The sequence below is a fragment of the Rhyacophila brunnea genome, unplaced genomic scaffold (assembly GCF_057557595.1).
Source record: "Rhyacophila brunnea isolate RB1 unplaced genomic scaffold, BYU_Rbru_1.0 scaffold_2, whole genome shotgun sequence".
In the NCBI taxonomy this organism is placed as follows: Eukaryota; Metazoa; Arthropoda; class Insecta; order Trichoptera; family Rhyacophilidae; genus Rhyacophila; species Rhyacophila brunnea.
The window spans coordinates 38525499-38650090 of record NW_028232859.1 but is presented as its reverse complement, the minus strand read 5'-3'; the positions used below and the strand labels follow the sequence as shown (position 1 = coordinate 38650090).

The following is a 124592-nucleotide window of genomic DNA, read 5'->3' as shown; positions in this document are numbered from 1 at the left end:
TTATGAATGGGTAAATATAATATCAGCAATTTTGATAAATATAGCAATTCATATGACCGACAGAAATACAAACAAATTAGAAAGGCCTTCATCCATCAGTGGATTGATTCAGGCTCATAATGCTAATGGCAATATAAATAGATATAATATCACAAATTTTGATAAATACTGCAATTCAAATGACATAAAGAAGTAGAATCAGGCTATGGAGGCCTTTATCCAGCAGTGGATTGGTTCAGGTCGATGATGATAAGGACGATAGAAATGGGTATAATATCAAAAATTCGTTAAACCTATAGTAGTAGAATCAGGTTGCGGAACCCTTCATCCAGCAGTTGATTGACTGTGGTTGATGATGATGACGATATGAATATGTAGATAAATATAATATCACCGATTTTGAAAAATACAGCAATTCATATGACAGAAAGGAGTATAATCAGGCTATGGGAGGCCATTATCCAGCAGTGAATTGGTTCAGGTCGATGATGATAAGGATGATAGAAATAAGTATAATATCAAAAATTCGTTAAACCGATAGTCGTATAATCACGTTACGGAACCCTTAATCCAGCAGTGGATTGATGATGATGAAATTCAAGACTGTCAAGAATACAATCAACGTAGAGAGGCCGTCATCCAGCAGTGGATTTATTAAGGCTCGTGATAATAATGGCATTATAAATATAGATAGGTAGATAGTATAATATCACTGATTTTGATAAATATAATAATTCATGTGTAAGTAAGGAGTAGAATAAGGCTGAGGAGGCCTTCATCCAGCAGTGGATAGCTCCAGATTGATGATGATAAGGATGGTAAAAATAGGTAGATATTATGCAATATCACAAATTTGGTTAACTATAACAATTCGTATTAATTTATTTCATTGTTAGCAATGGCAACTTAATATGACTATATTGTAATCTATGGAAATTAGTAGCCTAGGTAATTATTCAATAAAAAAAAGTTCGTGAACAGCCACAAAGAAGTATTTAAAAAAATCAAATTTGTTATTATTAATTAATAGAAAACTCATCTTACAATAAAAATGTCTTGATTGAAATTGATTATTTAACATGCTAATAGAAATGTCACATTTTTTCGATTATTCCTGAAAATTCTAAATTTGAATTCTGACACGTCAAATGAACTTGTTATAGGCGAAAATAATTGACAATCATTAGTCTATTAGTTTGACAGATAAAAAGCAGTGACATGGTTTTAGATTATATTTTCGTAGTAATTAGTGAGGAAAGATGCATTTATTTCTAGTTAAAACTTCTAGTGCGCCAATGTCCCGCTTACAGATTTGAATAGTTTTGTGGAATAATCATTCTGATTTGTGAAATATCGATTATATAGAATGTATTAAGCGACGTTATAATCAATATGCCGTAGATGGCCAGCAAGATGCGAAAATGTATGCTGGCGGATATAAAACGCTATTTAAAAACGATATTATCTGTGATTGTGTCGAGTTTTATCAGATTGTGCCGGATTCAAATGGAAGTAGATTCAGGACTCCAAAAATTGAAGTGAATTCCTTTAATAATCAACAAAACGGTATTTAAATAAAAAAGTTGGTGCGTTTTCCAAAATCTCTTAGGATAATAATATATAGGAGATGCCTATTATAATGACAGTATTCTTTATAAGTTTTATTATAAACTTGTTAGATATTTTTAACCATCCACAGGTCATAAACAAATAAATGTCAAAAGTTACAAATCCTCCTGTAAAATAGCATTTTGGTTAATTCGCCCTTTTTACAAAACACCGACGATATGATGTCATACCCTGATATATTTTTTTTATAAATATACGATGCTATGTATATATGAATACATGGTAGATTAAACTACCTTTATTTGAATATCAAAATCAGCCCGGAGCTTATCGTGGTTTGCGCAAGCATTTTTCAATATAGCTCTTGCTTCCATTGGTGACACTTGCTTGGAAGAGATTCCCAATAGCGTCTTCATCTCTGAACACTGTGATTTAGACTCCTTCAGCGCACATCGGAATTCATTTATCGTTGCTAGAAGAACACTGTTATCCTGTAAGCAGTATATATTAATTAATCAAAATGTATTGCTTTAACAAACTGAATGTACCTCGATAGTTATTGCAGCTTGTGCTAATACCTTATGCATCCATCATCTCATTTAAATATTTACCTCCATGATTTTGAGTATCTCTACTCTGGAATTACCACTTGAGGAATACAATTTTTGTTTCAGGGAAGCAATTCGTTTTTCGAGGTGGTCTCTCTGCCGTCCAAATTCCTCTGCGGCTTCCCGGGCAACCGCTTTTTCTTGCGCGAAGTCCTCATCCAACATGTATTTCTTACTCATCAAAGCCTGCAATTCAATGCATTTGTCTTATTGAGGGGGAATATGCTCTAAATATGTCGAAAATGAAGAATTTAAGGGTTAAACACCGTGGAAAAGATATTTGAGTCATTATAATGCCCTATCTTTCCTTGTCATAATATGATATTTACACCAGAGTAAACCCACTTTCCATATATTCTTCATTTTCGACCTATTTATAGCAGTTTCCTTCATAAAAGAGATTCAACAGTTCAATTATAGTATTATAAGTATAATCAGTACCGGTAATACCCCGTTGATCGCCAGGAATACGTTTTGGCGATAAGCAAAATTTCACGATTAACAGGGGATTTGAAAAACAAAATCATTTAAAATATGAAAACACTTATTTCATAAACTAAATAATATTAATGTCATACACAAAATAAAAGTAAGATAACTTCGCAATAAACTGAAAAAATAATGTTTATTTTATTCCAGGTTACAAAAAATATTGTACATTGTTTACTCTGCTTGTGACCTGTTGGCTATTATTATGTCAAATTTATCGATAACTGTTAATAATCTGATCGTGCACACATTATTCAATTCATTATAATGTGCTAGCACGTGAAAAAAAATCAATCGCAATATAACGAATTCAGACTCGCCGGTGTCACGATGATGAGGGTTACCTGTAAACATTTTCCAATTATTGCTATGTAGGATACAATCACTTACTATTCAATAGGTATTTGAAAACAAAAACATTTCGCATGGTCCTTTTATTATGACTAAACTTGTCAAAACTCCAAAATTTTTGTATTTCACATGACATGTGTTTTATGCCATTTTAATGAACTAAAGGATTTTCATAGAGAAGCAGTCATTTCAAAAGTAAGTTATTTTTTAGGTTTTGATATATAGTAATAGATAGTAGTATCTAAAATCTACTGATTTTTACAGCGTTTTTATTAGGTTGTATTCTTATTTGTCCGGTGGTTGTTCATCCGGTACAAATCTTGCAATCGATTTTTAACTAACTTCCCTATTAGCTAGACATTTGAAACTTTTATAATATATCAGAACACGATCTCAATACATTTTTTTAATACTTTTAGCCATCTTTAAGTAGAATTGAATTCGTTTTCAGTTTATTCTGTTTTGTATGAAAAGTTATTTCGGAAGAAATCCGTAATCTAATCCACTATTATTGGTTGCTAGGGGTCTGGGGTCCTAGCAACTAAATTATTAATATATATATGCGTTACTATGGAAATCAATATGAGTGTCAAAATGACATTTCAGTGTTATTTCTATCAAACACAAAATTTTTTGATCGTTTAAGCCAGTCAAGTCAAGTTTGTATGATTCAACAAAAAATTTAAAAACGTATATAAAAAGTTCTTTTTATCTTGTAATTATTATCGGATTAGCTGGGTGGTTATATTATCTACAAAAATGTAATATTATTATTAATACCCGGTACATTTAATTCATTGATAAAATTAACAAACTGCTATCACAGCCATCTTTAGGTAGACATAAATAACTGCATACAACTATTTTCATAGATAAATTATTTCAAATCCAAAACAAAAATCCCCTTTGGTAATTAATGGTTTGACTGAAACATGTGTAGGTCTACAATAATTATCTTTGAAATGTCTTAGATTTATTATATTACGCAAATATGTAACAGACAATCAACAAATTTTGAAAATATTTCGTAAGTACCTTCCTGCCTAATATTGTTTTTTGTAAATTTACAATAAACCATTGTATAAAAAAGTAGGTTTTTTTTAAAATTGTAATTTGACGTGATGTTTTGGAAGTCTGGAAGTTTTTGTTAGAAATGTACTTGTACTCGCCTTCACCGATAACTTCAGTTGATTTGGATCTATTATTTGTTCAGACAAACCGAACAAATCGAATTGAATTTTTTTTATTATATTTTTTAAACCGGTAATCACATCTAAATCATTCTCGTTTTGTACTTTTGCAGACATCAATTTCTCTTCCAAAATGCCGAGCTTAAAATCTGTCAACAGAAATTGTTCAATATTATTGTTTTGTGAAAAATTTAAGCGTTTTGTTTGTTCACATTTAACTAATAAAAGATGATGACAATACCATATTTGTTATTCATTAGGTTCTCTAAGGATATCTCCTTTTTCATAATCTTACATTTCTTTTCTTCAATTTCACGCTCCTTTGGCTCAATCTATGAAACCACAAGATTTGAAAATTATTTTTTATAAATTTATACCAAACAAAAGTTACAGGTGAGAATTAAAGTTATCATAAACCAAAAGAACGGGAAATAAAGTCAGAAATTGTATACTAGAAGTGAAACGCCCCATGAAATATTCGGTACACACCCATTTTGTGTTTAACGGCTATCAATTTGGCTTCCTCATTTTCCATATCCTCGATCTGAGCACGCAACTCTTGGTTTTCACATTCTTTTGGCTCAATCTATAATGGCATACAAAAATAAGCAATCTACTACTTACGGTATTTTATTTTCATAATAACTTTCCAAAGTGTTGGAGTAAATCAATAAAATTATTATTCACAAGCACATGGCAACATAAATAATGTAGATATCAATGATATTATTCAAAATATTAATACATACCACTGGCAGCAGCTAAGCAACGGCATACCTGATTTTTCAGCTCATTTATTTTAAAATTCAAAACAAATTTATATTTTTCCAGCTCTTGATTCTTCATCTTCAGGTCGTATATTATTTTCTCTTTATCTTGAATAGTGCTATCCCTCTCGCCTAATTCTCTTTTTAAATCCGCGATATCTTTTTCCAATGCATAATTAATGGTTTGAAATTGTTTGTGTTCTCCTAAAATATATAAATGTATCATTAACATGTCCTACTAAAACAATGAAATGATTTGTCAAACAGAGAACATCTTAAAATTTCATTTTAATGAACTTAATTGTAATAAAATTGTAAAGGATTTTTACCGTAAAGTTGTTTCACTTGATACTTATAATCTTCTATATCTTTTTGCGAATTAATCATTTTCTTCTTGAAAACTCCTGTCTCGCCTCTCAGTCTAATGTTGAGATCTCTCTCTTCTTTCAGTTGTATTTCATATTCAGTTTTTATTTCTATTATTTCTCGATCAGCATCATCTTCGATAGACCGTTTTATATATTCGTGTTGTTTCAGCTCCAGGTTATACTTCTCGTTTACCTGGATTTCAAAAGTGATTTATTTATTCGAATTATCTCATGGACATCGTTAATATTTATTGTCATAACAAATTATTGTCCACATCAGTTTTCGACAAGACCCAGAGAAGCATGTTAAAAGAGGTGAAGAGCTGAAGCCTTGTGCGGCATTGATAATCATACAGAACATAAACAGTCTAATCTTTTTTTATAGCTATAGTTTATGAAACATCTAGTAACTCTAGTTACTTGATATTATGTCACTTTAGGTAATATGAAATACAATTTTTAATTCAGTATATTATGTACAATGATTCCTAATATATGCCAATTCCTCATGTCTAATGCGTCAATTACATTGAGCTACTTTACGCGCTGTTTATTGGCGAATTTAATAGCGGGCGATTCAGCTACTGCGCCTGTGATGATGACACACAAAACTTTCCATTCGCTGAGAAGCCACAAGCCAGCGACTATTTTGACAGAACGTAGTTCGTTTTTATACTAGGAGGTTGCTACTGCGCAGATGCAGTAGGCCCACACGCCAGCGTGTAGCATGTAAAGTTGACCGGCTTTCAACTTTTCTCGGTAGATTGTTTACAATCTGCTTGTTAGCTTGTTCAATGATTACACTGGGCGACTTTACAGGCAGATTGTAAATTCGCCAACAAACAGCTCGTAAAGTAGCTCAATAATTGACACATAACAAACCTGTTTAATCCTGTAATAATTGAGTCGTATTGAACAACATATTACCTGATCAATCATAATTATTTTGTCCCTTAATTGTTCTTCGTATGTGTCATTCAGTTCTCTGAGAGCTATTCGTTTGTTTTCAGATGATTCGGCTAATTTCTTTTCATACTGGTCTCTCATAGCAGCAGTTTTATCTTCAAGTGTCTGTAAATGATGATTTATTATTTAGTTAATGAAGTGTGGAAAATGTGTATCTTTGTGGACGATAACCAAAGATGTTGAAGAAAAACCTTTTTCTTGGTGGACATGGAGTCTAGCGCATCTATTCTATACACAAGGTGGCTATCGAGGGTAGTTTATCAAATTTATGGATTGAGGCTGTTTATTGTTACAATAAGTTAACCGTCTGAACTGTCAAAAAGTGACACTTGCACCTCTTGGCTGTGTTAACATTTAGAGTGAGATAGACAATTTTGACAGTTTAGATGGCAAACTTATTGTATCAATTATAACACCTCAATACATAAATATGATAAACTACCCTCGATAGTAGCCTTGTCTATAGAATAGATGCAATGATGTTGATAATGAGGTTGCTAGGGATAATGATTAAGTAAACTGAAAGTCATTTCAAATTTAAGATTATTTTTACAGCAAGATTCACACAAAGATAAAATGACAATACCGGATCCCAGTACTTTTCGATACCGAAATATCCGTTTTAAAAATCAGACAATACCGATATATTCAGTATTGAAAGTATGTATGTATTCATTAACATAAAAGGCTCAACAGGACTAATTTTTTTGTCGGGTTACGCGATGAAAAAACACACAAGCAGACTTTAGTGATTGTTTAAAAAATATTCATTGGAATGTATCCTAAACTTACTTAACAAGAAATTAGGTTTATTCTATTTACTTTGGCTCTGGTGTCTATACCATTTTTGCTCTCATTTTTGTTTCACAAAAAACACGTCTTTTATCCTCAATTTCTTCAAATTTGAAGCTAATGTTTTTGATGGCAAAGTGTGTCGATAAAGAAAATATTGAGTAGATTCTTCTTCCTGATACTACAACCATATATAAGTCCGCCTGTTCCAGCACCTACCTGCATCCAGATCTGTCCAAAGCTGCTTCCCTCTAGTTTAGGATGCCCGAGGTCTTTAAATCAAACCTGACTCTACCCTTCCATCTTATACGAGGTTAAGGGAAGCGACATTAGGACATTTAGATATCCAGGCTACTCTCATTGTTAATGCTCTCATTGCATGTTTCCAATCTTTTTTTCACTTACTCAGCAAATCCATATTTATGTCTAAGTGTTGCAAAGTACCCCATCTGTATGTACAGAACCAATGATTTTGATATCTAAATTTCCCTTTTTGTTCTACCCCCTTAAAAGCCACTTCGCACGCCCTGACAATGGCAGCACTCAAGTGGGGGGGAATCTTTGATTTAGATGAAGAATAATTATTGTATAAATAAAACCATAAATAACAGTTTATGGCAGATAGTCAAGTCACCTGATATTTGTTGTATTCTGCGATGAGTCTCAAATTAAAATCTCCTTCGGCATTCTCGACATCCCTATCATGGCTGTTTTTTAATTTACCTATGTTATCATTGATTGTGTTGATTTGATGCAAATGTTCCACTTCGATTTCCTACAAAATATTTGAATTTCATACCAGATTATGTATAATCGAATATATATATTATTTGGTACATTGTTTTGTTAAGTGAGAAAATGTGTATAATATTATGTACTTCATTCTTTTCCTTCAATTCCTCTATAACTGTTGAATATTCATTGTGAATTTCACGCAGATTGTCGGCATGAGTCGCTTTTACTTGACGCAGCTGATAAGCATGCTCGGTCTCCATTTCATTGATCCGTGTCGACAATGCCTGTAAGCAATTTCCAAAAATACAAATGCCAGATTATTCATTACGAACTGTTAACATTTATTTTAATCTGATTATGAAGCATAATCTACCATTATATTTCCGATTTTCTCTTGCAAATCATTTTTATTGATCAAGATATCCTTCGAGTAGCTAAAATCTTTATCCATGGCAATCACTTTACCCTCGATGTTTTTCAGTTTCCATATGCACATGGTTGCGTCTTCAGAAACAGTGATAAGTGTTTGGTCATCATAGGAAAGCGCCATTCCGGTAACATTTGCGTTGTGCATGTGGAATTCGGCAAACACGGCTTTGTCGAGAAGCGGAAACTGTATAGAGACAACGTTGCCTTTGCCTCCCGTCACGAAGAGCATTAAATCTGATCTCGCCAACACGATATTATCCAATTTGCAACCGATTATCTTGAGGTTTCTTATGATCGCGTTGTTACATACTTCTTTTACCTCTCCATCTATTCCGATGACATAACTCGATTTTCCCTCACTGAAAATTCATTGAAAAGTACATTAAAAACCTTAAGAATTATCATGGCTCGGTATTCGTGTGATTCAATATTTACCGTTACCTGCTCACAGCACAGTCAGTAAAGTCATTGTTTTTCATAACTATTTCGCCAACCCTTTTGGCTGTAGACATAGACCATTCGTACACTGCACCATCCGAGCCGCACGACACAACTTTGTCATCACTTGCAGTCCATGATAATCCTCTTACCTGCCACATACAACAAGTTTAATCTACATCCATTACTAGTTACAAATAAACTACATACATTATCACCAAAGAGTTTGGACTAATAAAGACATAGGCTACTGAGCTCGTTCTCTTATATAATAACACTTGATACTGATTCCATAATGTATAGTTGAATTTATAATTATAGAAAAAATATATTCTGTTTTGGCAGCACTCAATACTTTGTATATAAAATGTAAGTGGCGGACTGCTATAGGCAGTCACTTATGTATGATTTTACATAATTTTATTGTTCAAACAAGCAATTATGATTTATTTTATAAAATAATTGATATCAGTCAACATATTTGATCTGATGCCATAGGAGACGACCTCTACTTTTTGACGAAACATAGGCAATGCGCATAATGCCATAGACTGAAACAAATAAATTAAGAAGAGGATATCTTTCATTATTTCAAATATTTTTACTATTCACCTCGTGGACTTTAATAATCCTTATTAAACCTAAATATGATACAAAGGACTACCAAAGTACACATGGATTTATATTGCGTTGTTCGTTGTGAATAGAAAAATATCCATAATTATCTTACAAGTCTTTTGCACATTGCCTACAGTTGCATAAAAAGTTCAATTATTCCATCCTGTCAAAAAGTAATAGTTGCTTCCTGTGGTTTGGGACTATTGGCCAGTTCCAAAACTTCTTTTATGCCTTTTTTTCTTGCTTTTGCATATAAGGTTTGTATATCTTGCCAGTTTACAATAGTCGGGTGGCAACAGCTTGCGCAAGTATTAATATTATCGGAATCAAAACACATACCGTTCCATTGTGCCCCTTTAGGTTGAAGACATTATCGAATGATATTGCTGAAAATACTTGTATTGCAGAGCCATTAACGGCGGCAAATAAGTGACCATTATTGCTGAACCGGCACACTTTGCAATTTCTAATCGGGAATTCCCTCATCTGATGAAAGTCATCAATCAAGACAACCATGTATCGTAATTTATCTGTGAAACCGATAACTGCAAATAGACCTAGAAAAGACACCGACAACATTCAAAAATATTCCGCTAATTAAAAATATTTATCAGGTACCTAACAAAAGTTGTTGAAATACATGAATTGGAAAAACCACAAAAAAACTCATACCGAGTGGGATTCAAACACGTCTTTTGCTTGTAAGATAAAGGTTCTGACGACTAAGCTACTGACCCTGGTAGCTCTCTTCTAGATATTATTCTAATAACCATGATAACTTAAGATGTTTAAAAATTCTGATGTAGGTCCATATTACCATTGTCATCTTTCATTGAGGTTGCGTTGTCTCGGTAACCCCAAATTTTTTGGTCAGATAAGATCAACTTAATATACATACATAGGACTTTTATTTACTTATTTAGTCTTTAATGAAAACTGGTAACAGACTGTCGGTTGGGTTAGGTAGATATTTTACCTGTCGGATGCAAAGAAATGGAATTGATATCTTCTCGATAAAACTTTACTAGCTCCAAGTCTTCCGTTTCATAATTCCACAGACGGATACTTCGATCGTCCTGCCCGCTCGTCATGAAAATTGGTTTCCATGAGCACATCGTCAAGCCGTTTATCCGACTATGATGCAATTGTTGCCCGAGTTCATTAAACGGAATCTCGGGCACCTGTTCTCAATATTCAAATCATTAATTACAAGTATTTCACAATGTCAGTATACTATTCAATATGTATATAACTGGTATAGTAGAATAATATACCCTATTTGTATTTGTTTAACACATAACTAACCTGATCGATGTGCTGTTCAAATAATTTCACAACATACAGCTGCGATTTAAGTGTTGTCACCATGAGCTTGCTTTGACTCGGGTTGATTGAAATATGTTGAATAACATTCAAATCAACATATTCATCTTCGCTAATTCTGAAAGAAAATTTACATTACAATCCATGAGTTTCTCACGGATCTGCTGCATGCTGTGAGAGTAGGCAGGTTGCTTAGGGTCGGCAAATAGACAATCCAAATATTTCAAAAATTTGTGGGGGGTGAAGTTTTTTTCACATTCGATGCTAACAGTTTGTGCCTGCTCTAAATATTGGTGGCTTTGATTTGTATCAGAAAAACACTTTTATTGCATTTAACCATTTGACAAAGATACTAGGTAAAAAACTTATTTAACTTTTAAAAAGGAAGAGGGTGGCATTTTGGAGCAGCCATCACCGCCACAGATCTCTATTATTTGGAAATGTTAACTGTAATAGTAATATGAATTTGTTCTAATAACCTGAATTCTTTATCCATTATTTTGAATAAGTTCCTTTTGGTCCATTTGTGTGGCGATTCTTTTTCAAACATATGGACGATGCCGTTCATGCAAGAAAATGCAAAACCTGAAAATATTGAACATTTGGTTGGTCCATACAATTAATTAAATTAGTTACATTTATTTCTACAACAAAGTGTAACGATAATGTGGGTATTTCTTTGTTACTGCAGATACTGTAGATAGAGCTGTTATAATTTATTAGTATGGTGTGATTTTGGAAACATGGAAATTCGACCACCAACTTTACTGTCGGTTTTATCAAAAGCATTACCATGTTAAGATACATTACAGTGCTAATAGTTGAGACTGGGTGAAACAAACTGATTTGAATATTTTTTTCATGTCCCAATTACTCATTGAAGCTCAAGATTACCGAGTACTCATCTATTGCTGACGATTTCCAGAGACCAGGACTACATTTAACAGACCTTCATTTTTTTATTTCTAATTTATACATAACAGCAGGGCTTTTTGTCATTGAACGTGGTGGAACGTTCTTCCGACACCTTTTTTCACGGTATTTTTAATGTTTCAAAAGCAATTAGACGAAACAATGTTCGCGCTTAGAGAGTATAAGTTAATTTTCCTGATATGATATGAAAAGACCCTGAATAATTATCACATTTGATAAAGGCATTGAATTCTATTACCATTTAAGTGAATGTGAATGCGAATTTTCGCAAATGAATCTAATTATTACCACAATCAAAGCTTCGTTGAAGACCAAAACAGTTTCGGCACTTTGCTTTGTTCATCAATTTCGTCGGACCACTTTTGACACTTTCCTTCAAAAGTGAGATAAATGCACATCATAAATTTTCTCTAATCATAAAAAAAATCGCCTGCGGCGCTAATTTTCTTCAGGCATATTAACATTTTGAAATATGTAGTTATGTAATTGCATTTTATGGTTAACGTTTGTTGATACACTGAATACCCTTAATTTTACCTCAAACACCATTTGAAAAACGCTAATATAGAGCGTTACACTGCCTTTAACCTTAGTGATAGGTAGGGGGATCGCCAATGACCCTGGACTGGGGGCCCGCTTCAGGATATGGGGGCAATGGAAATCACTAAGTGTACACTTTTATTAAAATATTTTTGTTTGTTTAATCTTTAATGCGCTTCGTGGCATAGGAAAAGTTGCTTTAAATGATATTTGAATATAATTTTCTTAAGTAGGTAAGAAGTTTGGCAAGAAGTGAGTTCCGGCACCTTTGTTTTTTTAAAAAAAAGCCCTGCATAACAGTATTGTTTTATGTAAGTATAATAAAAAAAATTGCCTTTGGGAAATACAGTCAGGCATCTGACTTCATGCTTTTCACTATCTAGCAGACTGGTGGTATCTTGTGAAGGTTCTTGTTTTATTTGTGATACTATTTCACCAGCGTCAGCTCGTCTACAATTTAAAACAAATACAATTTTATTGACAATAATAATTGGTTATAATATTAAGTATTTAATTCTTAAATAACATTGGATTGAATAATAATTGAGTTATTTCTTTTGTTTTAGGTAAAATGCCAATTTTATACTCCTCGACTTTTTTCATGCTCATCTCTTGCACTTCCAAGGCTTTGTAGCAGCAATTCTGGCGTAGTTCGCCATTCTCCACCGTCATAAGAGTGCCCGTTTTTGTGCCAAACATCACTCGGTCTGCCGTGAGCCACATACAACTTGTAATGTGGATCTGAAATATATATTATTTGCTCTTTTTCCATGATCGATAGTCATTGTAATATATTAATGAAACGGATTACTTGCACAATTTATTTGAAATGAAATTTAGATTCGTTTTGCTTACCAAATCAATGGTTGCGAAAATCAAAATTAAATGTGTAAAAAAGACTTTCTCAAAATTCATTTTGAGTGCACCTGCGTCAAATTCACCTTCTGCTTCTTCGACAACATAATATCATTTGAGAAAGCTATATGCCACAACAATACTTAGTAAGGATTTGTAAGTTTAAACCTCTTTATGCTAGTTTCCAGCATCGCTCATGTGATTCACACGATATACCTATATAATATATATATGATATGCCGATATGCTAAGGTGGCTTATGAAGAGCCTTCTAGGCCGGGCTCTAAATTAAGAAAATTGTACGTGACAATGGGCGGAGCTTTTATTAAAACAAAAATATTTCATCTTTAAATATTTTATTCAACGAATAATAATTCACAAGATTTGAGAATGTGACATTCTTTACTGAACATACATAATTTAGAACCACCTCAGATAAATACCTGTTCAAAAAAAATATAGCGGCGGACAGGACTCTTAAGATGCATCTATTGGATTCCGCTCAATGAACTTTACCAATTTAACCACCTGCGCCCTATCAAATTATAATGAAATTAACTAATAGTCATGCAACTGAAGCACTTAACCAATTTTGCTAATATTGGCGACTGGCTTTTGTGGTTTGAATTAATGTGTAAATAATAGGTTCTTGCAAACGACGTAATATTATTAGCGAAATTTGTAAAATGCTTCAGTTGCATGACTTAGTTGATTTCGTTGTAATTAGGGAGGCCACAGGTGGCTAAACACATTGCACAAAGCACATTGGCCCGAATCCAATGGATACAGATTTGAGTTCTATCCGGCGCCATATTATTTTTCATGATTTTTTTAATCGGTATGTTTCCAAGTTATGTATGTTCAAAAATAATATTGGCAAGCAAGCGATGAGTAGTTTTAAAAATAATAATAATAATACCCTATAAGTCAACGTCACAATTTTAAGGATTACCATTTTCAATAATTATAGTACTCTCTCAGTAATCCGTCACCCTAAAAACCAGACAAGTGTCCAATTAGTACATACTGACATACTCCTTATTTTATCATTTTAACGAATTATTATTGTAATTACTTAAGCGCAAATATTTTTTCGTTTAATTGATTTTGAAATAAAACCGTGAAAAAAGGTGCCGGAACGCCGTTCCACCGCGTTAAATGGAAAAAAAAGCCCTGTATACGGGTATATTATTATTATAACCCAATTCAAATTGAACATAGATTGATACTCAAATACTATTATAGTATGTTTATGATTTCGAGAAAATAATACGATGGTATAATTAATCCATATCAATTATTTGAAAACATTACATTCGCACTTTGCACAAAATTACAAACACATTCGAAGTTTGCCGCACACGTACAGACCACGTGATATTTGTTTACGCAAAATCGTCGCTTTTCAAAATGGCGAATTTGATTACCAGATTTTACTGCGATGAATCAGTATGTTCCTTTTTGTCTTTTTTTATTTGTAGGTTTGTTTACTATGTACACCGAGAAATTTCCATTTATAAACTCGGAAACGATTTTTACAGAAGAGTTTTGGAATATAATGCAACCAAAACTGGAAAAAAATTCTATCATGGGTGTTGACTTCCTGAATTAGCTAACCCCAGGTCCATGCCACTACGTGAACCACAGTGGATATTAAGCCATTTCCACACTGGCAACAAGTTGCTGGCAACCTCATACGATACTGACCATAATTGCTTAAGAAATTTTACAATAATTATCGTAAAATCTAACGAGGTTGCCAGCAAATTAACTTGTTGCCAGTGTGGACCCGGCATTAGATGCACAAAACTTAAATAATATATATTATAAATAAAAATTTAAAATTATAAATATATATTATGATTTATGTCTTCGACAGCCCTGATGAAATAAATGTGAAATATGAGTCGGATCAGTCACAGAGCAAATTTATTAACACAAACAACTTTGACACGACCTTTTTATATTAACTAGTAGACCAGATATTATGGACCACATGTTAAAAAATCATATTTTCAATTCTCAAGGCCAATTCTGTAGAACGTCCTCTTAAGGTCAGTATGACATTTCAAATATTGTCAGTTATTTGAAGTCAACGACCGAGATCGACACGTTTTTTTAATCGATCTGTATCTCGACAATCTTTCGTCCTAAACAAGTGATTTTTGGTAAGTACCTTTATCCTAAATGATATTTTATTGTCTAAATTTAATATTTGCGATTATTGCCAATGATTATGTTTTATTAGACTAGACACACTTCCCCCACCAAAAAATATCTTTGGGGTAAGAGCGTCCGACGCTCTTCCCCCATGCACTGTTATATTTTTGTATGGATAAGTTTTAGCTAGTGATGTGCCATGAAATCATAAAATATTAATTTTTGTAACTAATGTGTAGCATTTTTTCACAACTTCTAATTTGAGGCGTATAGTTACTAAACTCGCTCCAGAGACTTTTTTGAGTTTTGAGTAAAATTACGAAAAACTGTTTTGGGGATATTATGTTGATTTAAGTGTAATTTTAGATGTTAAATTTCTTCCGTTACATACGGAAAAGTATAATAAAATGTCAAATCCAATGTATAAGCCGTAAATAAATGCATTTTAATTATCCCAAGAGCGGTCTTTGTCAGTCGCTACCAGCTGACAGAGCGGCGCTCGTTTTTTAAAAAGAGCGCTGTTTGGTGCACAGTGGTACATTGTCGACAGGAGATGATAGTTCAGTAGAAGTCCGTATTTATTTTAATTATGTAAGTAAGTATGTAATATATTTTAGAATTTACTTTATCTAGAAAATATTTTGTAGCCATTCTTACCTACTGGCAGCTGTATAATTTTCGCATTACACCTACATATTTAGCTGTTATATTGGTTTGTAATATTTTTTTTAAATAGTGGTAGGTATGTACTTGTCTTGGAAATAAAATACTTTGTGTTGATACAAAGCATTATTATTTATTTAGAATAGCAATAACACATTTAATAATATCAATAGCATAAATGAAAAAACCCAGCGGAATTAAGTACCTGCCCTTAAATAACTAATCACCCCATTAGATGTCACTCAAATTCCATGAATGTGGGAAACCTACCTTACCTACCAACCTATTTATTAAATGTAAAAATAAAATGATAATATTTTTAAGCAATATTATTTATAATCTACTTAGGTATATTAGTTATTTTATAGTATTAAATTCAGAAAACCAAATCCGACAAATAAAAGTCTACTTTTTATGTACAAATAGGTAATAGTGGGATTTTTTAAATTTATTGTAAAAACGTATTAAGTATAAAAATAACGGAATTTCTACAAGATAGCACAGCATTGTTAACTATGTATCGTTATTACAACTAAGCTAATCTACAAGACAGTACGATATATTAATAAACATAGGTAATTGAATTAAAATTCATTATCATTCATATTAACGAATGATACAATTTCAATTTTTTTTAAATGGTCCAGAGCGGATTTTGTAACTCTACGCCTCATTTTATTTAGTACTTATTATTTATTTCAAATTCTAGCCTTTTTTTTTATTTATTTATTTTGTGGGGCGGAGATATTTTTTATCACATTGATTTCCTCGATATATAATAAATGAATTTAATTTCGCATATAGTCACTATATTTTATATTGATAAATTCACTTTTATCAAAATGTTAGTTAAATTGGAGAATAATTTGTTTCAGATTCCAAAATGCCAAGAAATTATGTTCGGAAGACAAACAGGGCTGCTTCTAACGAATGATACAATTTCAAAACTATTTTTTTTAAATGGCCCAGAGCGGGTTTTGTAACTCTACGCCTCATTTTATTTAGTACTTATTATTTATTTCAAATTCTTGCCTATACCGACGTACAATACTATAAGTAATAATATACATAACCGATTTCAGTGGGTATATACAATTTTTTTATTTATTTATTTTGTGGGGCGGAGATATTTTTTATCACATTGATTTCCTCGACATGTAATAAATGAATTTAATTTCGCATATAGTCACTATATTTTATATTGACAAATTCACTTTTATCAATATTTTAGTTAAATTAGAGAATAATTTGTTTCAGATTCCAAATTCCCAGGAAATTATGTTCGGAAGACAAAGGGGGGTGCTTCTTATACAAAGGACGAACTCTTTGAAGCAGTTGAAGAAGTAAAAAGTGGTCGTCTAAATGGTTACCAAGCTTGCAAATAATATAAAATACCGAGGATGACCATTATGTCTCACACAATTGGGAGGCGAGGTGCAAAGTTAAAAACTATGGGACGAACATCGGCTCTATCACATGAAATTGAAGGAAAAATTGCAGAGAATTTACACGTTATGGAGAAAGATGGATTTGCTTTAACGAAAAAAGAAGTTATTGAACTAGTTTCGCAATATGTTGTAAAAAAATAATTATGAATGTACGTTTTACGAAGGAGAAGTTTCCAAAATAAACCCATCTCATCTGCGTGGCGAACTACTGAATTTGACAATCAAATACCGGCGGATTATAGAGCTTGATTTTGTGCTTTCAACTATTAAAAATAACGGCGGATTACTGAGAGTGGACTGTACCGATTTGAAAAAATAGATAACTCATTTTTCGTACATGTATCAAATAAACAAATCTAAAAGTTATCATTATTTTATTTAAATTGATTAATGCACAACAAGTTACTAGAGCAATGGAGAAAAATTTAGATTATTCCGAGATTATAACTATTTACCATTTCTAAAGAACAAGAGGCTCTTGTGAAATTTTCTTTCTGGTTACATAGGTAATTATTAAATATTATTAAAAGCCAGCCTTTGATATTTTCTTTTTCATGATTTTGAAGAGGAGGCCATAACAACATGCATCACAGTTTTGCTGAAATGTACTGCAAATGATTATATTATTAGGTTTTTGAGGAACTCACACTTTCGGCTTTGGTCCAACCCCATTGTCTCCATACTGTTTCCGATACATTCAGCAGGCGAAATGTGAAAGGTCCCGTTACCACAATTAATGAGGCATCAGATGGATTACAGTTAACCTGAAACCGTAACGTAATGAAAGAAACTTTTACTAATTTATTATGAACAGAATCTGCTTATAGCTTATTAAGAAATTTGGAGTATACCTGAGACACTGTTCCAGTACCGTTGGAATTCTGCGCTTTTGTCTGACTTTCCACCTTCCCATTTTCCCAATTATAATAGTACAGCAGCCAGTCCGGTTCTCCTGTAATGGCCACCAGGTATTTTGAATCCCATGTAAACTGCAAAGCGATGAATTCCGTGCAGGTTGTCCCCTCGAATGGTATTGTGAGACTCTTTTTACGTTTAAGTGTCTGGAGATTATAAATTGTGATACTGGGCTTCTGAGCTTGTTTATCAGCACGTTCGCTGAGCGCCACATACAGCCTGCAACGTAACTAACTTATTACACAAGTCAAACAATTATAACTAATAATATACTTACTAATTATTACGTCCACAAAAAACACATTTTTTTTAATTACTTGAATTATTTTAAAGGTTAAATGACAATAACAAAATTGATCTACATACATTCACTATTTCTAATAAGTATATAATGATATTTATGTTTTCCACTGTGTTATAGTACACCTTACCAACATTTTCTAAAGCAACATTTAGACCAAGCGAACGAATGTTCATTCTTCCCCCACTCCAGCAAAATTCTCTAGGCGTGAACGCTTTTGTAGAGCGAGCGAGCATTCTTTTGGATTCTATGGAGATTCGCTGCATTTAGCTAGAATGCTCATTCGTTTGATCTAAATGCATGCTATAGCGAGAGCACAGTTGCGTTATTCATTCTTTCGTGTTCTGTTGCGCTCGCTGGTGGAGCAGTTTTATTAAAGTGTTCTTCTCTCGCTGCCTACATAATATTACATCACTTTTGCATATTGTTGCACTCAAAATGGATTGAACCCAAGAATAATGTTTACAATTAACCGAGATGTATCGAGAACATAGATGTTTGTGGGATCCGACTATTGACACGTATAAAATAATACCAAAAAACAAGATGCGTGGGATGAGATTGACTGATATGAGTGTCCGTTGTGAAGAGGCGAAGAAAAAGATGGAGTCTCTTCTTGCTTCCTACAGAAGGGAGCGTCAAAAATGGCTTACTCAAAAATCTGGTAGTGGTTCCGATACCACTTATATATCAAAATGGTTTGCATAATATAATAGTATGTATACATTTTTTACTGAAGATAAACCAAGAAAAACTTTCAATACAACTGAACAACAGAGAGAAAGAGAGAGAGAGAGAGCCAGACCATTTGCTCGCAGCTCCATGTTCTTTATTCTAGCTCTTTTAGTTTAAACTTGTTTTGTGGATTTTGTTCACTAGACGTTTACACCAGGCAAGCAGAAACAGAATGCTAGCTCTCGCTCTATGTTCTTGTTTGTTTGGTCTAAATGCACCTTCAGAGAACATAATATGAACGCATGCATTTTTTAGTTATTGGTGAGTTTACTTCCAAATTCGGCTGGCTTTAGTATGGACTTTGAGCATGATCACTTTTTGTTTTAGTTGTCTTGTCTCTCTGTTAATACAGTCAATTATTACTTAGGTAAATATATAATATTATGGTTTATTACTTATTTGGAGAGATTGCTATGGAGTGGATTGATTTATATTTGTCGGGCAGTTTAATAACTTTCTGTTCTTTTTTAACATGATCATGTAAAAGAAGTACGCCTCCAGCAGGATATATCACTTCTGTATCAGTCACAAAGTGAGCATTTTCCCTAGAAATCATAAAAAGCTTTATTTATGCATAGTACTAAAATTAATGTTAAATAAGACAAAATTTATAGACAGTATGATATTAGCATCCAATTATGATAATTACGGTTTCATGTAAAAATATTCGCGGTCTAGTCATCGTTTTTAGCCTATTAACATAGTAAGTATTCGTGTATTAAATTATTGTCTCTAAAAGTATTATTGAATTCGTGTAATTTTTTGCCATTTGATATTATTTTTTGGAAAATGAGACAAAATTGAATTCATCATTACAATGTTGCAATCTTTTTTGTCAGGATAAGTAAAGATAAATGTCATTTATATTATAAAATTCTTACTTGATATCAGTTTTTAAACCATAAAATGCGCTCGCTTGTATTTGGGGAAGAGACATTATTATTATTTTTGATAATAAATAAAAATATTTTTTCTCAAACCCTCATCAAAATCAGCATGTTAATAATTGCCATGGTAACAGTATCTATTTATTAGGGGCTGTTTTTATTTACTTGGGTAGCAACATACCTGATTTAAAACAAAACAAAAATCGAAACTCTTTCCAACATCATAGAATAAATATGAAGGAATACTAGATCAGTGGTCGCCAACCTACATAGTACACTGAAGTGCCACATATTTTATTTTTAACTATCGGACCATCCGTGTGTTATCATAAAAATGTATTTTCAATGGAGTGAGAAACTACATTAAAAATAATCAAAAATAAAACATTACGTCATGTGGATTATCATTTATGTTTCAATCATTAAAAAATCGGTGTGTGTACTTATGTTCGCGCAGGGCTCGATATGGACCGGAACGCACCGGAGCGCCGTTCCGATTCATAAAATCCCCAAAATTATCGCTCCGACTCATGTAAATATTAATTTGACCGTCTGAGCGAGATATGTCATATAATATAAAAAAATTCGTAAAATTATTGGCGCGCTGGTTCGTAAAATTTTCCATTTCGAGCGCTGTGTACGCGCGTTAGAAGTTATACTTCTTTGGTGTAACAAAAAAAAAACAAAACTTGTGATTAACTAGATTCTTCGACTAGCTCTTAATTACCTTGTTAAATAATTATACACTCAAGAAAAAGGACCGCTTATTGGAACACGCCGTTGGTTTATTTCTGTACACTTTAACTTATATTACTAAATTATATAATTATTTATCGTTGTTTTTATTTTTAAAGTAACAACTGCCACTGACGTTTAATAGTTTGTTTATGTAAGGAATTGCAAATGGCCAACAGTAATAAATTCGCTGCCTAGGCAACGGAACAATTCTAAACTATAATATTATACTGTATAATCGTCACGATTGCAGTATCATACTGTGGCGTAAACGTAGTGCGTTCAGCTGATAACTGAACAATCGGTGGTTCGAATCCAATGAAGTGCGATTTTTTTCGTGTGAAAAAATAAATTATGTGTTACATGTCACACGCCAAAAATACACTCTTATCTGATTTTCCAAACGCGCCTAAAGAAGTATAACTTCAAAAATCTTCGCACACGTCTATGTTTGTTTGCGAATAACCAATCATCACAATGGTTTGGAAACCAAATTTTTGTTAATTCTACAAAATTGAGACATTTACATAGACAACTGTTTCGGACTATGGGACCCATCCTCAGAATGCAAAAAGATACACGGGAAAAGATACTAGCATGCTTTTAAATTATCTATCAACGCCAATGGTAAGAGAAAGTAACAATTAGGTATATGGAAAAATATTAATACACAATGATAATCTCTATATATATAAAAATCTCGTGTCACGATGTTTGTGGTCGAACTCCTCCGAAATGGCGCGACCGATATTTATGAAATTTTTTATGTGTATTTGTTAGGTATGAGAATAGGTCAACAAGTATATTTCATACCGCTAGGTGATTAGGGTATCTCTATCCAGAAAATTTTTTCTTTTATTTTTTTTAAAATTTCTTTTTGTATTTTTTTTATTATTTTGCATCAAAAAATACTTATAACCCCAAATTTTCACGCTCCTACCCTTACCCTCCCATTTTTTAATCGCGATTTTATTATTTTTGTATGAACAAATTTAACCGTCGTTCGTATTTCAAACAGAACGAAATTATTTATGTTGTTGAATGACAGATGGCGCTACGTCCGAGAAGAATTCAAGAGAAGCGTCGCGTCATTTTGACATTTCATTCGGTATATCACAACGCAGTGTGTGCAAAATTTTGTACGATTTATTTTAATTTATCTATTTTTATGTGCGTGTATTACAGTGCACAATGCCACCAAGACGCAAGGGGGGCAATTTGGGCCGTCGAACGAATAAAGCAACAAACATGCAAAATAGTAGAGCAGAAAGAACAGACGAACAAATCCAACAAGATAACAAAAACGTGCGTGTAAGCATGTCGCAATTGCGTGCATCCCAATCACAAGAGGCACGAGCTGAACGAAATCAACAACGACAATTGGAACGGAGCCAAGCGCGCCGGTTCGTAGTTAACACACGCAGAGCAAATGACCGACAACGCCAACAAGTACATCGAACATTTACATCCGCTTCGTTCCTTCGTCTCGCATTCGATTACGAGCCAGATATTGAATATTCGCTCATCCGAAAGTGCTGATTGGTGCTATGGACAAAGAATGTCCCCATTGTCATGCGCTCAAATTCAAACATGAGTCAGCCGGATGTGTTGCGCATCAGGAAAAGTGCAACTACCAGAAATTGAGATACCACCAGAACCATTGAACGGCTTGCTCATCGGCACGGTTCCAGATTCAAACCTGTTCCTGAAGTCCATTCGCACATTCAATTCATGCTTCCAAAAGACTTCGTTCGGAGCAACATAAATAGTTCACAATACTGCGGCAAATGGTCAACAATTCCATTCTACGTTCAAAATCAAAGGCCAAGTATACCACAAAGTAGGCTCATTGCTGCCAATGCCAAACGAACCACATAAATTTTTACAAATCTACTTCATGGGCGGTGAGGACATCAATCACGTGGATGCACGTTGCGGCTACAATAGCCTCAATTCGCCTAATGCCAGGCGCATCGTCGGCGAACTGGACGCCCTGTTGAATGAGCACAATGAATTATTGAAATTCTTCAAAGCACACATGCACGAATTGCAAAGTGACAATCACGCTATTGTCATCAATCCTGATAAAACACCAGCTGGAGAGCACGTGCTTCGATTCAATGCGCCTGTTGTTGACGACATTGCTGGAATCATGGTTGGCGACCGCACATCGACGCGAGAAATCGTGATTCGAAGAAGAAACAATAATCTGGAGTTCATCGCTGACACACACCGTTCATACGACGCTCTCCAATATCCGCTAATTTTCTGGATAATATAATATTGCATAAACATTAAACAACGAGATCCTGTCACAGGTAATTCATTCATTATGAACATCATTACTCATTTTGAATTGAGAAAATGAATAGTTGATGTTTTTTGTTTTTATCGGCGGTCATCGTCTACAGCGCTCTATTCCTCTTTCTGTCATATATCCCATCCCCACATACTTACGATACATTCGTTATTTTTTATTTAACAACCAAAATATTCACTAGAAATAATTTATATGGCAGAACAACGTTTGCCGGGTCAGCTAGTAATATATAAATACAAACCTGATGAAGGTCTCTACTAGTTCCTTTTATCCCTCTCAGTCCTCAATATTTATCCACCTAAGATTTTCTATAGACGGTACTGCTAGATGTGCCATTTAGTGACACACACGTCACGGGTTTACTATCACTGATTTAGACAGTAGTGAATATTGATTAGGTACCTACCTAGTCAATATATTAATATTGTTGTATGAAAATCTATCTGATTGAAACTCAGACAGTATTAATTGATGCACAATACATTGGTTGCGTATCAAAACGAAACGTATGTTGTTTGATAAAATTTTAATTCCTACTGTAAGTACTATGGCGCTCTATGTTAGTCTGACCACGATACGAAATTGCGAATTTTGATCGTAGTGCTTTCTACTTCATGGTATTTTTCGTTGCTAGCTTTAATTGCAATTTGACAAACGGCAACAAAATGTCTTGTTTTTATTCGCTTTATAATAATTAATAATAGTAGATAGGTATATAATAATATAGTATCTAGGTTGTAATTGTAATAACAAAGTAAATGAATTATTCATATATTTACGTTTATTTAGAATTAATAGTTGTCCTATAGACATTGATGACAAATAAGTAAGTTTAATAGTATTTACGTAGTTTTTTTTATATTCATATGTCATCTATGAAGATAGGGCTAGGTCAACGCTCGAAATGGAAAAGTTTACGAACCGGAGCGCTCGACAAATTTTCTGAAGATATTTACATAGTCATCAAATCGTATGTGTATTTTATAAAAATACGTGTCAGATTTTCTATTCTATGGCCTATCTAGCTCAGATGGTCAACATATTTTTTCCACGAGACGGAGCGATAATTTTACAAATTTCACGAGCCGTAACGGCGCTCCGGTGCGTTCCGTTCAATTTCGAGCCCTGGGCTAGGTACAAATACCTATGTATGTTTATTTATGAAATAATCGGACATACATACTTTTGAAAACACATCTGAGAAAATATATTATAAGCAATGGAGAAAATCTTTTTTGAAAAAAGGAAGACACCCAGCAGGATCGAACCTGCATCTCACGGGTTTCGCGCCCATGCACATAAACCACTATGATATATGCATCATACTTAATTGCGACAAATTTTATCTAATGGTTCTTAATACTCTCTGAAGCACTTTCAGCGCGATCGGCTTTTGTTCAATCTTGTGAATTATTCGTTGAATAAAAAAAACAGTTATTTATACTTTATAATTAAGATTTGGAAAAGTATTTTTTATCGATTTATTAGGTACGAATAAATCACAGAGTGGGTTGAATACCGTTCTCATACTTTGCAGTCGAAACACGAAATCTCAAAATCTTGAAACAGGCAGGCCCGGTCCGGTCTTGGGGCGATTAGGAGTATTGGGACCAATCGGGCCTCACACCGTAAGTGGCTTCGGATGTCGTGATAAATAGGAAAAACATAATAAAACGACAAAAAGAAGTTTTTTTTTAAAATTAATCGAATGTTTCACTGTAAAACATTTAAATGCGATACCTACACTAATTGTACAGTAGGTACCTACTTAAGATATTCCGTTCAGAATCAAGGTCGATAGCTTTTTTTAGCTGGGGAAATTGAAGTAATTCCATTCTTTTTTCGACGATTTTTTAAAATTCCGGTTGCGGTCGGCAGCATTCTTTTTCCGTTTCAACTTCCCTTTGTAATTTATTGCTAATAACATTTTTTTTTTTAAATTTCGAGAAATTTGTTGCTTTTCGTAAAATTCCGGGATATTGTGCGTACCACATTAAGCTCCAACCGGGATCCTGGACAAGTACTTCCAGTCTTAACAACATTGCTGAGGAGTTTGCCCGCATCGTGGCCAGACTATAGAGAAGTGGTTTCCAAACTTTATGTTACTACACCTCCCTTTAAAAAAAATCTAATCTTGGCGCCTCCCCCCTAAATAGTCAACAATGTATTAATAGAAAAATTATAAAAATACTTATATTATATTATAAGTAAGTACTTATATTATATTATATTTATTTTTGAATTAATTTGTTTTTCATGCGATGAATGTGCTTGTTTATTAGTACAATCAATTACAATAGTAGTAGTCAATCCAAATGCATCACCGTTCATTGACAAATGGATTCTATTATGGACCCCACGTCATGAAGCGGGCCCCCAGGCCAGGATCTTTGGCGGGCCCACCTAGCTATCGTTGAGGGTAAGGGCAGTGTGGTGCTCTAATGTAGTATTTCCTAAATTATACACGGGAGTTATCATTTAAGTATACCAATCATCATATAGGTATCACATCAAATTGCAACGCACAACCACATATTTAAAATATCTAATAGCTCTGAAACAAAGCAGCGCCGCAGGCGACTTTTTTACTATTAATAAACTCACCAAGAACTTTGTTTGCTTCAATATATCTGGCGCAGAAATCATTTAAAAGTGGAAACATGGCGAACTTATTTTTTTGTAATTTTGATTTCCAATTCTTTATGAATGCCTTCACTTTGTCTTTTTAAATCAGTGAATGCATTTAGTGGTCCTTGTATTGATTTATTCACTCATTTTTTTTAAAATTTCAACCAAATACACAAGTTTAACAACAAAATTATCGTTCATAAACAAATTTGCCTCAACTTTCAACATTACGGGTTTTCACTAGATAGCCAGCGCGCTTCACAATATTATAGAAGTGAGGTATTATAAAATTAGTCTCCATATTTTCAGACAGGTTTGCAAACAACGTTTTATAGGACTGTTTTTTATGCAGTTTATAACTATCGGCCGTCTTATAAACTATGCATTTGCAAACTGTAAACCTGTCTGCAAACTTTTCGCGCCTCCCTTTGCAACACTCCGCGCCTCCCACTTTGGAAATCACTGCTATAGAGGGTTTCGCTACTATACCATTGTACTAATTTCAATTAGGTACCTGTGTATTTATCTGCAAATTTTGTTTGGTTAAACTGTTAGATATTCATATCTAGATTATTTTGCGATCTTATCAAAAGTGTCGATAAGATTTCCACTGTCAATATTTGTTTTAGATAAAAAAAATATGTAGATATTTTTAAAAACCATTTAATCTCCGTTTATCGCCAAACCGTATCACCTTTTAAATGTTATCTTCGTGTGCAAAAACAACCATAAAGGTACCTCATAAAGGTACCTGTAGGTATCGGTGGATTTAATCGCTAATCGATATTATCCTAATATAATTAGTAGGAAATAAAATAACCATAAATTAATAATGAAGTAAGTAGTTGTATTAATTGTTAACATACAGGAGCGGATTTACCAGTAGGTCCCTACGTGCGCAGGACTAGGGGCCGGCGCCGATAAGGGACGCCAAATCGAAGTTTTAAAAATATAGGAAAACTGGTCGTTTATTTTCTCTAAATCATATTACGTTTAATGAATTTCACGAAAAAGATTTCATACATCAACTTAAAATAATTGTTATATACGTTCCCAGATAACATTTTTTACAATAGATACATCGTCATATTGAAAAAGATTGTAGGTCCCTCGGTACCATTTTTTACTGTATGTATTAAGTATCTACTTATACAAATAATTATTGTATGTAGGTAGGTATGTATAATCTCGTGTCATTTAGTTAAAATTGAACTATCTAATATTAATATTTAATATTCATATTTTTATATGGGGGGGGGGGGATAATTCGGTGCTGCGTTTAGATCATCCAAATGGGTGGGTCCACATTCTGAAACGGGCCCTCAGGCTAGGATATTTGGCGGGCCCCCTACCTACCGCTAAGATTAAATGCAGTGTGAACCACTACATTAACGTTTTTCAAATTGTGTTTTAGTTCAAATTAAGGTACTTATACAGTGAATTATTGGCGATTTTTAATACATCTACTTTAATAATGGAGCTGTCGAGTATCGACACATAATAATCAAAAAATATATTGCACAATTATATAAGTTATTGAAAATGTTCATGGCTATGAAGTGTAATAGCGCCGCAGGCGACTTTTTTACTATTAATGCTACTTTATGATGTGTGTTTATCTCACTTATCTGGTCAACCCGACACGTCGGACCCCCCACAGCCCGGGCCCCCAGGCTAGAGCCCTGTCAGCCCTCCCCAGCCATGACCTACACCACTCCGGAATTCGGGTGGACACCGAGAATTTTTCGACAGTTCCCTTAGGTATTGGGTTTCTAAAAAAACCTTAAAAAAACATTAAAATCTAAGAAATTTTTCTAAAAAGGATGCTGGAGAATTATTACAAATCATTTTTTTGCCGTGTTTTATTGGCTTTCGATGTCAATGTTTAAAATCATTCTGATAATTTTCATATTTGGGGGGTGCCAGGGCCCCTTGCCCCCCCCCTGGGTGCGCCACTGGTGTACACCACTCCGGAATTCGGGTGGACACCGAGAATTTTTTGACATTTCCACTAGAGATTGAGTTTCTAAAATAACCCGTTATTTGTCTAATCTATTGGCTTTCAATTTCAATGTTTTTGGGGGGGGGCAAGGCCCCTTGCCCCCCCCTGGGTACGCCACTGCATGACCTAGTCCTAGGCCAGGGATGGTGAACCTTTTATGGATAGGTGCTAAAAGATTAAAAAATATTAGTAAGAACGCTGGCATGCTAACCAGGCATGCAATTATCGGGAAAAAATAAAAAACGAAACGGGATTAGATATATATTTATGCATGCCTCCCATAAAGTGAATCAGAGATGATTGATGGAAATTTGTATTTATACGGTTGACTCCCTTTTTAAAAAATGCTCCATTCTACCTTCCATATTTTGCCAAAATTTAACAATTAATAGTCCACTCATATTGGGTAAATGGAAGCAATTCTTTTGGAAGAGACTTTCCATATGAACAGTGCTAATACCCAATAGCTAACACTAACAGCTGTACTACGGCCGCCATATTGTAAAATGGCGAACGATTTCTAGTTTTTCACCTAAGTAGGTATATCATTATAATCTAAAAATATCGAGAAAAAAATAAAATTGAAGTTGTAGAATATTAAAAATCGTATTATCGTATCCGGAACAGTTTACGAGAAGGGTAGAAATAAATGTAAAAAAGCAGATTTTGAATTTATTTAAATCATGACACTAAACTTTTAACTTTTAAAATCACAGGATGTTTTCCACTGTTGTTACTGGGCAGTGGGCACTAGTAGTAGGTATAAGCAAAGTTTCCCTTTAGAGCATGGGTGGCCAAAACGTGGCCCGCGGGCCACATGCGGCCCACTGGGTGTCAACTTGTGGCCCGTGGAGCAGTTAGAAAATAAAAATAATATCAAATGCTGCCGCTAGTTGTGGTAATTTCGCAAATTGAGATTCGATATTGGCTCAAGATTTTAAGAAGCACCGTGTGCTTTTTGCTGCATTTGCAACGCCATTCTCCGTAGACGTGAATTTATTACCGGGAAATTTACAAATGGAATATTGTGAAATATGTTGCGATGAACAATTAAAGGAGAAATTCTATCAGGTTGGTTTGGAAGAGTTTTACAAAACATCTTTGGGCAAGGAGAAATATCCTGCATTTTACAAACATGCTCTAATGATGACTTCGCTATTTGGAAACACACGTGTGAACAGCTTTTAATCGGATGAAGCATATCAAATCCCGAGTGAGAACACGAATCACTGATGTGCGTTTGGAAAACAGTTTGCATGTAGGAACAACCTCACTCGATATCGATATTAATGCACTTAGTTCTGCCACACAAAATCAAACTTCTCACTAAAATTTATTATTTTTATATTATTTTGTTTACTTTTTATTATTAAAACAAGTCTAATCTAATAAATATGTTTGATTCTCATTTTTGTTTTGTATAATAAAAAAATCAGTTGTGCGGCCCGGTAGGAAATCTCATTTCTAGAATCTGGCCCGGCTGCTGAAAAGGTTGGCCACCCATGCTTTAGAGGAATTATTTACACTCACTGCAGCGCTCGAAATGGAAAATTTTACGAACCGGAGCGCTCAAAAACTTTCTGAAGATATTTACATTGTTATCAAATTCTATGTGTATTTTATAAAAATAAGTGTCAGATTTTCTATTATACTTTTGGCATATCTAGCTCAGACGGTCAAAATATTTTTTCCACGAGACGGAGCGATAATTTTTACCGATTTCACGAACCGGAACGGCGCTCCGGTGCGTTCCAGTCCATTTCGAACCTAATTTACAGATAATCGGATATTTTTTGACCTAATATGACTATATCACCGATTAAGATATTGTTAACCTAATAGAAAGTAATAATACCTAGGTATCTAGATACTTAGGTATTTAGTTCGTTTTAAAATATGAAAAAAAAGCACATGGTCTCTAGGCGTGATTTTCGTGTGGTATTATTATGGTTTACGGCTTATCTGCATAAAGACAATCAAGCTAAAATGGATATGCCTACCTACGTAGTTATTTTCATAAAAATAGCACAGTGTAAAATGGTGATATACCTACCTAAGGCCGTTTTAGTTAACAAGTTCTGGCTGATTTGCATACTGCGTCGGTGGGAATAATTTAGCGTAGATACTAGATGCCATATTATTCAATAATGCCGGAAACTCTAATCTGCACGAGAACACACTTGAAATAGATTAGTGATTACACGCATGTTAAAAATGTTAATATGCATATAATTTCCTTTGCTTTCATTAATACATTGTACTTCTCCATCGCGCTCAAAACGTCGGATTTACACGTGAACCGCCACCCCCCGGGACTAATAAATATCCTTGTAATAGGTAGGTAACTAATTTTTAAAATATATTGTTTTGATACCTACTAATATTCTTCTTCCTTTTTTCTTCGATTATTTAATCTAAATCTTTTTACACGTATTACAGTTCACCGTGAGCTGTTTTACCGGACAGAGATGGCCATATAGCATTAAGATTTTGAAAAAAACGCGTTACAGTAATGCTCCAGTTGTATTAGATTCAATATTAATATTAATTTAATAGGTAGGTAACACTTTATACTTACCTACGCCATAATTTTACATTAATAATTCGATATGACTGTAATTTACGCTACCTATAATTATTTTCTGACTTTCCCTTGTATTTCGGTATTTTTATTACTTCCGTATTTTATAAGTTTTCTTTTTATTTAGACATACTATACGGCCATCTATTTTCGATACAACATTTCACGGTGAACTGTGATACGGCCTAATTTCCGGAACCAGACCCCCTTGAATGATATGGCGTAGGTAGATGTTGATATATCCATCAATAATAACTATATACCTAACAATTACAGCTGGTTTTAGTAGCGAAATTCATTCAGAATGTATTATGAGTGAAAATACGCACTCTTCTCTAATGTGTTCTGCAGATATCAGATGAGACAAGACCAACACACTGGGTAAGCCAGTTCATGACGTCTATGGACCATGGTGACTTCACGTCCAAGCTGCAGGATTTTCGTATGATATGAGACGGAATGCACTTGCGGGCACTATCATCAAGACTAGAGAATCTAGGGGGCTGGTCCCGGGATTGGCATTTTTTTCCATTGTTAATATAAAAATTTTATATTTACAAATAACATTGATAAAATCGGTCAAAAATAAATCTAGTATAATTTATACTATTTAAGACATTTATTGTTAATATTGTATACGTTCAATCTTGGAAATACACAAGTTTAATGAAGTAAATAATATTGTAATAAAAATATAATGTGAATTTAATATGAGATTGCTGTTTCTGATAGTAAAGACATAATGAATGGATTAGCGAGATTTAAAATAGTAAAGCAAATAATCATGACGTACTTATGCCCCTTCCGCATCATAAAAAAATAACTAATTAGTCAGCCAAATATGAAACTGCCGTAAAACGTGTGATAGCATGGTAGAATTACTTTATTAAAAGTGCGAAGCATTGTTTTTTTCCAATCTTTCTCATTTTTAATAATTCATGTGAAAAAATAAAATGAATCGGCAACCTACACATGGGTATAAATCAAACTTCATTCAAACTAAGTTTATTTCTAATGTAGTTATTTTTATTAAAAGTATTTTTTCTGTTTTATTTTCGCTTTTATTTTATTTTCCATAAAAATTGATAAAAAAATCAATCCCGAAATCCCGGGATTATGTTTATCAATCCCGGGATTCATAGGTATCGAAAATAGCTCGGGATCCCGGGATTGGAATCCCTAATCAAGACGCTGAACACGTTCTCTGGGACTGACCGCTGATGGGATCCGACCGAGAGGAGCTGTTTGCCAGTGTACAACCACATACGGGCCCAATAATTAACCACGCCAACTTGATATAAACTAAGGCCAACTTTAGGCACTTTGAAAAGACTGCTTCGTCGTATGGAGGACTGAATAATTCCGACCCCTCTTTAGATTCATCCACCTGACTCCTCTGCTTAGGCAGAGTTTCAGTGCATGAGTACCTACTGAGGATAATTGTCATGAAAGATAAATGACGGCAGAGCAAGTCAAGATTTTTGTTTTTATTTTCTAAACTCTTTCTTTCTTTAAGCACCAACTAGCATGGTTGCTACAGCAGTCCCGTACAGCTTCGTCTTAGGACAAGGAAGTGTGATACTATTTTTTTTTCATTCACGCGGCTGCGTATAATAAATACATGACGGGTGGATATAAGGTAACTCAAATCTTCTCTAATTTATCTTACAACCAAAACAGATTTATTATTATTGTAGAATTATCGAATTGATTATAATGTCAGTGCTCACGTCCGTGCATAAAAAAACTGACCTAGCAATTTTCCTAGGTACCTACATAAAAGGTTTACCGAGGGTTACCTGTGTGTGTGTAGTTATGTAGTAAACTTATGTATAAGATACCTATGACGTATACCTATACGATAGAAATGCTTGACTAAGTGGCAGTGCAGCTCACCAAAGGAAACCAGCACTTAAGAAAGGTATTGTGCAACTGACAAAAAGGAAATGATATTATACGACATTGAGGCGCACTTATTATACCGGCTATTCAATTGCAGTGTGATCATGGACATAGCAAGGTATTTTAGCGCCCGGGGCAGTAATGAAAAATGCGCCCCTTACGTAATACAAAACCATTACCATTAACCGACTTAAATAAAACGGATTTAATAACTAATACAAGCAGCACTCGAAATGGAAAATTTGACGAACCGGAGCGCTTGGTAATTTTATGAAAATATTAACATAGTTATCTAATTTTATGTGTTTTATAAAAAATGAGTGTGTAATTTTTTATTACATTATGGACATTCTAGCTCAAATGGTAAAATTATTTTTTCCATGAGACGGAACGACAATGTTGCCGATTTTACGACTCGGAACGGCGCTCCGGTGCGTTCCGGTCCATTTCGAGCCCTGAATACAAGCATTTTCGAAAATGTACTGCCCCTAAAACTAAAAAAAAATCAAAACCCCCGATTTTTTGTATGTATAAAAATCGCACCGTAGCATGAGGTGACTTTAGCCTTAATTATCCTTCTCCTCCAAGAAAACTGAAATAAAATCGAACAAAATAATGGACAGAATATTTTTAGTTAAGTAAAACAAGTATTGACATGTTTTTATTAATTATGAAAATATAATTAGAGCATCGTATGGGCCTCCATAGTAAAGGTTGTATTATGTATAAAACTTAACTACTGCGCCTCTAACCGAGCTGCGCCTGGCGACCCCAGTCGTGGATATCTGCTCCTGAGACATTCTCTGGCGTAAACAACCTGCTGATGCTTCACACCGATTAAAATATGGTGCGGCGCGGTTGGTTTCGAGGGGTCCATGACGATTGTATTGTTTACGTCTGTCAGAGAACGGTCTTGTGAAAACATATACTTATCTATATACCTAAACGTAGTGGTATATAAAACCACTAACCTTACCTAAGCCCGGTATTTAGACTATAATATATCATTAATTGACAAACATATTTTATCAAATTTCTTTTAAGAGCATTATTTTATAAAACACAAGACATTATTCACACTGTGTAAAATACTAAAAAATGTTGATATGTTGAAATGTTAAAAATTTACTTTATCAACGAGTGTATGTTGACTTTGCATATTGTTTCCTATTTTTCATTTCTATTCTTGTTGTCTGAATAGAAGTAGTAGGTACCTATATTATTTTTCGTGTTCTAATAATTTTATCAAAAATAATCACAACGATATTATGTCAAACATTGCTTGGCGAACCTTTTTATGTACGCATGCCAAAATTGCCGTGCCGAACAGTTTTTCATGGAGAAAAATAGTTTTTAAGCATTCTATTAAAAATGATTATATTCTAGACATCACTCGCAGAATATAGCACACGTATAGCTTTAGCAGTTTTTCAATTACGCCATACATTTCGGTCCACCAATTTGTACAGCCATTTTTGTGGATAGAAATTATTTGTTTTGTTACCCACTGTATTACTTAGTTTGGTTCTTTACGAACAAATCGACAGTAGAATTGATTCGATCAGATGAGGCATTCTCTCGGTACAGTGGTCTCAAGCTGTGTAAATCGATCAAAATCAGAGGTTCGCGGCGTGGCTACTCCCGCCACCTGATGAGGTCAGTACGATAATATTATATGTAACGCATAAAGCATAACGACCAATCTATTCAATTATATTCTTTTAATGAAAATATTATTTATATTAAACGTAATGCTTATTCTTGTACAGTATTTGCCTGCTATTTTTATACAATGCGATCTGTCATTTATTATCATTATACTTAGGTTTATTTTTTCTCTTCAACATAAAATATTCACGTGCCATGTAAAATCATCTCGCGTGCCATAGGTTCGCCACCACTGTACATATACAAACTTTTCGACATGACAAAATATTCGTACGTCATTAGTGACTCATTACAAAGACGCATTGAATGTAAATTCCTACAGAAAATGGCGACCACGCCATTGATACTCACCAATTACATAATTTTTTATTCAGTGAATAAAATGTCAAATAAAATATATAAAATAATATGTAGTAGATTTATTGTAATATCGTACCTAGCAATAATATAATATTAATTTATAACTACCATTCAAGGTAGTTATAAATTAATATGCATGACTAGAGATAAATCTCTTAGCATTAGAACGATTAATCGGTAAGTACATATTATAATATGTATCTATATTTAGATATGCATTAATTTGTAAATGACGCATAGGACGCATACCGAACATGTATCATCTAATTATAATATATTATTATACCTATCAGTAATTAAAAAAATAATTAATATTCATCGGATTATTCGTTATTCATTTTGTTATTTATACATATACCTACTTAACATAACATTAAGATAATGGGTACCGTTTTGCAAAAATTAAGAGAGTTTTATTTATCACTTGAATCAGTTTATTAATGTAACCCGAACAGTAATATCATCCAGATGTGCCAGATGTTTTCTTTGCTACGCTAAAAAGGTCATAGAGGATAAATAAATTAAATTTTCGCAATTAAAATACTTCCATAATCTTTCAGTGGATGGACTAAAATTAAACATCAAACAATAAATTGCAAACCAGTGCGGTTTCAAATCTTTGCTATGCTCATAGATTTGCAAATGAAAATCGTATAGAGCAGGGTTTGTGAACCTTTTTTACGTACGCGTGCCAAAATCTCCCAAATAATATTTTTCGACTGTTTGACGTGCCAAGCAGTTTTTCATGGCGAAAAAAAAGTTTAAGAATTCTATTTAAAGAGTTTAAAAATTACAATTGAGTTCTTGATATTTTATCTCACCGTATTTCTAGCCGAAGGCATATCTTTTATTCTTTGATTTTTTCCCATGTTTTCAAATTAGTCAGAGATCGTGGAAGCATTTAAACCACTCTTCTTTCATATTATATTCTACATCACTGAACGGTTTTCCATTTTTAGAGATTTATGTTTGAGGCAAAATAACAAACAGTTATTATATTTGAATGACTGCCAATAATTAATTTCATAAGGTTTGTTGATTGAATATTTTTATTTTTAATTGCCCGATCCAAAGGACCGACCTATGCAATTGTATATTTACATTAAACGTAATGATTATTCTTGAAAAGGATTTGCCTGGAATTTTTTTTATACAATGCGATTTGTCATATTTATGCATGAATTTCGTCGTCTCCGTTTGCGCATCGATTGGTAAACATACTACGGAAAACCGAAGAAAATACGCATCGCTATGTCGTCATTATTTTGATATATTATATAAGTAAGTACTTATATATTTATTTGTAAAACTTTTTTAAATATATGTAAAATAGTAATTTATTTTCTCTTCAAAAAGAAACATTCGCGTGCCATACAAAATCATCTCAGTGGCACGCTTGCCATAGGTTCGCCATTCCTGGTAGTCCACGGATTTTTGGCGTCCAAATGCCTATGCTAAAAATTCCAATAAGATCTTCAAAATCCGTGCACCTTCATGTGTTTGTACATTGTGTTTTTGTTCTTAAAATAGATTAATGGTTTTATGTGACGAAATCAACCGGTTCCAAACGTCATTATATCTACGTTATGAAGGCCTCCGACTTCCTGACTAGCTCAGGCACTTGGAAGTGGAGGTTCATTAATGTGGAGGAACAGGCAGGAAACTCATGGACGTGGAGTAACCAAGAAGTCACGGGGCACAAAGTCAATTAAACACCAGATGAAATCTTCAGAACTCGTATTTTATTGTTATTAGAATATGCTTGGCCTTATGGCATTCCTTCATCAAGGATTATAGTCCAAAGGTATCATTCACATTGGTATCGAAAGTCCCAAAGGTTATAATAATTAAAAGAAACTCGATTTATTGTTATTATCCATACACCACAATTAGTAAAAAAAAAAAGAAAAGTCAAATCAATTAATATTCGAAGTTCACAGTTCGAAGTCTCAATAAACAAGAGTCAACTAATATCCGAAGTCACAAAAATAACTACATTTATTACTGATTAATTAAAAATTAATTCGAATATTATTATTTAATTATTTAAAAATTAACTTGATTATTATTAACTAATTATTTAACATTAACTTAATTATTTCTAATTAGTTATGCAGACGAGATCGTGAGGGTTCCGGGGCAACAAGCCATCGCAGAAGCGACTCCCGGAACCCACAAGTGACAAAACAGACTGCCTTTGGATTTAATAATCTTGCCTTTTTATCTGTTAGGGGTGGTCGTATTTCTTACCAATTCACCGATCACCGATACCGCCATATGCTACACATTTATATAAGGTTGACGGATGTCAGACTATCAACCAAACATATAGCGATATCGATGTACATAATATGATTAATATTAATATTACTTAAATTACATTAATTCCTTAATTATCTTAATTATTTTAACTACTACATATTACTAACGCCCGTCCATACGTCCCAATTTTATTATTCCTCTAACCCATTGCATATTACATTCTATTAAACATTATATTACAATTGTACATCATTAATAATCTTACAACCAAATCATATTCTGTATTTAATTTAATTTAATTACCCTTTACCTAAACCTATTATATTTAATCAAAATTTTAATCCTATTACCTTATTACCTATATGTACATGGTCTGCGACCGACTTATCTCCTCCACAGTTCACCTTGCGGAGTGCTAACACTCGACAAGGCAAACCGTGGGACTTCTACATATGTTAATTTTTGTTCAGCTTTGTCGAGGGTCGTGATTATTCCACCGGTGGCACATTGACTACCAGGGTCAGACCGAGCGGCTGGGGGGCACTACTCCTTATGGGAGCGCCCCCCACATGGGCAGAAAATTCAGTGTGTGACAGTTAGGTACTATATAAATAATATTTTTTATTTCTGTGTTAGCGGTCCGCAAAAAGTTTCTCCCATTCTCAGTGGTCCGCAGGTGTTAAAAGGTTGATAAACACTGGATAGAGTATACGTTCATTGCTGGCTCACCTCCGCCTGTTATACAAAATCTCATCGCCTGCAAACTTATCTATGTTCTATAAATCTATACCAATCAGAGACATCTCGTCGGCTGCATATCTCTATAACCTGATCAATGAATGGGCCAGACTGTTTTGAAAATGTCATAAAATATGTATGTATGGGTTTAACTTAGTTTAATATATGAAAAAAATAACAAAACGAGTATCCTACAATAATGTGCTAGTTGGAAGACATGTCTAACTTCCATTATCAAAGCTGGCAGTCACCTACCACACTTTCTATTTGTCATTCTTCATTCAACATTCTTCAACAAACGTATTATGAGGACACAGATGCGTTACAAATTAAACAACACTTACATATCTTTCACCATTATTAAGAAATAATACTCAATTACATATTCGTCGCGAAAATGGTAAGCTTTGGTCGTCTTTTGAGCACTCATTGTACTCATCGTTGAAATATTCTCCTACTATGGAAATAGCCTACTGCGTGACGGTAAGAGGAAACTACGCATCAATTTGAAGCACAGTGATCCACTTATTTTCTATCTTTCATTTCTGTGGCAGGCCGCGAGTGATCCAATACGAAATAGGTGATACGACTAGGTCACGCGAGCTCCATCATTTCCGACTTACGTGTAAGTTGGTTGGTGAGATCGACCTTACTCCATCTCGCGATTGAGACGTTGGACATGCATGCCATACGGTAACGGTAAATGATTCAAACGAATACGTTAAAATAAATACATAATAATAATTATATTGTACAGTTATAAAAAAAATAATTTCTAATGGCGTTATCAAAATTTATCATTTTCCCTTGAAATTAATTATACATATAATATGTATACTTACTTAGATACTGTAAATATTTTCATCATTGCATATACCTATAAATAAATAAATATTTCAATCACCTACATTCTAACTATAAAATAAAAATTAGATGCTGTCCATTATGTTCGTGTTCCACGAGCACGTAAATTTAAATTATTAAACGTAGGTAAAATCATAAAAAGCATAACCAAAGCGAACATATTAGCATCTATCGTATTTCATGTCAAGTTTAGGCATGTTTCAATTATGAAAACCTACGCATTAATTCGCGGCTGTTCGCGGCCAACTGTCTGGTGTACCAGCATTCATGTTGAAATTTGAGTTTTTCACCCACATTTTTATTGAGACAATTTATTCGCATCTATCTGGACAAGGTCCTTTTATGATAGAGAAATGAAATGTGCTCGAGCAAAAGATATACTTAAACAAAATGTCAGATCTCTGAATCAGCTGATTGAAAAAGTTGTAGTTTGGTAGGTACTAACATTAAAACTTGAATATTAAAATAATAAACAATGTAGATTTTATTACCAAACGAAATGATATTAAGAATTTTATGGACCCGGAAAAGCGACCGAATAGGTTCGATAACCCTGAATGTGCGTCAACACAATAATAATTGTGGCAACCTGGCAAATAATTTACATTGAAAAGGTTATTTTGCATATTCGGATGGGCATTCCAACATAATATTCTTATTGTTTCCTACATGTTTATTTTAGAACGCATCCAGAAGAAATTCATTCGATGTCTCTATTTTTACAAAATAACTTTAATTATGTTCCGTTCAATAATTCGTCAAACGATTATTTTCCGATTGCCTTTATTCAAGGCACATTCGCTTATCACTCTCTTGAAGATCGTAGTTCACTTATTGTCTGATCTCAAAAGAGGTGGTTTCCAATCCTGGCCTTTTAAAGAATTTGAATGTATTGACACTCGACTTTGATTTAGAACGGAATTGCCACGGAAATCCCTTGGCGTTCAACCAGTTTCACATTACTTTGTCCCCTAAGCATAAATAAATACAAGATAAAAAGAACTTTTTATATAGATACAACGTTTTAAAATATTCCGTTGAATCATATAAACTTGACTTGCTAGCTTAAACGATCAAAAAAATTTGTACTTGACAGAAATAATACTGAAATGTCATTTTGATTTCCATAGTATCTATTAATAATTTAGTTGCTAGGACCCCAGACCCATAGCAACCAATAATAGTGGATTGTATTACGGATTTCTTCCGAAATAATTTTTCATACAAAACAGAATTAACTGAAAATGAATTCAATTCTACTTAAAGATGGCTAAAAGTATTTAAAAAATGCTTTGGCATCGTGTTCTGATATATTCTAAAAGTTTAAAATTTCTAGCTAGTCGGAAAGTTAGTTAAAAATCGATTGCAAGATTTGTACTGGATAAACAACCACCGGACAAATAAGAATACGACCTAATAAAAACGTTGTATAATGTCCGCCACCCCTGATAAACGCAGTCGCCATAGTTTAAATTTAAATATTTACGACTGTTGGCATCGAGTAAACAAAACTCTGAAAACGGCATCAAAACTGCATTAAATCAGTGCTAGCGTATATATGCACTTGTACTCTTATCATATTCTAAGAGTAGAGCATTTAGATTTTAGCAACATTTCTCATATTATTTAAAGGTGCGAACAGCTACTGTACACAATAATAATTGTCCCTATACTGCACATATTATTATTATTATTTATAAACATATATATGTAGGTACTTAGATAACAATCAGACAAATATTTTTGTTGGAAAACCTTATATAATTTTCATCACTAATACTTAAAAATATCTCAATAAACACTATAAGCCAGCGTTTCTCAACTGTGGTTCCGCGAGATAAATTTAAGGGTTGGTAAAAGGCCTGAACAAAAACGATGCATAAGTGCGAGTGAGAAAGTATTCGGTACCCTTATAATCTCTGCGACATGCGCTAGAGTAAGATAAAAGGTTTACAGATCTGGGAGATGTTTTGCTACAGTGTAGCCGGCAAATCTTCGCTTATTGCATAACTAAGCGTCGATAACCGTGTTGCTAAAATTGCTATTTCTTGTGTTAAACATAAAGTCAGTGGTAAATATTTTTTGATAATTTAGTAGAAAAGATGGTTCTGTGTGTTGTATTAAAATATGGTAGCCGTACTGATAAGCAAGAAGATGGTATTACGTTTCATAGGTAAGTTGATACATGTTCGTGATAATTTATTTGTATATTATTATATATTTTAATATCAGTGACCTAGTGTTTCTTTAAAATAACTTAAATTATGGATATCTTTACCTAATGGTTGCATTTTGACCGCTTAAAAATACTATATAACGTAAAAAAATAGAAAATTATATTTTAATTCTGAGCGTCTAGTGCGAGCACTTTGGGCGAGCACTAGCGAAATGGTCTATGGTCTCGAACATTTGTAGACGAATGCGTTCGCTCGCCCACAAACCAAGCGCACGGCATGCGGCTTCATTTAGCAATGCAAAGTGTGGCGTCTAGATGTATCTATAGTCTATGGTTGGTAACTTTTGTTAGTAATCTCATATGTATGAATTGAAGCAAGATGTGTCAGCATTCTCAATCATAGATTTCGATCAATAAATTAGTATGTATTAAAAATTATTCAAAATTGCATTTATTGCCGTCATTCCTGGGAGAAAAAATATTTTCACTTCACACACTTTAAGGAAATTGAACTTGAAAAAGAAATTTTTGTAGCCACATATAAATTTTAATATTTCGGAAATAATTAATTGCTAAGCGAAGCAAATAAAATCCACCCGACAGTTTTGTAGATTAATCAATAGTTACTATAGGTACTTACACAACTATAATTGCCTACTTAATTAGTTTAAACATAGTGTGGATAAAACAATATTCTTAATTTATTGAAGATATTTGAAAAACCGCAGAAGAAAAATACAATTGATGATAATTTATTTTATTGGTGTTTTGAGTAGACATACTTCTTTATTTTAATTGTGAAGGAAAGGTCAATTTTATTGTTTCCGCAACTTTTCTGAAAATGATCTAACAATTCCACCAACATTCAGAAAAAGTAATGTCATAATGTATCCGGATGTATAACCTACATTAATTATAGTCCGCTTTAAATGCTATTGTTATTGTTATAACATATATTATTTGGTACATATCTATAATATTATGTACCTACTGTTAATAATATATTTTGTCAACAGAAACCTGACATTAATAATTCGTTGTAGACAGTATGAGTAGATCTACATAATATTAGTATCGAAATATCTATGTATTAATTTTTGTATAATAATGTTTCTATTGTCAAATAATGATATGAATCAATGAAAGTACAAATAGTTATGGAACCTGCAGTGAACCATAACATGGTGAAACCAGAAATGATTTATTTATAAAACTTGCTTTTAAAAGGTTTATAATATGTATATTTTAATAATATATGGTTTATAATTTGTAAAACAATAATAACGTCTTATTTTACTTCCAACCCTGCTGTCACCAGTGACGTCCCTAGACAAAATGCCGCCCCATTTTTTATACTGACAGTATTTTTCATCATCCTTTCATGACTAAAATATCTAAGAAATGTGTTGTAGGTATAGATACATTATCAACAAAATATATACTTACTACTAAATCTAATTTAAATGCTATATTATCTGCCTCAATAGAAAATATTGTGAGTCCACGGTTTTGATACATTTAAAAATACACCTGGCAACTTCCAAAACTCTCGAGTGACTGGCAAAAATATTTGGATAAATTTAAAATTAGGTAAGTATGCACCTAATTATAATTCGAAAATCTGCACATGTCATTGCTGGTCATCAAGGACGTCCTCCGAGGACAACGGAAGTAAACTAGACATCGTGAACCCGAAAAAAAAATACATTCCTGTAAAACCTTGTATGTTAATTAATACATTTTGTTTCCAACTAGGGGCTGATTTTTTAATGGAAAGATATTTCAGTTATTACTAAGTTTAGGTAGTTATTTCCAGAGCGTTGAAGCGTAGCTTGGAGCAGGAGCACGGAGCACTGGAGCAATGGGATTTTACCCGGAGCAGGAGCGGAGCCGGAGCACCGAAAATTTGTAGTGCTCCACTGCTCCGGATTTTTTTTATTATTAAAGTTTCGTCCTAAAATTCAATGAAAATAGTATGTTTTGACACTTTGCAACACTGGATTATTTGAAATATGGCAACACTGCCGAGTGATGAATAACCTCACTTTTTTGACAGAAGAGGCAAATTTATTTATTTTAACATTATTTGTATACATATTATAATACTCTTATTAAAACTTTTTACCCGGAGCGGGGATACCCTGGAGCGGAGCTGGAGCAATTATTAGGTCCCGGAGTGGAGGTGGAGCGGAGCAACTCAAAAAAGGGTCCGCTCCAACGCTCTGGTTATTTCTATATTATATACCTAATGATTCTCCTCGATTTGCCGCCCTTCCAGTAACTGCCGCCCCCAAGCGACGCTCAATCTGCTTACCCTCACGGGACGTCACTGGCTGTCACGTAGACAGTCACATCATATCGTAATCATCTACCTAGGCTTAAATATCACACACTTGATTAATTGAGAGTTCTTAATTTAAATTAATATGTATGGATGATATTAAATTACTTAGCTTAATTGGAATGTGAAGAGACTAGGTAATAAATTAATTAACCTGGATCGCTAGTTATTTAATACGGACCACAGGACAGATGATGAGACGTGGAAAACTCATGTCTGGGTCAACCCGACTCTTTATTATATTTAAAATAGTACCTACTACAAAATAATAATTAGTATATCTTATGGACACGTGGCTCGAAGAATAGGCAATCGCTGGACAAATCTAGTGATCCACCGGCACACAAGAGCTATCACTAGTGACTAGATCGATGAAATTTCTACGGAAGTACGTGTCAGAAAACTTCATGGAAACGAGAGAATTGGAATCAACTAAACTTGGAGTAGCTTTCATACAGCATTGAATTCATTAAAATTAATTGATGTAGATTTAAGAAATTAATACTCGATACTCCAGTGGCGAAGGGTGGAAGCTTAGACTATAGATACATCTAGACGCCACCCGTTGCATTGCTAAATGAAGCCGCGTGCCTTGCGTTTGGCTTGTGAGCAGGCGAACGCATTCGTCTACAAATGTTCGAGACCATAGACCATTTCGCTAGTGCTCGCCCAAAATGCTCGCACTAGACGCTCAGAATTAAAATATAATTTTCTATTTTTTTACGTTATATAGTATTTTTAAGCGGTCAAAATGCAATTAGTAGATAAAGATATCCATGATTTAAGTTATTTTAAAGAAACACTAGGTCACTGATATTAAAATATATAATAAAATACAAATAAATTATCACGAACATGTATCAACTTACTTGGTGGAAGTGAATACTAAACTTTGTCAGTCAAACGTAGGTATTTGTTGTCTTTGAATTAAGACTACAATTGTGTAGATTCTGTTTGTTATTTTTTAAATTCAATTAAACCCTGCCTAATTCAAGCCAAATATTTTTTAAAACATGCATTATTATATGGATTGGATAGATAGGGTGTGACCCATTTCCTATTTCTGAGGTCAAAGAATGTTCCAATGAGAGGAAATAAAACGCATACCTACTTAATCATATTTAGAAGTATTTTTATTAACATTAAAAAGTTTTGAATTGAAAACTTATCTAATGTGAAGGATGAAACTGATGTATTTCGACGATTCGACGAGTTTGTATCAGGCTCGAATTCACTGAAAAACAGCCGTAAGTCGCCGCGTTCAGTACTTGCAGCCGATTTCCCTTATTAGTTAGCAACGTTGCTATAGCACTAAATCCACCTTCAAACAAAAACGACGATGGGAATGCTATCAGAAATCGTTGAACAACCAACCATAACCCACCCAGGCTTCTGCAGCCAAAATTCTTCTCCACATTATTATATTTTGCGAAAGCGACTCTAATTTAACCGTCGAAACGAGACTCCAAGCATTCGAGTAGTAAATCGCATCTCAAGTGGTGTCGTGTCTAGATTCCGTCGTATTTTACAACGTTTTTCTTAGCTCGTATTCTTGTTTGTCCGGTACAAATCTTGCTATCGAGTTTTAACTAACTTCCCGACTAGCTACTTTTAGAATATATCAGAACACGATACCAATGCATTTTTTTTAAATACTTTTAGCCATCTTTAAGTAGAATCTAATTAATTTTCAGTTAATTCTGTTTTGTATGAAAAGTTATTTCGATACCATTATAGCAACTAAATTATTAATATATACGTGCGTTACTATGGAAATCAATATGAAATGACATTTCATTATTCAGTATTTCTATCAAGTACAATTTTTTTTGATCGTTTAAGCTAGTCAAGTCAAGTTTATATAATTCAACAGAAAATTTAAAAACGTTGTATATAAAAAGTTCTTTTTATCTAGTAATTATTTATACCTAGATAGAATTTGTCTGCCGTCGCCCCTCTAGATATTCTTAACGCCCCCTAATTTTCTTTGAGCCTTCTACTGCCCCTCTGAAAGCTTCCAGCGCCCACAAGGGGCGTTATCGCCCACTTTAAGAAATACTGATATGGACTGAGAAGAAAATATAAGAATAAGATTTCAACTAAGTATCATATTATAATGTATGATATTTATTATTCAGCAGGTTAAGACATGTTATTTAAGTTGTGATTTTCACAGCATTTTGATATACATAATATATTGTGGGAATTTGTAAAATAATGATATTTTCTCCACCCGGAATTCGACACATTACCCTCCGTCAGGATAGTCATATTTCTTGCACGCCGAGTCACGGGGCCAAGTGATTAAAAAAATATTAAATAGGTACCTATGCATTTCTTTTTCACCGCCTCGATCGTTTTTCGCTTTGTTTTTATAGCTTACGGTATAATACTACCTACTAAATATTAATTTATACATCGTTTTTCATGCGGTCTTACGTCATTACTCGTTCACAGTGTTAGTACATTTACTGATTTGTCATTCGCTAAAATACTTTGGACGAAACGACCAACACTACGGTACGAAGATAGTCGGCGGTGTGTTGTCTTGGAGGTGGCTCACTGAGCAATTTAATAGTGTTTATAAAATACATTTACGTAAAGAAACCGGCGAGAACAAAAAAAAAACAAAGACTATTAATTTGTTATTGAAGGTTGTACGCGCAACATTGAACGTTTGTGATTGTCTAGCCTCTGACTAGCTTATTATTAAATTTATCAGACTAAAAAAAAATATCTCCAGCTACAAAGTGCGACCGACCTGTTCCAATTCAACTGATAACACCTCTTACAGTGAAGATTATATACACCGTATATATATATTGATAAGAGATAACGAGTTAGGTGCTCCCTGCATCATTAAATTACGTTATGTGATCCAACTAAAGTCAGCGATTAATCAATCAGTGTTACATACATATCGAAACAATATTCGGTGTGTAATAAAATACAATAATAATAAATTCAGTTAATCGAGAAGTAGCAATTAATTTTATTTACAATGTCGGGTGTCAATAAAGAGAAGAAAATATCAGTGTACGATTATCCTGAACACCTTAATCCGTTCAGTGAAGAGGATAATCATAGTAAGCTGAAATTTTGGACCCTCGGACGTAAAAAGGGACGCAGCAATAGTTTCAGCATGGCAGGATTTAAGGATTTCCGAAATACGTGGTAATTAATATTTTTATGTTTTGTTAGACCACATATTTACATTGTTTTTAATGACTTAGCACGAATGGCAGATGCTCCGCAACGAATGTATTGCTTTGAAATCAATATTTAATTAATTAAACCTTCAGTCTGTAACGTAAAGTGTGTTAATTATAGTTTACACTGTTTACAGTTTTAGCAACTTCTTAAAATACAACACCAGTGTTAAAATGCTCGTGATAATATTATGTTGAAACTAGCGATTTTCCAATTTACAGATATAACATACCTAATACTACACATGTATGTATTACAATAGAAATATAGTTTAAACTTATAAATTTATTCTAATAATTGAATTAAATTTTCTCATTTGAATCTATCACCATCTTTTAGGGACTATGTACATTCACCCATGGTAAATAATATGTGTCACATAGATTAAGATATTAGTTGTATATTTACCATACCTGTGTGAATAATTGTGTATAATGCCTGAAGATGGCAAAAGGCGATACAAGGGTCTATTTAAATTCAAATTACATCGTGCACCCTCAGTCGACACTTATAGTGGAACAAGTTAACCTTGACAATGCGCAGATTGAAATAACTTCGACTGCGCACAAATTACATAGTATGGTTAATTTGATTATTGTTACTCTTATTATTTCCAACTGCTCTTACATGAAGGCTATTGCATAGTTTTCTCTCTTTCGGCGTCGCTCTAACTAGGTACATCATATTTTCTGTCAAAACTATCAGCATTTATGTCCTATGTTTATAGTATTTATTTTGTAATTTATTATCTACTTGCAGTTAATTTAATATTTAAAGTATACTGTACGTACGCAATCATCAAATAATCGACTATACATTGGTATACATTGATATCTTACATGAGTATATGCAATAAAAATAATGTAATAAATAAGTGTCTCAGTAAGTATATCAAAGTTGAAATTTAGACACGTCATAGTAATAATGCAAATAAAATAACATTGTGCAAGTAAACTTGAGCGTCACATTGTGCTACATACTTACAGAAGTCAATAATAGTATCTACATATTCGCACAGATAATATAATCGCAATTTTACTCAAATTAACTCATGTTTTCAATTTCAATGCTAAGAATTCATTAGTATTCTAGAACAATTTCCTACCAAATGCTTAAAATACATTATTTTTATACTTTGCCTAGGGTTAGCAGACGTCCCGGGATTGTCTCTCTTTTTGATGTCGTTTTGACTTCGCAAACCAAACACAATTCTGATTGTTTTTTTTTTTAATCACATTTTTATTACCTATTAATGTTGACATTTGTATATCGCCACGGTAGAATGGTGTCAGATTTTTGTAGCAGTTCAGGCGACTCATTTAGGTGTTGGTATGATTTCTTTCAAATGACACTTACACCGTTTCAAAGTGATTTCGTCTTGGCCGCAATGCCATAAGGGTCTGTTCTTCCTCTACCCTTTTCTGCCGCGTCCGTGCGGGAAATACAATAAAACTTACCCATGTCCTCACCAGTGCTGCCATGTCTACTGAAATTTCAGTAGATCTACTGAAATTTTGGTCAGGAAAAGAAACAATTATGATATGTGTGATGAATAAAAGTCACTTTTTACTTGATTTTTTAAAAGACACTTGTGAGAGTATGTCAATACGCACGCTTTCACCAAACACAATCGTTGACTTTCATACATTCTTGTCAATCTACTGATATTTTGGAGAAAAAAATCAAAAAATCTACTGAATTTTGAAAATTTTAGTTGGCAACACTGGTCCTCACGTTGTTTGTGGTTCTTATCACTACATTTCAATTATTGTGGCTTTTGGCCCGAACATAATATTACCATCACTAACAACCATCACGAACACTAACCATCGACGAAATAACATGATACAAACAATTTAAAACATCGTAGGTATTAAGTTTTTCGACTCGGTGCGTTATTCGTCGATATTTCGGAATAATTGTAAACGTCATCGAAATACACTGCAATCCTGACAATATTGATAGGAACTATATGTTACGTTTAAAAACGCACAGGCAAGAAAAACGCTGGGTCTTGTCACTTTTGTTCATTGAATAATTGAACATTGTTTATAAAGTGTCCAAAAGGCGTATCAAAATTGCTTCCGGTTTAGATTAAATGTTCTGATACAAAATTTTTATATCCGACCAAATTAAATGTCCGACGTGGATGGAAAAAATGTTTATATACAGATCTGTTCTTTCTTGGTCAATACAGATAATGTCATATCAAGAACAATTAACCACACCAATTATATAGGTAGGTACTTTGGTGCAGCGCTCGAAATGAAAATTTTTACGAACCGGCACGCTTGCGTAATTTTACGAAAATATTAACATAGTTAAGTACTTATGTAATTTTATATGTATTTTATAAAAATAAGTATGTTAGATTTTTATAGCCTATCTAGCTCAGATGGTCGAATTATTTTTTCCACGAGACGGGGTACAAATTTTGGGGATTTTATGAACCGGAACGGCGCTCTAGTGCGCTCCGGTCCGTTTCGAGCCCTGCCTTGGTTTTTAAAAACATCTTCAATTTATTAATACAATCACGTATTTTTCATTAGGAATAAAAACCCGATCAACAAAAATCATGCAGGATAATAATACTTTACCGGATTTGGATTAAGCCGCCAACAATAATATGGTGACCCTAATATTGACGCACTGCTGTCGTTCAAAAATTCTAGGTTATTATGTTTTATCGATTTTTACAATGCAGAAAAATACCGGTTACTAAAGGCCAATATCACGAAAATAATAATATTATACCATTATGAGGTTGGTACGCAATTTTGTTAGGTACTTATACGATTTAATTTTTGTTGTCTTGTTAGCTATACGTGTGTTTTTTTAGTAAATCGTCATTTTTATGATGTTATCAGTGTGTGCGGATGGAAAAATTTTCCCTCCATATGTAGGAAAATTCATAAAATTAACACAATGTTGCATGTGCAAATACCTATTATAATAGTGTCAAAATGAGAGTGTTATAAGCAAGGCCTGAACAAAAACGATGCATGAGTGCGAGTGAGAAAGTATTCGGCACCCTTATAATCTCTGCGACACGCGCTAGAGTAAGATAAAAGGTCTACATATTTTTAAGTTGGTCTCCAAAAATATCGCCGGCAAATCGTGCTGAATCGCTTCACGTAGCGTGTTGTTCGTGTTGCTAAATTTGCTATTTTTTGTGTTAAACATAAAGTCAGTGGTAAATATTTTTAGTTAATTAAGTAGGACAGGTGGTTCTGCATGTTGTATTAAAATATGGTAGCCGTACTGATAAGCAAGAAGATCGTATTACGTTTCATAGGTAAGTTGATACATGTTCGTGACAATTTATTTGTATATTATTATTTATTTTAATATCAGTGACCTAGTGTTTCTTTAAAATAACTTAAATTATGGATATATTTACCTAATTGGTTGCATTTTGACCGCTTAAAAATACTATATAACGTAAAAAAACAGAAAATTATATTTTAATGCTGAGCGTCTAGTGCGAGCACTTTGGGCGAGCACTAGCGAAATGGTCTATGGTCTCGAACATTTATAGGCGAATGCGTTCGCTCGCCCACAAACCAAACGCACGGCACGTAGCTTCATTTAGCAATGCAACGGGTGGCGGATGTATCTATAGTCTATGGTTATAAGAGATTTTTATAAGAACAACTAGCTGAAATACCCGGTTTTCCATCAGTCGATTCGTTGAACGATATTTAAATCATTTAATAACAAGCACATTTTTCAATATGTATTAAAATAACAGTTTAATCTAAGAATGCCATTTATATCAAAATGAAAATAATTCTGACAGCAGTACTGACAGCAGTAGATACAAACAAAAGAACGTCAAATTAAAAGTCATGGAAATTTATTATGTTAATCTGTGGTGAATTCAAAAGTATATGGAACAAACAAACATAAGTACTTTGTCTTTTATATAGGTAGTAACAAACAGCCCACTACCTCTAGACGAATACGGGGAGAAATCTCAGGAGGGAGGGGTGGAATGTTTTTTGGCGGGGGGGTTTTTTTTTTTTTTTTTTGAATTATTAATAACCATGTCCTTGCTTTTTCGTACAAGGTGGTTTGTTAGTAATTTTGAACAATCACAAACACCCAGGCTTTGAGAAAAACACATAAATGTTTTTGTCATGACCGGGAATCGAACCCAGAACTCTCGGGTGGAAGGCCAGCGCCTTATCCACTGCACCACGAGAGCCCCGCTTCAGGATGAACACTGCTTTGGTGATTTTATGACAGTATACATGACAAATATTAGTATAATATGGGGACAAGTCAGTGGCGCACCCAGGATTTAATATTGGGGGGGGGGGCAAGGAGGAGAATGTAAATTAGTCCCATAGGCTCTTTTTCTTCTTCACAGCCTAATTTCTCGTTTATCGGCCTTTTGTCTATTGCACTCAGTGTACCAACACTATGGTCCCCACATCCTGAAACGAGCCCTCAGGCTCGGATATTTGGCGGCCCCCCTACCTACCGCTAAGATTAAAGGCAGTGTGAAACACTACATTAACGTTTTTCAAATTGTGTTTTAGTTCAAATTAAGGGTAGGTACTCATACAGTGAATTATTGGCGATTTTTAATACATCTACTTTAATAATGGAGCTGTCGAATATCGACACCTAATAATCAAAAAATATATTGCACAATTATATAATTGAAAATGTTCATGGCCAAGAAGTATAATAGCGCCGCAGGAGCGTCCAGATGGGTGCCGACCAATGACAGTGCCGACATAAAAAGAGGATGCTGATTGGCATACTTATAAAATATATATTAAAAATATTATTTTTCAAATTTAGTATCACTTTAAATTTGGAGCGTTCGGCATTAATAATATCATCGCAAGAAGCAATAACCACAAGTATTATTATATAAAATTATAAAGCGGCTCTCGTGGTGCAGTGGTTAAGGAAGGCGCTGACCTTCCACCCGAGAGTTCTGGGTTCGATTCCCGGTCATGACAAAAACATTTATGTGTTTTTCTCAAAGCCAGTGTGTTTGTGATTGTTCAAAATTACTAACAACCACCTTGTACGAAAAAGCAAGGACATGGTTATTAATATTTCTAAAAAATACATATATATAAAATTATGACATTATAACACTGCATTCAATTATTAAATACAAACAAAATAATACTATGACAATGAGTCGTCGAGTACTGAAATAGCATGTTATTTCAACTAGAGACCGAGAGAGCAATACAATTTTATTTATAAGTGAATAAAATCAGCATTTTGTCGTTTACATCTCGCAAGACTCAAATGAAATGAGATTTTCCGAATTTCCGGAGTATTCATTGAAAACGTTTTTTAATGCATAATTCCATAAGATACCTGCATAATAATTATTATGTATTATTATTCTCATGAACAATATTCCTATTATGCAGCGCTCGAAATATAAAAGTTTATGAACCGGAGCGCTCGATAATTTTCCTACCTACTTTTAGACGGACAAATGGAATAACGGTAGTATATTTTGGTAGTGCTGTCAAAAATGATATTAAGTATCATTTTTCCTTATTTTATCTGCCGCATAATATAAGCAGTACGTGGTTTTTCTATCCCCGCAGGACGACACTGTTCTGTCCTTATTTAATAATGTATTATTTACGATCATTTAATTATATATATTAGTAACTTCAGGAAGGCGAATCCTGGAATACTAAACCAAAATCTTATGAAATGGTACAAAACTCTCATTATGCAGAATTTATGTTACGTTAAGCTCGCCTAAAAACTTTGTAACAAAACAACACAAAATTTTTTGTAAAAATAAATGTGTAGGTATATACGACGTCATTAAACTTATTAATGTTTATTAAACAATGTAAATTAATGTAATGATTTTCATAATAATTCCCGAACCGGAGTGCCATTTTAATTTGTTCCATGAGATAGAGCGGTAATCTCGAGGTTTCACGAGCCGGAACTGCACTCCGATGCGATATTATGATTTTTGATTAGATTACTATTTGTATCACTCTCGCTTCTACTTGACGTAGCAACAGGTGTAGGCAGCATATAAACACTTACAGTACTTACCCAAACAACAGGTATCAACACAAAATCAATTTAAAAGATAGTTCTCTCTGGATAGGCACCCCCTAAGGAGCTTCACTCAATGCCTGCATGTTTGTTCAGCGATTCCCAATCTTTGTTAGTTCACGGAACCCTTCAAATGCTTTTTAAAATCTCGGGGAATCCCTACCCGGTTGACACATAATAAGGTCCAACGGGGTAAATGACAAAAGTATGTGTAAACCACATAATACTTAAAATGCTGATAATTGTGCAAATTTACGATGTCCAAGGATTCTAAAAATATTTATTTTTTACGCGCGTTATCTAAACATAATATTTCCACTCATTTCTACATTATCTAAAACTAATGGGTACATATGCCAATAAAGCACACTTGATAATAAATTGGTTATATACAGCAATATATCAATACTTTGATGTCATCGTGCAAAATATTAATCGCTTAGACAAAAACAAAAATAATAGTGCATACATAGTAGACCATTACCATTACCATTACCGAAAAGTCTTATATTTATTTTTTTATTATTTAATGCCTTTCCCCTCCTACTTCAATTAATACTAAAACGCAATATCTAATCAGAAATCAAGATAAGATTTCAAAATACTTCATGGTTACACAGAACATTCATAAAACATTTTTTACGCCATATGTTTTCAGTCGTACTTATTCTCAAGCTTTTGCGTTCTCACGGCATCCGATTAGGAATCACTGGCTTAGAGGAAAAAGTCCCCCAGGGAGGCATACACGACGCATGTCATGTTTGGATTTCTCCGCACTCACACAAATGAGACAGATTGCGAATGCCACATACGTATCTGATGTGTCCTCAGTTTATGCGTCTGAAGACCAATATGGAGTTACCATTTTGTTATATCACATGGAAATTACTCACTTCGAAATTGCCATTCATAACGCAAGACATTTCCAAGCCTTCTACCAAGCCATCTACCAAGGACCGATAATAGTTTTTGGCCTGAAACCTACGTTACGTGTGTCTATATTATAAATTTAATAATTGACAGGAAAATAAATTACTTAATCAAATCATATGTTATTAGTTCAGAATTACATATTAAATTTATATTATTATATCAATAAAACAACCACGACGATAATATGTAATTGTATTCTGTTCCGTATTTCACAAAGTTTTGTGAGAAATTTTCATATAGGCACATACACTGGGTATTTTTAGTTTATTATTGGTACGTCCACACCCATTCATAACCTGCTGAAAATAATAATATGTTTACATAAGAAAACATTTAAATGTAAACGTAGCTGAGTATTTAAATTGCAAACAAATATTTTCCCAACATAATCCTACCTATAAAATAAAAACGTTGTTTTTTTTTTTGAAAAAAAAATAATAACTTATAGCGGTGTGACTTTAAAAAGAGACTCATGGAAGGCGCGGACCATTGACTGGACGCCGCCAGCGCTATGTAGACGGATTTGGATTCTCCGTAATGTTCATCTTTCGCAGTCTTACAGCCAGTCAGCTTAGTCTGATTAGCTCTGACCCTTTTGATCATACATTTCCTCTATTTTGAAACTAAGCACCTTACATTATCGAGATTTGTTTCTTGTGATAAGTGTGGTTTCTAGTTGTCAAATGTGATACCTACCTGAACTGAACTAATCCTTTGGCAAGTTAATCTGGTTATTTGGTCGAGCGAGTCATCTTATCTTGTTAATCTGTTTTCGTGTACCGTTTGAAGTATTCTCTGTTATTGTTGCTTAATCTCTGTGAACTCTGTGTTTTTGAAGTGTTTCTATTTTATAAATAAAAAACATATTATAAACTAATATTTTTATGAATTACAGACAAGAGTATTCAAAAGTAATTAGTTGCCAATGCAAGGGATTTCTCCCAAGTATCATAACGTTTTTTATGTATAATTAATTCAAGGACGAAACTGAAGTTGTAGGTCTCTACTTTAGATAGGTGGACACCGATTAGATTAATTTAATGAACTTAGATTATATTATAATCACGACGATAATACTTTTTTAATCTATTGTAGTTAAATACTCTGCCAGACAAAATTATTTAATTAAAAAATGTTTCATAAATAAACTATATTTTATAATTAATATTTTTGTTAAAATGCCTACCCAGTGACGTCCCAAGTATTTATATATATCTACTGTAAAAATTCCGCCATCTAAGATTGTTTCGTGTGAAATTTATTTTATTTTTCTCATTGGCTATCGACTTATCGTTTACAGATTTCGACAAAATACTGACTAATATCCACTGGGCTTTCAAACTTGCAAACTATCATGAACGCCGTAGGCTAAAATATTTTCTCCTCCTTCTCCCAAAATTTACTCTCATGCTTTCCTTTATTTTGATGCCCCTTATAATGTACCATGCCAAACAGAAGTTGAAGCAAACTGAGGTGCACGTCGCGGACTCTCACGTGACGTCACAGTAAACTGCCGCTACGGGAAAAAAGTGTGTAATGTCGTTGTTCTTGGTGTTTAAAATATCAGATTGATGCTCCCATCCCGTAGTAGATTTTGAACCTTTTAAACGAACATTGTCAGTTGGCAAAATCTGCCGAAATCACTAAAACAACAATGAAGTCACCCCATGTTGAACTGCACTGCATGGGCACCTGCATGACGTTTTGAACGTTTTTATCATATTCCACATGCCTACACTGTCTTTTCGAATGTCATGCCAAAATCACTTTTTTTTTGTTTTTAGCGGTTGGCACTATGTATATTTGATAAGAATGTTGTGGTCTGCAGTTTGGGTTCCGTTCAAAATATTATCTATGGATTTCGTGCTGCAAGTATTTTAACGTTCGCACACGTTGAAACTGTTAAAATTAATTGAAATTACCTTAATTAATTAATTAAATTAATAATAATTCAAATTAGTAATACATTATAGTAGGCACTTTTCATCAGTGTCATTCTTCATTGAATTTACAGAGATGGTGATGGTTCAAAATATTCTGCAAAATGACGAAGCTATTGACTAAATTTGTCGCCGCGACAGCGTGACAGTAGGCGACATGCACTATGACATGCACCTCAATTTAATTCGCGCTTAACCTGCTTATCCCAACGCCAACGTGACGCCAGTGCTGGCGTATATATCAATACATATGTGACGCTAAAAAACAAACGTAGCCATCTCCATCACAAGTGAAACTGAGTAAATCAACTTTTTTGTTTTTGTGGTTAATTTGAACCCGTAAGTTAATAATTTCCTAATTTATGATTATATTTTATTTAAAAGATACGATTTAAACAATGCTCAATAATCGCAAATCTTTAACAAACAAGATATTTACGATTTTATGTTGGAGATGGCTATGTTTGTTTTGTATCATCTGGATTTGACCAGGTTTGAAATAAATACTATTGGAGATGGACAGTTTTGTTTTGTATTCGATTGGTTTGTTTTGTATTCTAACAAACAGGGTTGTGTTAAAATGGATGCCGGACGAAATCCCGAATGCTGAAATCCCGAATGCCGACATCCCGAAAGCCGAAATCCCGAAAGCCAAAATCCCGAATGGCCGGAATCCCGAAGGCCGAAATCCCGAAAAATAAAATATAAACAGTATTAATTGTCAACCAGCGGTTCCCCAATAGGGGCGCTTTTTCTTGGGTGTGTAATTTAACAAGATAATTAAAATAGTTATATAAAAACTGTTATTAATTATGGAATGAAGCAACAAAATAATTTTCAACCAGCGGCACCCCAAAAGGCGGCGCTTTTTCTCGATTGTATAATTTATCTAGATAATTAAAAAAGTAGTATTAAAAACTATTATTAATTATGGAATGAAGCAAAAAAATAATTTTCAACCAGCGGTACCCCAATAGGCGGCGCTTTTTCTTAAATGTGTAATTTAACAAGATAATTAAAATAGTTATAATAAAAACTATTCATAATTATGGAATCAAGCAGCAAAATAATTTTCAACCAGCGGCACCCCAAAAGGCGGCGCTTTTTCTCGATTGTATAATTTATCTTGATAATTAAAATAGTGGTATTAAAAACTATTATTAATTATGGAATGAAGCAAAAAAATAATTTTCAACCAGTGGTACCCCAATAGGCGGCGCTTTTTCTTGAATGTGTAATTTAACAAGATAATTAAAATAGTTATAAAAAAACTATTTATGATTATGGAATCAAGCAATAAAATAATTTTCACCCAGCGGCACCCCAAAAGGAGACGCTTTTTCTCGATTGTATAATTTAACAAGATAATCAAAATAGTTATATAAAAACTATTATTAATTATGAAATAATGAAAAAAAATAATTTTCAACCAGCGGTACCCCAATAGGCGGCTCTTTTTCTAGAGTGTGTAATTAAACAAGATAATTATTTTCTTACTTCATTCCATAATTAATAATTGTTCTTATATAACTATTTTAATTATCTTGTTTAATTATACAATCGAGGAAAAGCGCCGCCTATTGGGGTGCAGCTGGTTGAAAATTATTTTGTTGCTTCATTTCATAATTAATAACAGTTTTTATATAACTATTTTAATTATCTTGTTAAATTACTTACTCAAGAAAAAGCGCCGCCTATTGGGGTACCGCTGGTTGAAAATTATTTTCTTGCTTCATTTCATAATTAATAATAGTTTTAAATACTACTATTTTAATTATCTAGTTAAAATATACAATCGAGAAAAAGCGCCGCCTTTTGGGGTGCCGCTGATTGAAAATTATTTTGTTGCTTTATTCCATAATTAATAATAGTTTTAAATACTACTATTTTAATTATCTAGTTAAAATATACAATCGAGAAAAAGCGCCGCCTTTTGGGGTGCCGCTGGTTGAAAATTATTTTGTTGCATCATTCCATAATTAATAATAGTTTTTATATAACTATTCTAATTATCTTGTTAAATTACACACTCTAGAAAACGCGCCGCCTATTGGGGTGCCGCTGGTTGAAAATTATTTTCTTGCTTCATTTTATAATTAATAATAGTTTTTATATAACTATTTTAATTATCTTGTTAAATTACTTACTCAAGAAAAAGCGCCGCCTATTGGGGTACCGCTGGTTGAAAATTATTTTCTTGCTTCATTTCATAATTAATAATAGTTTTAAATACTACTATTTTAATTATCTAGTTAAAATATACAATCGAGAAAAAGCGCCGCCTTTTGGGGTGCCGCTGATTGAAAATTATTTTGTTGCTTTATTCCATAATTAATAATAGTTTTAAATACTACTATTTTAATTATCTAGTTAAAATATACAATCGAGAAAAAGCGCCGCCTTTTGGGGTGCCGCTGGTTGAAAATTATTTTGTTGCATCATTCCATAATTAATAATAGTTTTTATATAACTATTCTAATTATCTTGTTAAATTACACACTCTAGAAAACGCGCCGCCTATTGGGGTGCCGCTGGTTGAAAATTATTTTCTTGCTTCATTTTATAATTAATAATAGTTTTTATATAACTATTTTAATTATCTTGTTAAATTATACAATCGAGGAAAAGCGCCGCCTATTGGGGTGCCGCTGGTTGAAAATTATTAATGTTTATATTTTTTTATTTTTCGGGATTTTGGCCTTCGGGATTTTGTCCGGCACCCGAAAAAAACAACAATATAAATGTATAACTTATTTCATATTTACAACTAACACTTAATAATTTGAAAATTATAATTGGGTTTATGAATTTATTTTGAGTTTTATGATATTAGAATTAAATAGGTAACTAAGCAAACATAACAATATTTTTGAATAAAAATATATATAAAAATATAGATGACTGAACCAGTTTACACAATATTATGCAGCTTTAAAACTGAACTTAAAATATGAACAGCCAAGGCACAGCCCTGAGGTTCTAAGATGCTAACTGTCGTAAAACGTTTGAAAATCAAAATTTACTTACCGTTTTTCAGTCTTCTTTGAACGTTTAATGGTATAATTTGATCTGGTAAACTTTCGTGCATTCTCTGTAGACACTATTTCAAACTTTATTTGGATTATTTTCCATTCTTTGACAATTATTTCGCTTAAAAACTTGAAGAGCACATCTTATATACAGAGAAAACTTTTTGCTGATGGGAGCCATATTGATAAAATGCCACGACATGATTGGCCATTCTGAAAAAGTGCTACGTCGTGATTGGCTAAGACGAATGTGACCACGTTTGATATAAAAAGTCAATGGAGATGACTAAGTTTGAAAAAAATCACAACTTTTATTTTGATTTTTTTAAGCAGAAAATAAGGAGATAGACATGTCTGAAGTGAATAGTATTATATAAAACAACACAAGCAGTCATACCAACCAAAAATCTCAAAAAAGTCAGTGACTGGAGATGGCCACGTTTGTTTTTTAACGTCACATATAAGATAACACCAAACAACTTGATAAAGAGTTTCTAGTTTCTACCACTGGCGAAGGGTGGAGGTAGGCTGAGAAAATTCGACTTATAGTACTCACTAAACTTTATCAGTCATTGGTAATTATTTGTTTTCATTGAATTAAGATTACAAATAATTGCAGATGGTTTTTTAAATCTATTAAACCCAGCTTAAGCCAAGCCATAATAGATAAACAATATTCTATAAATATTATATCTAACATTATGTATGCATGTATTGAATTTATTCATTGAAAGAAATTCTCATGAAGTGCAAGTTTAGAGCATAATATTATGCAAATGATGTGTCAATATGAAGTATAGTTACGCAGTGTTTGAGGGTTCCTATAATAAATTGAGAATACATAAATCGTTTGTCATTTGGGTAAGGTTTTCGGCAGAATAACCTGAAGAGCGCAGCCTCGCTGAAAATAAATAAATCAGCGATGCTCAAAATATACATTGGGAGCTCATTGATGGTTTTATTGGGTTTACTACTACGCATCGTGTCAACTTTGGTGTCAACGCTTGGGAGCGGCCAGGTGCTCCAAACTTCGTAACTTGGACTATCTATGTCTTTGATCGTTACATATATGGTTAGAAAATTAAGGTTGTTGGATTTTTTTGATAATTTCGGAATAGAATATAAATGCCTCATATGTTTTTTATCTTTAGTCAACACTGACGCAATGAGAAATGAAAATTAATCTTCAGCTGTGTTAATCATTTTTTTTTTTTTTTAATATCGTATGAATTAATATCGATTTAAGTTATTCAAATGACGATTAATCGATTCAATGGGTTCATTCATAGTTTTACTTTTTGATTAAATATTTTCCAATCGCCGTGGAAGATGGTTGTTTTTTGAAAACTTGTTTTGTTTATATTTATTAATCCAATCAACTGGCATTGGAATATTATGTACCTTCTAATTAGAGGTTGTGATCGAGAAATATCGTCTTTCATCGTTTCATTTCTAGAAATAATCAGACAAGGCCAATTTTGAGAAAGCAATTTTTCGATTGTCGAAATTGTCACTAGGCTAAACTGCCGAATTTCTTAAGAAAATTTGATTTTTCGGTTAAAAAACGAAATCTGAACGAAATTTTTAATATTTGTCGCTAAATTGTTTTTGGCTGTAATATCTAAAAAATCTAAAAGAAAATCGGCAAGAAGAGGTAATTTCGTAACAATGTCGATTTCTTGAGAATCCTCGAGAAATCATAAGCTCTACTTACAATCAGTTACAACTGCTGACCATTGCGGCACCTCAAATGCATTCTGCATAGCTTATTTAATTTGATCATACCTTCTCAGACCAGCTGAATAATGCTGTTAAAACAATAATTTCACCTACAAACATCTGTCGTACTATGACTAATGAGTTCCATACCAGTTTAGCTACTTAGTAATCCAATGATTGTATTATCAAACACAAGTTTCGAATTCCAACAAATCATACTAAACTGTATATCAGAGGTCGGCGACCGCTTTAGCAATAAGGGCGACATGTCAATGGAAAAACGCTGGGGGCGCCGTGGTATCTATGCAAATTTGGTTAATTGTAGAGCCCCGAAAAAAATGTGTTATAACTCATCGATGCTCATTAATTAATAACGCACCCATCAATACCACTAATAACATTGCGTATGTTAATGTTGCATTTAAATTATTGATGTACTATTATGTCACGAAGTCATTAGTTTCCAAATTCTAGTACAGGCGGCCCTCGACTTTCGCACGTAATAATTGTTTCCTGAAAATGTGTTCGAATCTTGAATGTTGGAAAGTAGAGGAATGTAAAAAACACATGAAAAAGTGTACTTACGTTAAAATATTTATTTATCAATGGATATAATATATAATAAAGTTAACGATGCGTATTAGCAATCAGGTGTTTTCTTTGTAAACTTGTCAAGAGATAGTTGAATACCAACCTTTTACGTATTTGAGAACTCCCCCACCCATACTATAGGTTATTGCCACGTAAAAAAAATCTCGACGATGGTAGGTACTATCAAAATATAGGTTAAAAAATGATTGCCAAACTGTGCACTGTGACGTCCTGCTTTATGTGGGTGCCTCGAAAAAATCTAATATGAGTCTTATATTTTAGATTAACCGCAGACAGTGTCATTTGGTGATTTAATGTTAATTAAAACACAAAAATAAACATTTTTAGGTTGTATTCAATACTTATTCGTTCGTTTTTGTTACTGATAAATGATAGAATTCGACTTTAAATAATTGTAACGACAAAAAATACCGGTGTTTTGTCAACAAAAATAGAACAGATGGCTCGGTACTTCCAGAAGTTCTTCACGGAGGTCTCAAATTTTATAATTATGAGTATTAAGACGGCACAATATATCAAATATATCAATATATCAAATGTCACATTTTTTAACCACATGCATCTGTCTGTATTCATATGTTTAGTAAGAATAAAAAAATGTTAATGAGCAAGGTTATTTACGAAGGAAGATGCTGCGTCCAATAGTATTAGTAAGATAAAGGGCGAAACGCGCTGACGTTGGAAAATGCCTTCTGCTCCGCGAGGGCCGCAGGTTAAAAATATTTAACAACCGCTGATGTGATATAACCAGTAACTGTTCATAGATGGATACGCAATGAGTTGGGTTCGTCAGATACCGACAGATGACAACATATTGCACAATAATTGAGCATATACATTATCCATAAGATAAACAATGCAACTTTACGAGATATGACATTGTTACTTCCAGAATATTAGCTTGTAGGTACTAATTGATTTTAACACTATGTAACCACATACTACATAGTTAAAATACAGCACAATATTATCATAATATTATTATAATAATACAAAATTTATCTTTTTTATTTACCTACTAAAAATAAAATATAAAGTCAGTCAGGTTAATCTACATACCACGCATTATAGTGCATAATTATTTATTATAGTCTACATTCTGAATGCTACAAATTACAGACGTAGGAATATTTTAATATTTTCAATAAGTTAGTAGGTATTGATTCCACATCAAGACTTTCACTTTAAATAATATCGTAAGTACGTCTGGTTAATCATTACCAACAATGTATGTATGTCATACGAATAATCAATAATCTTCTACACAGTGACGTCCCTAGACAAAATGCCGCCCCTAAGCAGTGCCAAAATGCCGCCACATTTTTTATACAGTACTTTTTATCATCCTTTCACGACTCCAATATCTAAGAAATGTGTTGTATGGATACATTACTAACAAGATATAGGTATACCACTAAATCTAATTAAAATGTCATCTCTGCTTCAATAGACAATATTGCGAGTCTACGGTTTCAGAAAGGTAGGCACATTTAAAAATGCACCTGACAACTACCAAAACTCGAGTGACTGGCAAACATATTTGGATAAATTTTAAATTAGGTATGCACGTGTCATTGCTGTTCACCAAGAACGTGACATCCAATAACAACGGAAGTAAACTAGACATCGCACACCCGACAGAAAATAAAGCCCTGTTAAAACTTTTATAGTATCTACCAAATTAATATATTTTTTTCCAACCAGTGAGCTGAATTTTTTAATGGCAATATATTTCCGTTATTACCAAGTTTAGGTAGTTTTCTATGTATACCTAATGATTCTCCTTGACTTGCCGCCCTCTGGGTAACTGCCGCCCCCAAGCGACGATCAATCTGCCTACCCCCACGGGACGTCACTGCTTCTACAGCTTACTGAAAATGGTTCGTTTTTTCGTATACCTTCATGGTTTTGATCGTAAGTATGTGTCAGAGAAAATATTATAACATTAATTGGCAATTCACGTGTAGGTATTAAATATATGCGAATTGTTTTGCATTGGACGGCATCCAACTCGTCGAAACGATTTTGCCATTTATACCTATTATATTTTTTCAACTTTGTGTATCGTATGGGCAGGGCCGCGCCGAGCGGGGTTGTTCGGGCGGCAAAATAGGAAAATATTTTTTGAAGTTATATTGGCGCGTTTAGTATAGGGCTAAATTGAGAGCAGCGCGCGCATACCGTTACGAAAGTGCAACATAATGAAGTTAGCCGTGAACGTGATCGGAGTATACAAATATCAGCTGTATACAAACTCAAGGTACTCAGCATAACACGTGGTTATTGTTAAAATCCATAGTGAAGCAGTGCATGTATTATATTTTATTTATATGTATTTTGTTTAATTGTGTAAAAATAATTTAACTGTGTATAAATAAATATCATTTTAATTTGATTATAATTTTTAATAAAACTTTATTCGCCGCATTAAATATCTTTCTTCAATTATTTTATCGTATTTTTACTTAATTATTTTGTTTTTGTTTTGTTACGCCAAAGAAGTATAACTTCTAACGCACGTACATTTTTTTAAATATCCAATAACATGTATTATTGCGATGCGTACGTGTTTACTGGCGCTTTTGAACTTCACCTATAAATAGTGTAAGAGAGGCGGTTATGCATTTGTCGCCGTTTTAGATCGCGTTTTTGAATGGTTTAGAGGCGTTTCTGCGTCAGTTCAAAGTTTATAGGCCATAGGGCGTAAGAAACGGATCATTAATTAATCATTATTTACAAAAATATAAGGTATGGATAGTGGCGGTATTGCTTTTATACCCCTCTCATTTATTCAAGTATCGATAGAATTATAACAAATCGTATGTTCAATAACTAAATCTGAATGTCATGTCGAAATATATGAAGTTGCTACGTATATTGCACACTTGCCAAATTTTGACAAATCGAAAAACTAACGCTAAATGTATTTAAAAATACGATTTTCAATCTATTCTACCGAAAATCATTCCCTCAATTTCTCAATAGGTATCTTAACATAATAAGCATGAAACGTTTCTGCAAATATGCAATTTTTGTATGGCAAAGGGCGCCAGGAAAGTAAAGCAAATAAAAATTGAAGGGGTAATTTTTTTCATGAATTTGTTTCTTGCATCTTCCTCCTTCCTCCATGCTATTAAACATTGTCAGTTAAGTAATACGAGACATTTTTTGTCATGTGTATTTAATATAAATAAATATCTAGATAATAATAAAATAATTATTTATTTTGTATTGCCGTTAAAATATTATAATTATTCACGTTTGTGGGAGATATAGACAATTTTAGGTTCGTACCCGGGCGGCTTCCACCAGTGGAGCGGTCCTACGTGTAGGTACGACCATGGAGTAGGTACCTATATACGAGAGGACATTCCGAGATAAGAGTTTCCATGAACAGTGTGTGTAATAATTACCATACACTATACACCATTCGTATATAATATGGTAAATTTTATAGATCTCTGAGCACAAAAACGTATTGATTATAACCATCTGTGCTTTTCTTCCACCACCCACCATCCGCCACGTCCCCATTCTAACACAACCTACCTCACAACATAGTTTCGGTTGTATACCGTGGTGTAATGAACGAGAAGCTCTGATGGACATTAATTACCATTGTTGTGAATAGTATGCTGTACCTAACGTGTGTAAGATGCCTAGTTTGGCTTTTTGTTGAGCCTAGATCATGGCCCCCACATCTTGAAGTGGGCCCTCAGGCTAGGATCTTTAGCGGGCCCCCTACCTATCGCTAAGGTTAAAAGCAGTGACGCACTACATTAACGTTTTTCAAATTGTGTTTTAGGTCAAATTAAGGTGGAATTATGTCTTATACCGTGTATTATTAGCGATTTTTAATACATCTACTTTAATTATGGAGTTGTCGAGTATCAACACACAACAACCAAAATTTACATCGCATAATCATATAATTTAAAATGTTAATAGTCACGAAGTACAATAGCGCTTTTTTTACTAATAAAGCTATTATGTGTGTTTATCTCACTTATCCGGTCAACCCGCCATGCCCCCCTCCCAAAGCCCGGGCCCCCAGGCTAGAGCCCTGCCAGCCCCCCCTTTGTGGGGGCCATGGCCTAGATAACTTAATATATGCCTTCTCTCTCGTCATACAACGTAAATTTACTAAAAACATAGATAATTACCTCGCGGAAACGAGGCTACTTGATTAAATAAAGAGGTGCGCCAAGCGGGGGTGTTAGGGGTGCGAAACACCCGACCGACAGGCTTCAGGAGGCGCCAAAAATGCGAAAAATCATTTTTAACTATATTACTTATTAAACATATTCGGCATCAATCAAATAAAATAAACGTTATCATGAAAAAAGTCGCATGCGGCGCAATGTTCGTATATGTCATTAAATAATATTAATTTATAATCTGTGCTACCGTGCTCCTTTGCGTTATAATTCAGAATGTTATATTATGTAATAGGTACAATATACCAAAAAAATGTTATAATATTTTAATGACAATAGAATAATTGTTTCAACTTTTCTTTGACTAGTTTTTTTATTTGGGTTGCGGCAATGTTCGGCTGACCCGGGTGGCAGCTACCCTTGGAGCGTCCCTGAGTAGATCTTACCTTTCTACCAACATACTATGTAGTAATATGGTGAGACTTCCAGAGGACGTGATTGACATCTTGTGATCCATCAGATCACATAAGAATGTTTCTAGGTATATGAAATGAACGTGACTGGTTATGAACTGGGAAGTCTAAGGCATAAAGCCCACCAAAAAAGCGTTCGGTGCGCTCACTACTGAGTAGGCCCCCTCCCACCCGCGCATTACCCTTCACCTATGTAATAAGGGGCTCAAGGAGCACAAAATAATTATTATTATCAGCATCTCTCATAACAAAGCAATAAAAATATTATTAAATTTCTCGGGGCTTGTAATTAATATCGGACACGCAATAACTAAGCAAAGAGTTCACTGTTCTTAAATAATGGCTTCTCGCCCGTCTATCGACGACGCTTCGAGGAGCGTGATTTTGCTTGCTGTGTTCAATGAATGGACTACGTTGTATTTTCGTTAATTCGTCCGGCTAAAAAGCCACACAACGGTGACTCATGGGGCAGGCGCGCACAATGCGTCGTCAGATCCAGTGTGCGCTGGCGTATTTGATTACGTTGTATTTTCGATGATTTACACGCCACTTGTGAAATTTTGCGCGAGAGGGTTTTACGCCTTAAATGATTGTAGTTAGTCATGCACCACGCTTTGTTCTAACCCTAACCTATTCGAACCCACAATATTCGAGTTGGTATGATCCAAATGCGATAATAATAATATTATTACAAAATATGTACCTACCTACGTGAAACAAAAAACTGGCGTGGGAATTATTTTGCACTACTTACATAATTAGTTCTAATAAAACGAATTTTAAAAATATTTTTTCACGCATACATTGTATATTTATTTTCACTGTGAAATTTTATTGAAGTTGAAAAACTTTTATGGTTTTACCCGAAAAGAAACTTACAAAATGTACTCATGTCATTGGCTGGATTGGCGTCCCTGGATCGTTCTGGCGCCGTTTCCTGAGCGTCGTTCGTACCTACTTCCTCAGTCCCAATGTTTTATGTATGCTTAATATAATAACTAATAACAATCCTTACCTAATTATATCTTGCTGCATTTTCTAATGTTTATAAGTTATATTATGAATACATTCAATATATTTTAGTCAAACTGGGTCAGTTTATGTTTACGCCTCGTTTCTTGTTTGCTTTAATTATTTTGCTAATCATGTCCCTCAATCTGTATCAGGTTCGTATTTACCATAGGTCAAAAGGGGTATAGCCCAGGGCCTCCGAATTACTAGTAGCCCTGGAACTCTATATATATATGTTATTACGTCTTATTATATCCCAAAATACCACGGCCATAGATATTATAGGTACCTACCTACTACGAGTATTTGTGAGCGAATCAAATGATATTGTGAGAAAGTGTCGTGTTGCATTTCAGTTGTTATTTTTACAACTTGAACATGCGTAATAAAAACTCTGATTTAGCAAATATAATATAAGAGTTTTTAATATTCAACCATTATATCAATATGGAATATACCTATAAACATTTTTAAATTACGTTTTAATAAGTTGGGGTTTTTGGGGTCCCAAAAGCCCAGGTGTAAATCCGACCCTGTTCTTTATTCATGGTTTATTTAAGTATCTAGACAATAGAAAAAACACAACAACAGGCCTGGAGGCCCAATTACAGTACTGTAACTATTTAGTAATAGAAGTGAAACAATCACAAACACCCAGGCTTTGAGAAAATCACATAAATGTATTGTGTCCTTATCGGGAATCGAACCCGTAGCTCCCGGACGAAAGGCCAGCGACTTACGCACTGCACCGCGAAGGTGGAAGTGGATAGAGTTTCCAGGGCAGTGATGCCAACCGTACTATAATTATAGTACAATACTATAATTCTGATTTCGCGAAAAATGTAAAATACTATAATTTTACGCCAAATATACGAGGGTGGGTCAATAAGTCCTTAGAAAAGCCGACAGGTGGCGCGACTAGTACTGTAAGCGGTTTGTTTTCATGCAGCGGCACTACCGATTCAGTATGCTGCGAAGTTTCAATCAGATTGGTCGGGTTGTTGTGTGTTTCTCGTACATTTAAAAAAAAAATTTGCTTGTGGAAAATGGAAAAATGGAAAATGGAGAAAATTGAGTTTAGAGCTGTTATTAAACATTTTAATATAAAAGGGTTAACAGCAAAGGAAATAAAAAATGAGTTGGATTTAGTTCACGGCATATCTGCTCCTTCACTTGCAACTATTTATAACTGGTTAAATGAATTTAAACGTGGTCGTACATCAACAAAGGATGAACCACGCTCAGGACGTCCTGTAGAGGTGACTACACCAGAAATGATCAATAAAATCCACGATATGGTGTTAAGTGACCGAAGATTAAAGTTGAGTGAGATAATTGAGGTTACAAGGATCTCAAAAGGTAGCGTCATTTCTATTTTACATGACAAATTGGGCATGAAAAATATTTCTGCAAGATGGGTGCCGCGTTTGCTCACAGTCGACAATAAACGCAATAGGGTGGTGGCCTCTAAAGCCCTGTTGTCGCTCATGCAACGCAATCCGGATGAATTTTTTCGTCGCTTTCTGACTGTAGATGAAACATGGATACACCACTATACTCCCGAGACGAAAGAACAGTCAAAGCAGTGGATTGCGAAGGCAAACCATGTCCAAAAAAGGCGAAAACCGTAAAATCAGCTGGTAAGGTTATGGCTACTGTATTTTGGGATGCACGTGAAATTATTTTCGTTGACTATTTTTTGGAAAAAGGAAAAACAATAACAGGGGATTATTATGCATCTTTATTGGACCAGCTAAAAAACAAAATTGAAGAAAAACGGCCTCATTTAAACAGGAAAAAAATCCTCTTTCATCAGGACAATGCCCGTGTTCACACATGTTTACGATCAATGGCTAAAATTGAAGAATTGAAGTTCGAATTGGTCGACCACCCACCGTATTCGCCAGATTTAGCCCCAGTGACTTTTTCCTATTCCCAAACTTAAAAAAATGGCTAAGTGGACAACGTTTTTTTTCAAATGAAGAAGTCATCGATCGGACAAATGCTTATTTTGAGGACCTTTGAAAAATTGAGAAACGTCTAACCAAGTGTATTGAGCTCCAAGGAGATTATGTTGAGAAATAAAAAAAAAAATACAAAAAAAAAAATAAAAACTGTTTTAATGCTTTTTTCTAAGGAATTATTGACCCACCCTCGTACCATAATACTATAATTTTAAAGGATTCAAGACGAAAAATGTTCCTGTACTATATATATTTTTAGATATACTATAATTTTTACGTCTTTGTACTATAATCAGCATAGAAAAATATGGCAACACTGATCCAGGGATCCTGCTCGATTTTTTGGTCTCGAAATCCAGCATTTAAAATGTTAGAATCTCGGGTTTTGGGATTACTTTTTATACGAAAATACGAAGGCAAATGTTACATCTCAGAAAAAATACTATTCACCATTTACTATAAATTGTTACGGGATCAGATAATATGTCTACTTACCGAAGTATATAACTTTTTATAAACTAAATAAGCAATCAATAAATGCGTGCTACTAAACGTGAAATTTCTAGTAGACGTTTTTATTGTCAATATAAATTCATATTATGTTAGTACCTACCAGAAACTAAAACACATAGGTAGGTATTTGGGAAATTGGGAAACACACCTAGGACATTGCTTCACTTACTGAGGTTGCGTAGCCAAGATAATCTTCTTCTGGCTGCGACTCTGCTGTCTTCTTCCTTTCCCTGTATTATGATATGTAGTAAATCATACTTCTATTTGCTGTTCTTGAAAGTAACTGTAAGTTCTCTTGGCTTATTGGCTTATCCTAAACCTCCTCATTGATAATAATTGTGATCAGATCAATTAATTTTCACCATACGCTGATACAGCCACATCTCGACAGCCTCCAGTCTTCTGTCATTTCCGTTCCTTCGAAGTCCTTGTTTTAATATAAAAAAGATTTGTTTAGTTATTTTGGACCATTCTTTAGTGGGCGTTAAATAATGATAATAAAAATAAAACATTTGACTATTTAACTGAATTGGTATTTTTTCAGAGTTCATCAAACTAGTCTGTGTAGTTTATACACCCGCGTAAGTAATTATTATTGTCGTAGATTAGTGAAGTGATTATCATATTATTTTGATTGCATTCTACCTACGTGACTGTGGTTTGTTTTCTAACATTCATCACGTCGCTCATGGCTACCTTATTTATTCAAATTTTATCGAATATTCATGACATTTTAATATCTCACTATTAATTTATTGTCAGCTAATATAATAGAATCGCGTATGACCTTGGACCCGAACCCCGCCCCCCTTGTCACGCGCCGGGATTCTTCTTCTAATGTATTGAACCACCCGCGTTCTAATAATTGCGACGAAATTGACACGTATTCAAACAAAAACGTTTCACAAATTGCGTTAACTACACAATTAGTTCATTAGAGAATCTGACATTCTCAAATCTTGTGAAGCCGGGGTCGACCCACTGCTGTATGAAGGCCTCCTTTAACTCCGTCTATAGTTTTCGGTCCCTAGTTCTTCGTTGCCACGTACATCTACGGTCCTTTACGAGTTCAACAATCCAGCAGGTTTTAGGCCCGGTCGTACCACTGTATGACTGCATGAAATGTCCGGTGGAAAATTTACAAAATAAAATAAACAATATAGCAACATGTCCTGGCAATCTAGTTGCTCTTAGTAACAAAATGAATTTATCAGTAACATGATGATTATATTCTATTAGTAGTGATACGATTTTTTTTTCAGTGGATTATTGATCTTAAGTAGTGGCTGACATCACAATATAATATGTAATATTTCATAATCATTAAATATGATGTTGGTGACCGAATGGCCCACCTTCTTCCGCGATGTCATCATCATTGCTCACCTTGTCTTTATATTATAATAACGTCTACATCACCGCGCCTACTAGATATTTATTGTTCCTTGCGGCTAACTTAGTAAATATTGAGTCTGTCAATACCACAGCTCACAACTTCAGATGAATAAATAATAAACACCACCATCATCATCAGCCTGGATCAATCCACTGTTGGATGAAGCGTTTTCCAAGCTGATTCTAACCCTCTAGTCCCGTGCGTCGCGTTTGCCGCATATGTACCTACACTACCTACTTCCACAGAATGTAGACAACGATTATTAGCTTTACCGATCGGACATAATATTGTTTACCATTTGGGTATCACTGGATGACTAGGGGGGTTGATAGGGCTCTAGCCTGGGGACCCGGGCTCAGGGGGGCCTGGCGTGGTGGGTCGACCAGATAAGTGAGATAAACACACATTCAATAGTTGATTATTAGGTATGTGTCGATACACGACATGTTTATAATTAATCCAAGTCCAAAAAAAACGAAAAATACCCTTAATTTCACCACGAACATCATTTGCAAAACGCTACTATAGACTGTAGAGCGTCGTACTGTCTTTTAACATTAGCGATCGATAGGGGTGACGCACCAAAGATCCTGGCCTGGGGGCCCGCTTCAGGATGTGGGGGCCATGATGTGCCCTGTCCATTTCATTTAAGATTTTTAGCAACCGCTATTACACATTATCGATTTTCCTTGTCCAATTATTTCGTTTTTTGGTCCTTGTGTAGTTTTCCTTTTCCATAACGCACTGTGATACCTCATCAAGTTCTTGGATCTCTTTTTATTGTATTTTAAATCAAAGCCGATCGCCAATATTAGCTCAATTTGGAAAGCACTTCAGTGAGTATTAAAAGCCAGTAGCTAAAATTATCACAATTAAGTATGACTGCTTTAGTATAGTGGTATATTGCGTGGGCGCGATACACGAGAGATGCAGGATCGATTCCTGGTGTCTTACTTTTTTCAAAAAAGATTGTTTATATTGGTTATAATATATTTTTTCAGAAGTGTTTTCAAAATTATGTAAGTATGTTAAAAATTTAATTGTCCAAAAACAACAGGCAATAGTTATTTAATTTAATAACTAGACTTAGATACGTACCTACCTAACAATCTTGTGCTCCCGAGGAGCAGAACTAACCTGCCAATTGGGAGGGCAATAACTCTGTTCAACCAAATCGCTTCGGATGTTGATATAGGTATTCCATCTACGTGAAGATGAGTATAGGTGGACATTGTTTTATAAATTCTTAAAATAGGGTCCACTTAGCTCATTCGGTGTGCTTCCATGCTTTATAATTTATACAAATATTTTTTATAATTTTGTACCTTTTACTTTACTTTTCATAGTGTATATTGATTTCGTCTCTACACTGTTTCTTTGTTTTTAAATGTAATGTCGTGAACATCTTAAATTTGTAATTTGTAATGTTCCCGGTAGGTATGTAAAAAAATCTAATAAATTTTATAGGTATACTTTTGTTGAATCAATTCTTCTTTTCTTCTTTTTTCTTCTTTTGCCATATCCGCCCCTTAACTGGAGCATATGGACACCACGCGGCGCCTCCAAGAATCCCTGTCGCTCGCCAGTCTTCTTGCTTCGTTCCAGGTCAAACCAGCATCCCGTAGCTCCGCCGTATACACTCTGTAGATTGTATTTAGCGGCCTTCCAGGACGCCGGAATCCGGTCGGCTTGAAGAACAGGCAAGCCAGGTTGAAGTTCTCTTCTGGCATCCGCAGCACGTGGCCGAGCCAGGTCCAACGTCGCCTCTTCACTTTCAGCGTGATGAGAGGCTGCTTGGTGCGTTCTCTTAAAGTCATACCACCGCACACCCAGTATTCGTCGCAAACATCTGTTTTCGAAGCTCAGTATACGGTTGCTCTGAGCCTTCGTAAGGTGCCATGATTCGCTACCGTAAAGCAGCACCGTCAGAATGCAAGCTTCGAATAGGCGGCATTTGATTTTGACCGAGTACAATCGTCCCAGAGTTGAATTCCGCATTGAGTTGAATGTTGCTCCAGCCATTCCCATTCGGATAGCGAGCTCTTTCTGCAAAATGCCATCTCCCGTGATGTGTACCCCCAGGTACTTGAAGCTGTCGACGCTCTCGATGTTTTGTCCGTCGCTAATCAGAGGGAAATCTGGATCAGGACAGGTGCTATTATACAAGACATTGGTTTTCTTCGCGTTAATTTTCAAACCAACGCGAGAGGAGTTGTTATGCAACCTGTCGATTGTCTCTTGAATGCCCTCGATTGAGTTGTCGAATAGGACAGCGTCATCGGCGTATTCTATGTCGCATAGCTTCACCGTGGGGGTAACAGGTATGCCTCGGTCGGGTGGTATTGACTTCCGTAGTATGAAGTCAAAGAGAATGATAAAGAGAAACGGTGCAAGGACATAACCCTGTCTGACTCCGGTCGTGACCCCGAACCATTCCGTGACAGTGTCTCCAATTCTGAAACAGCATTCGCTATTCTCGTGCAGGCTTTTGATTATGGCAATGATCTTGGGAGGGATCCCGTATGCTCCCAGTATCGTCCAGAGGGAGGGGCGGTGCGGACTGTCGAAAGCCTTCTCATAATCCACAAAGCAGCAGGCCATCGGACTGTTCAGCTCATGGCTCTGCTGGAGAAGACATCGAAGGCTGTGGATTTGGTCTGCACACGCTCGACCAGGTAGAAACCCGGCTTGGTTTTTCCTGAGGACGTGCATTATTGGGTCCCTTATTCTCATCAAGAGGATGCTTGCCAAAATCTTTCCCGGAACACTGAGTAGCGTAATGCCTCGGTAATTGTCGCAGCTAAATTCTTCTTTATAAACATAATACTTATTATTATGTAAGAAGTAACAATCTAATTAATACGATAGTATGACACGAATGAAACTGCGTCCCCTGTAGACTAGTGGACAAAATGCCTGTTTCTATCTCGCAACCCCATATGTACTCGGGTTTGCAGTTAGCGTTTTCAAACTTGTCCATTCTCTGTGCCCGCTAGTTGTTTGAGCGAATAATTGCCTTACGACCATTCCTCACAAAGTAGTACTTATGATAAAAATTGGAAGATAATATAAGACGGTGGTTGGTGCTCATGTCGTTATGTGGTTGCGTGGTTGTCGGAATATTGCGAGAGTTTTAATTCTGCAAATTGCCACAAATATCCTTATAGGTATGTGTCGCAGCTCATACTCTATGTCAGGGATAGTCAACCTTTTTATACCTACCGCCCACTTTTGTATCTCTGTTAGTAGTAAAATTTTCTAACCGCCCATCGGTTCCACAATAATGGTAATTTATAAAGCAAGGAAGTATCTTTACTTTCCACATAGTTGGATATAAGACAGGCATTTTTTTTATTTTGCCATATTTTTTCATATCTACCACTATCGAATTTATGTTTACTTTCTTCATCATATCTAATTTCTAACAGTTCTTTTTGGCAAGTTGTATCAGCCTCTTTAAGGCTATACCTCAATTGAGGCATGGTCTAAAAAGATCGTGACTAGGCGATGCGCGGATTGCGGGTCGCGGGTGCAAATGACGCAAGCCGAACGAAATATAATTTGTCATAAAAGTTCAACATGCGTCCTTTTTATGTTATGTTTATTATTATATTCGTAATAATAATAGTATATTCATTGACATGTTTTCTTTTTCAAGTACATGCGGAACGTTTTTTAGTCATCTTTACACGATTTAAGAATATTTTCATCCGACTCCATCACAAAAGAAATTGACGTGCGAACAGCTCGACTATTCCTCTCCGAATGGCAACGCAGTGTTGCCAAGTCAAAATTTGAAATTTCAGTAGAATGTGTAAAAAAAATTCAGTAGATTCGACAAATTATCAGTAGATTTCTGCTTTAAGCAAAATATTTCGCCGCGGGCCGCAGGTTCCCTATTTTTCATGGTCGGCTCGTTTTTTTAGGAGAAAAAAATTCGCCGCGGGCCGCAGATTCCTAAATTTTCGAAGCTGGCCAGTTTTTTTCCCGGCTGGTGGGAATTTTGTGAAATGAAGAAATATCAGTAGATTCAGTATATTGCCAAAAATATCAGTAGATCTACTGAAATTTCAGTAGACATGGCAACACTGTGGCAACGCGCCGCAAAATTTCGTTCCACATAGTGTTGAAAATTATTTGTGGTAAAAAGATTTTTCATACAATCATACACCACCAATTTCAAAATATCTTCAAATCGTTTTTCCTTGTCCAATTTAAGTTCGATGATGTGGCTACTGAATCTGTTAATATTCTCTGGAGTTACATAATCTTTTATAGATGACAATTCAGGAAAGTGATGAAATTCTCTCTTCGGTAGATTATAACGAAGTAGTTCAAGTTTGTCATTATTCTATATTATATTCTATTCAATATACCTACATATTTTCTGAAATTTAAATTGTCACGAGGAATTTAATGAAAACATAATGAAAATATTTTTAAAACCCTTACCGCCCACTACGAACGCTGTAACGCCCACTAGTGAGCGGTAGGGACCAGGTTGACCACCCCTGCATGTTAATACCTAGTGTTTCATATCTCATCCTAATTTAATTAATTTGCAAGCATATTTTATAGTTGTCATTTCTTTGAAACGAATCATTATTATTAACTTTAGTACTAGGATTGATAATAATTGCCGATTCCACGAATTAAATTAGATAATATCAGAACAGTAAAGATAAAAGATTTTTTTTCATAGATAGGATATCAGTGTTTACTAATTATTATTGAAAAGATACCGTATGTACATAATATGTACCTATCACCGGTTTGATTCATGTTATACATTGCTTGCTTATACCTTACAAATATTATTCCACTTCAGCATGTTTTTTTTTAATATAAATAAATTGATGTAAGTAGATATTGTGTTTTCAAATTGGCTTAGGGTCTCGATTCTCGATCGATTATGTTAATTTTCTATACCTACCTAATGTCCCAAAATGTTAATTTTATTAGATTTCGATTTTCGGACAAAAAAAAACGAAAAATATATCTTTATTATTTCTCAGTGGTGAAAGGGGAGGTAGGTTGTTGAGATCCGACATAAATAGTGCACACTAAGCTTTGTCAATCATACTTAGGTAAGTACGTACTTGTTTTTATTGAACTACGAATACAAATTGCAGGTGGGGACGGTTAGTTTTTAAAATTTAATTAAACCCCGCCTCACCCAGACCATAGAATAAATTTTATTTAATTTATAATATCATGGTTTGCTTTAAGCAGGGTTTAATTGAATTTTATAAACTAGCCAATCATCCGCAAATTGTGGTCTTATTTCAATGAAAGCAAAATAAGCATGACTGGCAAAGTTTGGTGTGCACTATTTATGTCGGATCTCAACAGCCTACCCTCCTCTCTTTGCCACTGACTTCTATATAGATACCTAGATTTTAATCATTCATTTTTGGAGCCCCAATCCCAAGGCTCCTGCAATGATACATCCGGTCCCGCGATGAAGAAGTAATCACCTTATACGATCTTATAATATTTATCTAACTTTTGCTAGTTTTTCTATGTCTATCATGATATTATGTCAGTAGGTCATATTATTATTATTATATATAGACAACAAGAAATAATATGTACAAAATATATTCCCATTTATTTATTAATACTAGAATCGCATGAATAGTCAGGTCAGGTTATCTCATCACCAGATTAGTAAAATTGATAGTTTATTTTGCATCAATCATCCTTTTGTACGGCGAGCACACAGGCGTGTTTGCAAAAAAGTAACCATGTCGTTCCTAACCAAGGGGACTATTATAAATTCAGATCGGTTTACCAAAATAAACCTATAAATTATTATTTTATTATTTTCTGAATATACCTACACTAGATTTAGGAATGTTAAATTCTTCTTATTTAAAGGAGTAGAGTACCTACCTAGTAACATGTGTAGTTACATAATACATTCCCCGGGTGCTTGCTCCTTAATTTTCTCTTATTTCTCTTGTCACCTCTTGCCCATTAATACTTTATTCAGGAATATAGCTAGCTTTTCAAAGGTTGGCAAGGAACTAATTTATTATTATTCGCAGTGAAGCTAATTCATGAAGCAAATGTTGCCTCGTCAAAAAATACCAAAAGTAAAAAAATACATTAGTCGCATATTTTCAAACTCAATTTCGGTTTGTCGCATATATAAAAAAAAATATCAGGGGGCCTCCAGTCCTGTCAGGGCCTCCGTCCTCTTCTTACAAGAAACAGTTGCCGAATTATTGTGCTTGTAATGGAAATGTAACATTATCTACAATGGCGTCTGTATTTTTCTTGCTGACCTTCGTGTGAAAGTGAGACCAAAATTCGTCACGAAATGTCATAAAATATCACTAACCAGGGTGGCATGATACACGAGAAGGTATTCGAGGTGTTCGGTTCGAATATCTACAGAGAGTTTGTCGCATTGGGCATGTGAATGTAACCGACGCAAAAAGCCAAGACTCTTGGCTTGTTATAAAACGATATTCGAACTCGAATTAAAAAAATATTTGTTGATTGATTTAATAGAGATTCTCGAGAATATTTACTTTTTACCTACCTCCATGAGGATTTTTTTAAAACGGGAATTCCGTTCAGAACTAAAATATTCCGCCTAAAAAAATTACACAGAAATTTAAGATAGGTACCTACATAAAGCCAGGGCTGAGAGTTTTTTCTTGTCTGCTCTGCTCGAGCTCTGGAGCTGTTGTGAATTTCTATACATAGTGCTGATTGACTTTAACCATTCAAATGTCCATGTATTCATAATAAACTATTTCACGAGAATTGGTTCCTGACCATATAGCCACTCCTTTAACTGAAGATTATGAGGGTGCGAAGATGACGTAATTTGATAATTAATCACAGTGGTGATTTATCCCACAGGTGAAGAAACCGTTGCTTCAAAAAAATCCCTGAAAATTTCAATACTATAACGTTTGAGACTTTCACGGCTATTTTTTTTATCGTAATAGATTTTTGGGTTTCCATCGTGTGTGTACTAATTTTCTTCCTTCTTTCCTAAACGTTTCGGGATCGTTGCAGGGCTCATCTATTGATAATGGCCTCTGCAACGAGCCCGAAACGTCGAGGAATGAAGGAAGAAGATTAGTACAAACGGTGGAAACCCAAAAATCTATTACTATTTCAATGACTTTTTCGGATTCCGCATACATTTTAACATGTGGAAAAATGTAGCCTACGGCGATATTGTTAGCATTGTAACATGATCTTCGCTCGATACGTTTGAGAAGATTGAATCGAAAAATTATATAAGTTAATATTATCACTTCAGATTTGAAAAGATAAACGCCGCTTATATTAAAAAAAATATTTGAATATTTGTCACATTTTTAATAATTAAGTGTTTAGTAAAATTGACGGTCTCATTCGTAATTTAAGCGACAATTATTGACGTTCTTACTTAGTACTTGTGTAAAAATTAATCTTTGCCTTGAAATGCAATACTTATTAGGTAGGTATATCTATGATTTGTTTTCAATTACTTACTTAGATGTGGATAATCTATCTACCCTAATAAACTAATAAATACAATTAATACAGGTACGATTTATGTGTAGGTAACTACATTTATTATGACGTGTAGGTATGTACTGCACTGCACTGCACAGACGTGCTGAATAATAAATAATGCGTTTCCATTTGTCCAATTGAAGTTTGAATCAGTCTCTCAATATTGTGTTTCAATTGAATAGAGAAGTAGTCACAATGATGATGACAAAGATGCGGCATATTTATTGCGATGTCAGTGAACGCATTCCTTAATAGGGAGGTAGTTATCTACCTACATTCATAATCATTCAGTGTTGATTTTGGTCGCCTCCGGAAGAGAAATTTTTGTTAGCCATTTCATCAAATTATTAGGTCTATGCTCTGGATCTGGGCGCGATCTGCTCTTATTAAGAATATAAAATGGTCTACGTATCTATGTAGTATAGTGATGTGCGATTTTCTTTGACGCGACTGATGCAACTGATTCATTAGAAAATTTGAGAGGGGGCCTCCAACCAGTCGTAATACTAGGTATTAAATTATATCGAAATCTATAAAAAGATGCGTATTTCTCACAAATTGTTGATTTTATATTCTAATATTATGATATCACAAAGTGTTTTAATGTTAAAAACCCATTATCAAGTTTGAAGTTATATATTACTTAAGTACTTATATTCTTTTTATATTTCCCGATTATTCCGAAATAATCAACTAGGTACATGCAATTTCGTCCAGTGGCGCACCCAGGATTTAATATTGGGGGGGGGGGGGGGCAAGGAGGGAAAATTAGTCCCATAGGCTCTTTTTCTTCTTCACAGCCTAATTTCTCGTTTATCGCCCTTTTGTCTATTGCACTTGGTGTACCTACACCATGGTCCCCACATCCTACAACGGGCCCTCAGGCTAGGATATTTGGCGGGCCCCCTACCTACCGCTAAAATTAAAGGCAGTGTGAAACACTGCATTAACATTTTTCAAATTGTGTTTTAGTTCAAATTAAGGGTACTTATACAGTGAATTATTGGCGATTTTTAATACATCTACTTTAATAATGGAGCTGTCGAGTATCGACACATAATAATCAAAAAATATATTGCACAATTGTATAATTGAAAATGTTCGTGGCCATGAAGTATAATAGCGCTTTTTTTTGCTATTAAAGCTAATTTATGATGTGTGTTTATTTCACTTATCAGGTTAACCCGACAAGCCCGGCTCCCCAGGCTAGAACCCTGTCAGCCCTCCCCAGCCATGACCTACACCATTCCGGAATTTGGGTGGACACCGAGAATTTTTTGACAGTTCTATTAGGGATTGGGTTTCTAAAAAAACCTGACATAAGTGTTCCGAAATTTTTGTGTTAGAAATTAAAATCTAAGAAATTTTTCTAAAAAGGGTGCTGGAGAATTACAAATCATTTATTTGCCGTGTTTTTATTTGTCTAAGCCCAAAGGTATAGTTTATTGGCTTTCAATTTCAATGTTTAAAATCATTCTGATAATTTCCATGTTTGGGGGGTGCCAGGGCCCCTTGCCCCCCCCCCCCCCCCTGGGTGCGCCACTGATGTCGTCAATCTATTTAGTAAAGTTGACAGTTGTTCCAATAATTTTTATCATATAATGAAGTAGGTACCTATATAATGTCTATTAATAAAAATATCAGATATGTATTTTTTACATGATAGGGATGTGGATGGTCCCTACGAACACTTAAGGTAGAGCCGCCCCTGCTCCTGTCCATCCTCTACCTGTATTAGAGATAAATTGTTGATGATCAAGGGGTGTACGTAGAAGACACAATATAACCGCAGTTATTTTGTGTAGGTAGGTATATTATAAAACTATTTGGCAAGTATTAAAAACTTACTTTGTTATTTTTCTTTCGTTGCAGGAATTTCAAATCATTTACAAAAAAGGGTCGGCGAGAACTTCAAGAAAAGAACGGCTCACAGACTATATACAGTAATATTCCCAGTGAAAGTCCAATCCAGTATCGAAAACCAATAAATGGTAAAAATTTAATTAAAACAGTTAACACAGTTAAAATATAGAACTAATCATTTTGGAATATCACTTTTTCTTAGCATGCCTTCCCCAAGTAGAGGTCGGCCACTAGTCGGTCAGGATGACTTTGCCTTATTATCTGCTACCTGGAATAGACCAATCACAGAATTTCTCAAGCCATGAAATGTGGTGCCATCTTCTGCTACGCTTGCCATTGATCTTTCATTGGATGACAAATAGGAGAATGCTGTAGGTACTTTTGTCCTCTCATAATGTGGCTGAGGTACTGTAGTTTTCTGGTTTTGATGCTACGCAGAAATTTCGATCATTTCCCATTCACTTAAGAATGTCAACATTTTGTCACCCGGTCAGTCCAAGGAATTTTGAGGATGCAGCCACATCTCGAAAGCCTCAACTACTGTGACATCTTTTGGTTTAACATCCATACCTCCCTCCATACCATAGAAAAGAATTGAGAGAATATAACAACAAACCTTACGCAGTCTCAGACCTAGGTTAAGGATGTTACTACTACCTACCAAATGAGTTTTCTCAATATTTACACATGTGACATTCCAGTAGTTGAAAATTAAATTGAAAAACTATATGTAGCAGGTAACTCAAAGATGTTGAAGATTCCTTTTTAGTCTTAACTGTGATGTAACTTTATTAATCTCTACCTGTATATTTCACAGAAACATCAAGCAGTACATTATCAAGAGAAAGGACAACCTCTACACCTCAAGTAAATAACTATGTCTACAAAGGATCCGTTACTCCATTGCCAAGATTTCGCTTTCAAGAAAGAGGCAGTATCGGAGACAACAGACTAATTGATGAAAATACTTCGCCTACAAGACGAAATCGGTATTAATTATGTATTATTAAAATTTAATAATTTCCTTTCCACAGTCGAAATTAGTTCTACTACAAATTGATATCACTATTCTCAAAGTAATTTTAGAGTCAGTGGCGAGCTTTGGATTTCTTAAATTAATCCCCCATTCCTCATTATATTGCATCCTGTTTACACGCACAAACTTATTTCATTGAATTCATTATCATCACTCTTGCATTCAAAACTTGGGGAAGTGCAGATAATTAGGAATTATGAAAGTTTTTCCTACTTCCAACAGCTGTAAAATAATGTTTCTAACATTGAAAATGCGAAAAATTAATTTCAACCTGTTCTGAGGTTTTGGAGTCATTGTAGATTAATTTATTATCATGAATGAATGTTAACAATCTGAAACTCAGTGATGAACAATGAAGTTTGATGTATTCACCGTATGCCCCTATAGACATTGTACAAAGTCAACATTCAATTAAAATTAAAAGAAAAACGCTAAATTGGCAACGTTGATGGTAATCGATATCAATGGTGATAAATAACAATCTGGTGGGAATTTTGGTCGCCTCCCAAGGATTCTTCACAGATTTTTTACAAGAAATAGATATTGATACACCCCTGTTACAGGCGGGCTTCTCCCGGTGTAAAATAATCATTTAGTAGCTTAAGTCGAAACGTAACCCTGACCTCTAGAAACGGCTTCATAAAACATCTAGTCTGATTCCTTGCTCAACCACGTAAGTATTTCTTTTTAATTTAAAAAGTAAAAATGATGATGGATGAAAGAGATAATTTTAAGACTAAATATAAGGATTTAAATATAATAAATTTTGCCGCGCATTGTGCGTGAAATCCTCGCGCGCCGGCGCCAGGGTCAGGCTCGTGATTCGCCGAATCAAAGATCACGCGATAAAATTTGGCCAATCACGAGAGTCCTTTTTTTTGCTGGATGGCGTCGGTACGAGGAATTTAAAAAGAAAGAAAAAAGGATGTTAGTAAGCGTCCCCTTTCCGATAGGTATGGACCTGACGACTACAACTGTAAAAATCCCAAATATAATTTGTAAAACTAAAAATTAAGAAAATGTAAAATATAAACAATATCACGTTACGAGCACGAAGGACTGTGTTTTATTTACACTCCAACCGTTTGAATTTCTTTTTTTTTGTGAATCCGGGGTTCGATGGACACCTGAGCTAGCCGCTGGAACCCCGGGTATCTCAATATCCATTCACTCAATGTATTAGATCAGAAAAAGCGTTGTCCGAATTCAAAAAATGCTGGATTCCAATCCACAATCTGTGTCTTTAGAAGCCGACATTCTAACACTAGGGCACTGTGGACCTGATCTGAAACATGATATATGAAAATAAAGAAATTTGTTTACTCTTTTTCCACAGAACAATTTCAACAACGAGCAACCCCGCCCCATATCTTACCGAATTGCATGAAAAATTGGAGGTTCGAGGTTCCCGAACTAGTTTGCAAAGTCAAAGTTCAATAAGAGCTTCAACTCGAAAGAAGAGAAGAGCGCCCCCTCCACCACCCGTGCGCACTAGCAGCGTCCCAAAATCACCAGATATTATAGTAAGCATTGTTGTCACACATAATTATTATAAAACTCACTTTCTATGACCAATTACTCTCAGCGGCTCCTCTAAGTGGTACTTCCATTTTTTAGAACCACGTCTAAGCGCATCTTACTTGGTATGTATTGGTCATATTACTGTTGAATTGCAGGAAGCAGTGCAGTGAATATTTCTATGGCCAGATCCACAACCACCACAACCACATAAGTCCAAAAATATCATTTTTCGGTATAAGTGTTTTTTGTGAACACAGCAAAAATAGTATAGATAAGGTTGTTAGTTTATCAGGTAACCTGCATATTCCAGCATTTTGAGATAATCGCAAAAAAAACCATCAACCACATTTAGGACTGCAAACAGAATATTTTCTTTTTGCAAAAAAATTGTGTTTAAAGTCAGTCCTAAAATATAAAAAATGGCGGCTGATGAATATAAATGACTGTAATCAACCTCCGGATTAACTCTATTTAGCTAACAAATGGGGTTGGATTGTTTATTTTATGAATATACATACGATGGAAATGTACGCACTTACTGAATCAGAATCAGGAAAAATATGAAAAAAAGTAAAAATTGAGGTTACTGGACTTTGAAACTAATACCCTCAAATACTAGAACTTCATAAAATAAACAGAATTAAACCCATTGTCATCCAGTAATTAATAATGTAAATCATTCAGTACTTAATGCAACATTCCAATGAATATTTTTTAAATAATCACAAAATTCTTAGGTGTCCTTTTTCCACTCCCATTTTCAGAGGTGGGTGGGTATCATATATGATTAGGTTTGTTTGTAACATTTTCCAAACAACATTTGACTTACGTGCTTATACCTTACACAAATGTTTAGAAACTTTTTGTCTCATTGAATCGGTAATGTGCAAAAATAAAAATGTAATTTTATGGCTTGTGTAGTTGGCGATAGATTTTGTGTGTAAGCAAATGCGCCCCAAAATACCACCACCGACAGTGGGATTCAAACTCCTATTCATATATCCTCGTTCCTGATAACAAAAACAAAAAAAAAGATTATCCATCTACTATAAAAAGATTCTCGATAAAACCCAATTAAATAAATTCATGAATTTCACTTATTTTAGGAGCATACAATATCGTTATTTATCTTACTGATTATTTCATTTAACTTTCAACTAATACATAGGTACCTGAATTACCATTAATTACAGTACCATTAATTATACACATTTTATTTTTACAGGTAACTGACACTTGTGATAATACAATAAAGTATACAGTTACGTCGATTCCTTTAAAAAGTGATATTGACGATACCAGAAACGATATTGATGAAACTCTTCCATTCTTAAACGTGGAATTGAAAATAGTTGAAGAAGATGACACTGATACTAAAGAAATAACTTCGAACATCGAACCTGCAACTTCCGTTGACTCTAACAAAGTAATAAGCGAAGATACAAAAGTTGAAGCATCAATGTCAACCCTCGACTCGAATCATGTTATTGCGGAAACAAGCATTGAAGTTAAGCAAGCACCTCCTGACGACAATTCGGAAACAACCACTTCCGTTGTGCAGACTATTGAGTTACGGATTGATGAAGATGACCTTAGTATCGATAAGACTGGATGTACGAATATAAAAAATAGTGAAGAGACAATAACTGAAGACGCCAATGAAAGGGTCGATAGTTTGGAGAACTCCAAAGAAAAAATTGCCATAAGGAAAAAGCCTAGTTATTTTACAAATAATAGTGGTGCAGTGGATTTACCAGACTCATATAACTGTGAAACTACAGGCTGTAGCAAGAGAGCTGCAAAGATGGCCGAATACGAAAGGGACATCCAGTACTTAACTAGAAGTATATCATTGCAAAGCGACACGGACGAAGTATTTACTAAAGTAGATGCCGTCGCTTACAAAAGGAGACAGAGCCTACAACAAGAGACACTCTCTGAAGTAGATCCAATCCCGATAGAAAAGATGTCTCTGGGGCCGAGTGTGGAAGAAAGTAAGGAGTTAAATATTAGCGAAGACTCGATTAAAACCAATCATAACGATACTTCAGAGAATGCTACCGTTTCTTCTGACGCCGGCGATACTAGTCAGTCTCAATTGGTAAAATGCAAAATGGTCTCTCACGGAGACAGTAAATATTATATAAATAAAAATGCTCACGCACGAAATGAATTCTTCGATGTAAAAAATGAACCAGAAATAATCATTACAGAAGAAAACAAGGATGAATCAAATAATTATAAAAGACCCAGCGTATCCGATATGAAACTTCTTTTTGACACACAAGAAAATGGGTCACCCGGTTCCGATACGTTTCACAGTCCTAATCCTTTACCTAAACCGAGAAGGACAAAGGTCGGTTCAACTAAGTCATCGTCCAGTGAATCTTTTAAATTTGAGTCGTGTCCGATCAGTCCCATTCCAAATAAAACATTTTCCGACAGATTATAGAACTAATATTAATTATTATATTACACTAAATTTTGTATGTTGAAAAGGCAACATAATAATATGTATTGGGGAAATTATAAACACTAAATAATTTAGGAAAGACCAAATGTGTCTAATCTTCTGTGATTATTGTTTTATTTATCTATTCGACTTTTATAATACTTATGAAAAATAAGTAGAATATTTCAAACACATAATAATATTATGCATCATAATAGGTACATACTATTATTGTCGACATCACCAGATTAATAACGCTCCCTAGAGGTGTGTCAATTTAGTCAACATGCATTATTTGCTGTCCAGTAACGGTAGATTTAACTACGTAGCACTTTAGATCATCATAATATTTTTTTTAATAACTCTACCTATTAATTATTTATTTTATATTTAAATATGAACCAAAGATGTTGAAGGAACTCTTATCTTCCAGATGGAACCTTCTGTGGTTTATACCTATCAAAATCACTGAAGCAAGCTCTAGTTAGTCATACGTGCCATTTTATTATGCAAGCTCATCAAGCTGCATCTTTACAAGCAAGAGTTCATCGTTCACGGTTAGGCTCCATCAATTTATAAGTCAACACCTTTAATATGAATCTACTATCCATACAGAATGATGATCTCGGCCCGATAGCAGACTTGTAAATTTTATGGGTGATGTGTCAGTCATACTCAGCAGAACAAACTAAGCGATTGTTGAAAAAATATAAGTGGTGAAAAGTCAATAGCAAACTATTATTTAACATTCCCTTTGACTTTTAAAAAAATCAGTGCGGAAGTTTAAATTTAGCAGCGAAATCTATTTAACTTCAATGGATAATTGAAGCTAGAGTAGTCCCGTCTCAAGAATTCTCGAGAAATAATGTCAAATCTTGAGAAATTAATTTTCCAAAATTTCAAGAATTTTTTTTTTGAGAAATAATCAATAAGATTCTCAATAAATTGTCACTAGACTAAGCTGGTAGAAATAACAGTCTGATATCGAGCCCGATTGCAGTCTTATTATTCTGCTGCTCACCGCTGGTTTTCCATAACAAAGGAGGTGACCAATTCTGTACTGCAGGCGAGTTCACGTGAAACAATCATAAGTCTGTAAGTCCGACGTTTCCCACAATTCAACATACAATATACCATTAGAAAATAATATGTACTGGATAGCAAAGGCGAGTTTCTTTTTTTTCATAATTTGTATATTGAACTTATTTAGAATCTATTATCGAAGCTAATTTTATAAAGATTATTGGTAGGTATATGGTGTGTCATTATTATTACAGAAATATATTATTTATGTATTGAATTGCGTATTATTTTACAACATTTTTGTCCTAATGTTTTCTTCATTACATCAGTTGGCGAGAAAGTCACATTTTCCCAACCGAAGATGTTGAAGAAGATGTCTATTATAATAATATTAAATTACAATTAATTCTATTTGCTACAAGTAAAATACAACATTTTGAATATTCAAATTATTTTTAATATGATTATTAAATTTATTATGTATACAAAATAATTACATATTAATTTATACAGGTGAGTAAAGTTATGCTTGGAGGCATACAATTTAAGTTTTCTCTGGTACAGTAAAAAGTAGCTAAATCATAGCAATCTGTTAAACTCATGAACCATTTGCAAGTCTACTTTTCCGGTATTTAATAAAACGAGGTAAGTTTGTCACGACTGTACTTATTACTGGAGCATGTTCACCCAAAGACTTCCTCTGCTGTCGAACCTGAAACAGACAAATCGATTGTAAGAATGATCTCGGAATGAACAAAATAATGTTTAATATTTTGCATATATTATGCATCGAATGTCAACATTATGACGTAAACCTAACTAGCGATGAAAGCTATGCATAAATTAAATGGAATAACAACTGTGGCAACGTTGCTTCCTGTAATCAAAATTTTAACCCATTTTCACTGTACATTTACAATTTTTAATAAAACTGAACAATTAAAGTAATACAAATAAATATAAATTTATGCACCGTGATTCCAAGCATAAGTTGTATCGATTCATTATAGAACTGGCAACACGCTCATCATTTTTACTGCATTGATTATTCAATAAAGCTAGGGTTTCCTAATAAAGCAGTACCGTTATGTAGCGACCGTAATGTAGCGGTGGTTGACGTCACTAAAACTTTGTCTACAAACCAGATGGCGTTTCCTAGAGGGTTAAATATGACCATAACGTCAAATAGCGGTGCCACCATTTGCATGTCGGCTGTCATAGCAGAATAGAAAGTAGTGGAACGTTTTTTTCCGTGTAGTGGTGACCATTTTAAAATAAAAAATGAGTGCAAAGTCTGCAAACGTAATTTGGACCAGCGTAAATGACAAAATACGGATTGATTTTGTAAGAAATAATGAAGCTTTGTATAATGTGAAGAGCAAAGACTATAGACAAAATCTGTGGAATAATATCGGTAGTTCAGTCATCTCTTATGTGATTCATTATGTAAACAATAATGGTGTTAAGAGCATACATAAGTGAAACAGCAAATAATTTTCAACATTGGTGGGACGAAATTTCGCACTACCCTCTGTGGCACGATTTCTAAATATCTCACTCTCCAAACGACTGTTCGACTTCCTCGTCTTCAGATGACACATCATCTTCCAAATATGCTATGTCTAAATCGTCCATTCTCCACCGTAATACACTTACTGACAGTTGTCCGTCTTTTTTTAAGTTTACATCTCTGGTTACCATTCTTATGGCCCTTTTCTTACGTCCGCCGCATCGCGTCATGTTACGGCTGCTACATAATGGCATCGTTTTCTTAGGAAACCCTAGCTTTAGTCACTTTACTAAATACATCAACCACTGACAATTATTGCAAATGTTTTAAATTTAATCATTCCTTTTTGGTTAGTGTTTGCCTAGATAAACTCTATTTACTATTTCTGTTCACTAAATATAATTATTTAACAGTTGACAGATTTCAGTTTTTTGCGGCCAGAGTTGCCAACTGTGCGCAAAACCCATTAAATAGTCACAAGTTATTATTCATCTGAAAATCTGCTGATTGGTTATTAAAACATATATTTTTATATTGATTTATAGTATCACAGTTCATCATGAGCTGTTGTATCAGAAATAGATGTCCGTATAGTATGGAGATCGAATTCATGTCTAAATAAAACTCAATTCATAATATATCTAATAAAAACCACTGAAATACAAAGGAAATATCTGATAATAATGACTGCGTTATTATCAGATATTTGGTACTAATTAATATCAAACTAGTGTTCTTATTAAATCCAATGAAATTGGAACATTACTGTCTGCAATGCTCCGCGAACAACGCATTATTTTTTGATCTCAATGATAAATGGCCATCAATTTCCGGTGAACTGTGCTACGACAAAATATAAAATGTAAATAGATTTTACAAGTAATGTATTAGGATTGGGACTACACGCCTTAGTTTTAAAAATCGGTGCGATTGCATTCAATTTATCAACCAGATTTATTTGTGCCGCCAGTGCATCGGTTTCATCCTCTGAAAAGAGATCCATGACGGTGTCTATAATTTCAGCGAGGATCCAGCACTCCGTTTCCTTGAAGACTCTGTCCAATATAAACTGTGATATGGCAACTAATATGTCCATTGAGTTTGCCAACGAATTCTGCGTGAGTATCAACGCCAAGCTTCCAACCATTCGTGTAAGATTCGCCCGTATTTCAATACATTCGCATTGGTTTATTCCTTCGAGCATCAGCTGAAAAAAACGAGAGATTATTAAATGAAGATAAATATATGTATATTTCAGTTTCCCGGTGACATCAAAGATTAACCATCCGTCTAAATTTTCCTCATTATCCTGTATTATAATAGACGACCAAGGGATCTTAAATTCACACTACCCCTCGTCATTTCTTATAAATAAACAGGGCTTAGTGAGTACAAGGAAAGCAAGATATTTTTTCAAGATGTCTTGCAGTTATATTTTAATCATAAACTTGGTCATTTTATAAACCAATAAAATAATGCAGAGTACCTGAATATCACTAACAGACAGTTCCTTGAAAAGATCATTGTTAGCAGTGGCCCCATTCAGAGTTTTATCATTCGATTTGAATCTATCTAGAGCTGTTCTCATAACGGCAGTAGCAGATTCTAAAATCTCTTCATTGTTGAAAGATTCAGATTTCTTAAATACAAGTTTTCCCATTTCAATCCAAATTTTATATATCTCTTTGTAGCCTCCCAAATTGTCTAATGGGAGATTGCTCATCAAATTATTAATGCATAACAGGGCTCTACTTTGGATTATGCACAATCTGAAAACAAGACACTTTAATTAACTTCATAAGAAGTAAACCATAAAAATTACATCCATACAATCACCAGCCCACGTCTCAAGGGGAAAAAACTAGTCAAGAAAACAAAGAATTCGAGGACACAGAAGACTGGGACAACTGGAGGAAAGTTGCATAGGAGACCATCACTCGGTTTGAGCTTTTCCGCCGATGGAAGTAGGAAAATGGTAATATACTCACAAAATAATAAGAGAAATACATAAAAGCAAAATTTATGTTGGTCTTTACTCGTTCGTTCTCTTTATATATGAGTTGCAATCTTACATATACATATATCTAGTTAGAAGTAATTTTACAGACTTGAATATCTCAATTATAGTTAAAGTTATAAATTAAAATTTTCCAGTACATACCTCCTATAAATATGTTCTCCATCATCCGAATCTTGAAGAATTTGCATAACATTATCTGCAGGAAGTAAAGTCTTGTTCCACACTTGGGCTACAAGACCATGCATAGTAATTGATTCTATGATCTCAATAGGCAGTTTATCAAATGAATATGATGTTTCTCCATTAGTAACGGGGCAGTTTGAAGGTATCTCATCATCCATTTCAGAATCCACGTCTGAGATATCATCTGTTTCCATATAATCATCGTCCTGCTCTAGGTGAAAAGAAGTTGCATCGATATAGTAATTATTAAGCCACTTCAACACACATAAACAGACCTGCCACCTACCACCCTGATAATCAATAAAATTGCTAGCCACATAATATGCTGCTTTGCAAATATTTATAATTGGCTCTCACGACAGCATCTATGTATGCATGTTGAAATGTTTTATTTATCCAATGAAATTTTAACTATAAAATTTCACTTAAAGTGTTAAGGAAAATAAATATAAGTATGCTTAATTTCATTTTAGTCTAAAAGCGTTAATGGTTTTAAGATGACTAACAGACTAGTTAAATAATTCAATCAGTGGCAGTATGAATGTAAGTTACCTTCGCATGAACATATATTTGTCATAATTTCAACGGCAGTCTGTTGAGCATCAATCAAATGTCGAAGGCTGCCGATTTGCTTTTGCACATCTACACTCTGTTTATGTTTCGCTGGATCAGCATCTCCATCGGTCAGTGGCAGCACACTGGATATTTTATTACATTCTTGCCTGAGATCTACAGACAACGAGGCGGACAGGGTAGACATAATTTTAAAACGGATCTCCGATGAAAGGGACTTCATATTTTCTCCGTGCGAATTTAAAATAATGCCTGCTGCTAATATTCTGAGCAGTAATTCAATGGGTTCGCTTCCTTCGCAAAAAAATATTTTTTTTATTACTTCATCGCAGGTCGCTTTGACTTCTGAAGACGCTTGGGGATTGTCTTCGATAATTACAAAAATGCAGTGTAACATTGTAGCCACGATATCGTTTCCAAATGTTTCTCTATCCAAGCACCTCGTCAGGATAGGAAGTATTCCTGAATTATTCACATATTTTATAGGTGTACCTAAAATTGAAAATGTGATTAGCATTAACCGTGAGTATTGTCAGTCATTGCCTCTACCAGAGTTAAATTTCTTGTTAGTGGTATAATAATTAATATGTATGAACATTGATCAATGTGAAACGCCATTTGGAATGCACTATACATAGTGTATAAATACAGTATAATTCCTAGCAAAAATTACAATTATAATAATTGTTGATTCAACAGTGAAACGTTACATTACACTTCCTGATGATCTGAAAAACATGTACATAAGTGCTTGGCCACAATGGACACGCTGGTGCGGGATAGCAGCGTTGGCAGGCGCTTAACATGTCCGCAGTAGCCCGCACATCCAGTTGTGTTTAGTCGTCAGGGATAGGAAACCAGAAAGACACAAAAAAGTTTTTGCTGGAAAATTCCTATTTAAAATGGCAAAATTTTGCAGCGACAGATGGGGCCAATAAAATCAATATGGAAAGAACTTAAAAAGGAAAATTTTATAACTTATACTAGAAACTGCGGGAGCAACCAGACAAATTTTTCAAATAGAGTACCGTACCATGTCTGTGCAAATATTTGATTATATTCTAATTGATTTAAGTTTTTTACTATTCTTTTTTGAGTCCTAAGTTTCGCCTTTCGGCATCTTCAGACACCAGCAATGGTAAATACACACTGTCAATTAAAACAGTTAATTCATGTTTATTTAGTAAATTTATATAATAAAATAAGGTATTTATTTGCCATTAGTGAGTGTGTATAGCGCTGGAAGTCGAAACCCAGATCGTAAAAAAATATTCAAATGGAACAGTACAAAACTTAAATCAATTAGAATTTAAATTCAAATTCCATCAAGTACTCTCGGTCGATAATATAATTTGATTATATATTGGATAATATATAAGAAAACCAAGTTAGAAATAACTTTTCGGTTCATATGGTGTACATGGTTACTGGCTAAATGGTACTGGTGCCTGTACATCTATGCTTTGCAAAGATAATACCACAAATGCACCAAACGCGCGCTGCAAGCTCATACTGATTTGAGATATCCGCTCCTCGCTAGTTTCCCGCGCATTCAATGTGGACATATGTATGCGCGCTATCGGAAGAGCCCGCCGCATGTACAAACTTGCCCGCGAATGGTCCACGGACATCTCGAAGGCATGTTATACATTTGAGTTAGATGCGCCGCGCCCCCCGGTCCACTACGGCCGAGCACTAAGACTAACAATATTATTTACCTGAGCTTTCGCATAGATTCCAGAGTAAATGAACACTGTGCAAAAATGTATCAGCGTCTTCGTCTAATTTTTCGGCTTTGGTCACTTTTGGAGTCCAATTTTCAGCATACTACATAAATATGAAACATTTTTATGACAACATTGATTATTGAAAAAACTATTTCCATGCAGTGGTCAATATTTAAAATTTTTCTATTTACAGAACAAAATCAAGTTTTCTTTTCTTTTTACAAAGCTCTTGAATTACTTTGGCCGTGGTTACTTTAATTAATCTCTCTGTGTATATAAAGTACTACCAGTCTATTTAATCTTGACTGCGCCATGGTAGACCTTAGGTATGTTTTTAAAAGGCGTATGGTTGAAAATGATCTTTCACTGACGCATGTTGTGACGTGTGCAAAATGTTCCAAATATTTAAATTAAATTAAAGATGTTGGGGTAAATCGTTTTGTCGCATTTTGAAATGGCATCAACAGCATTTCTGCATGGAGTGACTGCATTTGATTTATCGAACTTCTATACCATAATTTAGATTCGGCGTTCAAAATTGCAAGATTCGTAGAATGCATATCACGGTCATAAAATTCGCACAGCTCACGAAATTCTTCCAATGCACTTTCTGTTGGAGCATCTTTTCCATTAGGGAGAAGAGTTAAAAACTGCTTCAATACTTCGCCATGTCGCATGAAACGTTCATTGAGCTGATTTAATATTATATATCAATAAATGGAACAAAGATAGTTTTTCTGAAATACTCTTCTACTGAATCAGCTGGAACAATACACCTCAATGTTTGTTTCGATGTAGTTCGCGGCTTTTTTATTTCAATATTAAAGTTATTGGTTTTTGCACACGCTTCATCATAAATAAGTTTAAATGAAGATTCTGTTGTTTTGCAAGCAGTATTTAGTTCACCCACAACATCATCAATAAAAGTTAGGGCAGTTACAAGGTCACTTGTCAGATTTTTGATATATTTTAGACAATGGCAAGGTGTACGCAAATATAGTTTGCAAGATAGTAATGATAATGTAAAACCAAACTCACATAACAAATTATTCAAAAGTTTTGCGTTAGAAGACGAATACGAGACAGTGATACAAGTAATTATTAACCTAACCGTTTTTTTTTTTTTTTTTTAATTGGTACATGTTCAAACACGCGCGTTAACATCATTTTACTCCCTACTTCAATTATAGTTTGTCAATTTATGGCTACGGCCGTATGTTGTAGCTTAGCCACTGGGGAATGCCAAAAGAAATGGCATATTTCAAAAAAACACTACCTTATTCTTAGGTCAATAATTATTATGAAGCAATCATTATTCGTAGGATGTTTATCACATTTGAATGGTCAAAGACATAGCTTATAATGAGTATCTTTTTAGAATTATCTTCAAATGTGTTAATCTTGTTGATTTTTTGAATAATAAAATGCCTAATTCTTGTCAAATTTGGGATCACAGAGATTATCAATATAATTTTTTATCGTAAATATTTCACTATAATAATGTCGATATAAATTATACTGATGGTTTTATAAATGCGTTTAAAAATTAATAAATGTAAAAAATCTCATCAAAAATCACATTTATGTACTGAAATATGACTATATTCTAAAATATTAGAGCGAGAGGTTTAAAAGAATACTATTTTATGTAATAAATATACTTTATACAGTCACCAAATGTTTAAAATATAGATTATCTACAACGTTTAAGGTATGTCCAGGATCATGCTTTGAAAATAGAACAAAAGCTCCATTTTGAACTACGCTGAGCATGTCCCCCCTTAATAAATAATACATAGGTACCTAATATTGAACATGTAAAATGGTCTGAATAAATAAGTAAGTACATATGCAATTAATTTGGATTATCTTTTTTTTCATTTATTCGTGCTCCTCCTCCCTATCATTAGCATAATCCAGATTGTAGGTACCTATTGTTACAGATGTATGACGACTCCTTTCATGGTCAATTCTTGATAGGCATTATAAAAATTATAATAATAGTTTCGAAATTTACTTCTGCTTGCAGACGAAACCTGTCCTGTCTTAGTCATTTGACTTATTGAATGTCTAAACCAGCGATTTCCAAACTGGGAGGCGCGGAGTGTTGCAAAGGGAGGCGCGAATTGTTTAACACAATTAATGTAGCCACGAGTTTGCAGTTTGCAAATGCATAGTTTATAAAACGGCGTTCTAAACTACATAAAAAACAGTCCTATAAAACGTTGTTTGCAAACCTGTCTGAAAATATGGAGACTAATTTTATAATACCTCACTTCTATACTATTGTGAAGCGCGCTAGCTATCTCGTGAAAAAATGAAATAAAAGGGTCAAATCATAATGTTGAAATTTTGTTGTTAAATTTGTCTATTTGGTTAAAATTTAAAAAAAAATGAGTGAATAAATCAATACAAGGCCCACTAAATGCATTCACTGATTTAAAAAGACAAAATGAAGGTATTCATAAAAAATTGTAAAAATCATAAATAAAAAAAATAAGTTCGCCATGTTTCCACTTTTAAATGATTTCTTCGCCAGATATATTGAAGCAAACAAAGTTCTTGTAAGTTTATTAATAGTAAAAAAGTCGCCTGCAGCACTGCTTTGTTTCAGGGCTATTAAATATGTGGTTGTGCGTTGCGATTGGATGTGATACATATATTATGATGATTGATATACTTAATTAAATGATAACTGCCGTGTATAATTTAGGAAACTGGAAAGCATTGACTACTATTAAAATTGATTGTGCTAATAAACGGGCACCTGCATTGCATGAAAAACGAATTAATTTAAAAATGAATAAGTATAATATAAGTACCTAGTAAAACCTTATTTATTTTTATAATTTTTTTTCTTTCATTTTTGTATTTGCATGTATTATTTAATGAAATAAATGGGGGGGAGACGCCAAGATTAGATTTTTTAAAAAGGGAGGCGTAGTAACATAAAGTTTGGAAACCACTGGTCTAAACTATAAAAAAATCAAAGAACATTCCAACAGTGAGAGAAAGGCATGCGGCTGCCATAAGCCACTCTGTCGCAAGAATTCATTGGGGAACTCAGAACATAAATCGGATTGCAGCGCTCCGGGTAGATGTACGAATTTTACTTACCTTATGAAAGAATGCTAACAAAGGTGTCATGACATCTTGTTCAATCAAATAATCGCATGCGTCCAATCCTAGTGTAGAAAAGTTCCGTAGCGTGCCTGCAGTAGCATTTCTAACTAACGGAGTGTCATCTAATAATAAGGGCGCCGCTACTCGGATAACGGACTGCTGTACTAGTATTTCCGCATGCTCTTTAGACTCTAACAAAGTGGCTAAAGTCTGAAGACCACATAGTTTGTCCTCCAAATTAGAAGCCTGAAATATAGGAGAACAGTAATTTTATATTGATTCGACGATATGATTCTCGTAAATTTGTTTTTCCGGGTTTTTTTGCCGTAATGTATATAACCTGTAACTGCTCCTTAGCGGCTTGAATTGACAATTCGTTGGGTACCAACTCCGCTGTAAGCTCTTCATCCCTTACGGATAAACCTGCAGGGTTAGATTTCTTGGCTTTGCTTTTATTTCTTTTTACTTTTCCCATCTTATGTTTTACTTGTCAATTTTTATATAAACGCACGTGCAATGCAAATCTACACAGCAACAAACTAAACTACAGGGCATAGACTAAAATAAAATAACCTATATATTATCTATGCAAAACTAAACGTCAAAATAATGCCAGTATTGCCATATTTTATCATACATCTATTTAGCAATTAGCACTTTGATTTTTTATACCAATTGGGACATGTTCAATGAATATTAATAATAAGATCACAAAAAATATATATTTGTATTAATCCACTAGAGTGCAATAATAGAGAATAATGATACAGACACATGCAGTACACGCAAGGAAATAAAAGAAACACAATGTGATATCCATAAAATGATACAATCCTATTAGAAAAGAATAATCGTAATTATAGAATGATTGGATTTTTTTATTTATTTAGATTAAAAATATTAGATTAAAATAATAGGTACACATCAGTGGCGCACTCAGGATTTAATATTGGGGGGAGCCCAAGGAGGAGAATGTAAATTAGTCCCATAAGATCTTTTCCTTCTTCACAGCCTAATTTCTCGTTCATCGGTCTTTTGTCTATTGCACTCGGTGTACCTACACTATGGTCCCCACAACGGGCCCTCAGGCTAGGATATTTGGCGGACCCCCTACCTACCGTTTTTCAAATTAAGGGTACTTATACAGTGACTTATTGGCGATTTTTGAGCTGCCGAGTATCGACACATAATAATAAAAAAATATATTGCACAATTATATAATTGAAAATGTTCATGGTTATGAAGGATAATAGCGCCGTAGGCGACTTTTTTTGCTATTAAAGCTAATTTATGATGTGTGTTTATCTTACTTATCTGGTCAACCCCACACGCCGGGCCCCCCAGGCTAGAGCCCTGTCAGCCCTCCCCAGCCATGACCTACACCACCCCTGAATTCGGATGGACACCGAGAATTTTTTGACAGTTCCACTAGGGATTGGGTTTCTAAAAAAACCCGACATTAGTGTTTCGAAATTTTTGTGTTAGAAATTAAAATCTAAAAATTTTTTTTAAAAATGGTGCCGGAGAATTACAAATCATTTTTTCGCCGTGTTTTTATTTGTCTAAGCCCAAAGGTATAGTTTATTGACTTTCAATTTCAATGTTTAAAATCATTCTGATAATAATTTTCATTTTTGGGGGGTGCCAGGGCCCCTTGGCCCCCTCCCCCTGGGTGCGACACTGGTACACATTAATAAGCACACTTTAGGGAACAGGTCTAGGGACCTTTCTTAAGCTTTAGAGGTGGCTCTGTGTGTTGTTGAAGTCAATGGTGAAGAGTTTCTTGGCTGACCTTGCATCGGTGATGATAATGCTGGCAATGTGATTTTCTTACCAAATCATAGGGTTTGCAAGTCTAATTTTCTATGACTATGAAGCATGGCCCCCATATTCTGAAGCGGGCCCCCAGGCCAGAATCTCAAAGGTCAGACAGTGTGACGCTTTTTCCAAATGGTGTTCGAGGTAAGACTTGAGCTCGCGCCCCCAGACTAGAGCCCTGTCAATCCCCCCTTATGGGGCCGTACTATGAAGTGTCCCAAACATAATTATGTAATATTTTCGCAAAAAAATTAAATAGGTACGTATTGAATCTAAATTGAGCCCTTATTTGCTTTTTTGAGATGTTTTCCCCAACGTTCATTTTTAAAATTACTAAATACAGTATATCCACCAAAAATATAGTACATTCAATCTGAAAAAGTATCATCTGGTGACCAAAATAAAAAAAAATACAATCTTCAACCGGATGGCTGCCAATGACGTTTTAAGACACATACTTTTCAGTGAACGTAACAACGCTTATACAAAAATGACCTCTTTAGACGCACCGCTTTAAACGAGTTTTACTAACTAACTACCTTAATAATCAATTATTTTAAACATACAAACATGTTGAACACACGACAATATTGGGAATATCATCACATACTCAGAATTGAAACAGAATTCGTTTTTAACACTTGAAACATAAATTGAATTGAATTTTTTATTTTTGCAATAAAATTCGCAGCGTGTAAGGTGCCGCCATACATACACCTACCGGCAGGTAAAAGAATAAAAGTAGATTAATATGTACATAATGTCTTAAAATCTCAGACATTCAGTATTTGAATATCGTTAAATTTAATATTCGATGCATTCTCGAATTAAAATTAATTTCTAATTTAAAAAATGAACTAACCATAAGCTTTTATCTTTAAATGATTCATATTTTCTTTATTTACTACATATTCCATGTTACATTTTTAACATAAAAATATTATTTTTTAGCCTATCAATACGCCACTATGTTAATCTTTCGCTTGTACATAATATTCAGAATCAGTTACCGGCAAAAATAGACATGTCCATTATCATATCCGTCAAGAAATGTTCATAATAATATGAGCCTATAAATTACACGTTTTAAGGTAATGACTGGTACACTTGACCCTGTAATGAAGTATTATTAACAGTGGCGAAGACTGCCTGAGGTAAACGATTATAACAGATGAAAAGAATATGTAACAATTTCAAACAAAAATATTTTTATTGTCAACTTCTTTGATACTATTGTCTTTATAATAATACTAAAAAAAACATTTCATCATCACTTTTTCACAATGTTATTGGATCAATGGGAAATATAGAAAATCATAAAAATATATTACATATTAAGTTTATTTTGATCATTAGCTGTCATACTGAATTCAATCCTGTTACTAATACACTTTCTTTCAAAGCTGTAGAACTTCCTAGAAAAGTTTTTTTAATATTTCATTGTATTACCTTACTATTTCAATATAATTTACAGTGATATAATAAGTATGTTGTAATTTTTTAAATATTTCTATGCACAACTGCCACTTTTGTTATAAACACAACTGAAAGCTGCCGAGTCTGTTTCTCAACATTGTTTTAAAAATATTGTGGTAAAAGGTGGAACTCGATAATTTTTTTAAAAGTGTTATTGATGGTCAATTAATGAAATTAATTACATCCTTGCTATAAAATAGAAACCGGCTATATTTATTATTTATTTTTTCGATTTTTTTGTTTGAATGATGTTAATTAATTTTTGATACTTATATTTGCTTTTCCCTCCAGTACCGACCACGTCTCTAAATCAGTTTACAGGTGTACACCATAACATGTTAGACGCCCTTCGATAATAGATCTCATTTTTTTAAATGAAAGTGTTATAGGTAACATCACGGAAGCAGTAATACAAATTCCAGTATGTATACGGTGAAAGACGTCAGCGAGTGGTCAAATTGTGATGTGAACAATTCTGGATTCGGATACTGAGGAAATAATTAAGGAAGCATCAAAGGCACAGGACCAAATGGGGAAAGAGGATATTGCCGAGGGAAATATTGGTTCTACACATTCTAAAGTTTCCAATGCTCAGATCGGTGGTTCCTAAACTCGGGCGCGAAAAGTTAAACAACCTTTAATCCTACATTGCTTTGTGTATTCAATTCATCTACACATATTTTTTTTCATATGAAATTATTATATAAATAGGGGGGTGCCAAGATTATTTTTCTTAGATATGGGGATAGTAACATAAAGTTTGGAAACCACTGAATTTTAAAATGTGAAATCATTGATAAAAAATTCAGCAAGCCAATGTGAGAATATTATAGTGATCAGTTATTGTTATGTAAAGCGCCGGCTATACGCTCATGATTTATCGGTTTGTATCGGGAAGCCCGTGTGTATGGACGGGAAAACTGAAGGTCGCGCAAACCGGAAAGCGCTGTAGGTGTTCTGTATTTTTCGCACAAACTATACCGTGCAGGCAAGTCGCTGCCACTGTTAAAATGCTTCCAGATTTCAGACCGGTTGTTCAGAAGGTTTAATTAAATTGAATTATTAAATTTTAAATTTTTATAAATTGATAAGCAAATATTGAATAATTAGTACTATGAAAGGACGCAAACATCAACAGTTGAAACATATTACATTATTTATTTTATGAATTTTTAACATAGGTACATATTTCGATAAAAAATACTCTTGCTAGATAGGTATCTTTTTCCTCTTGAATATCTGGTCTACTTAATATTGGATAATCGAGGTTCTACTGTATGTCAGTGGCAGCGTTTAATTGAATTTTAAAAACTAACCAGCACCATCTACAAATTGTATTCCTAGTTCAATGAAAACAAATAAGTATGACTGACAAAGTTTAGTGTGCACTATTCATGTCAAATCTTAATAACCTACCTCCACCCCTCGCCACTGCTGTACGTACATGCTTGGCATAATAATAGTATACCTGAGCTGTGCCCATTTAAAAATTAACGGTTGAATAGATAATTTTATGACTTCACAGACAGCGGAGGTATATGGAAACAATTTCGTTATTCATTGGAGATTTTTTTATCATAGTACATTATTTATGTAATAATTATATTAATTTTTCAAGTATGATTAATTATTTTCCTGTGTTCCATATTATAATTTAATACTTATCTACAATAATATGGCAGATCAAATTGTGCTGTAAATAAGATCAAAGTAAATATATCCAAAATCAGGTTGGTTGGAAAATTATACATAAATATTCCATGTATAATTTACAAGAATCTTGAAGTTATAAATACTTTAAGATGCAATTATTTCTAGTCCAATTAGTTTAAAAAAACTCTAAATTTAACATTTAAACAAGTAATTAAAATTTTCAAAATTTATAACATGTAACCAATATAAATGAGAGTATAAAAACTAAACTAAAAAACATCAAAAATCTGTTATTTTCCAATGGTACGAGGTGAGTTCCATAAGGTCGCGGAGTGATGGTGAAAGTAGCAAGTATTGGGGTTAAAATTATTTTTTTATTGTTAGGTAATCCTTTTTAGGTATACTTGTGCAAATTCAAGTTGATTGTTCCATTAAATTGCTTCAAATATTCAAAAGAACAAATCTATCTATCTAAGAACAGTCAATGATAATTTTAAAAATGTCAAATATTGAGCTCCGTGCAGTAATTAAATTCGTCACAAAACAGGGAAAAAGTGTGGAAACTATCCAAAATGAAATGAAATTGGTTTATGGCACCCTTTGTTGTGGTAAAACCATGATTTATAAATGGTCACATTCATTTAAACAAGGTAGAGTCATTAGAAGATGATAACCATTGTGGAAGGCCAAGTGACGTCACTACACGTGAATTGTTATTAATATTCGAAGATACCCTTATGGAAAATGGTCGGCTAAAACTAATCGAAATTGCAGAAAGGGTCAATCTACCCAAAACAACGATTTTCAGAATTATACACAAAATTCTTGGGATGTCGAAGGTAAGCGCAACATGGGTGCCACGAATGCTTATGCCACATCAAAAAAGTTACTGTGTGGAATGTTTTAAGCAATTTCTAAAGCTGTCTGGCGTCAATCAAGAAGAACTTATCAACAAAATTGTTACGGGAGATGAAACATGGGTTCATCATTAATAAGTTAATAGTTATTAGTTAATAAAAGAGTCCATGCAGTGGGATAAAAAGGGTGGTTCAGCCCTCAAGAAGTTTAAGGTCGTACCATCGGCTGGGAAGGTGATGGCAACAGTGTTTTGGGATTCCTAGGGAAGGAATCCTATTAATTGATTATAAACAAAAAGGCACCAACATCACAGGACAGTACTACGCTATTATTCTAAGTCACTTAAAAGAATCTATGAAAGTAAAAAGGAGGGGTAAAAAAACAAAAGGCATGTTCTTACTTCATGGCAACGCACCTGTTCACAAGGCTCAAATTGCAATAGCTGCTATGAAAAAATGCGGCTTTCAGGAAATGCCTCATCCACCTTACAGTCCTCATCTGGCATCTAATGATTATTACCTGTTTCCAAATTTGAAGAAAGACTTACGTGAAAAACATTTTGATGATGATGAGTCCCTACAGGTAGAGGTAATTGAGCATTTTGAAGACAAATCGGAAAATTATTTTTATGAAGGTTTAGAAAAATTAATTGCTAGATCTAAGAAGTGCATTCATGTCCGAGGAGATTATATTGAAAAATAAAAATATAAAACATAATATATTATTCTTTTCTTTCTATCCCATTCCGCGAACTTATGGAACTCCCCTCGTACATTAACAATACACATTTTAAAGTGGACGGAGTCTACCATGAATGGTGGCATTAAATAGATTACAATAGAAAAATAGTACATATAACAGTATGTATTATAATCTAATTTTTTTTAATGTTATTCATTAGTATCACAGTTAGAAACTCTTTGTAAAAGTATCAGAAGGTATGATTTCCAAAAAAAACAACATATAAATCTAATTCAATGTTTTATACATCAGAAAATGAAGATTCACTTGAGTTTCAAAATATTAACAACCGGACTTCCTTTATCAAGTGGAAAAGGTTTCTTAAGACTAACGCATGTGTTAGTTAATGGCGTATCTATTGGCCTCGCTTTACAATGTTTAACTGAACAATGATCAACGGCTTCGACAAACTTGACAAGCATATTATTATTGCCACCATTGGGACCGACGGAATATTCACAAGTAATATTTTTATTAACCATATCATTGAGACAACAATCCATTAACTCGTAATATTCCAAGAGAATTTTATCATATCGTACATCTGTCAACTGGATTCCATTTTTAGCCGCTAATATCCCCGTCACGTAAACATCATCGATCCAAAAATATGGTGTCGACATGGCCATGGCAACTAAGTTTTTGGCAGTTTCAGGTACCGTTACATACATCCAACCGGATACAAATGGTGGATAAAATGACTTTTTGTATTCAGTTTTAGTAACGTACCATTTGTTTGCCTTATTACGAATAACCTTCATCCCTCTCAAAACATAGCCTAATATAAACTTAAATCTATTATCAACTCGAATGGCTTTTATATACTTGAGTAAATTGTTAATGTTGAAGACAATATCGTCGTCTAATTTTATAATAAAGTCGGCATCGGGACAATTCTCAGTCGCCCATTTTAATCCCATGATGTGTTTGTAGGTGAGATTTCTATACGCCTCGAGAAAATCTCCTTGAAGGATGTCACCAAATCGAGCACTCTCATCTCGTATCGACTCTTGGGATACTCCAAACCTGAAATAATTACATAAAATTTAGCTATTTGAAATGTTACCTTCATTTAGGGTCGGAATTTTATAAAGTACACACAATATTTTAAATTAAAGTTAAATACCTACCATATTGTTAATAAATGGATTTATGTACTACCATAAGTATAATGTTGGTTTCTTTTTGTTAAAATTGCAATGCGATAGAATGAGAAAGAGAAAATATTTTATCATATTAGCAAGGATTAAAGAGATGCAAAATAATATCGCTCTCATTTCAAAAATATATAAGTACCTAGTTACTGTTTTGTAGTTCCTACTTTAAATGAAAACAATAATAATTCTTGTAGACACCTTGGGTCCTTATGCAATAAAATAAAATTTCAAAAACAAAACAGCGTGTGAAAATGTCTATCTCTCTGGGAAGCACATTGATTAGTCTCGCACCTCCCGTTAATGGTGCCTTATAAGCCTAGCTCGAGGAAACATTTCTGTGGGTCTATTCTATACTTATCGACCGCTAAAATGATAAATATTATCAAACTTAGGGTAGGTTTGTATCAAAGTATTAGCACTTATTGTAACAATTACAATAAGTTGGTTGTAATTGTTACAATAAGTGCTATAATTTAACAGCACCTCTCTTGCCGCTAGAAAGGTAGTTGGAAAATAATCGTTTCGACGAATTATCGAAAGGAAAATAATTATATGTGATAAAAATTAAAGTGCTCTAAGATAAGCTTGTAGAAAACTACATCAGTTCTCCAGATAATTGACTCGTAATATAATACTACGCACTCATGAGACGTAAAGCGTACATAAGACATTTGGAAGTGTAACTATGTATAATAAATTTTTATTGGCTCTTGACATGATGTTAAGTAATTTTAATTGAGAATGGCGTGGTGTTTACTTATATAATATTCTTCATAACATACTTATCTGCCCCAGAAGATTTTGCCAAAAGAAAGACTCGTTTTATTCCAATTTTATGCAATAATTCAGAAGGCAAAGCTCGCCTGTGAGCACTTCGTAATTCCACATGTTCAATGTAAGATGTGACCACACAAATAATTGTTTCAGAACCTGTTAATAAAAAAAACCTTATTCTATTAATTATACAAAATAATTATGATATATAATTCAAATAATCAATGTTAATACATAAATTTTGTGAAGATTATCAGTGTGTCTAAATAACTATTGTAACTACAGACAGGGCCAGTCATAGCAACTTCGAAGTCGGGCAGCGAATATTATTTATATTGCATTCACCCCAAGACCGGGGATATATAAGTTTATTAGTTATGTGGTCTCCATATCGTCAGTCCCTATTAAAAAAGTCGGATCTGAAATTTTGTCATTTTCGGATTATTACGTAAAAGTTATTTAAACACTTTAAACATTTATACCACAATCAGTTTTTTTTGTTTGTTTGAAAAATTTCGAGATACTCAAGTTAAAAATGACAGATCTACCGAGAGTGTCCGAATGACAATGTCGGTTCTTACCAACCGACATTGTTGGCTGGGCGTGGGCGAGCAAGATGCGTCGGATCTGACAGTTGCTGCAATGTTCACCGGACAGACGGATGTTTTTATAAACGTTTAGAAAAGTTTCTATAACCCATATTTTTATTCATTATGACAAGCAATAGGTCACAAAGAATATTTGATGAAACATCTTTGATTGCTCGTACTGAAAATTAGCATTTTGCAGATCCGACTTTTTTAATAGGGACCGATGATATATGTCACGCTCTAGAGGGCGGGGAGGGGTCTGATATGTGATGATTTATGACGGAGGGGGGATCAGAGGAAATGTGACATTACAAAGTTAACAATATGTATATCGTCAATCGGGGATTTAAGGTTTAATATTTAAAAAAAAAAAACATTTTTTCTGTTTTTTAATGTTTGTTAACGGAGTCAAAAATGTGATGATGGGGGGGGCTTAAAAATAGGCAAAATCGTGTGATTTCATATATGGACTTAAGGATGTAGCTACGCAAATTGAATATTATATTATAATATTATTACAAAATTAGTATAAATATAGTATTACATACAACTCAAATATTTAATTATATAAATTGAATAGGTTCTTGTAGGTTAACAGGAAGCCAGCGGCACACAAATTTTGGAAATAGCCGATATATTGGATTATTTGTTAGGTTAGGTTTTCATTCTTGAAGTCATGGATTTTGTCAAAATTGGCTATGAAAATTGGCACGGTTTCCGCCTGGCTTCCTGTAAACCGACTTGTACAGAGCTTAAATACTCAACTAATGTTACAAAAGCAGATGTAAGTAAGTGCCTATAATTTTGTAGTAGGTATGTTAAAGATGTTGAATTTTCTTCCAGATGTAGCCATTGGAAATTCATAGGCATCATAAAAATTGCAAGTTCTAGGGTTTGGCGTAACAACCTACCATTTTTGTGTGCAAAAAATATATGAAAGCCCTCTCATTTCAGCGTTAATGGGTGTGAAAATTAGAGGTCCCAGAGCCTCTGGACCGGAGGTCCTTTTTGCTCCATTTTAATATAGGCTGCATCTCTATAGAAGATTTCAACATTTTTAGTGTAAGTAGATTAAACTTATTTCAACCTTTTGATAACCAAAGTCCAAAATCTAGCCCCTTGCTTTGATATATCTATGCATATTGCTTAATAAAATATGTACATACTAACTTTTACAGGGTCGACTATTTAGCAAATGCTTAATGTCAAATACACTCCCCTTCGTTGTATCTTTAGTATAATGGGAGGCATAATGAATTTTATTTTTCAGGTTATTATTAAATATTATTATTACAAAAAATATAACTATGGACAGAACAATAAATAACAAGAATGACGATTTCATATTCTTAATTTTTAAATTATCGGATTAAATGTAAGTTTTAATTTAATTCGTCATAGCTTTGCAACATTAGTGTATAGAATTACTCAAAAACCCTAGACAATTCTATGGGTCCTGTCGTTTAATAAACTACTTTTCCGTGACAGTTGACATTTTTGACTAAAATAATAAAAATACATTTTGAAAATAAATGAGAAAGTTGACTGACAGCAGAGCAACAGGTTTCAAGGTCAATCTGGAACATAGATAATATACATCAAATCTGGATCATAGACTAAATCTGGGTAGTTGTGATTTTGTCGCCGAATTATGGTACCTATTGTACGACAACATCTTCTTGGCTAGTAGGTACGTGAAGGAAGGCGCTGTTGTCGACTAAATGGGAGGAGCTTGTTAGTTTATAATGGAATTGCGGTTAAAAATGGGAGGAGTTTTAACACGTAGCCAAGAAGATGTTGTAATAGAGTACGCGGTCCAAGAAATTTAAAGTATTACGGCCAAAGACATTGCACGGTGCAAAAATAAAGCCTCCCCAAACCAAAGCGAATTATTCGCCAATCAAGCTCGTATTGGCTTACGGGACAGAGCACGCTTGCGCGACCGCCTTGCGTCTTGAGTGCGAATTTGCAGCGAATATTCGCTGCGATTTTCGGGAACTCTGTCGACAGCGAATTTATTCGCGGCGGACAATTTCGCCAAGGGAATTAGTAAAATCAAAATGGCGAAGACATTGAGCAGCTGATCGAGTTGGTCCGGAAATATCCAATCCTTTATAATTTCTCTGACAGTGACTACAAAACATGAGAAAGAAAGATAAGATATGGGATGAAATTGGCAGGGAAATTGTTGAAAATGGTATGAAGGTCGTCATAATAATATCTTTTATCTTTGTCTAACCAAAGTATGTAAAGTTTTTTGACAGGATGAATACGCTAGGTATTATAAATAAATAACTTTAATCTAAGGTCCCGATATTTAAAAAATACATATTATTAATTTGCGTCATGCACAGCCTTTAATAACAGAAACTTTATAACTTTGATTGTTAGGGCACTGACAGTTCTAACTTATTGCGATCGTTTGACGTTTTGGTTTCGACTTTCGAGCAGTCATATCAATAATGTTATAATTAGGTATCATTCATAGATAAGATACGTATCATTTACAATACCTACTTCAATCATATTCGGTATCGGTCACGTAAATACCCATTTTATATATGTACGTCAAGTTGGACTGCCCACTTTTGAAATTCAAAATTTTGAAATAGCGAGTCGTTAGTGCTGTGTTAGTGCTGGTTAGTGCTGCAATATAATCGTTAGTGCTGTTATATTAAAAAAGTTATAGGCAATTCAATGTGGGCAGTCCAACTTGACGTCAAGTTGGACTGCCCACTTTGTAAAAACAAATAAAATTCAAAATCCAAAATAGCCAAACGTTAGTGCTACATTAGTATTGGTTAGTGCCGCAAAAATTATTGTTATTGCCATTAAATTGCAAAAGTTATGGGCAAATCAAATTATAAAAAACGTCAAGTTGGACTGCCCACTTTTTAAAAACAAATAAAATTCCAAATCCAAAATAGCCAATCGTTAGTGCTACGTTAGTGTTAGTTAGTGCTGTAAAAATTATCGTGATTGCCATTAAATTAAAAAAGTTATGGGCAAATCAAATTATGACAAGCGTCTAGTTGGAGTGCCCACTTTTCAAAAACAAATAAAATCCAAAATAGCCAATCGTTAGTGCTACATTAGTTTTGGTTAGTGTTGCAAAAATTATTGTTATTGCCATTAAATTGCAAAAGTTATGGGCAAATCAAATTATAAAAAACGTCAAGTTGGACTGCTCACTTTTTAAAAACGAATAAAATTCAAAATCCAAAATAGCCAATCGTTAGTGCTACGTTAGTGTTAGTTAAAGCTGTAAAAATTATCGTAATTGCCATTAAATTAAAAAAGTTATGGGCAAATCAAATTATGACAAGCGTCTAGTTGGAGAGCCCACTTTTGAAAAACAAATAAAATTCAAAATCCAAAATAACCAATCCTTAGTGCTACATTAGTATTGGTTAGTGCTGCAAAAATTACCGTTATTTCCATTAAATTACAAAAGTTATGAGCAAATCATTTAGGTACCTACTAAAGTGAAGTTTTTATGTACTTACAGGTAAGGACCTAGCTCAATTGTTAGAGTGAAAGAAAAAATAGATTAGAATAGATAGGTACACATTTTAGCCTGATTTCCGAAGCTGATGTTATTGAAACGTTTAACTACCTGGAAGGATCATTAGATTAAGCGTTTTCACCGGAAAATATATACCTATGGAAGGATACGATTACCTAGAAGAATAAAGGTAGGTAATGTAGAAATTTAGAATTAACCCTGAAAATAACACAACATTCATAATTGAAGCCTGAAAATAATACAAGATAATGTAAAGTTTTATGCGCGAATATAAGTAGGTGTGCACGGGCAACAGTGGATTGTATGGGACGAAGGGATGGTGTTTTGTTTGAAGCCAGCGAAGGCAGGTAGCAAAGGATTGTGTCCATGGCCTTTTCCGTTATTGCAGACTGCAAACACTGTTGCCAAAGATAGACATGTTCGGATACAGAATATATTGCCGATTATACAATTAATAATCGGCAGCACTAAATGGTACTAGTGTATTTATATTTTGTATACTTACCTACTTTCGTGTGTTTAAATGGTACAATCAAGTTTCTCCGTAATGACATGCTAAAATAGGTAATTTGAAATAGGTAATGTTTTCACAGGAGTTTAGCAAGATTTTTTAGCGCCCGTTGCATTAACCAAACATATTACATGGTACTTCATATACCTACCTACAACTGTTGTAGGTATGCGAACTTGTGCCTAAATAAAACGAATCATAATAATATAACATAGATACTTTTATTTAAGATAACTTTTATAACTACCTACAAGCGGTTAAATACTGTCACTTATTATTATGACAGCACTTGATATAATATAACTGCATACCTATTTTAATGTTTTCACGGAATCTTTATAAGTTTGGCCTCCAATAAATACAGAGTTTATATTTTAACTACCTAGCCTATTCATTCCTATACGGCAAAAAAATATGCCAAGAAATAACACCGCATAGTTTCGATTTTGTATGGCGAAGTTCAGCTTTGGCCGGGTTAAATTATACCTAGCCCAGTGTTGCTAACCGTACTATAATTATAGTATTTGTACTATACTTTTGGTCCGCGTGTTTACGTTATTATATACATACATTTTAATACAGTTTTGTAGAAATATTATTGAGAATGACTAAATATTCACAGTGTAATTAATTATTAATAACAAAAAAAAATAATCAATTAAAATTGCTACTGAGGCCAAAGAAGTTATAACATTAACGAAGATAGTATATTATAACAATGATAAAATCAAGATAAACATGAATACAATATAGACAGGTAGATCTAAGTATTCCATAATTATTATCAAAATCCAAAAATAATCAACAAAACGTCCAGTAGGTACATAATATATAGTTGGCAAATCGATGTTATTAAATTAGAAAAAAAATAATAAAATTAAAATAATTGAGCTGAGTACAAAAAGGGCATTTGTCAAACAACATGATTTTCCAGGAGAATTGTAAGTTTTTAGATAATATGGATTGATCTAAAAATATAAAAATAGTTTGAAAGCTTAAAATACACTTTAAATGTATGCATATATTTTTGTGTTACACTTCACCTTAAGAAACTTAAAAATACAAAAAATAATAGTATGTGGCAACTATAAAGATTCATTAAATAAAATTAAAAATTACATTGCCACGTACATTAATAAACGTGAAATAACAGTTAGGGAATTTGAAATTAGTTTGATTTAGTATTCTCCGTTATTTTTTTCTGAGAAACAAGAAACCTATTGGTACCTAATTATATTTTTAACAGATGACAATGTGTACTATATTTTTACCCTAAATACTATAATTTTGGAGGTCCTGTACTATAATTCCACTTTGAAAAGATGGCAACACTGACCGAGCCTTGAAAAAGAAAGAACATACAAGTTCAGTTGTCCTGCAGCGACGAACGTTGAACCTCTTTCCGCCTCTTAAGCTTTGTTCGGACTGTTCCAGTGATTTAGTCGAGTAGCGAGTGATTTTGTAAATAAACGTGTCTGAACAGACAAATTTAGTCGGTAGTTTAGTAAAATCGTTTTTCATAATTTTTGTGTTAAGCATTTGTTTTTTTTTATTAATTTTGTTTTTGTATAAAAAAAAATTTCAATATGCCGAGACAGGCAGCAGTTTGTGACGATGAACTAATGAAGTGTCTTGAAAAATTCAAAAACGAAATTGTTGAAGATGTTCGGAAAGTGCCTGTTCCAAAAAATGAAGTTTATTTAAGAATGTCCAAGGAATTGAACTTTAAATTGTCTACAAAAGCTTTATATAATTTGTTGAGAAAAAATAGCTGTGCATTATTTGTTCAATTGGGAGGTCAGTACAGTGAACATGTTTCCACAAAACGGTTGTGCCCAATCGAAGACAGCTCTGATTCAGATTCTGAATCATTAAAATTTGAATTAAAATTATCATCGGATGTGTGGGAGCTGATCAAACCCAATAAAATTTTTGCTATAAGGAATGAACCCAATCGTCCAAATTTAAAATTTCGAACGCGTACTGTACCACCAAAAGGAGTTTGGACGCACGTTCTCAACGACGAAATTTACAAACAAAATAAAACTAATTGTATATGGGTATTTCGAACAGGTGCTTTTCGTTTTCTTTGCGAAGCAAAATGCAAAGAATGTGGTGCGTATTTAAAATGTGTAATAAAAGAAAACAATAAGAACTATGATGGTGACAAAATAATTTCATGTGTAATCACTGGTTACGATGTAAATTTTAAACATACACAACAATCAAAAAGGCATTTATCTGGAATTAAAAGGATTGAAGCGGCGAAAGAATTGACTCATCAATCAGCAGTTGTGTATAAAAGACAGTTGGCGAACAATACAATGGCTTATGGTGATTTGGAACCCCCAACATTACACCCGGAACATATTTACCGTCAAGTAAGATATGAACTAGCTACTGACAATCAACTGCACAGCAATGTGATTCTATCAATCTGGCAAATGAAACACACATTGCCATTCTTAGGTGCCATCCATAATTGTGGACTTGATCCATTTTTTGTCCACTATTGGACAATATCACAAATGGACTTTTATAAACAATATAAAAAAAAAAACTGGTCTGTACTATCACTGGATGCAACAGGGAGTCTTGTAAAAGCGATGGAACCCCAACCAAAGCCAATTGGTTACACGAGGGCAAAACGCATATTTTTATATGTAGGTGTGTTAAAAGTTAATAATATTAGCGGTACCCCTGTAATCCAAATGATCTCACAAGCACACGACACACTTTCCATTACTTTTTGGTTAGAGCAATGGATTAAATCGGGCGCTGCAATACCGGATGAGATTAGACTCGATGCATCTTCCGCGCTAATAAATTCAGTAATCAATTGCTTTACCGACTGTAATGATATTAAAGAATACATCAAAAAAAGTATAAGATATCTGTCGAATAAACAATGTGAGAGGCCAAGATGTTTCATCCGAATTGATAGGAATCATTTTATATCTTCTGTTACAAAATGGAGATGTTTTTCAGAGATAGACAAAAGATTAAAGAAATTTTACTGTCACTGTATTGGGTTATTGGTCGACGAAACATCCATAGAAAATATAAAATCTATAATAAAAAACATTGTATTCGTTGCATTATCTACCCATGAAAATATTCAAACTGATTCAGCTAAAAAATTCCTTATATCATATGTGGCGAATGGAATTTGTAACAATTTATTACAGTATGAGGAAGACAGTCATACTGATAGTGATGATAATGATGATACTGTTAATTTTGTAAATATAGACGATAATGAATGCGAATGGTTTGAAGAATATGTGAATAATGTGAAAAGTGATATGAATAATATCGATAATAACCAGGATAATTTATATTGGCTTCCTGGCCTGGAAAAGCCATTAAAGAGCATTTGTTCTAAAATGCCGTTATGGACAGGCATCATGATACCGCTAATTAATGGCAGTAGTTGCGATCTTTCCTGCACTACCTCGAATGTGGAGAGTTATTTTAAGGATTTAAAAAAATTGACATTAAAAAATGAAAATTTGCCTATCAGGGCAGATTTGTTTTTAAGCAAACATTTATTTTCTCTGGAAGGTCAGTTGAAAATTACGTCTTCGAAATATCACACTGCTCTCGGAAGTGAAAAAAATTTTGATGATCTTCCAAAAGAAATAAGTGATGATGATTTTCCAGAAGAATCTATTTTTTCGCAAAGACCACGACCGGAAGAAAATTGGCGAGGGCAAAATGTTGTGAAACGACGAAATCGGCAATCATATTTCAATATACAACCGGATTGGAGTTCCGATACTGCAGATGTTATATCGGTGAAGCCAATTAATATTTTAAAAAACGGACATTTATTGCCAGCCATTTCATTTAAATCTAATTTAATAGCATTAGAAAATACGTGTGCCTTCGACGCAGTTGTTCATGCACTCGTGATAACTTATTTAGATGCAGAAAATTTTAATAAAAGTGTTGTGGATTCAATGAGAACTTCTAAATTAAGTGAATTAGTATACTGTGTTAGTGGAAAACAAGTAGTGTCACAAAAATACAAATTAAGGGCAGAAATTTTGGATTCCATTTTCAGTCCCTATCATTTTAGCAAAAACTTGAAAAAAATTAAATGTGATTGTAATGTGTCTCTAATAGTTGAGAAAGTAGTGAGGCTAACATTTCCATCGTTACAAAGATCTGACAAATGTTCTAAACTTAATTGTGATGATCGGATTCACATGATTGCATTTGTTCCACTCGACTACAATATTTTAACAATTTTTGGTATAAGTAGCTTGCAAGAAGCTATAGTGTTGTCGGATGAACGAAAGTGTAATAATATATTTAATTCTAAACATTGTGATGGTAAAATAACATCAATTTTTTCATGTAGTTCCGATCTTATATTCTTTGAAATATTTGGTATCAATGCTCAAGATGCAGACAATAACTACCGAGTAACTATATCCGATATACCTCTAACTTTAAGTATACTTAATAAACAATTTAAATTAAAAGCATTGATTGATTTTATTCCACCATCGCATAAAGACTGTAGTGGTCATTACGTAACCCATGTACATCGGTCTTCAGGTCAGTGGGAATCAATCGATGACCTTCAAAACAAAATCAAACTAATTTCAAATTCCGTAACTGTTATTCCACATTTATTAATGTACGTGACAATGTAATTTTTAATTTTATTTATAAATCTTCCTAGTTACCACATACTATTTTTCTTGTATTTTTAAGTTTCTTAAGGTGAAGTGTAACACAAAAATATATGCATATATTTATAGTGTTTTTAAAGCTTTCAAACTATTTTTATATTTTTTGATCAATCCATATTATCTAAAAACTTACAATTCTCTTGGAAAATCGTGTTGTTTGACAAATGCCCTTTTTGTACTTAGCTCAATTATTTTAATTTTATAATTTTTTTTCTAATTTCATAACATCGATTTGCCAACTATATATCATGTACCTAGTGGACGTTTTGTTGATTATTTTTGGATTTTGATAATAATTTATTATTGAATATTTAGTTCTACCTGTCCATATTGTATTCATGTTTATCTTGATTTTATCATTGTTATAATGTACTAATAACTTCTTTGGCCTCAGTAGCAATTTTTAATTGATTTGTTTTTTTTTTATTTTGTTAGTAATAATTAATTATACCGTGAATATTTAGGTAGTCATTCTCAATAATATTTCTACAAACTGTATTAAAATGCCTGTTTATAATTACCTTTATTACTTGTTTATATCCATTAAAAATTTGATAAAATAACATTTTATTGTTTTATTATTGATTAGATGAATTTAAATAAATAAAATATTTAAATGAATAGTTGATGAATGAACGTGGTAGTAAAGAGAATCTGGATGTTTCAATGCCCTTATTCATTTAAGGGGGAGGCATGCCAGCAGAGAACCTAGCGGAAAAATACGAAGCTTGCAATTTGAGATGTTTTTTTGATAATTTACAAAAGTATCTGAAAACATTACAAAGATTTTTTTTTTAATGTAAAGAAGATAAACTTACAATTGTAACATAATACATTATATTTTATGGTCATATTTGTTATTAAAATTTAGTTTATTAAGTTTTCAATTTTTCGTCGTTTAGATTTTTGACTAATTCATCGTTTTAATATTTTTTATATTTATTTTATAAAAAATAAACTAATTTTTATAATAAATATGACCATAAAATATAATGTAAATAATAAGATCTGACCCCGCAACGAATTCAAATTTTTCTACATTTTTTTACAATTGTAAGTTTATCTTTAAATTAAAAAAAAAATCTTTTTAATGTTTTCAGATACATATTTATTAATTAATACAGTTAAGATTCTAAATTATCAAAAAAAAATCTCAAATTGCAAGCTTCGTATTTTTCCGCTAGGTTCTCTGCTGACATGCCTCTCCCCCTTAAGTACCTCTTCCGGTTGTAAATTCTTAGCGGCGAATTCAAAAATTTTTGAATTTTGGACTTTTTTGATGAACTTTTTTTCTAGGCTCGCCAAATTTTTTTTCTATTATGAAAGTATAGAACTTTGCACCAATTTTTAATACGGAAATTACGAAATTTTAGTAAGTAGATACTTTTAGCGTATTTTTTAAGATCGAACGCAAACCTTTAAGATAAGAATACTTACATTTTTTCCGATATTCAAAATTATAGTATTTTGGACGTACTATACCTTTTTCATATCGTACATAGTACGCGGCCCAAAATTATATTACAAATACTATAATTATTATAGTATTTGTACAATAATTTTGGTCCGCGTACTATGTACGATATAAACCAGGTATATATAGTACGCCCAAAATACTATAATTTTGAATATCGGAAAAAATATGTAAAAAGTACTAAAATTTCGATATTTTCATTCGATAAATTGGTGAAAAGTACTATAATTTCGCAATATAAGAAGATTTTGAGTACTTGGAAAAAAATTGCTCGAAAAACGTAAAAAAACCCTTGACTGGTTTAAAATGAAATTTCTTGAATTCTTCGGTAAGCATTTTTGGTCGGAAGAGGTACCTAAATGAAAAGGGGTCTCGGAGTTTCTCAAATTCTCCGTTATTTTTTTCTGAGAAACTAAAAACCTATACCATGGTTTCCCAAACTATGGGTCGCGAGCGAATATTGAGTGGGCCCTCGCCACTGTATACATGAATTAAAAAATAGGAAGTGATAAATTTGATATTTCATTCAGCTATTTATAATTCCTAAAAATTGAAATAAACTTAAGTTACGGAAATTATTGTCCTATACATTTTCAACACTATGACAACGCGTACTATATTTTTTTACGCGTACTATATTAGTTCTCTGAACTATAATTCCACTTTGAAAAGATGGCAACACTGACGGTTGGTAACACTGGACTAGGTATAAAATTTAACCCGGCCAAAGCAGAATGAAAGGAATGAATAGGCTAGGTAGTTAAAATATAAACTCTGTATTTAAAGATTCCGTGAAAACATTAAAATAGGTACGCAGTTATATATCAAGTGCTGTCATAATAATAAGTGACAGTATTTAACCGCTTGTAGGTAGTTATAAAAGTTATGTTAAGTAAAAGTATCTATGTTATATTATTATGATTCGTTTTATTTAAGCACAAGTTCACATACCTACAACAGTTGTAGGTAGGTATATGAAGTACCATGTAATATGTTTGGTTAATGCAACGGGCGCTAAAAAATCTTGCTAAACTCCTGTGAAAACATTACCTATTTTAGCATGTCATTACGGAGAAACTTGATTGTATCATTTAAACACACGAAAGTAGGTAAGTATACAAAATATAAATACACTATTACCATTTTGTGCTGTCGATTATTAATTGTATAATCGGCAATATATTCTGTACCTATCCGAACATGTCTATCTTTGGCAACAGTGTCTGCAGTCTGCAATAACGGATTTTCGGAAAAGGCACCGGACACAATCCTTTGCTACCTGCCTTCGCTGGCTTCAAACAAAACACCATCCCTTCGCCTCATACAATCCACTGTTGCCCGTGCACACCTACTTGTATTCGCGCATAAAACTTTACATTATCTTGTATTATTTTCAGGCTTCAATTATGAACTAAAATCATTGAGTTTACCTGCGGAAATCAGGCTAATAATGTGTACCTATCCATTCGAATCTCTTTTTTCTTTCACTCTAACAATTGCGCTAGGTACCTACTTACCTGTAAGTACATAAAAACTTCACTTTAGTAGGTGCATAAATGATTTTCTCATAACTTTTGTAATTGAATGGAAATGACGGTAATTTTTACGGCACTAACCAATACTAATGTAGCACTAAGGATTCGCTATTTTGAATTTTATTTGTTTTTCAAAAGTGGGCTCCCCAACTAGACGCTTGTCATAATTTGATTTGCCCATAACTTTTTTAATTTAATGGCAATTACGATAATTTTTACAGCTTTAACTAACACTAACGTAGCACTAACGATTGGCTATTTTGGATTTGGAATTTTATTCGTTTTTAAAAAGTGGGCAGTCCAACTTGACGTTTTTTATAATTTGATTTGTCCATAACTTTTGCAATTTAATGGCAATAACGATAATTTTTGCAGCACTAACCAATACTAATGTAGCACTAACGATTGGTTATTTTGGATTTTGAATTTTATTTGTTTTTCAAAAGTGGGCACTCCAACTAGACGCTTGTCATAATTTGATTTGCCCATAACTTTTTTAATTTAATGGCAATTACGATAATTTTTACAGCTTTAACTAACACTAACGTAGCACTAACGATTGGCTATTTTGGATTTGGAATTTTATTCGTTTTTAAAAAGTGGGCAGTCCAACTTGACGTTTTTTATAATTTGATTTGTCCATAACTTTTGCAATTTAATGGCAATAACGATAATTTTTGCAGCACTAACCAATACTAATGTAGCACTAACGATTGGTTATTTTGGATTTTGAATTTTATTTGTTTTTCAAAAGTGGGCACTCCAACTAGACGCTTGTCATAATTTGATTTGCCCATAACTTTTTTAATTTAATGGCAATTACGATAATTTTTACAGCTTTAACTAACACTAACGTAGCACTAACGATTGGCTATTTTGGATTTGGAATTTTATTCGTTTTTAAAAAGTGGGCAGTCCAACTTGACGTTTTTTATAATTTGATTTGTCCATAACTTTTGCAATTTAATGGCAATAACGATAATTTTTGCAGCACTAACCAATACTAATGTAGCACTAACGATTGGCTATTTTGGATTTTGAATTTTATTTGTTTTTACAAAGTGGGCAGTCCAACTTGACGTCAAGTTGGACTGCCCACATTGAATTGCCTATAACTTTTTTAATATAACAGCACTAACGATGATATTGCAGCACTAACCAGCACTAACGCAGCACTAACGACTGGCTATTTCAAAATTTTGAATTTCAAAAGTGGGCAGTCCAACTTGACGCACTTATTTTATATTCGTTGATAATATTTTTTTAGGTTAGATAGGTAGTCTAAGATTATTTTTTTGCATCTAACATTATGCAGCATAGCATTTCTATTGTAGCTAAAGATATAATATACATATAGGTAGATAAGTAGGTACTCCATGTCGTCATTGTGGTATTTTGTAAGGTTTTAGACCAAAAACCTTACATACTACTTACTATCGGGTTATTTACAGTAGGACATAGGTACCTAGGTTGTTTGTTTTTTGATCTCAAGAGACCTCAATCACAAAAACGATATTATGTACCTATATACCTACTAGGTATATATTTCCTTCATTATGTATAGGTATATTGAGCTAATAAACTGGTTTTGCCCAGTGCCGACCGCGAACCAAGATAATATCTACATGTTCCATGTACCTACCTAACATAACCAATGTTTTCTGTTTCACATTAATTTGTATACCTACCTACAAACATTTTAAACTTAATTGAGATGTTCTTAAACTTCTGTTCATGTAATATTATGTAGGTAGGTATATCTTGGTCTGCATTAGGCAATAAGATTAATAATTTTATGTGCATGTAAATATAAAGGTCAGGTACCTCCTCTAAGTACATAATATTATATTATCATCATGGATACCTACCTGAACGATGTTGGAGATATACTAATGCTTTGTGATGAATTTAATTTTAGCAAAGATCTTCAACCTTTCAACGTAGGTACAAAGCACCAGAAGAAATTAAAAATGAAACCCCCGGCATTAACAGGAATAAAATAATATTTCATCATCAACATCAGTCGGGGTCATTCCACTGCTAGATGAAAGCCTCTTCTAGCTCCTTCCACTATTTTCGGTCTCTAGTTCTTCGCTGCTACATACTTTTATTGTACTTCACGTGAACAAAGAGATCAACTAAGTGAAGTGTCAATCAACAAAAGTGGCATTTGTGCACAATGTTAATGAATTTTCCAAAACATTAAGTGTGATAATATAATATACAAGGATGAATAAGGCGTGGGCGAGGGCCAAGGTCCATTTTATGATTCCTCTATTGATGTACCTATTTTTATTAAGAAAAATGTTTGCCGTAGAATGGGGTGAATACTGAATAGACCCTTTTTAAAATTTCTATTTTTCTGCTACACATTATTGGGACAAACATGAATGACTTAAAACCTGTTTCTATGGACATAATCATACTCTAAAATATTTTTCAACTACCATTTATTATCAAACAGCCAATTTTGTGTGATGTCTCTTTCTATCCAGCGTTGGGGTGATTATAGACATGGCGGGTGGATAGAATTGAATAATGGTAATTTCCTAATGTTAAAAATGTAATTAAGTACCTACTGTACATTACAAATTTATGTAGGTACATTTAAGTATGTAAATCAAAATCAAAAATATAAATTTAAATGTTATACAACACAGTATCATGTAAGTATTTAAAAAAACATATACTTACATAAACATCTATTTATCCAAGAATTATTTGATACTTGAATCTGTATTTTATTTACCATATTCGATGGATGTATGTGGTGTATTTTGTAAAATATTTGGTACGTATTTATTATTTAACTAAGCGTATTTAATTTGCTACGTGACCTGTAGCTCTTTTATAATCACAAATTATTGTTGAATGTTCCGAAAATGAGTTTATGTGCCGAAACAGCTGTCAAGGTAAATGACTCAGTTAAAGTAGAATTAACAAAAATAACTATATTTCAAAACCATTATAATCCATCTACCATGTAAACACCATTTCAAGTAATAAAGAAATAAAAAGTCACCTAATTAAATAATATTATACTAGAAAAAATATACTATCTATATACCCACTTAATTTTCATTTAAAGTTGTAAAACGCCCGGTTACTAAATAGAGGAAGGACAGAGTCTTCTGGCACGACCGAATCACATTGGAACGGTGTTATTGTCATTTGAAAGTAACAATACTGACACCTAAATGAGTCGCCTGTACTGCCAGAATCATCTGAACCCTGTCTACCTATCTATATACAATTTATTGTTATTTTTTTTCATATTTGTCCATTTTATTACAATATCGTGTTACTTTTAAAGCTCATTGTAATTCTAATAATTATATAAATATTTTTCTTGTATTCTGTGCAAAAATGATTATTAAAACTTTCTTAACCTAAACCAAGTATTTTTTATTGAATGATCCTGCAAAAATATTCAAGTACAGTTAAGTGACATATTTTGTTTCGGTGTATAAGCCATAAATAAATATACATAAATTATATTTAATATATACATGTATACTGTATGTATAGCCACGGTTGGTCTTGCACTTGTTGCTGTAGCTATGCGATCTGGTGTGGTCCATTATCCAAAAACACTCAATCACATCCCTGATCAAACAGCGGGCAGCCGTGTAGTGAGTCTGGCTGGCCTATGGTGGCACTAGAATGATTTCAATATACACAGTCTGTTAATTTGAATATGTTTTCGACTGAAAGTTGTAAAAATATTAGAAATCAGGATTTAAATAATTAAAAAACTGTTTCATGCAAAATTTTGATTCCTTTGAAGTACCTATACAAAATACGGATGAATATAAACCAAACAAAAATATTTGTTACTGGTACTGCCATAGTAAAGTAAAGTTTAACATACTTCCCTAATAGAACAAAATTCCCAATTCTTGTCGTTCTGTAGATGTTTCATTTCAGTTTTTACCAACGATCCATTAAATATGAATTGGTCATAAACACTCAAAGGAAATCTGGCACTCACTGCCAGAATGTCCATGTCAGATACCTGCATAAAAATAAATGTCATGTTATGATATTATACGTAATGAATATGAATGTATCAGAAACAACATAGATTTTATTACGAATTTTACATTTACAGAAAATTTCCTGCGCTCATTTTTGAAAGTCTCCAAGTATGACGGGTATATTTGCACATGGGTGCAGTTAATGCACCCAATGATTTTCGGGAAACCTGCCCTTTCTTGAAGTCTGAAATTAAAAAATATTTTTACCGACACAAAATAATATTCCCGTTAAATTATTATTGAGTAGGTAATTTACTTGTGTCTATGTGCAGTTACTCTAGTTACATGACATGTACATTGTAATATTGTATAAATTGATCAGAGGGTATCAACACAACACTAAAGACTGTCAGCGCTGTATGGCGACTGTATGTAAGTATTACTAAGCACTGCTATTATGGCATCGGACACGTTTCCTATGCATCTGCTTACTGATGCCTGGCTCATTGCGCAGAAGACTTGGCCTACCCGTTTTTGGTACGCTCCCTCTGCGTAGAAACGCAAAATAGTCAAAACCTACAATTCAAATAACGGAGACATGTTATTTCAATAGCATATTACCTTCAAATCCTGTTAACCCTTCATGGTAAATGCTTATTTATAATATGTGCAGTTATGAAACTGAGTAAATCTATCTTACCTATGAGCCATGGCAATCTTGCCCTGTCATAAAGTAAGGTTATATTAAATGTCGATGTAATTTGTCGCACGCCATCTCATTATATCTTCAGCGTGTAATAAGCATTCAGAAGACGTGTACATTTTGTCAACACACAACTGTCACTTTGACATTCGTATATGTATTTAGTCTATGGCTGCATCCAATGCTGCCACCTTGTTTCAGATAATTAAAATACACTTTACGCAAAGTAGGTAAAAGTTGTAGCAATTCTGAAAGCGCTATAGTGTACGTATATTTTTCATATTTAATTCATACAAATTATAGAATATTTGGCGTAAAATATTAATATTATTTACAATTTTAAATCTGGCGCGTAAATAAAATTATTTAGTTTATGGCTGCGTCACTGACGCTTTGGTGTGGGGCCAAACGCGAAATTCGCATCAAATCCAAGCGGTAGCGACAGCGACAGCGAGGGCGTTTCGAATTCGCTGCGAATATTCGCTTTGGTTTGGGGGAGGCTTTATGGTAGGAAAGTAGGTAGTAGGTAGGTAAACGTGTTGTTGAAAATGTAGGTAGGTATACGTTTTTAGTTACTCACAAAAAAATAATGGAGAATTTGAGAAATTCCGAGGCTCTTTTTTATTAAGACTTCTGACCAAAAATAATGCTTACCGGTAAATCTAAGAAATTCCACAATAAGGTCAAGGGTTTTTTACGTCTTTCGACCAACTTTTTTCTCAGTTGGTTCTCCAAATTGTCTTCTATTACGAAATTATACCTACCTCTGTACGTAAATATCAAAATTGTGCTTTCAGCTTATTTTTCAGATATTCAAAATTATAGTAATTTGGGCGTACTGAGTAGGTATATCTTTTTAATGAAAGGAGTTTTACCTACCAATAAAACTCTTATTATTCATGTTGACTTTGAAGTCCTTGAGATAGGGTTTGCTTTCCTTCTTCGAGTGAGGTGATATTCTACAAATTTAATTTCCTTTTTCTTGTCGTTGGTCATTCCTCCCTTTTTATTCACTGGTCATACCCGCGCGTCCCTTTTTTATGTAGGGAGTTTGGGACTCCTTTGTCTTCATTCTGGACTTGACTTTCGTATTGTTTAGATGAAGCGTCTGACATTTCATTTCTAACTATCAAAAAATTATCTTGGACGAACATTAAGTGAGGCGTCTAATTCCAAAAAGCGATAAGTCCACATTTGGTCAAAATCGAGAAAAAAATACGCACTTATTCTTTGTATAATTTTACACATTATGTATTGATCTATAAATTCCAAAACTCGACATAACCCTACGAAAAAATATATTTTAAGTCTAGATTTATTACAAAAAGCGCCAAGTCAGTGTTTCATATTATTTAAAGGTTGGTTGATTTCGCGCGTGCTTAAGTCAACCAATAAGGGAACGTTCAATATTGAAAAGGGCGTCTCTCATGCTGTAGCATCTGGTAAACTCATGACAGTGCCACGGATATATGTGCCTTATGCGGAGTAAATTAAAAAGTGAGCTACAAATAGCGCTACGTCCAATTTTATTTTGCCTATATTTATTACATTTAAGAGTTTATCGGCTAAAACAAATTGCCATTTGGTTCTAATTTCGACAAAGAATACAACGGAAAAAATAATCTCACATTAAAACAAATAATTTAAGCTTGAAACATAAAAAAGTTGTTTCCCGAAAATATTGAATTAATTGTGGACTTGTCGCTTTTTGTAATTAGACGCTTCAAGTGATAGTTAAGTGAATGTTAAGAGATCAGTGATTATGGCGCAACATCTGAATTACCGTAAGGAGGATATTCTAAAAGCAATGGACACCAGACGGCGAAGCAGAACTGCTACTGGAGGAAAAGTTCAACGTACGAGCGTAAATTAAGATGCTGATGTTTGAGGTATCCTCGTTACGTACCTTATTTCAGCAGGGGGGCCGGCAAGGAGTGGCACAACGCCCAAAAACAATTCTTGACGGCCCCTACGGTCGTAGAGTTAGGTCTAAATGACGAGTTGCGTCGGTACGACCACTCGTCATCAACTAACCATCTGACGGAGAATCCCTCCAGAATGCGACGTTTTCCCAACGAGACAGCTTCTGGAAGGGTATGCAAGGGTTAGTTAATCCAATCCTCAAAACATCAATTAACTCAACTCAATCTCAACAGCGATGGGCCTATACCAAAAAATCGAAGTGGGTTTTGGGGACAACGCCTAATAAAATTTGCGAGGGCAAGAGTCAGATCCTTACGGAGGAGCGCGCCGAGATTATCCAAGCTCGGCGCCTGGTGATTTCGTCCTCAGTGAAGGATACTGTCATACCCATGATCATTGGGCCTCTCCCGATAGATAAAATTAATTATTAGGTATAACCATGTCACCTGACCTCCTAGTCAACAATGGGCGTACGTACGTCCATTATTCCTTGATTAACTGTCAAAATATTCAACTTGTACTACAAATGTTCAATACATGCGTAAAAACTTTTCGGATTCCCAAAATCTGGAGGAATGCACGGGTAGTTGCTTTTCTTAAACCAGGTAAAGAAGCAAATGATCCAAAGCACTTCCGACCAGTTTCGCTACTATGCCATATTTTTAAACTGTTTGAAAGACTGATCCTTAATCGCATCTCAAATTTCTTGGATGAAAAAATAATCAAAGACCAGGCTGGTTTCAGGCCTGGAAAATCGTGTTGTGGACAAATTCTAAATCTAACACAGCATATCGAAGACGGATATGAACGAAAAGAAATAACTGGCGTAGTATTCATCGACCTTACCGCTGCATATGACACGGTAAATCATAAAAAGTTATTGAGAAAACTTTATGAACTTACCGGCGATCTCAACTTAAGGACGCTCATAGGGACATTTCTGCAAAATCAGCGCTCGAAATGGACCGGAACGCACCGGAGCGCCTTTGTGGTTCGTGGAATTCCAAAATATACAGTTCCGGCTCGTAGATTCATTTAAAATTGCGTTGCGGTTCGTTAGATTGAGATATTTATGTGTGAACATATCTTTTAAAGTTTTTCTCAAAATTAAAAATTAACGAAGTTATGTTATGCCGGGCATGCAAGGGTTAAAAATAAAATTTATGACATCCCTAAATTTTTTTCTATTTTCTTTTTTGTGACGATACATCCGTGTCTAAATGCATTGTCTAAACACTCCAAATAATTGCATACTTACATGAAAAAAGTAACTGCAGCTGCAAGCTACAAAAGAATTGTGTTTTTGCTGACATTGTTTGAATACCTTTTGGATTTAAATAACTTAAATTCAATAAAAAATAAAGTAGGCCGCTTTTACCTTTGACTGGTATGCATTGCGAATTTACTTACCTACTAATTTATTACTTATATTTTATTGTGAGTGATAAAACTTATTTATTTTCATCGCCATCTAATCGCCGTGTTAATTTTATACCCACGTCTATTTTTGCGGGCAAAATTTTCGGTGGTAAAATTAATATGATAAAGTTTGGTAATTTAAATTGTACAATTCCGCTAAAATATACTTATTAGTGATAATCGCTTGTTTTTTGAAACATTTTGTATTATTTAAATTTGTTCTCTTAAGATTTGGTTAAACATCTCAGCAGGCGGTACCTTTCTATATATTACATATATATATATTTGTCGTTGGTATCCAAACTGATTTAACATAATGCTGTTGACCAGTGGCCACAAGCAGAATTTTTTCGTTTTGAAAATGATAAATATGAGTGGATATTTATAAATTTTATGAAGGTTTAATTAAGTAGTAGGTACTTCGTGTAAATCTGCTAAAACATTAAGAATTCACTCCGATAAGCATTTAAGATCGACAATACAGTGGAAACAGGGTTTTCTGATTCAATGTCTTTCAACAATTGACTCGTGTTAAAAAATATTTATGACGTGTCGTAAACCCTTGTTTTTACAATGAATAATGAATGAATGCACCATTATGCCATTTTCCTACAAAAATGTTTTTGGTATGAAACTATTGAATAGCCTACCGTAATTAGTTTATTTTTAAGGGACGTTTCTATTGTGTTATAATTACATACGTTGTAACTTGGTACTTTAAAAATATGTAGAGAACTTTTAGTTAATTTTTGTTTGTAAATTTGTTTTAAAAAAAATAGGAGTATCCTCCAATAAAATTTTATTACTATCATAATAATAAATTATTGTTCTGTATTATCATTATTCATCACCGTGGCAATAATAATGAGACTAGGTAAGGACAAACATCACAAATTGAATCGTTTAGTTTAAAATACACTCACGAATTAGGTAGGTACGTGTTCAGTGCGGACATCTAATAATTTTAGATGGTAGTCATAGATTAAATAAATACGGTGGTAAGTTCTTTAATCTGAGGTGGTAAGCGTAGGTATATTACAATAATGGTAACCAAAGCATCATCATTGTAACATATAGGTCATGGTCTCCACAACGGGGGGCTGAGAGGGCTCTAGCCCGGGAGCCCGTGCTCAGGAGGAGCCCGGCGAGGCGAACCGACCAGATAAGTGAGATAAACGCACATCACAAATTTGCTTTAATAGTAAAAAAAAGAAGTTTCTTACAATAATATTATTTAAAGTTATGTGGTTATACGAAACAATTTTTAATTGTGTGTCAATACTCGACATCTCCATAATTCGTATGGATGTATTAAAATATACAATAAAACACTAAATATACAGATTGTTGTTACCGCGTACATACTGCCTTTATTCTTAGCGATAAGAAGGGGGGCCCACCAAAGATCCTAGCCTGGGGGCCTGCTTCACGATGTGGGGCCCATGGTATGGGTACATACATACACTACAATATTAATCCTTATAATGTTGAATATAGGTAGGTACCTACTGATTAATGACAA

General features: G+C 33.8%; 5 protein-coding genes across 6 annotated transcripts; 1 reads left to right on the top strand and 4 right to left on the bottom strand.

The window, feature by feature from the left end:
• Positions 1–1856: 1856 nt before the first annotated feature.
• Positions 1857–20130, bottom strand: LOC147072298 (cilia- and flagella-associated protein 57-like). The gene is made up of 21 exons (XM_085946339.1): positions 20075–20130; positions 19589–19738; positions 18094–18376; positions 17890–18006; positions 12685–12857; positions 12451–12566; positions 11123–11228; positions 10626–10761; positions 10297–10501; positions 9660–9877; positions 8706–8854; positions 8209–8623; positions 7979–8119; positions 7735–7875; positions 6270–6413; positions 5304–5535; positions 4985–5178; positions 4697–4793; positions 4136–4356; positions 2181–2363; positions 1857–2060 (listed from the first exon to the last, which is right to left on the bottom strand). Exons 1-21 carry the CDS (start codon positions 20128–20130, stop codon positions 1857–1859), a joined length of 3681 nt encoding a protein of 1226 aa, XP_085802465.1.
• A 25041-nt stretch (positions 20131–45171) lies between these two features.
• On the top strand, positions 45172–85363 carry LOC147072297 (uncharacterized). Its single transcript, XM_085946810.1, has 5 exons — positions 45172–45831; positions 79074–79192; positions 79882–80053; positions 81437–81623; positions 82847–85363. The coding sequence occupies exons 1-5, from the start codon at positions 45659–45661 to the stop codon at positions 84071–84073; spliced, it is 1878 nt and encodes a 625-aa protein (XP_085802936.1). The 5' UTR covers positions 45172–45658; the 3' UTR covers positions 84074–85363.
• Positions 85364–85530: 167 nt separating this feature from the next.
• LOC147072296 (HEAT repeat-containing protein 3) lies at positions 85531–94792 on the bottom strand. Its single transcript, XM_085947791.1, has 8 exons — positions 94573–94792; positions 94227–94478; positions 91101–91209; positions 89362–89874; positions 88768–89020; positions 88093–88375; positions 87514–87813; positions 85531–85808 (listed from the first exon to the last, which is right to left on the bottom strand). Exons 1-8 carry the CDS (start codon positions 94705–94707, stop codon positions 85695–85697), a joined length of 1959 nt encoding a protein of 652 aa, XP_085803917.1. The 5' UTR covers positions 94708–94792; the 3' UTR covers positions 85531–85694.
• Positions 94793–99561: 4769 nt separating this feature from the next.
• LOC147072295 (beta-1,3-galactosyltransferase 5-like) lies at positions 99562–104779 on the bottom strand. The gene is made up of 3 exons (XM_085947792.1): positions 104470–104779; positions 102718–102865; positions 99562–101804 (listed from the first exon to the last, which is right to left on the bottom strand). The coding sequence occupies exons 1-3, from the start codon at positions 104642–104644 to the stop codon at positions 101042–101044; spliced, it is 1086 nt and encodes a 361-aa protein (XP_085803918.1). The 5' UTR covers positions 104645–104779; the 3' UTR covers positions 99562–101041.
• A 13655-nt stretch (positions 104780–118434) lies between these two features.
• Positions 118435–119870, bottom strand: LOC147072294 (uncharacterized). Of its 2 annotated transcripts, none has more exons than XM_085946879.1 (4): positions 119726–119870; positions 119152–119269; positions 118920–119063; positions 118435–118706 (listed from the first exon to the last, which is right to left on the bottom strand). In XM_085946879.1, exons 1-4 carry the CDS (start codon positions 119734–119736, stop codon positions 118659–118661), a joined length of 321 nt encoding a protein of 106 aa, XP_085803005.1. In that variant the 5' UTR covers positions 119737–119870; the 3' UTR covers positions 118435–118658. The 2 variants fall into 2 exon arrangements, with proteins under 2 accessions (XP_085803005.1, XP_085803006.1); XM_085946880.1 differs by having other exon boundaries at positions 119158–119269.
• Positions 119871–124592: the final 4722 nt, after the last annotated feature.

Coding starts and splice junctions, on each gene's coding strand:
- LOC147072297 (XM_085946810.1), top strand. CDS start 45,659: ATGTCGGGTGTCAATAAAGAGAAGAAAATATCAGTGTACGATTATCCT. Junction 79,193..79,881: donor GTATCGAAAACCAATAAATG/GTAAAAATTTAA, acceptor TATATTTCACAG/AAACATCAAGCAGTACATTA. Junction 80,054..81,436: donor TCGCCTACAAGACGAAATCG/GTATTAATTATG, acceptor CTTTTTCCACAG/AACAATTTCAACAACGAGCA.
- LOC147072295 (XM_085947792.1), bottom strand. CDS start 104,644: ATGAAATCGTCATTCTTGTTATTTATTGTTCTGTCCATAGTTATATTT. Junction 102,866..104,469: donor AAATAGTCGACCCTGTAAAA/GTTAGTATGTAC, acceptor TTTTATTAACAG/GTTCTGAAACAATTATTTGT. Junction 101,805..102,717: donor AAATCTTCTGGGGCAGATAA/GTATGTTATGAA, acceptor TAATTATTTCAG/GTTTGGAGTATCCCAAGAGT.
- LOC147072294 (XM_085946879.1), bottom strand. Junction 119,064..119,151: donor GCAGGAAATTTTCTGTAAAT/GTAAAATTCGTA, acceptor ATTTTTATGCAG/GTATCTGACATGGACATTCT. Junction 118,707..118,919: donor AATTTTGTTCTATTAGGGAA/GTATGTTAAACT, acceptor AAATCATTCTAG/TGCCACCATAGGCCAGCCAG.
- LOC147072296 (XM_085947791.1), bottom strand. CDS start 94,707: ATGGGAAAAGTAAAAAGAAATAAAAGCAAAGCCAAGAAATCTAACCCT. Junction 89,875..91,100: donor GAATCTATGCGAAAGCTCAG/GTAAATAATATT, acceptor TTTCAATTTTAG/GTACACCTATAAAATATGTG. Junction 85,809..87,513: donor CACCGATTTTTAAAACTAAG/GCGTGTAGTCCC, acceptor TGTCTGTTTCAG/GTTCGACAGCAGAGGAAGTC.
- LOC147072298 (XM_085946339.1), bottom strand. CDS start 20,130: ATGTCTCTTCCCCAAATACAAGCGAGCGCATTTTATGGTTTAAAAACT. Junction 9,878..10,296: donor CATTTCTTTGCATCCGACAG/GTAAAATATCTA, acceptor TGTCTTTTCTAG/GTCTATTTGCAGTTATCGGT. Junction 8,120..8,208: donor AGAAAATCGGAAATATAATG/GTAGATTATGCT, acceptor AATTGCTTACAG/GCATTGTCGACACGGATCAA.